This window comes from Myripristis murdjan, chromosome 21, assembly GCF_902150065.1.
Source record: "Myripristis murdjan chromosome 21, fMyrMur1.1, whole genome shotgun sequence".
Taxonomy (NCBI): Eukaryota; Metazoa; Chordata; class Actinopteri; order Holocentriformes; family Holocentridae; genus Myripristis; species Myripristis murdjan.
The window spans coordinates 1681807-1825219 of record NC_044000.1 but is presented as its reverse complement, the minus strand read 5'-3'; the positions used below and the strand labels follow the sequence as shown (position 1 = coordinate 1825219).

The following is a 143413-nucleotide window of genomic DNA, read 5'->3' as shown; positions in this document are numbered from 1 at the left end:
GGTTTATTTTTAATTTTTATTAAATTAATGATTATATGTTGGCCCATGGCCTACAAAACCAGTTGTCCTCAGATAGGAGATAATCATTTCAACTTGATTAAAAAAACAAAGAGCAATAATTTCATTGAATAATATATTTACCACATGAAAGAGTACATCATAATATGTATTAAAAACTACAAACAATGAGTTTTGAATAATATTTACTATTATTTTGTGGTTGTTCAAATTGTGGCCCACATATTCATCACCACCGTCAGATATTTATTTATTAAAAAAAAAAAAAAAACTCTTCAACTACAAGGTCAATTACATTCCTGAGGAGCCCTTTTCAAACCTTCAGCTCTACTGCATGCTTCAAGACCGCTCAGGCTCCTGGAAGTTTGCTATTTTCTCTTAAATCTCTTCATATTTTTGGACACTGCTACTGTCACAACCATAACATGTCAACACTGTCACTTTTGTATGAAAAATATTAGATTACATTATGGCATAAATGTATACTTTTTAAGAAGAGGTCTGATGCAGGTAGCAACAGGGTGAAAACAAGCTGGCTAATGTGAACAACTCATGCTTATCATGTGAAAGAGCAGGTTTTTGTCTCCACCGTCAGACGTCACCACCGTCAGGTTTTCTGTCTGACGGTGATGACTGAAGTCTGAAAAATGCTTATAACAGTGCTCAGGATTCTTATTTTTTGTACCAAATAGTTAAATAAAGTTGTTAAGCAAGAAGCCATTGACTTGAGTGGTATAAATTTTGGAAATGTATGTTGTAATGAGGCCACTGTCACCACCGTCAGATTAGTGTCACCACTGTCAGAGGCAGTTATATTGGTTTTAAATGAATATGCTTACAATATGATCCTTTGGTGCTGTTGAATTATTTATTAGTCTCTTTTAATACAAAAATATGTTTTTCAAAAAAAAACAAAAAAACAAAAACATTACCGTGACGGTTTTGACAAAAACAAAGTAGCCTAATAACTGGGAAAACGCCTATTTTATGAAAAAAATACAAAATGAAGAGGTTGCACCAGTACATTGCTGAACAGCCAAGACCTTGGCCTATACTGATATACCTTCAGATTTTGTAATTTAACTCACTTTTTTTTTTTTTTAAATTAAAACCTAGTTGACAGATTTTGACAACTGTATGGACTGTTGTGTATGTGATCATTTACAAAATGAATTAATTCATTTATGTTTTGGGGAGTAATACTATTCAACTGAGAACATAATCAGTTTTCATCAAGACATATGCAATTTGGTAATTGTGTCAGCTGTAGACACTTGTGCTGACTTATTTGGATAGATGTGTTGAAACCTTTGCAATATGTTTAAAAGAATTAGAAATTCTTACCTGTTGTGAAAGAGTGACCAAATGTTGTGGAGATTTTTATATGCTGCTTTGACTATATTAATCAGCTTTTGAGAGCTGAGCCAAAGCAACTGAGAAAAACTGCATGATAAATGAGCCGAAGGGAAACAAGGGGTGAAAGCAAGTTTTACATTTTTAAAGAAATTTCTCGGGATTCCTTTAACCTTTGATAGAATGTTTGACAGAATTCAGATACAATAATTCACATGCATCGTGAAATAAATCTGCAGCACAGCAAAATGTGAAAAAAGTTTTGTGGGTGAGTGCCTTTTTGTGGGATGACTGCTGGTGGATAGATGTACTTTCAAATAAATGTACCTGACAGAGTCTACATGGTTTTGTCATGATACACATTTGACTGTTTTGTCAAATAAGACCAACTGAGCCTCTTTTAGATTTGGCTATAACATATAGGTTTAATTTTCAATGGTTTTTTGCAGGTAAGTTCTGATGTTCTGAAGTAATTGATAGCTGCTAATTTGTGGTGATCTTCACTAGCTATCAGTTTGACCTTTGCATTTCATAAGAATTTACTATTCCCTGTTTCATTCAGGGTTTGCATTGATTCTAGGATTTGATTTGATTTATTTTAGGACTGGCAGCCCCTTGAGGTGGGCTGTACATATTCTGCAAAGATCTGATTCAGAGATGGGAATACAGGTTTTTACCAGTGTTTCTTGTTCCACTGTTTCCACTCTGATCCTTTTTAACATTATCACCTTTTATTCAGCATATTTCCTTGACTTCTGGGGACAATTGTGTGTTTAAACAATCCAAACAGAACTTTTATATCTATATCAAAAAATAAATTTTAAAATTGTATATAATACTGTAAGGCCCTTTGTTTTCTGTGTAGAAGACTCATTTGTGTAGTCAACATGTCAGTTTTATCAGATTTATTTTAGTTTCATATTTATTGGATGTGCTTGTTGCCTGTGTTTAATTATCTTATTGAATGCATAATCAGGCGTAACGCTCCAAATTACGATGTGCTTGTACAATGACAAGGCTTTTTATTCTCTTCTACATGAAATGAAAATGCATTTTTCTCTCTTCCTGACTACTGACTTACTAACTTCAACTCAGTCCTGTGGTTTGTCCCAAAAGAAAAATAGGTATACTTTTCCTTTAATGACGCACAGTTTACGTACATCGCGTGAAGGTGTTCCAGGAAGTGCAAGGGGACACAGGCCCCATCGATTCAATGCAACTGCATACATAAGCATTTACTAATAACAACGCTGAAATTGGATGTCAGTTTCATGGGGGGCTACCGCTAACACATATGGAGTCTCAAGAAGAAAAGCCGATCATTTATACCATGGAAAACAAGCCGATCGTGACATGTGAGTGTTATTTCGTGAGGGGAGGTTGCAGTCTTATTTTTTCCTCTCTTGACAGTTCGCTCGCTAAATCAGCCAGCTTGGGTTAGCTTAGCACTGTTCCGAAGCTAGCTGGGAATACTAGCTAGCCAGCTTTGAAACACTTGCGGTTTACCGGGGATTTGGTGCATCATGTCAGCTGGTTACGTTGGACTGCTCTGCACTATTAGCATATTTTATTCGTGCATTCGTCCATGTTGTAAAGGTTCCAACGGAAAACGGGAAATTTGAAGGTAGCTAGTTAGAGAGGCTAACAGGCCTTGCTGTCTGTACTACGTCACGGCTAGTTGCTGCATTTTGGGCTACCTGCTGTCACCAAGCAGGACTTCACCTTGCTCCCCTCTGGACACACAGGCTCTCTTCTGTTAGCAGCTCAAACAATGAGCACAACTGCATATGTTTGGGTGGGAGTATCCGTCTGCCATTCTTAAATCCCTCCTTGGCGCCTAATGGAACCTTGTTAGGTGGGTTATTTTAAGAACTGGCTCCGGCGGGGACCAGTTTCGACTTTACACTGCAGGCTACTCCATTTTTAGGAGTGACTGGTCAAGAAGACGTACCCCAGCACATGAGTGGACAGGGCTCTGCGAGTCACAATATGACCAGAAAGCTCAGGGGTTAGAATGTACTGAGAATGTACAGCTACATTCACCATGGCCATTTCAGTAAGTGGGTCCTAACGTGGGATCTAGGGATGACCGGGGGCTGCAGAGGTGTCCAGCAGAGTGAGAGGGGTATAATTTCACTATTAGTTAACATACTTTCAGCATGGAGATAGAGTGTTAAAGGGTGACTTTTCAAGAGGTGTCACTCACTTCAAATATAATGGACAGGTATGTCGTCCAGTAATGAAATTAACTAGAAAAAGCCTATCATATATTAGGGTTGTGACAATATACTTCTCCCAATTCAATAGTATCACTGATATTTGGGTGCAGATTCGATATGTATTGCGATTCTTGAGTATTGCGATTTGATATTACAATTTATAGTGATTTTTGTTTTTTGAATTATCCTCTAGATTGTGGATGTAAAGTGTCATGAGGCTGTGATTATCCTTAAGGTCACCATGGGTTCTTTCATACAGTAATGTCAAGTTTGAAAAAAATGGCTGTTGTGGGGGCTAACATCATCACGCATGAATCAGATGTGGCTCATTGAATCCACAAGAGTCTCAGCTTTCCAGTCAAAGCCAATTGATGCAACTCCAAGACTGTTTAGGCCCCAGTCTGCACAAATACACCATTTTACAACAGGCCACAAGAACACATTTGGACTGCATGGTGTGTGGCCCAAACTGCATGGGATAATTATAAGGTCAGACCTTTGGCTGCCCACAGAGCCTGTTTTTATTCAGATATCTGCAGGTCAGAGGTCAAGGGACCCCACTGAAAATGGTCATACCAGATTTTACCTCGCCAAAAATGTAGCCTAATTTGGAGCAGTATTTTGCCCCCTTGATGACAACCTAGCATGACATGCTTTGTGCCAACGGATTCCTTAGATTATCTACTTTCATATGATACCCATATGCTTACTTTAAGTCAACGTGGTAATAAAAACATAATCAATTAAAATATTGCAAAAAAAGAATTGCAATACTGAAGTGAATCAATGTTTTTCCCCACCCCTATCATAATGGTTGTTATGCACGAACTGTTACAGAATGGGACAGTAGTGGTCTGATGCCTTTTTTCATGTGATGGTTGACATGACATGAAAAGGTTTGGGAACCTATGTCCTTGGCAACATGTGTGTGCTAAACCAGTGGTTTTCAAAGTGGAATCCAGAGTGCCCTCAAGAGTCTTTAATGGGCTTCCAGGTGGCCCTCAGTATAATGTAGTTTATTTCACTGTAATTGAATTCACTAGAAAGTGTTACAATGCTGAAGCTTGAAACAGTCAGTACTTGATATTCAAGGACAGACTCTTGATGGTAATTAACATGCAAAATTTCAAGGCTGCATCTCAACTAGTCTTTGAGATATGGTGCCCCAAACATTGGATGCTGAACAATTCAGTTCAACTTTATTTATCCCCAAGGGGCAACTGATGGGCATTTAAAGCAGCATCTAAAAGGTTGTGACAATGCTGAAAATGCATGAGGTATCATTTAAACTTTTTCTTTCTTTTAGATTCAGTCTCCACAACTTGTCAGTGTTTAACTATGACACCTAAGTAGTTTAACTCTTTGACACCTGCACACATTCATTAATTCAAGACCATGAGAGAGCAAAATAAATACATAAATAAATAAATAAAATACTGGCGCGTTCTTGAAAAGAAAAAGAAAATTTGGGAAAATTAAGAAAACTAAGAATAATAGTGTACTAGATAAGTGATACTGGGTCAGTGTGAGGTTTCTTGTGTTTACATGCTTGTGGAAAAGCATCTAAAACCAAAAATCATGGCATTAGGCTTTGAGTTGTGGCTAGTGGCAGTACACTTTGTGAAGAGTTTAAATTCATATTTAGTTGAAGTCCATAAGCACGGTTACAGTCACAGAGAGCTTTACAATTCCACAGTCGATAAAAATCAAACAAACAAACAAACAAAAAAACAACACCCCTGACCTACATGTGCATAGTTGGCAAGTAAAACAGCCAGGGGAGAAGTGGAAGAAGCACAGAGGGAGGAAAGCACCCCCGGCCAGGATTGTAACGGTTGCCGAATGGGCAAGTATTAGAACAAATCAATTTAAAGAAGTATTAACTCTAATCAAAGAAAGCCAGAGAGAAGAAACATTTACCAAAGTTAATTATCCTGTTACAGCTTAGCAGCATGTGACAGGCAGCCAAACACAGAAAGAGAAACAACCTTAGCCTCAAGCACGTCTGTTTTTGAGCGCATGTTTTAACAAGTTTTTGAAAAGGGATATTACAGTATCTTACTTGTTCATTTAGGCTCGGGATACCAGGGCACGATCAGGTGATTTAGCATCACTTATATCCATCAGAGTGAAAATACATCATCAAACACTTTGCGTGTTGGAAGTAGTATTTGTTGCATTTCTTAACTAATACTATATGTCTGTGTAGAACTGCTCTTATTTTGTGCACAGAATAGCTACAAGGGAATTTCAGCTACCTTAAACATTAACAGAAATGAAATGAAACCATAAAGTCCTTAGAGGGGACAAGACCATAAAGTCTGAAATGAACTCTTCGACTCACCTGTCAAGGGCTGATGAACTGAAAAATCCATGAATAACTTCAAATGATCAAAACAAACAATACATATATAAAACAAACTATATATATGCATGTGTGTGTGTGTGTGTGTGTGTGTACGTATGTATGTGTTTATATACACACACACACACACACACACACACACACACACACACAAGAAAAACTGTCCCCCTGCTCTTTTATTCCAGTTTTGACAATGGGAAGGGAGCCTATTTAAAACATTCAGTAATGAAATGAGAGCTTGTTTGCAGTTTAAAACACTGGGTCTTAATTGTCTTAATTGTTTTTTTGTGGCCTGAGGCATATTATTTGTTGCCACATGACAATAGCCTTAAAGGACTAGTTCATCCAAAAATTAGCATTTTGCATTTATTTGGTTATGTGTCAGTCAAATCAGCAGTGAAGCTGGATATGCAGTTCCATATCAGCCTTCTCCAAATCAAATGAAGCAAGTGGTTGGTTATCTAGAGTTGCAAAAAGGGCCATGAAATTGCTGTGAAATTCAAGTTATTCTGTACAGCTCTTGCAGCAAGTCCTCTTGTTATAGCACAGGCATAATTTTAATGCGTCTTATTGAGATTAATTCAGATTTGCTTAGGCCTGTTCAAGTTGAACATAAATGTAAAAGCATATTGCCCAGAATTTTCTGAATCTCTTACAAAAATTTAATGAGTTATCACAACAACACAGTTCAAATTTAAAACAAAAAAAAATGCTGTATTTATATGTTGTCAGTAGCTATGAACATAAAGAATTGAGGCTTATATTATTATATATTCCGGGAGATTATGTTACCACAAAAAATAGAAAGAAACCAGGAAAGTAAATCGTTTTCAGTGCATGTGTTGTTTGACTAGCTTTTTTTTTTTTTTTTTTTTTTTATTAGCAGTGGTGATCATTTTTTCATTCAGTGTCCAAAAAGTCTCCTTAGTTTTAACTGAATCCTGAATCCTTAGTTGTGTGAAGATCAGCTATCCTTTAAAATTTACATTCCAGTTTTGAAATAGCGCTCAAGAAAAAAAATATGTGGGTGGGTAGTACTACTATTTTTTGTGCATTTTTGAATGTCCCTGTTTAGTATCCAATGTTTCGGGCACCGCATCATAAAAAACTATTTGAGATACGGCCTTAAAAATTTGAATGCAAATTACCATAAAAGATCAAACATCACCAATTGTGGATATAGTACACGTTTCAAAAAACATATTAGCACTATTATGATCTAGAAAACCTTCATTCTTATTTAAGAAACTTAAAGATAGGTCAAGGCTTTCATATGATGATATTTTTTACTTGATGAATCATTCTCTGATCATATTTGCCCAAGTAAATCATTGAAAATGAACAAAAAGTGATTTTTCAATGGGTTGTATAGCAATATCTATGCACCATACCGGTGGCACATTGTTACAGTTAAAATGCTACTAGCTGATAATTATAGTGTGAATATTAAAGTAGTTAAGAAGAATTTACACACACTTTGAGCAGCTGGGAATCAGGGGCAAAATTAGGCAGCTAAATTTGGGAAGTAATTTGGGAGGCCCATAAAACCCTGCCAAAGTTTGAAACATTCAATACTATATTTTAAGGGCAGAATCTTGATGGTAATTAACATGCAAAATTTCAAGGCTGCATCTCAACTAGTTTTTGAGATATGGTGCCCCAAACATTGGATGCTGAACAATTCAGTTCAAATGTATTTATCCCCAAGGGGCAACTGGTGGGTATATAAAGCAACAACTTTGAGGTAAAAGAAGTGGCATAACATACATGATGTAACTAACCAAACAACGACAACAAAATGTCTACCAGAAAGCCTACAATGTTCATTTGCAGTATTCAGTTGAATCCCCTTAGCAGACTGTGGTTTTCTCTTTTTTCCCTTTTTCTTTGTCTTTGATTGTGATTCTTTCTAATGTCACTATTCCCTCTTGGTTCACCACTCATATGTTCTTAAAAAACATTGAACAAACCTAAAAGCCTAAAGCGCATTTACAAATAATTATTAGCCTGAGTAAATATTAAATAAATCATTGCAGAATTAAATTGTTCAGTAATTTATTGAATTTTGAAATTGACACAACCATGGTCAGATCAGGAATTCCTGTAGCCTTCCAGGTCGCTGCAGCTCTGAATGTGAGGCTGATTGGAGACCTAGGCTATTACACATGTGGCTTATTCCACCACATATTATAACAGCAACTCAGCAGCAACAAAATTCATCCAAGTGTTGTCGACGGCAAGAACTATAGTGGAGCGGACATTGGGTTGAAAATGTGTTTAGAAGTTCAGACAAGTCAGGTGGCACCTTACGATGAAGAGCTCGGAAAGTCAGTGCATTCTTAAGAGCATGCTGTGTTTTGCACAATGTATGTACTGTGTAGGATGACAACATGACTTTTCAGAAGAGATGAAGAGTAAAGCAGAGGCTTAACTGAATGTGGAGATGGTACAGCAGGTCAACACACTGCAAAGGAGGGCCCAGCTGGTAGAGGAGTTAGCCATGAATTGCACTTTCTTTATTGCATTAGTTACATTCATTACTTTATTTAAGACCACATTAAGCAATATTGCATTCATTTTTCAGAGGCAGGAATGCCTCTGCGTTTGCACTCTCAACACCCTCTACTGGTCAGAAATCGCTTACTGCTTTGTTAAGAAGAAATCAGCTATGAAATGTATGTACAGTTATACATTTATGCCTCTGACATTATGAATTCCATGAAGCTAATAGTTCATTTCCAAACCCCTCTAATATACACCACTGCAGTCAGCCCTTTTATGCATAGCACGTGTGTGGGCAAGACTGTGTTCAGATGAACGAAAACAGGAAGTGCATTTGGATACTCCCTCAATGACCGTTCACCAGGAAGCTGTGCTTAGTGCTGGTTATTGTGATTGTGGCGTTAAAATACGGCCCATTAAGTACAAACCTAATGTTAGCTGTTCTCTTCGTGGGCATAACTACTGCGTTACAAAAATATCTACAGAATGACTGAGTTTAACATCCTCCAGCATTGCCGAGATCAGTTTCCATATGTGTTACTCAGAAAAATAAGTCTCATGGATCTTTATTGGTAGAAGAAAAGCATGCCCATCACAATCAACATGAAAAACATCCTTTTCCCCCCCAGAAATGCTGATAGAAGTAGCCCAAGTCAACCATCTCCCCCTTTGCAGTTGCTGGCTGTAGTCTGCAACTATGAATTTTAGCAAACTGAAGCAATGAAAATCTAGCCAAATATTCCTTTCTAAATTGAAAAATAACCAAAATTTTGATTGTCTCAGCACTACCTGCAGTGCATTGAGCAACATAGATTGATGATATCTATCAATGTAAGAGTGTCGAGTGTTTAGTATTATTGCATCTTGCACCAATTCACTTCTTGTTCAGGCCTTTCTCAGATCAGATCTTTAAGACAGACTGTCCACACTTTTATTTGCAAGTGATCACATCAGATTTTTGTGCCCAGACATCACTAGCCTATCTGCATGGGTTGCTGTGTTAACGCTGGTATCAGTAACCTCATACGCTGATGATGTGGCTTTCCAAGTCGGAAGCATGATAAATGTCCAGAAGCCTCCCCACAAGGTGCCAGCATACTGTCCAAGGATTGCTGTTCTGTGTTGTCCTCCATACTTCTCTGCAATAGTGACAGCATGGATTTTGCTCAGCTGCTCTGATGCACTTCCGTATTGATTTGACGTTGTGTGTCATATTGCAAGTGACTCAAAAGATGCTTTGAAATCCTATTTGAATCTCAGCAATAGATTTGGGCTGTTGGAACAAGGTCTTGCTGATCTCCTGCTCTTGCCTTTTGCCCTACCCCTTTCCTCACAGGTGCCGGAGACCAGGGCTTGTTCACATCTCTCTATACCCCACTGGCCCAACAGCTTCCCAGGGAGCCAATGGAATGGAGGAGGCGAGTAATATAAAGTCCTGATGAGATGTAGTTTTTCCATGCTTAATGGACAGTGTGGCATTGGTAGTGTCTTGAAATTGCAAGGGATGTTCAGTGGAATTCTTGTTCTGAAATAGCAGTAGAGTATAGGCTGTAAATTGAGTTTTGACAGGCAGAAATCTCATCACCTAGCCAACAGTCATTGAGTAATCGATCAAACAAAACCCACAATTATATTGTGTCAAATACAGTATTTGCTTGTGTAAGACCCTACTTTCTTCCATCTGCAGGACTTATGGCCGTGCACCAAAAATGATTCACCTTGAAGCTAATTTTGTCCAGTTTAAAGAGGAACTCCTCCCTAAAGAGGGAAACAAAGCTCTCCTCACCTTTCCTTTCCTCCACATCTACTGGACCGACTGCTGTGTGAGTAGCTTTAACCCTCTCAAACACATGCACACACCTTGCCCAACACCTACAGTCAACCGGTCAATCTCAGTATTTTCCCCCTACACAAATGAGTAAAGTACCTAATGAGAGCAGATATCCAGTGATGGTTAATTCAATTCAACGTTCAATTCAATTTTATTTGTATAGTGTTTGTATAGTGTCAAATCATAACAAAAGTTAATTCAAGGCGCTTTACAGAAGCTCAACAGATACTGGCCAAATCCATGGACCAAAAGCTCCCCCAAGAGCAAGCACAGGGTGACAGTGGCAAGGAACAAACCCTTTTAACAGGGTCAAAAACCTCAAGCAGAACCCTGCTCTGGGTGGATGGTCATCTACCTTGACCGGAAGGGTTGAGAGAGGGAGGTAGAGAGGGAGAGGGAGGGGGAGAGGGAGAGAGACAGGGAGGAAGAGAAAGTACATTGCAGGACATAGAATGATGCAAGTTCAACATAGGGCTGTATAGTAATACTAGTGGTGATAATAGCAGTAACGACACTGGTAACAGTGGTTGTAAGAATAACAGTAACAATACTCATAGCAATAATACTACTACTACTGATAATAATAGTAAAAACAATGATAACAAGAATAGTAATAATAATTATAGGTCTGATTGTAGTGGGGCTGCGTAATACTAATAATTAGATCAGTAATGATAGGATTAATGACAACTAAAAGAGATACTGTAGAAATGGGTGTTGAGCGGGATGGGGGGTAGAAATACCTGCTGAAAAGTGACAGAGGAAGGGGAGAGGAGAGGAGAGAGCACAAAACTATGGGAGAGAGACCGATGGCCAGTCAGTAAGATGCATTAATGGAATATGAATATGAATATGAAGAAGGTAAAGAAAAACTTAGTACACTTTTTCAGAGTGGAAAGTTGTCAGCCTAAATTGCCATGTGCTGTGTCAGACGAGATGACAGGAAGGAAAGCATGAACCTCCTGTAGCAACGGAAAAAAAGTAGGCTTGTTAGTTTAAGGAAGTGCTGTCACAAACTTGTGACCTACATGGATTACATTTCCTAGCAGACTGAATGTGTCTGCTCACTATTAACTCTGCAAAGTTTTCTGTTAGTTTGTTTGATTGGTGTGCTGAAGACCTTAATCAACAGGTCCTGAAGAGAGGATTTCACTCAAAAATAATTTTACAGATAACCATCATCTTGGGCTTGGCAATAAATCAGCATTAGTTATCATCTTTCAGTGGAATCATATTCTGTTGATATGATATTTTGAAATTGTGATCCATAATTCTGTCTAAATTGATGATGGCAAGCAAGTCATATTTAAAAGCTATAAAAAAGATGAAGTTGAAAGTATGTGAAGGAGTGTAAAATTGAGCTCTGTTTGGTGTCACACCCAAAGGACTACTGGTGACTTTCCATATTTTAACCCATTTACTACACTGCATGCATATGTTTTTGAGAGGATTTTAAATACTTACTCAGTTGAAGAATTTTAAACTCACTACTCAGTGTGACTTTTTCTTTATTACATTCTAACATTTTGCAGCAACTATTTCTTTTTGTTTCAGCAACAGTTTTCAACAGTTTTCTGGCAGTGATGTAGACTCTGTTGATAGTGGTGCCTCTGCATGGAAAGCATTTTCTGGTTTGACACACAGGAATTGTGCATTCATCTCATATTATAGAAACCAGAGTAAGTCTTAGGTGTCTTACCAGCCCCACCAGCAGCCTGTGTGCCAGCTCCTGCAGGCCCAGTCTAATGTTATACATGGTTTTTCCAAACGGGGAAACAAAGGCAAGGCGATGCTGAAGAGGGCTATGTGCTTCACATGATGCTTTGTTATGATGCTCTGCCACTAAAAAAAAAAGATTTGCAAGGAAGATGGCATCAACGAATACTGCCAGATTCTCCTCAAAATCTGCCATTATTGCCATTCCCCCCCCCCCCATGCTCCTGTATCATGTGATATTGCAGCAGATGTTAGTGTTACAATTTTTCACATTTTCCTACACAGGAACTCAAGTAAGTGCATAGTATTGTACTCAGGGCCTGGCCTTTATTTGTTGGTGTCGACTGAGCACTTTGCCATTACCAGGGGCCCAGCTTTTAATTTACTACTGGCATTTATTTGAGGAAATATGATAAACAAAGCAAAAGCAGAGATACAGAGGTGGTTGTCATAGCAGCAGTGTTACGAGCCAGACGAGATCTTATGTTCTCTGCGAACATTGTGCTGCTGATGCAGTTACCATAAATGCTGTCCCTCTGCCGGGAGAATGTTCTCACCATGAACACCATGAATGCTGCACAAACCATAGAAAGCGTATTGGTGCACTAAAAATATGCTGTTTTTTAAAAAGCTGAAGTATTGGGATTTTGATTCAAACATGCAAAAAATAGGACATTTTGTTAATTGTTGTCTGAATTTACAGTTAAATAGCTGTATGTTGTATGTAGAATTAGCTTATATTTAATGTCAGCTGTATTTATTAACCTGTAGGGTTAGTTTTTTCACGTGCTGTCTCTTTGACTTTCTCAATGATTTAGAAGTGTATAAGAGTTAAGTCTTAATACTAACAAGCTTTCTCCTTGTTAGCAAGGAGCGACAGTATTTCTTCATAGTCTATCATATTATTATATTATCTACTGCAGAGGTATAGCAAGGATAAATTTGGTCTACTTACCTTACACTCTGTAAACTGTTTTAAGGTGTGGTGGTGTACAATGGCTAGCTCACTGTTATGAAAGTATGATATTGATAACCGAGTGCTTTCTGATCTTCAATAAATGTAACGTACCATGGTGTAGAACACAGTACTATGTCATGCTTTCCTGACTTCAAATCTCATTTGCTATGCATATTATGCTCACACTTGTTTTATGCTCTTTTTCTTTCTTACTCTTTATTTCACACTATTGACAAGGCAAACATTATAACTGGTACCTCATCAAGTACATAACAGGGAATATGTATGAGGTTCCTTAATATGTAGTGTTTTATGTTTAACTATGATTTTCCTGATGTGCATTGAGACCCTGAATAATAAATATTCCCACCATATTATAGGACACAGAGGCATACAAGGGCTCGGTGAAGGAGGACATGATGCGCTGGCAGAACAGCCTTCGGGCCCATGGCTCAGCAGACTGGGTCATCGTTGTTGTGGAGACCAATGACGCCAAGAAGAAGAACAAGACCAACATTCTGCCGCGTTCCTCCATCGTGGACAAGATTCGCAACGACTTCTGCAACAAGCAGAATGACAGGTCAGGAGATACCACATACATCAGCAGTTGATTGAGACAAAAGCTAATTTGCTTGCACATTCCACTCTTGGCACCCACTCAGCATACAAGATTTCCTGTTCTTTTCTTGCAAACTTGGTAAGGGCGGAGTCCCTGTGTCTTTCTTTCCTTTCCCAATTTTCTTTTTCTTTGTCTCTTGTTTTTAATTCATTGGAGATCATATTAAATTCCTCAGACTATTGGCTGTAGTCTGAGAGATTGATGTCTTTTGACTAGGGCTGCCACGATTAATCGATTAATCACGACGTCGACAACCAAATTAGTCGGCGACTAATTTAGTAATCGACGTAATCGGTTTTTTTTTTTTTTTTTTTTTTTTAAGCTTTGTTTTTCACTCGAAACTGCCGCTGTACCTTCCGCTGTCATGTTTGCCTTCTGTCCTTGATGCACATGCGCAGTAGCGCTCATCAGAGTCAGCGGCGACTATGGCGAGCCGGCAGCAGAGCTCCACAGTTTGGGAGCATTTTACCCAAAATATTAACAGGAAGACTGTGAAATGCAAAATCTGCAAGGCAGAGCTGGCATATGGCAGCACGACTGCCATGCACCAGCATTTGAAACAAAAGCATGTTGTGTTGGCTGCCGAAGAGGACGACGAAGGGGGACCGTCATCTCAGTAAGTTAGTTGGCTAGTTAGCTGCTAATAAAGTTAACGTCAACATTAATAAGCTATTATTTTTAGTTAGCACATAACTTAAACACATCAAGATGGAAGGAAGCGAATCATGGTAAAACAATAGAAGCTGCATGGTGGCGCAATAATCTGCAATTTACGCATGATCCGATTAATCGAGGAATCTCAAAAATAATCAGTGTCGTGTCGATTATCAGAATAATCGTTTGTGGCAGCCCTACTTAAATGAATAAATGTCTGGTCAAAAATGTTACAGACAACACAACTTGGATATAACAGTTGTAACTTGTTGACAAAGACACATGTTTAATGTTGAAATAGTAGATTGTGTGCATTTACAAATCATAAATTTGCTTCGGTTTCTCGTCTGGAATTTTTATTGTATTAATGAAGTGAAAGCCTAGCTCTGATAGTAGCGTCTTTCTCATCAAATATGCCAGCTGTTGTAGCAAGTGAACACCTTGGCTAGTAGTACAAGTTGTACAGTATTTGTGCAGCTCTTGTTAGCTTTTAGTTAAGTGTTATAACTTCATGAAATCAGTATTTATTTAACAGAATAGAATTCCAAAGGCTCTATAGATCATAATCATTGCCTACAGAGTAAATTAGCGCATATAAAAAAATGAATTGGTCATTCAGTTGGTCAACTGATCTTTTTATAGCTCTATATCTCTACTTTCTATATCTCTACTTTTTCTGCTTGGCCTTGTTGTCTACACACAATTCTAGGCTTTCGTGGTTCTTCAGCAAGTTATTTGTCTAGTAAACATATTCTTTAACATAGCATAATTGCAGGCTCAGCAAACGAAACAAACCTCTCTCTCCTTTCTGTGTAGAATACTGTAATACATATGTGTTTTTGGGCACCATGGGTATATGATGGTCTAAACAGTATTTACCTTCTACATTACTAGTATATCTGCCATTTTACTGAAATAAAGTTGGAGGTTCACTGTCATAGGCTGACTACTGACTAGACTGTCACAACATTTACCCCACTAAACCATTTATAATCATTATTGAAGTAGTCATATAAACAGCATATTTTGTGCATGCATATTGTTAATCTGTTATCTTTGAGTTGTTTTTTTTTTTTGTTTTTTTTTTGTTAATATATCAATGCATGTGTCTGAAAAGAGAGAATAAGGAAGTTTGTACAACTAACACACAATGTACTGTTGTACATACCGTATTTCCCCAATTAATCGCCCGGCCGCAAATAGCCGCCTGGTTCTTTTAAACGCCTGGGGTCTGCACCCATTTTGCGTATTAAACACCCACCGGAATAACCGCCGGGGCGATTATTTGCATTATATTGAGGTAAACCCAAAATAAGGCTATTCACCTTATTTTTGCAGAACTAAACAGTTAGCAGTTAGTCGAACTGAAGACTTCTGCACATTTGCACACAAACTGTCTACCTTTTGCTTGCAAAAAGTAGAAAGTTTAAATTAATTTGATGTAATCAAATGCAACGCATCTGCTGCAGCTTAGTCTAACTCTTAGGGTTTCACTGTCATGAAAATCCTGGAAAGTCATGGATTTTGAAAATATGTTTTCCAGGCTTAGAAACACTGTAGAAAATGTTGAGGTAACCTCAAAGTTTTGGAAAAGTCATGGTAATTTTAAGTTATGATCTTTAAAAGTTGAGCGAGAACCTGTGAACGGAGAACATGTAACATGTACTTTTCTTTTCTGAAAATAAACTCTCTAGAAATTAATATTATTAATTAATAATAATAATAATTAATTAATTACAATTAATATTATTCTAGAAAGCCAGTCAATCAGAGTCAAGCGATGAGGGGGTTGCTGTAAGACAAATTTTATTTGTCCTTTTATTCAGCCCAGCTGTGATGGTTGCCTCACTCATCATACCACAGAAATACAGTCATGGGCATTTGGTTTATGGTTACAGAAGAGTCATGGAAAAGTTTGAGAATTTAATTGGGAAATAAGTGAAGAAGCCTTCAACTATAGAGTGATAGATTACTTACCCTCTCTAGCCTTCTGTTACCTGCTGTTCAGAGCAGAGGAGCAAACTTTGGAAGTTGCCACCACCAGGGGCCAGATATCTGATGTATTCTGATGGCTTTGCATGGGCTGCAGTGCTTCCACAATGTAATGCCATGAACAATATAATATCAAACACCAAAAAAAGCTTTGAAACTGCAGGAGTCTACATAGATGCAGCCGGAGCTTCTTGCGCCAACCATGATAGGTCAGAATTGAGCAAGCCATCATAAAAGTTTCTTACAGCGTGAATCTAGGCTGAGAAAGTGATGGATGAATATCTGCAACCATTCTTGGTCGACTGTTCCCGGATAAAGAGAGGTTGTTGTTCCCCATCCAGGTGTGTGGTGTTGTCGGATCCTCTGAAGGATTCTTCTAGGTCCCAGGAGTCATGGAGTTCCTTTCTGCTCAAGCTGCGAACGCTTCTCCTCATGTCTTTCACCAAGAATTTGGGCCGCTTCGAGGATGACATGCGCACGCTTCGAGAGAAACGCACCCAGCCTGGCTGGAGCTTCTGTGAATACTTCATGGTTCAGGTACATGGACATAAATTGGGGATGGTGGCCTTATTTGTTCTGTTTACATAGGTTGTTGAAAAAACACCCTTGCAGAATGCTTAGTGGGGATCTTGGACAAAAAAACATCCAACACCTTGTAAGGTATTGTAGGGACAGGTTCGCTGGATGCTCCCATCTTCTGACAGCTTTGACTGTCTTTGTTGATCGAGGATGTTCATACAGGGTGTCCATAAAGGCTTTTTTTGCCTCATTTAATTCACCTCTATATCGGCACCATTAGTTGCACGAAGCACATCACGATGGTATTTGATTTCTTGCCATGTTCACTGTAGCATAGCCTCATCAATGGTGGCAATGGCATCAGTGATCTTTTGCTTCAGGTCGTTGATGTCCAATGTGATTAAAAACTTTGATAACCACTGAGTACATAGAACAAATCTGATTAATGTATCTCATCAATTGCTTTTGTAAAAGATTTTTTAAATTGTAAAGAGACTTTGTGGACGCCCTGTATGTCACTGTTTTGGAAATCTTTGTCTCACCTGTGTTTATGTATGTGTGACTGCCTAGGAGGAGCTGGCCTTTGTGTTTGAGATGCTACAGCAGTTTGAGGATGCCTTAGTCCAATATGACGAACTGGATGCTCTCTTTACTCAGTACGTCCTCAACTTTGGAGCTGGAGGTATGTAACCCACACCCAACATAGCATTGATTTATTAAAAAAAAAAAACTTTATCTGAGTTGTTCAGTAGGACCTGAAGTTGGAACTGTGACAGCAAGACTGGGTGTTTAGTATTCTACAGTGGAAGATGAAGATGGGGAAATTGAAGAGCATGCAGTGGTCTGCTGAAGAAACAAAACAATTGCTTTCAATTTCGACATCTCCAAAATTTCAGCAAAAGATTGAAGGGAGCACTAGAAAAAGTATATAAAAGTATACATAAAGTATACATAAAGTATAAATATCTCACAAGTATCTCATAAATGCTTAAGAGCTGGTGAAGGCTGGATTATAACAACCCAGGACCAAATTATCAGCTAGTTTAAAAAATTGAAGGAGTACAGACACTACAAAAAGGACCTAGTGAAAAATGGCACTGCAGTGTTAGAAAAAAAACTACATTTCAGGTGCTGAGCGGTGGTCATAAAGACATCAAATGAATGGTATTGAATGGTATTGAATTTTCTTCCAGTATTCCTAGTACATTTTAGCTACTGCTACGTAACACTATTCTTTTTGTTTTCTGCTGTATGTTATACAGGTTATTTTGTTTCCCACTGATTACCACAATGAAGATAAATGTTGCAGTACACTGTGAACAGTTTCTTTTGCCATAGTTGGGTGTAAAATCTACATTATTTTTTTTTCTATATACTTTTCTATTTCCTAAATCAAATAAAAGTTCAGTAAAAGGTATCAGTCTGAGTAGCCTGTGTCCTCCCATAGATGGAGCAAACTGGCTGGGCTCATTCTGCGCCCCGGTCCGCAGCTGGAGTGGCTTGCTGCTTCGACGGCCCATTGACATGGAGAAGAGGGATGGGATCCAGCACGGAGAGGCCAGCCTATTGGACCTGAGGAGTTATCTGTTCTCCCGCCAGTGTACCCTGCTCATCTTCCTCCAGAGGCCCTGGGAAGTCACTCAGAGAGCCCTGGAGCTGCTCCACAACTGTGTCCAGGAGCTGCATCTGCTAGAGGTAACCTGAATCACACTAGTGGAAGGTAATACCACAGTTTTGGGTGGAGACCCAAAACTATGTCATTCACATACCTGGAGTATGTGATGACTGTCTTCAGTGGTATAGGACCCAAGTCACCAGGAGGAGGAAATAGAATAATTAATCAGATGCGTAGTTATGGTAATTTATTTTTTGTTTTGGTACAACATACAAGCATGTTCAGGCTGAATAAAAGTGGATCAAAAGCCTTGGGAACCCCATATGTAATATCCACTTTCTCAGAGACCAAGTCTGCAGTGAGCACAAGGAAATTTTGTGATGTATTCAGTGTCGAACCTGTGTTCATTTGAACATCATTCACAGCCTTTTGAAGTATCTGTGCTATGGTTGGATGGAAAATCAGACTAATAAGTATCCAAAAAGCCATCTGATAATTGTTTTCATCTATTTATCTGACTGCAGCAGTCCCACTCAAGGCATTGATTTAGACTGTGATTACATTCTAAGCAAAGGGTTTATATATTCTAATTTTCTATTGATGTTGTTGTGCAGGTGTCAGTCCTGGAGGGGGCGCTGGATTGCTGGGTATTCCTCAGCTGCTTGGAGGTTCTACATAGGATTGAGGGATGCTGTGACCAGGCCCAGCTAGCGGCTAACTGCTCTCATACAGTTGGCCTGTGGGCTTATGCTACTGACAAGGTAACAGAGCCTATATTATGTAGCTTTGTTCGCCTCGCTCATGTCTACTATGGTATGATCTAAGATATACCAGGGGCCATGGGTTATTTTGAAACATGTTTCTGTCCATGATTAGATATTTACCATATGAAAAATGTCACACGTACTGTGACAAAATAATTACTGGCATAAAGGAGATATCGCTACTGCCTGTTGCTGATGTTAGGTAACCAATGATGTAAATGCACTTTTTCACTCAGCAGCAAGTTGAGAGCTAGTTAATATTACTGGCATTTGTTGCCTGTGTGATTTGAATTTCAGGCCCTGGTCCTTTGGTGTGTTCAATTATTTACATATATTTGCATATCTATCTATCTATCTATCTATCTATCTATCTTGGTGAGTGGATGGCAGGCATTCTGTTCTGGAAATTGGTCAGAAGCTCCCCTTTTTTGACAGTGTACCAAGGAAATCATACATCCTCTTAATGCTCTAGGTGTCTAGTTTGTGGTCATAAAGTTTCTCTAGGCTGTTATTATCCTAAGATCACAATGGGTCATTTTATACAGTAATGTCAAGTTCCAAAAAAATGGTCTCACGACAAGGAATTTGCTACCACAGGGGCTAACATCATCACACATGACTCAAATGAGTCTCAGCTTTCCCGTCAAACCCAATTTATGCAACTCGAAGACTGGCTAGGCCCCAATCTGCACAAATACACCATTTTAAAATAGGCTAAAATAGCACATTTGTACTGCATGCAAACAACTGCATGGATTTTGCCCCAATCTGCATGGGATTAGCATAAGGTGGACATGGGAATTTCTGCAAAGGAGAGACCCGTGGGTGCCCATAGAACCCATTTTCATTCAGAATCCAGAGGTGAGAGGTCAAGGGACCTCTTGCAAAATTGCATGCTAGTTTTTCCCATGCCAAAATTTAGCCAAACTTTGGAGCAATATGCTAGCTTTGTCGGCCACCTTGCTGACAAGCTAGCATATTGCCATATTGCCACCAGGCCCCCCAGCTAGCCATTGGAACATTAAGTTTAAGCACAAGTTTATTTAAAGCACAATATCACTGTTTACAGTCTCAAAGGGCTTTACATGCTCACAAGTTTACAACAATCAAGATGACACCCCCTGATGTAATCCTTATAGCGGGCAAAAAAAATCTATAAAGCAAAAGAAAACACACTAGCAGACAATATGACAACAGAAGCAGCAGGAGGCTTCGACTGAGGCAGGTGGCAACCGCAGCCACACAGGGCGATGAGCAGCCACAGAGCAGCTGCAGCAACCAGGATGGGGGATGATGATGACAAGGACAAGGACAGGGAGGGATGAGGAGGATGGAGGGTGGTAGGGCATACCAGGGAAGAAGACAGTCACACTCGCACAGGGAATGCATACTTAAGCATATCACACACACACACACACACACACACACACACACACACACACACACACACACACACACACACACACACAGAAGATAAGGGTGGAAGGGAGGAGAGTGTAAAGTGGGGCACCAGGACTTAAAGAGAGAGCCCAGCATGCATAAATGAAGCAAAGCTAATGGCTGTGGAAGGTGCAGGAGCCAGCAGGTGTAGTAGGACCAGGTTCACCAGTGCAGGGGACAGAGCCAGGCCACCAACCTGAAGATGGAAGCCACATACATGTAGCAGGCAGACACAAACTACTCACACAGAGGAAAATAGGCGAGTAACTTAGAAAACATCAGTCACAACTGATGGTACAGAGGAAAGAAAAGAAGAGGGAGACTGTGGGGGAACATCTGAACCGGCAGAAACTAAACTAAACTAAGGCCTTGCTCCCACCTGGCATTAACATCCAACACCTCTAAGTACAGGTGTAAACGGCAGCAATGTGTCTTCAGTGTGTCCTGCATGATTGGATCTCAGGATGCATTGGGACGTGGCCTGGAATGCTTCTGTCCGCATCACGTTAGAGGTGTAAACAGACGTGTCCCAGGATGGATTGAGGGACCGCCTACTAACCTGGGGTCCTGTGTCTTGTCCAGCCCAACACCCTGACACCGGCCAGACCGTCACTTTTCCAATAGAAAAAATATCTTATAGAGTTTCTTATAGAGTATAGAGTTCCCCTTAAAACATAATGCAAGAAATTTTGGGTAGTTCCTAAAATTTGTATTGACAATATCCAGGGTTTTTTCTTCCATATAAAATTCAGAGACGGTGGCCTTTCTTAAATTTCATGCCCTGCTGCAATTAACACATTTCTTCTAAACCTAGACATGATAGAGTTACTACAGGAATACCACAGAAATATTACAGGTTGATTTATCCAGCTAAATGGAGAACCTCTCAGACCCGCAGGAATAATTAAATAATCTGAGCTTGTACGTGATTGGTGCCTGTAACAGATGTGAAATGCATCTTACTTGAGTTACAGTGCATTAAAATAAGGCTGGAGTGAGCAAGGATGTCCCCTGCTGCCTGTTAAATGCCATTTTATTTTTATTTCTTGCATGGAGGGAGGACTAGCAAAGTAAGAATTTCATTTTTTGGTCTCACTCTTTCCCTCTCCAAAATGATACATGTTTATTTGCATATAGAGCGGGAAGTGAGATCTGATCACAAGTGGGCAGGTGAGATGGATTTGGAGACACATGTTAATGCCAGGTGTGTATGGACAGACTGACAACTGTCCTCTTGAGTTTGGATTACCACTGAGACACTGAGCTTCCATCAGTACTCAAATCAAAATTATACTATCCATAGCTTAAAGAAAACAAATAACTTGACTTAACTTTAACTTTGTTTTTATTAGTAACAAGAGAGTTTGGTAGACCATCTGTAGGTAGATCATTCCAGAGGAAGGGAGAGCGGTAAGAAAAGGCTTGATGGTCAGCTGACTTCTCAGTAGCTTCATTTTAATGGATCAACTCGGTCCTTCCCAGCTGAAGTCCCTGGGGGAGCTGTGTGGTCTGGTGTCAGACAAGGGGCCAACCTCTGAGGACCTGAACCGGACTGTGGATCTGCTGGCTGGCCTGGGCGATGAGAGGCCTGAGACTGGTAAGACACACAAAAAGAGCTCTCACTGGTGAGATTCCAGCCCTGCAAGAAAGGCACTTGAAATGTAATAGGGGATGGGGGGGACAACATGTTCATTTTTGAACTGAAAGTTACTTTTATCACTTCAATTTCAAGAATTGAACTGGAATTCATGAGGCATTTTCAGTTCAATCCTGAATTTAGCATAAGCCTTTTGTATTTTAAGCTAATCATGTTGTTAATTAGAATAGAATGAAACAAAATAGTCAACTTCTTCAGAAGCTGTTTGCTGTATAAGTTTTAAATATTCCTTCTCTTCTCCTTTGTCTGTCTTGTTCCACAGCTAACAGTTTACAGAGCCCGTACAAAAAGCTGAAAGAAGCCTTATCATCTGTGGAGGCCTTTGAGAGGCACTATCTTGTAAGTGCAAATGTCTGTTCCTTGCCACCTGCCTGGAATTTTCATTAATTTTGGAAGGAATTGGAGCAAGTTACCGCAGTATATTCCTTTTTACTCCTTACCAGGTTTTCTCAAGGGGATCACTATAGTTTGATTTAACTTAATCTACTGCTGTTCCACCTGTCTGTCCTCTCCTTCTTTCCCTTCCCTTCTTCCCCTACCTTGTGTCCACCTGCACTCTACTGTTCCTGCTGCCCATCAGGAGCTGTCTCATGCTGCTATGGAAATGTACAGGGCCATCGGCAGGCTGAGGTCGGCCAGACTGGTGGGGAAAAGCCTGGCTGAGTTCTACATGTAAGGAAGAGAGAAGCTGCTTGTTCATTTGGGGTATCTGCAGGTTTTTACATATGTAATTTAATTTTTGAGTAGTAGATATTTGGGGGTCTTATTTTGTCAGTGTGCAAAGCATAAAATTTTGTGCACTCTTACACTGAAGTACTGTTAAAGGTATGGTAAACAGTTTAACAGAGATTTCATTATTTAGTATTGCTCCTGAGTGCTATCTTTATTATCCACCAAGAACTGAGAGTTCCAGGGTGCTCCTGTAGCTCACCTTGTAGAGCGCAAACCATGTAATACCAGGGCTAAGCTGCAGTGGCCTGGGTTTGAGTTCAACCCAGACCCTTTGCTGCAGGTCATCCCCTCTCTGTGCCCTGTCTGTCCTGTCTCTCCACTGTGGCTGTTCAATAAAGCAGAAATGCACCCCCCTACAAAAAAAGAAAGATTTGAAAGTCAATAACTGTAACACAGCAGAGTTTCAGGGTCTGCATTTTACACAGTGATCCATTACGGAGTCGGCGTCCCCCAAGAATAACATTATTGTCACAGCTCTGGAAAAAAACAATGGTTATGAAAATGTTCTGCTGCAACAATATGTTAGCTGATGTTTTCATAGCTAACATTGCTTAACATGAAAAACTTAAAAAACATTTTTGAGGCTTGCAGTTGCCCTTACTACTGTTTGTTGAGACCAGCACTGCATATCAGCTTCAGCTGAAGAGTCAGTCAGACAGCAGCAGGAGTAATAAAATCTGAAATGATGTTCTGATTGCATGTCCCACTCTTATGTGTGAAACTAGCTTTTTAATCCCTCTCCAGCAAAACCTCTCGTTTCAGTCAGGAGAAAACAGTGGACAGGCCTCTCTGCACAGAAAGAAATTCAGATGTGTAGCGCTAGTTTGAATTTTATGTGGTGGCATTTACCATCATTACAACTGTGACCTTTCTGGTGCAACAATATGTTAGCTGATGTTTTCATAGCTAACATTGCTTAACATGAAAAACTTAAAAAACATTTTTGAGGCTTGCAGTTGCCCTTACTACACTCAAAACTAATAATAAAATCAGAATATGTATGTACATGTCCAAATAAACCAGGTAATTGAGCAACAATGAAGGTGTGTTATTCCGGTTATGATCACACTGATTATGACCTTAATGCACTAAAATTAATCAGACTCAGGCATTTACATAACAATTTCTATAGTGTGAGTATTGCTTTAAGGGACCGTACCAGTGATTTTGAATGTTTTGCCTATTTACTACAAATTGCCCACATTTTTCATTATAGCAAACAATTTTACAGATGATGCAGGAGTGCTAAAGATTTCACAGTATAAAATCTGTCAATTCTCAAATTAAGGCTAACCATTTTTCACTTTTAATGGTTCGGTTACATGCAATGTTAAGTACGTATATGGATATAGACGGAGCCCTCTGTCTCTACTCTGTGTTCATGTCGTCCATATTTCTGCAAGTTTTCAGGAAGCCTACGGATAGGGACAAAACAGCAGTACTACTGGAAATCATGGGGGCAGTGCAGCCAAGTGTTCAAGCGAGACCGGTCTATGAGCGACACATGAAGAAGACATTTTTAAAACCTACAAACCTGCCTCCACTTTTGCCTCTTTGTAGCAGCTCTATTATTATGACCTCCTGCACCGGCGCCATGTTTGTTGTTGTCAGAAACTGTTGACTCTGAGCTGCCCTCTAGTGGATTTATGGTGTAACATCCATGCCAACATAACAGATGCAGGAAAGCATGTGGTCAGTGGTGGTTACATCGTTTGAAATGGACGTACTTAATTTTTTACATGTAAAGGGAGCATAAATGAGTCTTCAGGGTCTAATGTTTCCATAACCATTATACTATTCCATCAGAGTTAATATGAAAATGACATATTGAGGTAAATCACATCAAGGCCTTTACACTAGTGTTAAAATTAGTCCGAGTTAGCATTTTAAGTCTGAAGGACCTGCAGATATTCTATTAATACTCTTGCTGCTTTTATATGGCATTGTCTGTACAGAGGTTGTAAGTTGCTCAACATCAATTAATGTCCTTGGAAACACTGATGTGGTGAATTGGTTTGTGTGTTTAACAGGAGGAAAGGAGACCCTGAGCGGGCAGAGGCATTTTTGCAAGAAGCTCTGAAGTCATATGTGTCAGAGGGGTGGAGCCTGCCTGTTACTCACACCAGGAAGCAGATTGCTGAGTGTCAGAAACTACTGGGGCGAACAGAGGAGTATCCTTCAAAGTACAATTGCTGACTGTGACCCTAGATTGCACAAGAGCTTGAATTGGAGTAGAATGGACACTAAGTGTGGCGTTGCGATTACAAAGAACTGTGGCCATTATACTGGGATAACTTGCAAACTGACTGAGGCTCTGCCAGAGGGAAATTGAGGATTGTTTGACTATTACGGGGTAACTACTAATGCTGATTACTCTGGGCTCCTACACATCCTGGAAAACCCAGAAATCTATTGACTAGTTTTCCTGCCATGGAAAATATCTGGAAAATTAAAAAAAACTGATAAAAAATATTAGTTAGACTCGTAAACGTAAAATTATAACGTTTGTCTGAAATGACATATTCAAATGTTTTTTCTCAGCTCACATTGCACGTTTTTGCTGCTGGTGCCTCGTTTTAGCATCCATTCATACCCAGCTGTCATGTTTTGGCGTGCTGCAGTGTCATGTATGGAAGGCCAAACAGGTCAAAAACAAGTGAAACCAGCGCTTTGATCAGGGTGAATTTTGGGCATAAACAACGTGTGTGTGTTGTCAATGTGTTAATTTTTTTTTTTTCTACACAGATTTCAGTTTCATGCAATTTTGAATAATTTGGCCACTTTGTCCATTTTAAATCATTTATTGTTAATATGTACAGAGGTCATTGAATATGTACTTGAAAATCCTGAAAATTAATTTCCTGAAGAGTGGCAACCTGGTTACTGCTTTTACTGAGTAGCCATAGCACAACATATCTTTTCAAGCTAATGTGATACACTTTATAGTGGATCACGCTAACTTGAGAACCTAAAGACATGTGTTGTCATTATAACAGCCAACCACAATTGATATTTTCATTCTGTAATAGCAAAGTGACCATAGTACACAGCTCCATGACTGTCACACTACATTCAGGTTAGCTCTGGGTTGTGGCCAAAAATACCGTCACAATATATTTTTTCACATTTTCAGTGTCATGATATACATTTAACTCTCCACGAAAAGGTTTAGGAGTAGTGTCCGTAGAAGTAAATCCCATTGAAAATTTTTGTTCACTGGCATATACTGTATTTATTTTTATATAAGCTGACCTATAGCATAGCCTCCATACATCAGTCAACAAAAAATAAGCTGAACAAAAATCAAATCAAAATCAAAAATCAATTTTTTAATAAAGGTGAAATGTATGACAAAGCATTAGGGAGCTACAGAGATGCCCTGGTCTGTAAATTGTATTTTACAGATGTTTGTTTTGGATGGGCCCAAGCAAAAATTACACATTTATTTATTTAGTTATTTATTTACTGAAAATTTAAAATATGATGCAAAATTATCATTTCTACTAAAACCTTTACTCTTATTTCAATCATAATATCTGTAAAATGAATCACAATATGATTTTTTTTCACCATATCATTCAGACCTTAACAAAAACAATTGCACAGGTAAAACAAAGAGCCACTGTTTTCTGACCACCTAAATGTCTCTTAATTGCATGAAATGAGTTCTCAAGACATCTGGGGGAGGACTCCCAGAAATGCCTTAACCCAGGTGTGTGTGTATTGAGGTAAAAAAATGTAAAAGCACCAGTATGGTCTGTTAATGCAGATGGAATGCTTTGGTTTATTTTGCAGTATGTGGTTTCCTTAACAAGCCATTGTAGCTACCTGCAGACCAGTGCCTTGTTGGCGGGTGATGTGAATCTGAGCAGTGAGGAGAGGAAGCACTTTTGTCAGGAAATCCTGACCTTTGCCAGCAAATCAACAGACAAATGTTCGTATTCATCACCAGGATTACACTTCTTAATAATGCCACCCTCCCTTTTGCACTGATCTTGTCGGACTGTGATGCATTCCAGGAGGTTTTATGTGTTGGAAATATTTAATTTATCTTTGTGCCCCCATTCCCTTATCCTGCCTCATCTACTGCTAGTTAAGTGATTTGCTAGAATCACAATGACAACCCTCAGAGCATTTCTTTACAGAGATGGATTTGTTTTTGAAAATGCAATTTGTGTCCCCAGAATCTCAGGAGGCTTCATCCAAGAGGCTTCTTCAGTTCTGACCCAGAACTGAACCTCAGAACTGAAGAAGCTTCTTGGACAAGAAGTGAATCATCTTCAGGAATCTAAAAAAACAGTCCAGTTGACCTCAGTCCAGCTATATGTGGACTCCTGGTCTGTGCTACATGTGTTGGAAGGGCAGCTTGGCCTATGGGCCTGATTCTGCACACATTGTGTGGCGTTCAAGTGTGAAAACAGTTTCACAGAGCTTCAAATGCAAGAGCAAATCCAGGTCAAAACATCTTAACAATGTCCAAAAAGGACAAGGAATTGGAATGATCAAAACAAGGCTGAGAGGTTTATATGGACAGAGGAGGTTGAGCTCCTCCTAAAAGTCACAAGTGAATACAAGTTGTTGAAAATAACTGCATGATCACAGTGGCACCTGCACGAGGTCAGTGTCCCATGGCGAGCATGCACAAAGACACAAAGTTGCAGTCACATCAGCATTTTCAAATTGTTTTGTGTTCACCATCCACACCACAAAAGGGAAATATGGAGAGCGTTTTCCAAAAGTTGCATTTTTGAAGACCAAAAACGAAATAGAAAGATAAAGTGTATTTTCAAGAAAAAAATCATCTCCATGCGAATGCAGCCTCAGAGTAGGAACATGCATTCCTTGCTGCAGATTAAAGGTGGGTGTAGCAAATAGATAGTAGTATCTAACAGAAATTGAGAGTTGTATTGTAAAAATGTAACAAAGACTCTTCAATCCCTGGCTGTGAACTTCCACAATCTTTTTTGTATTCAGTAACTGGGACCGTGTTGCATCTGTACTTCATAAACACTGAATTCTGTTTTTCTTCTTCCATAGCCCAGAAGGTGATTCTCAGCATGGGTGCATTTGCCCAACTGACACGGCTGCAGTTTCATCCAGCAACCGCCTCTGTGCACTCTGGCGCTGATCTACAAGTTGAGCTAAGTCTGCAGAGCCTGATGCCTGTGTCAGTGTGCGTACAGCAGCTGGCCGCTAGCATTCACTTTAGCCTGGAGCATGGAGGGACTCATGGAAGGTCTAAAGGAACTCAGAAACAGACCAACATAGGGACAGTAGACTTCAGCCAGGGCAACTTGTCAGCGTGCCCCCTGTCCTCTTCTGCTGCTGGCCCTTCTTTAGAACTGGACGAGATTCAGGATAGAAGTCCCTCAGACAATTCCCTCAACTCTACAGGCATGGTGTGTAAAAACACACACCTGGTCATGCGTCGTCATGACAGCAGCTCGTCCCCAGACACGCCCAACTGTGTCAGCCCTCCCACTGTTGCCTTGGACGACGGAGCACACATGTTGAAAGTGCAGGATATAACGTTGGAGCCTGGGAGTAACAGCGTTGTATTCACCGCCCCAGTAAGAGCCCCATTTCCACTGCTTTCACTGGCCAAACAAAGCCTAACTGACTGTTACTGTTCAATAAAAAAAATTAAAAGGACATTTTGAAAAATTTCATATGATCTCACTTCCTCCTAGCTCTTATGTAGGACTGTCGCGGTGCTTTCTTCCTTGCATTGTTACTGAGCATATTACAATGCTAACCATTAGCTTCCTGCAATTTAGACGGCCCTCCCCAGATACAATATGCAGAAGCTATCGGCTCTCTCTAGTTGTTGACAACAGGAAGAACACAGTAATAAACAGTAATTTGACTGTATTTTAGTGTCAGTAAGCAATGCTTGTAAAGTGATATTAAACCTTTTTTAAAATTATTTTTTCAAGAATGTTAGTTGGGGGGAAGTTCACCTCAGTGGCAGGAGGCTAACAGTTAGCATTTGGAGCATCCAGCCAGTATCCAGCACTCAGTAACAATGAGAGGAAGATAGCACCACTATTGTCCTACAGAGCAGCTGGGGGGCAATGAAATAATATCACATTTTCAAAATGGGTGAACTATCCCTTTCAGGTTTGAAATGTTTGTTTCATTTGCTTCTCATTCCCTAACGTCCTGCCTTCTTTCTGTCTCATGCATCCATCCTCTGCTTTTTCCCGTGTAAAAATGGCCCTATTTCTCCCTGTCTTTCTGTGTAGAGTGGAGATCCAGGTACATATACGTTGCGTCAGCTATGTGCCACAGTGGGTCAGGTGCAGTTTGTGCTGCCGCACATCTACCCATTGGTCCAGTATGAAGTCTATTCTCAGGAGCCCCTGCTCACGGTGGAGCCTCTCTCAGGTCTGACTGCAGCATGCTGATAGACTGAAACACTGTCTCACTTTCAGCTTCATCATGGCACTTCATATTCACAAATGCTTTTGGTGTCCTTACATAACAATATTTCAGTGAAGATGAGAGAAAAGTGTGATGTTAATGAAACCTTCTTGTTGTTAAGTATATTATGATGTAGGCATGAAGTATCATGTCATCATCTGTGTGCAGTTTCTTTGGTGTTTCACTTGTATCACTCTGAAAGTTGTAAGGTTGCATATTTTATACAGTATTTGTGTATTTGTGTATTGGGGGAGGTGTGATTGTATTATTTGCTGGAATATTATGTGTATCCACTGGAACACCAAATCAGTTTTAGCAGAGTTTCAGTTCAATATTTGATTCGCTGATTGGCGATTTGATTTTAGAGCGATTGTTCTATTTTGGAATGATTTGCTTCAATATGAGCGAAAATCACAAATCAATCTAACAATTTAACTTTTAGCCAGATTTTATATTGATTACATAAATGCACAGCAACGTAAGCTTATTCTTTTTATTCTGATATGTGAAAAAATTTGATAATGAAATTATCTAAACTTTATTTATTAAAAACAAAAAAATGAAAATATAATGAACAGAAACCTCTTCTGCAATTTAGTATTATTCTGTTTTTCTTTATTTTGAGAAATGAATGAACCGGTTCAAAACATTTCAATCTATTTATTTCTTTTATCATAATTTATAATCGATGCAGTGATGCAGGCATGAATCGTTACACCCTTTGTATGTCACGAAGTGACTACTACAATACAATAGCCTTCTACAATATTGGTATGGAAATTAAAAATACTGGATATATATTTTTAATATATATTTTATTATTTATTTATGAAATTAGCTGCAAATGTAGATGTTGAATTCAGAGTACTGAGGTCATTATTAGCTCCTTAGCTAATGTTAGCTGCAGGCTAACATTGGTGGCATTATATGTCTGTCGGTGCTCATTGTTGTTGTATTTGTTTCCAGAGCCACTGCTGGCCGGCCTGCCTCAGATGGTGAAATTCACACTTTTGACTGGCCACTATACGGTGAAGAAGGGAGACGCCCTGCAGCTCAGCAACACTGAAACCATGCCCATCATGCCTTCCACAAGCTGCACTGCCTCCATCCGCAACACTGCTGCTGGTCTGAACACTCACACACACACACACACACACACACACACACACACACAAATAGGGGGACAGATAGTAAAGACAAGTAGCTAGGTATTATAAATAGCTGGACAGATGCTATAGACAGGTGAACGGGCTCTAGCTCCTACAGGGTGATACGATGCCAGTGTTAATTTTGAGAGCCAATTTGGAAAATTTGTCTTTGGAAAATCAACACACATCGGATCATAGCCTAATAAAATAAAGTAAAAAAATTAGGGGAAAAAAATATTGATAATCATTAATAATGTTCCAGACCTTTGAAAAAGTTGCTGCAAGCCAGATGTGGCCTTCAGACCACCACTCAGTAGCTCCACTCTAGATATTATATACTAGTAATATTTTTACTTATTGATGTTTTTTTGATAATGTTACAAGATCTGATGTAAAGCATGACCATTCTGTCCTCCAAATTCAGACTTGGTGGGGGAGAGCCTCCTGTCCATTCAGTCATCAGAGAAGGTAACCAGCATAAGCCTTCCCCCCACCCCGCCCTACCACACATTGGAGTTCCAGCTGGAGGTACTGTGCATTATCCCCTCTGGGTCTGACCGGCCGGCCAACGAGAGGCTGACCAATGGAGAGGTCCGGCATCGGCCACGCAGCTATAGCCACCCTGACACACCCATGACCGCCATCGACCAGCGGGTGAGGCCTGTCGGACACACACAATGGCTCAGTTCCCGCCTGGCATTAAAACACGTCTTTGGTAATGCTTGTGGAAACATTTGTCTCCACAAGCATCTCGCTTGCCCACTTGTGATCAGTTCTCACTTTCCCGTTCTATATGCAAATACACCAGTATCATCTGAGAAAGAGAGAGACACACAGAGACCGTATCATGAAATTCTTACTTCGCTAGTCCTCCTTCCATGCAAAAAATAAAACAGCATTTAATAGGCAGCAGATATTTAACAAAAGGGGACATCCTTGCGCACTCCACCCTCATTTGAATGCGCTGTCAATCATTGGAAATGCATTTCACATCTGTTACAGGCTTGACCTGATCACATTCAGGCTCAGATTATTTGATTATTCCAGCGGGTCTGAGAGGGTTCTCCGCTTAGGTAGATAAATCAACTTGTAATATTTCTGTGGTATTCCTGTAGTAACTGCAATGCACACATGCACATGGCCGCCTATAATAATATCTGTGCCATTCCTCTTGCAACTCTAGAGGAATGGCTAATACCAGGTGGGAACAGGGCCAATCACAACTGTTAGTTCCATTTAACTTCATGGCCTGAGAAACACTTCTTGACCAGAAAATGGCATTCCTGTTGATAAAAAGTACGCTAATGATTGCATTGTACTGACTGTTGAGACTCCGACATTTGACCAAACTTTTCTAAGTTTATCATTTAAACTCTAAATGATGCTCACATTTCCGAATCAAAAAATTCATTTTTCTGAATTCTTCTCCAGGAGTCTCTCCATGTCTCCTGGAGTTCCCATGGTTAACACCAGTTCAAGTGTGTGATCGTCAAAGTCTAAATTTAGATGAACAGATCATACTGTCTTTTGTATTTTGGGTGTTTTGCCATGTAAATCTGTAAATAGCAATCATGTTCTTTTGAAATGCAAAGCAGATGTTGAGTTCTACAAATAATGTGTCTTCATTCCTATGCAGAAGTTTCACAGTGGTGGTTGATTTAGGGATTTTTATGAGTTGATTCTCACTTTCTTATCAGATGAGCTACCCAGGATTTTTGTGGACCTTATGAAATGAACTATTATCAAGGATTTGAGGGTTTTATTCACATTTTCACTTTGGGTTTTTGCTGGACAACTGCTAGTGTGGAAGGCCTAGACTCTGATACACCACTCACTGACTTAACTGATTATTTTCAGAAATAAGATAGTGGAACCTCCTAGTGGCACCCAGTAAACATTGTGAGAGACAGGATCTGAACAGCAGGGCCCTGGCTATTCTATGTCTTTGAGCAGTTTGATAGGGAAATCATGCTGTTTTCTGTCCACAGATGTCAATAGACTGCCCCTGGTCTATCTACTCCACCCTGCTAGCCCTCACTTTCTACATCCCCTTCAAGACCAAACACTCACTGCTCTCTGCTGGCAACAGGTGAGCCTGGACACACATAGCAATGTGTTCTTATCTGTATATCTTTTGCAATTTGCTTTATGAGATGAAACTTTAAATACACAGGATCCGGGGGTTTACTTATATACCTTTTGGAGTATTTGAATGTCGTTTCCATGTATGTGCCATCTGTCCTGAGGCCTTTGATCCGGTTCCACAGGAAGTACATCCAGGTGTGTGTGCAGAATGTGTCAGATGTGAACTTCCAGCTGGTAGATGTGAAGCTCACAGAGAAGCAGCACGCCTCACTGGAGCTGCACTCCCTCAACACTAAAGCACAACAGGTGAATGGAGAAAAGCCACAAGAACGCAATAATTTGGGTTCTTACCTATATATTGGTATTTGTTACTCTATACAAGTGTAATATATTCTCCAAGTTTGACACCTCAGCTCCCTCCCCGTCACAAGAATAAGTGCTTCTCAAAAATGAACCTGTGTACCTTGCCCATCAAAGAAGATGATGAGTGGTGACCCAAAATTGAAAAATATTTTGAAGGATGCACCACATCACACATTTGTATAAGATTCATTCTTGATATTCTTTTCCAGACCTTTTGCTTGCTAACTGATGAAACTGCTTTATTTCAGTATCACTACACAACATCTCCCCTCAGCGCTGTGTTTATTTACACACCTGATGTGTGAAGCTGTATGTTTAGTGATATAGAAATAAAGTAGTTCCACCAGTTAGCATGCAGGAGGGGTGGAAAGGAGTGTCAATAATGAATCCCAAACAAACATGTTTGGATTGCTGCTCCAAATTGTGTTTGCTGATGCCAGATGCACTTCATTCATTTTGGAGAACAGTCAGGTGAAGTGCTTCATCTCACAACAGGGAAGAAGCTAACAGGTCAAACTTTAAGGATCTATTACACTCATGTGGTGAAGCAGATACCACTATATGGGCAAGAACCTGAGCTTTCATTTTAAAAGCACATCAGTAGGACATCAGAGCAATTTCCCCTAATTCATCTTGATGTCTTTGTCTTTGTGTGTGTGTGTGTGTGTGTGTGTACATGTATGTATCCAGCTGGTGTGCAGTAAGCAGAGTGTGTTCTGCTTGTGGGAGGTGAGGTGGAAGGCTGACCTGCCCTCCTGTCTCCAGTGTGTATTCTCTGCCAACTTCTCCCCACTCAACCAAGACATCTCTGCCTTCAAACCCTTCCATTACCACTTCCAGCTGGAGAGAGTCACTGTAAGTTGACTACCCTTTTTCTTTCTCTTCTGTAAACTGCAGGCAGCGGTAGCCTAAAGGTTTCAATTCTGTCCAAAGGCACAGTTTAAGCCAGGTTTTATGTATAGACATCAAAAGTCATTCCTCTGTGACTTTCTCTCAGTTTATTGCACATCTAGCTGCTGCTGGCATGTGGCAGAACTTGCCTTGACAGGAGATGATATTCAGGTCAGTTATCCGTTGGCCATTTCCTATTATTTTTGGCATTTCTTGGATAGTTGAAGCAGAGAGAGACAGGAAAGACAGGGCCAAGGCAGGGGATGGCATACAGCAAAGGGCCCAGTCTGGAATTGACCCTTTGCTGCTGCAACAAGGACTTAGTTTGAGTGGTGCATGCTCCTGCTGGTTTGGCCAACCAAAAGCCTTCCCAAACTCCTCCCATACCTGAGTTATTGCAGCCACAAAGCACTGCTCTAGTTCAGATCAGGCAGGCGTTCCTCCCAATCACCCCCTTCCAAGTTTCCCCTTTGTTGTCAACATGAGTGTTGAAATCACTTAGGAGAACCACAGAGCCCCCAGATGGTGCCTTCACTAGGCTAACCAACCCTCCCATGGACCCACCACCTGCAAGAGGAGAAGGAGGGGGCCTGGTCCGATGCCACGCGGGTGGGGATTGGGGCCAAGGCCCTGGCGGACTGGACCCATGGTACAGAAATATTATATATGTTTAATGTAAATCCACTGTGCTCTTTGATCTTTTCAGACCTTGTACAGTGTGCAAGCTGAGATCCTGCCTGCTGCCGGGGAGCAGCATTGTCGCTCTGGTGCCCTCTGTGGACTAGAGGTGTGTATTACACGACTGACTGAGCCTGGAGAGAACGAGATGGGAGAGGAGAGCAAGGCTGATAGCGATGGTCTCAAAACCACCAAGCTAATGTATGAAGGTAAATCTGGAGCATGGTCCATTTCATGTAATTTACTATTTTAAATTCAGTTTCAGTTTAGTTGCAGATAGCTTTCAGTGTAATTTTAATTTTAATTTAATTTTGATTTAATTTCAGTTAAATATATTCCTTGTTTTAACCATCAGGAGGCAGAGACACATTCATTTGTTACATTAATTAAAGTCTGATCAACTAAAATGTGTATTAATATATATACCATGCTAAGATGTTTGCCTGCCCCCTGTCCATGACTTTGTCAAATGATTGCCATATTTCAGTGAAGTGAATTTTGTTCAGTTGGTTAAATAAAATATTTTTATAAAATAGTTTAGCAACGCATCATTATTTTCCCTACAGTGGCTGACAGCAGCAGCAACTGGGCAGTGTGTGGGAAGAGTTCAGGAATGGTGTCCATGCCCATGTTGGCCAACGCTACACACAAGGTGCAGATTGAGGTGATGCCCCTGTTTGCAGGACATCTGCCCTTTCCCAAGATTAAAGTGTTGAAGTACCTGCCTCATACTGCAGCACCAGCTATTCAACCAGACCCTGGTAAGATCAGACACACAGAGCAACACTACAGCAAATCTAGATCTTTTATACTGGTGAAATACACTATGCAATATCTCAAGAGGGAGAGGCAACAGCTTCATAGTGCCAGCTAACAGGATGTGGAGCTTTCACCAGAATTACAAAATACCAGAGGGCAGTTCATGGTGTGAAGAGCATACCAAGGCAATCACCAGATAATATTGCAAAATATTGTGTGATCAGAAGCATTTCGGTCTCTATAGTGTTTGTGCAACTTTCTAGTTTCTGCACAGAAAAGCATTCAGATTCTCAGTGCCATGAGTGTCGAGACAATAAAAAAACCCCCATTTTAATAAAAAATGGCACATTTTAAGTTACCATCCCTGTAAATGTCTTTCAAATAAAAGCTGGCAATAGCTGGACAGTGATACATGTCTGGAATCAATCACCAGTGATATTGAAAAGATCAGCCAACTGACACAAACATTTTGTCTAATTTCATTAATGTGTTTAGTCCTTTTTGTCAAATTTAGTCAAGCTTTACAACTTCCACTTCAAATTCAACGTTTCTGATGTTGGGTAATTTGTTGTAGAAACTAACTATACCTGGTCTCATGTACTACATTTACATGCACACTAAAACACACACTATTCACTTAAGCATTTGCCAAGAGAAATCCACAAAAATTCTTACCTACTTACCTTTCCTAAGCTCTTTGTTAAAAAAAAAAAATCCTGAGTAATTTATTGCAGCAGCAGCTTGCTGACTAAGGTCAAGGAGTCTGTTAGAATCATGTTGTCAATAAAAACATATTCCGGCCTAAAGCTGACCTTAGCACTGAATATGTAGTACTTACCTTTACACTTACCTGCAATGCCTTGAATAAGAAAACAATGTAAAAAAAAAAAAAAAAAAAAAAAAACCTCTTACATTTTATTAAAATTGATCTTGAAAAGATATTAAAAAGCATTAAATGTAACTTTCTGACAGTAGACACGATTGTTGGTTGGAGCATGAACTGTAACGCATAGTAACAGCTGCTTTTGACTGTCAACAGACAGCTGTGTGGAGAACGACAGCCTGTCCCTGCTAGACAAAACCCTGGATGACCAGGGGGACACAGCCAGCATCCGCAGCCGGGGCAGCGTTCACTCTGTGGGCAGCGGGGAGCAGCAGCAGAGGGGCCTGGCCATGCCGCGCCTGGAGCCCTTCAGCCCCGGACAGGTCTTTAACCACAGCCACGCCCGGCAGGTGCTGGTGCTGCCTGCCACGGACGACCACATCATGGAGGTCAACGCTACGTGACCCTGGTGGGAAGACTGCCCGCCCCCCTGTACTGGCACCACTAGCACCACCGCCCTCTTATAGGATTCAGCCCAAAGCCCTGGAAGGACTCTGCTGGTCTTGAGCTCCGGGGCAGATTGGGTCCTTGAAACTAGATTACAACAGGCTCTCTGTCTTCTGGGCTCTGCTGCCCCTCTTCCTCCCTCCCCTAAGCATGAAATTTTCACACCACTGGAGACATCCTGAACTAGACACAGTGAACAACCGGTGACACCTGCTGATGAATTTAAATCAAGATCTTTTTTCTGCTCAGTTCTATTCGCCATACTTTGTACATAGCTCATTGGATGGATCTACAGTTCTATACATCGACTTCTGGTTCTCCCACTACATGGAACTCAGAATAACACTCCTGATGGTCCCATGATGCTTTGCCAAACCACGTCCAGTCATCTGTGGCCAGACTCAGCGTCAGCCTCCCGACTGCATTCATTCAGACACACCAAAGCCCTAGATGTGTGTATGCTTAGATCGACTACTGAAGCACTGTACTTCGTCCGGGTGTGTCCAGTGTGTATCTGTATTTGTAGAAGTTTGTGTGAGCGTACGCGTGTGAGTTTGTGTCAGTGTGTGTGACAGATGACACTTTGAAAAAGGATCAGTCAGTGCACAATGTCTATTTATTGTCTTATCTATCAGTTGTTTGTTCATGACCAGTGTGTATATCTATCCTGTCTGTATGTGAGGGGTGGGTGCGTCGCCAAATCTGTGTCGAAGCTATGCACACATGCCATACATCTCGAATCAATGAATGAAATAAGTAACTGAGTTTATTCATTCATTCATTTGAAAGAACAGATGTCCCCCCCGTCCACCCCAGCATTGTAATTATACTTCTCCTCTTTGGCCACTGTACATACTGCTCTGTAAATATATGTGATTTAAATCAAATCTTCTTTGATTGCCAACTATATTAAAAATTCATTGGACCTGAGCTGGTGGTATGCTGTCTTATATCCATATTTTAGCACAGGAAACCATATTTCAAAGTTTTGTCCTTGTACTAAGCTCTATAACAATCCTGTGAATTGTGTGGTTTTGTTTTTTCCATTCATGCTGTAGAATTTTGCTATTTGAGACCTTCCTATTTATTTGTTGTCATTATTTTTTTGGGGGGTGGGGGGGTGGGGGGGGGTGGGGGGGGGGGGGGGGGATAAAGGCAGGTGTTAAGTCTCATTACATATCTAACTTGGGGACCTTGACAAAAAAACAGTTTTTATTTGTATTATGACTTTAATTATTTAGATGCCAATTTTAAAGTTGTTCAAAGAGGTAAGATTATAACATGGTAAAATAATTACGCATAGTTTTTTGTACTGTGACAATTTTAAGTGACTTGACAGTAAAATTAACTCTTTGTTCAAGCAGCAATCACATAAATTCACTTGAATTTTTCTTTCAAAAACATGGGGGAAAAAAGGTGAGTTGCAAATTAGCAGAAAGTTACCAGAAAATTTGTTTAAAAAAAACAAAACAAAAAAAAAACGAAAAAACTAGCTTTTTTTTTTTTAAATTCAAGACTGCTCTATTGATGATTAAAATAAAAGGTCAGATCAGCGATGCTAGATCAGCAGACGCCTTTCACACAGTGGCGGTTCTAGAGCTATTTTACTGAAGGGGCCTGGCTGGGGCCAGGGCTTTTGTCAGAGGGGCACATTCAACCCGGGGCAAAAAAGAAAAAGACTCAAAATTATATCTGATTTTTTTCCCCCCATAAAACTAGTGATTACCCATTGTAACCAAACTGAATGGTTCAAAATATCACATTTGAGACACAAGTATAAGAGACAGAAACAGTGGAGACATCCTATTTTCAGTGTAACCTTAGTACAGACAAACTCCTCACTTAGTACAAACTCCTGCTTCTAAAATCTTTATCAGGCAGTTTCATCAACATCATCATCACATCTTCATTACACCACTGTCTTCTTATCATCTTCATCAATAAATCATCATCATATTTACACTCTAAAAGCTTATTGTTACCTTGTAACAATAAAATATTGTTCATGGTAGTCACTTCTTGCTTCTGACTGCCTCTCATCAGGTGGTTGACTTTTCGAGCTCGCTGTTTTCACCGTAGATCAACAAAACTGACCGCCGTTTCCAGCGGTGCAACGCTCTGAAGCGGCTTTCACAGAGCACGCGCACGGCACAGACCGCGGCTGGCTCAGCCATTCATTGTGGATGTGATCACGGAGCAAGAGCGCACTGGTCTGCGTTTATTTTTAGAAATCTAGATGATTGACATCATGAGATATGCACTACTCTTGCAAAGACAATGCAGTATAGTCATACATTTATTATAAAATTCCATGTGAAGTCACACACACAACAGGTAACAGGTGAAATCACAAGAAATGAGAAAAAAATACAGCCTTCCTTCATGTAACATCATTTATTAAGAAGCATTAGTTCAGCTAATTCATAAATTAAAAATGGATTTGCCTCTTTACACGGTGCATCCGAAGCTGCTGTGCTGTCCACCAGAGAAAATTTGCGCCAGAACGGAAAACTACTTCCTAGCGTCTGTTTCAGTCGCGTAGCAACCAGCGCCACATACGTGCACGCTGTGCATGCGTGCCTCTCATGATGAACGCCTTTGTGTAAACAGAGCTGCATTCGGATTATGGAACTTGGTTCCAGTTACCGCCTGATAAAAACACACCAAGAGAAAATTTCAACCAGCACTACAGCTGCTACAACATTTTGGCCTGCTGGAGGCGCTAGAACAAAGCAAGGCTCAACAACAACACACACAATGACAGGAAACACACTGCACATCATTGGAAACAGTACAAACTCCAGCAAGGAGCACAAGTGGCAAAACAAAAGGTCCATACACTCCACAGTTACAGTTGTTTGTCTCACCTCATAACAATGTTCATCTTAATCGCACACAGACTATTTCATCGTCATTTCAGCATCAGCTGAGGCTGAGACCAAATTTCAAACTCTAGCCCCACAGCCTGTTTTAACTGAGCGGATGTGTTACCTGCATACTCAGTGTCCGTGGACACAAACAAAAAACAATCAACAATGCAGAACCATTGTGACGTCATGCCGTCCGTCACAAACACGTATCTGTGCAGGTGACTGTAAAGTACTGAGCACTGTCCCAGGTGTTGTCTATGCTGCGCGTGCGTCCTCGTCATCTGGTTGACTGGTGACGTCACTGGCCGGAGCAGCAGAGGTCATAAAAAGCCGGCTCGGCAGCAGGTGTGTGTCGCACATGCTGGAGTTGGTCTTCGGCTGGTCTGAGACCAGGTTAGGCTGCCTGTATAGGGCTGGCCGCTCGGCAGTGTGTGTCCGCTCTCCAAGTTCAGCGGGGGGGTGTCCACATCTGCTGGATCTGCTCTCAGACTGAGCAAAGACCAAGCGAGTCTCGCCTTTCCCAGGCGGGCTCTCCAGCTGGCTCTGCTAGCTGCACAGCAGGTGCGCCCCTCAGGCCGGTCTCCGGTGGTCGGTGCAGCCTGCGCAGAGACTATTAGTCCAGTCATTTTAGGAAAAAACCTAGGACAAATTGCAAGAGAAAAAAACTCTTGCAATTTGCTTCTCTTGCAATTTGTCCTAGGTTGACCCCAATTTTGGGCTAAAATGACTGGACTATGAGGGTCCACAGACTGGTGATGCTGACGGATGCAGGCTCTCTTCTGCTAGGAGGAGCCAATGCCTGCATCACGGTTGTCATGGAGACGGTCCATTGGCCTGCTGAACATCTGGTCGCAAGGACCGTGCTGTTGTCCAGACTGCGCCACCATGATGTGCCAAGAACTGCTCCGTGGCTTCTGGTCAGGGTCACCGACATGAAGACTGCGGTCGTTGCCGTTAATACCATACCGCCTGCGCCTGCTCCTTGATACGGGGACGGGACCTGGGGTGTGTGTGTGTGTGTGTGTGTGTGTGTGTCTTGTGTGTCTTGTCCTTTCCAATTTTGTTTTTTCAGTTTCAGCTTTTAATTTAAAATGCTCCAATTCAAGATCCATTTAGGGCTACTGTACCTGTTGCCCAACGATAAAAAAAAAAAAAAAAATGAATTAATGTATAAATAAAAAAAAATTAAAAAGTAACATATCTTCTATTCTTTGTGGCTGCAGTGAACCAGTTTTCCCTCCAGTTCATTTGTCTCGTTTCTTTGTCAGTAATAGGAAATAACAGCACCGCCCCCCTGATGCCCCTATGTTTGACACAGCATCTCTAAAGTGTCCTGTACAGAGCCAACAACCACAAGAAGAAATGGCCCGCGTGTGCACGCTGCTCTGCGCAAGTGTGCGCCGTCATAGATCTATGTGCGCTGTACCCAGCGCAGAGCGCGGCCCAAACCGCACGCTATGTGAAAGCCGCATCACAATGCACTGATTCTTGGGAATTTGGATAAAACAGGTTTTAATTTTGAAAAAAAAAAAAAAAAAAAGTGCGTTAAATTACAAAATCTGAAGATATCCTTATAGGCCAAGGTCTTGGCTGTTCAGCAATGTACCGGTGCAACCTCCTCATTTTGCATTTTTTTCATAAAATAGCTTTTTCCAGTTATTAGGCTACTTTGTTTTTGTCAGCACCGTCACCGTAATGTTTTTTTTTTTAATTTGAAAAACATATTTTTGTATTAAAGAGACTAATACTTTAATAATTCAACAGCACCAAAGAAACATATTGTAAGCATATTCATTTAAAACCAATATAACTGCCTCTGACGGTGGTGACACTAATCTGACGGTGGTGACAGTCGCCTCATTACAACATACAATTCCAAAATTTATACCACTCAAGTCAATGGCTTCTTGCTTAACAACTTTATTTAACTATTTGGTACAAAAAATAACAATCCTGAGCTCTGTTATAAGCATTTTTCAGACTTCAGTCAACACCATCAGACAGAAAACCTGACGGTGGTGACGTCTGACGGTGGTGACAAAAACCTGCTCTTTCACATGATAAGCATGAGTTGTTCACATTAGCCAGCTTGTTTTCGCCCTGTTGCTACCTGCATCAGACCTCTTCTTAAAAAGTATACATTTATTCCATAATCTAATCTAATATTTTTTATACAGAAGTGACGGTGTTGACAATTTATGGTTGTGACAGTAGTAGTGTCCAAAAATATGAAGAGATTTAAGAGAAAATAGCAAACTTCCAGGAGCCTGAGCGGTCTTGAAGCATGCAGTAGAGCTGAAGGTTTGAAAAGGGCTCCTCAGGAATGTAATTGACCTTGTAGTTTTTTTATTATTATTTTTTAAATAAATATCTGACGGTGGTGACGAATATCTGGGACACATTTTGAGCAACTATAAAATAATAGTGAATATTGTTCAAAACCCATCGTTTGTAGTTTTTAATACATATTATGATGTACTCTTTCATGTGGTTAAGATATTATTCAGTGAAATTATTACTTTTTGTTGTTTTAATCAAGTTGAAATGATTATCTCCTATCTGAGGACAACTGGTTTTGTAGGGCATGGGCCAACATATAATCATTAAATTAATACAAATTAAAAATAAACCTATAAAAGAACCTTACAAATGTGCAAAGGACCCCCTGATTATGCCCTTGATTCTTTTTATTCATTAAAATGTTGTAAATTTCCAGCAGAAATAGGATTTTTCTTAGTGGGACATAATTTATCCAAATTCTCAAGAATCAGTGAATGTATAATCTTTGTTCGGAGGGGGGGCCACAGCGGGGTCCAGACTCAGTGTTACGGGGGCACTGGCCCCTGCTGGCCCCTCCCCAGAACCGCCAGTGCTTTCGCAAGCATTTAAATTCTTCCTCATTTTGCTGTGGACCCACAGAAAGACTCTCAAGGAGCCCGGATCCCACTTTGAAAATCTCGGGTCAGCATGCTCCAGTAAAGATCTGGTGGCTGGATCACAAATTTTTTTAACATGTTTTGAAAATTTTGACAATGAATGAACTATCCCTTTGAGTGGAATATTTGGACTTCTTTTGCTCAGGACTGCCTGTACTTGTGGCATCCTAAAAAGCTCCTTTCCACCAAAAACATGACGTAGCCCTTTTCAAACCTTCAGCTCTACTGCATGCTTCAAGACCGCTCAGGCTCCTGGATGTTTGCTATTTTCTCTTAAATCTCTTCATATTTTTGGACACTGCTACTGTCACAACCATAACATGTCAACACCGTCACTTTTGTATGAAAAATATTAAATTAGATTATGGAATAAATGTATACTTTTTAAGAAGAGGTCTGATGCAGGTAGCAACAGGGCGAAAACAAGCTGGCTAATGTGAACAACTCATGCTTATCATGTGAAAGAGCAGGTTTTTGTCACCACCGTCAGACGTCACCACCGTCAGGTTTTCTGTGTGACGGTGATGACTGAAGTCTGAAAAATGCTTATAACAGTGCTCAGGATTGTTATTTTTTGTACCAAATAGTTAAATAAAGTTGTTAAGCAAGAAGCCATTGACTTGAGTGGTATAAATTTTGGAAATGTATGTTTTAATGAGGCGACTGTCACCACCGTCAGATTAGTGTCACCACTGTCAGAGGCAGTTATATTGGTTTTAAATGAATATGCTTATAATATGCCTCTTTGGTGCTGTTAAGTTATTGAAGTAATAGTCTCTTTAATACAAAAATATGTTTTTCAAATAAAAAAAAACATTATGGTGACGGTGTTGACAAAAACAAAGTAGCCTAATAACTGGGAAAACACCTATTTTATGAAAAAAATGCAAAATGAGGAGGTTGCACCGGTAGATTGCTGAACAGCCAAGACCTTGGCCTATAATGATATACCTTCAGATTTTGTAATTTAACTCACTTTTTTTTTTTTTTTCAAAAACCTGTTTTATCCAAATTCCCAAGAATCAGTGATTTAATTTAAAACTTTGAGACCTGAGAACATGATTTCTCTCAAAACATGGGCAAAAAGGTGATGAACAAGTTAGCAAGAGGTGACCAGGAAATTAATGAGAAATTAGTAAAACATAACCAAAAAAAAATTACTCCAAAAATTAGCAAGACATTCATCAAAAAGATAAACAAAAGAGGCAAAAAAAGAAAATGACCTGAAAATGACCAAATTTCCATGTCACCTGCAGGACTCATTTCTGAACAAAATTAATACAAATTGCGTTTTCGTACATCAGTCCTTTGATGGACAGTGTTGGTGCTTTAATTCTTGCTGGGATGAATACCATCAAATCAGGCAGATTTTAAAATATTTTATTATCATGCATCAAAAAACATTATGGCAAAACATCATTTGATAGTGGATTTAATGAAAAATGATTATTGAGCAGATAACCTCTCCTCTCATATGCACTGAAAAAAACATACCAGTGATTTTGAATGTCTGGCCCGTTTACTACAATTTCCCCACAACATGTCAACAAACCATTTCGCAAATGAAGCAGAGGTACTAAGAATTTTATAAAATAAAAAAAAGCAAAAGTTTCAAATGATTTTGTAGATGAAACACCCACCTTATAATGTTCTGCTGCGAACAAACTCACCTCCATTCATAAACCACACAACTGATAATTGGCTGTGGAGAGCCAGTGTTTCCAGGGGGACTATTTTATGGCAGGGACCGTTTCACTCTGCCCAATTTCAAGTCATCCGAACACAACAGTGCTGCTGCTTTTAGGGAAACCAGTGTGGAAGACTTTATTACAGTGATTGAATACTGATGTGAAGAAAGTTTGAAGTCTCTGAAAAATGATGTCACAGTTCTAAAATATGACATTCGGAAGTGCTTGTTTGTGGTGAAAGGAAACAGTTCATGTATAAAGACTGAACTGGATGCTTTACATAAGCGACAGAGCAAATAAAAAGAAAACTACACACTGGACTAGTGCTTTGATTGTGTATTATCCAGAAGATTTCAACCACACTGATCCCTTTTTTTTTTTAATCAACTCCAGTTCTGGTTCAAATTAAACTGAAGAAATTATAAATGGAGCATCAAAGCAGCAGGCATCTATTGTTTACATGGTTTATTTCCATTACTTGTTAACGTTAGTGGACTTTTTCGGCTGTGCTCTGTGTGTATGGTGTGTGTTTCCAGCTGAAGTCTGTTCGTCAGAGAGCGAGTACGCAGGGTTGGAGATGGACACCAGAGCGGTGAGGCGTGGGTCGTGGAGTGTTTGCACGGTCGGGCTGACAAGCGTGTGTGTCTCCATTTGGCCTCTCCTGCACTGCCTGTGCAGACACACGGCCAGCACCACGGCGATCAGCAGCAGGGCCGTGCACCCTCCTTTCAGGGCGTACATCGCGATGGCCTTGCTGTCCCGGGGGGTCGCCACAGGAACACAGCGCTCGTGTGACACCCTATCACCGTTCAGAGCGCTCACGCACACACTGTACACATGTCCCGCCTCCAGGCCGAAGACGCTGGTCTGCCTCGCCAAAGAGCTCACAGTCCCATTGCTGATGGCGCTTCCGTCCTGTCGCAGCACCCAAACCAGAAATGCGTTCAGAGTGGAGTGGGGGGCGCACCATCGCACACTGGCGGCCCTCGGCCACACCCTCGTGACATCTAAGGCTACGACTGGGCCTGGGGTCACGGAGGAGTCAGAGGTCAGGCCGAGACACCTACAGCTCCACCGCTTGATCTCTCTGAGCTCTGGGCAGGGCTGCTGCAGATGCACACAGGGGTCAAAGTCACACAGAAGCTCCTCCCTCGCCTCCTCAGGCTCCACCTCTTTTTTAGCTCCTCTGCCAGTCGTGGTAAATTCCAGCTCTGTGGGAGTGGAATTGTTTGGTTTTGGGCTTGTTGAAGGCTTCTCTGCTGGAGAGGCTACATGTGGAGGCTGAGTGGGCGTGCCTGTGGGGGAGGGGCTGAGTCTTGGTGGTGCTGAGGAGGCCACAGAGGAGCTGCTCGCTGACAGCGTTTGGACTTTGGACTCGTCTTCAGCTGGAGTGAGGGACGGGCTGGGACGTGCTGGACCTCCTCCAGTCGAGGCTGCAGCTGTTGACGCAGACTCTCTAGCTGCTTGTGCTGTCTGTGTGGAAGTCGTCGCCTCAGGTCTGCAATCAGGGGAAATGAAAACAGCTAAGTCTGTACGCACACAATTCAACCAACATGTCAACATTAAAGGGACAGTTCCCCCATTTTGAAAAATGTGATAGCTGTTATGTTGGACAGTAGTGGTGCTATCTTCCTGTCCTCAGCTACCTGTTAGCTGGCTTCATACACATACACTACTCACAAAAAGTTAGGGATATTTGGCTTTTGGGTGAAATTTATGGAAAATGTAAAAAGTTCACGCTACAGTGATATGATATCATGAAAGTAGGGCATTTAAGTAGAAGCATACACTGGTGATTTCCTCATCTCTTGAAACAAAAGCCAACAACAGTGGTGGATATACCACAACAAAAAATGTCAGTGTCAATAACTTGTCATGTGCCCTTGAGCATCAATTACAGCTTGACAATGACGTCTCATGCTGTTCACAAGTCGACTTATTGTCTGCTGAGGCATGGCATCCCACTCTTCTTGAAGGGCGCCCCTCAGGACATTGAGGTTCTGGGGTACAGAGCTCCGAGCCTCTACACGGCGACTCAGCTGATCCCATAGGTTTTCTATGGGATTCAGGTCTGAGAAAGTGCAGGCCACTCCATCTGAGGTACCCCAGTCTCCAGCAGCCGTTCCCTAATGATACGACCTCGATGAGCTGGAGCATTGTCGTCCATGAAGATGAAATTAGGCCTGTGTTGTTCATGCAGGGGCACAATGACTGGATTAATGATGTCATTCAGGTAGTATGGGCTCGTCACTGTACCATTCACAAAGTGTAGGGCAGTTCTGTACTGACATGTCATCTTGGTCTCATGATGTCAAAATGTGAACAGCATGATGAGGAGGACTGTTTAAATGCCAATTCTAAATGAACCAGGAAATTTATTGGTTGATTCATGGATCAAACACCTGATGTGAATTTTGCCGTTAAACTCCTTGTTAGAGAACAGCAACTTGTGCAAAAAGTACTGAAACATTGAACAGTTGGACATGTGCATTCAAAAGTTTACAGAAGGTCACATTAAGTTCACCTGTAAAGGTTAGAATGCATTTTAGGTTCATCCTGAAATTTCACCCGAAAGCCGAATATCCCTAACTTTTTGTGAGTAGTGTAGATATTTTATGTAAATTCCTGTCTTTTTCTGTGAATATTATCATGGATGACAGAAGAAATTAGCATCATTTCTTAATTGCACTGTGTCTGAATGCTGTTGCTTTGTGTTTATAATGCTCATTGGATTCCTGGGTATCTGGAGAATGGGACTGGGAGTGGGCAGGTGGTACTGAGAGGTGTGTTGGGCCTTGGGTTCTTTCTTTCTTTCTTTCTTTATTGCTGCATTGTTGGTGTTGATTTTCAGTGTGTGTAGTGCACTGAAGCTGGTCACCATGTGTTGTGGCACACATGTTCCAGCTGTGCTTACGTGTGTGAGCCAGTGGCTGGCGTGCTGCTGCGCTGTGCTGGGGATGGTCCGGGCCCGCTGCTGAAAAAAGAGCTGGGCCAGTCACCAGGGACGAATACAGCAGCTGGACGGGTGGACGCCTGGTCATCTGCTGCTGCTGTCCACACAACACACACTGCCAACACCCAACTGAAGCACCGCCAAACACTCACCTTCTCATTGACAGCAAGGACACACACACCCAAATAAAGTAAATCTTCCCTGCATCCAACTGACTGACTGTGTGTTTGGGATTTGTGCAAAACTGAGCAGTTTGTGGCATTCAGTTAGAGTTCTGCTGCTCACTGTTTGTTTGAAGGGCTTTAAACACAGGGATGCTATAAAGAGGCTCAGAGGGTGGGCATTCACAAGGCATTTATGATATATTCATTTTTTGTTATTACTTATCAAAGGGAGATTTAGAATCTTTTAGAGACTTAGAGTGCTTCAGAATAGCCTGAATAAATGTCATTTGGTTAAAGAGATAGCTCTGGGAAATTTCACTATTTTTCCTACCAAACTACCAAACTAATGGAAGCCTTCAGCTTTTTAATGTCTTTGCGTGCAGTTTGAAGTTACGTTGAAAAACAGGATCATGATCATTAGCAGAGCTCTGTGGGATCATGCAGCTGCTGTTTGCTCTCCTGGACGTTGTACAGTTGAGATAAGCGAAGAGGCACTGCTCTCTGAGCTCTGTGTGAGGGGAAGCCAACCCTGCTTTAGCTGCTTTAGTGAATTACACTGATAAAGAACTGCTACTGGCTTGGCTAAAGCAGCAACACAACATATTACCGTTCAAAGCTATAGAAATGTATGTTTAACCCTAACCCTAACCCTAGTCTAATTAAGTTCCCTGATTTAATTAAAGGGACAGTTCACCCACTTTTTGAAAAAATGCAGTTTCTCCACCCACAGTAGCCTGACAGGACCACCCCAGGGTTTCTGCATGTTTAGCCCAATATCTACAAAAAGTATGAACTTCACATTTCTGCTAATCTTTTCCCAAAGCAAGTAGCGTATTTTAGAACTCCAATATCATTTTCCTACCTTTTTTCCAGCGATTGGTTTCCATTCATTTCATTACAATGTGAAAATGAACTTTCAGAGACTTCAAACTTTCTTTACACCTTTGTTCCATCACTGGAATAAAGTCGTCCACATTAGTTTACCTGACAGCAGTAGCACTACTGTGTTTGGTTTGCAAAGTGAAACACTCCCTCCTCTACCAGTCCCTTAGGGAAACATTTGCTTTACACAGCCAATGATAAGTCACAATGTAAAATGAGGGTAAATTGTAGTAAATGGGCCAAACATTCAAAATCATCAAGTGGGACACCTTTAATAGATGAGATTACAGCTTTTTTTTTTTTTTTTTTTTTTTTTTTTTTATCATTCAATGTGAATCCCAGAATACTCTACATGTTTTATTGTGGTTTTATTGAAAGTGTTTTGTGCTTTTGTATTATCTGCTGGTTTGGAAATGCCTCTGAGGCTCAGAGAAGTGCTACAAGGAAGACTGTAACAACAGCCAGTAAACTTTTAGGTACATCTCTTCCAAGCCTCGATGGCACTTATAAAGACCGTGTTTTGAGGAAGGCAAATTCAATTATGAGTGATGACAGACATCCACTTACTAACTGCTTTAAACTTCTGCCATCTGCACGACGCTACTGCGCCCCCATTTACGAAAAACTGGTCCAAATGCTCTTTTATTCCACAAGCCATCAAATTCTTAAACACAACCAGGTAACAGGGTGTCCAGCTGGTCTGGCCCAAGTGTTTTTATTATTATTATTATTATTATTATTATTATTATTATTATTCCAGGATAGAAGTGTTTACAAACATTATTTATTTCCTTTTTCTAATGTATAGCTGGTGTGCTTGTATGGCTGTGGATGTGTTCAGTTGTTGTTCTATATAATGAAATGCCATGAGAGTTCTCTGATCAATTTCCCCAAGGAGACAAATAAATGCATAATAATAATAATAATAATAATAATAATAATAATAATAACAATAATAATAGTTTCTCTTTTGGGATTTTTGATGAAATCCAGCTCACCTCAACAGCAAAATATGTTACACTACTGCTACTGCTCTAACAGCACAAAGAGCTCCCTAACCAGGGAGTTGCCCAAAGGCATTCTGGGAAACACAAGAAAATGAGTTAAATGAATTCGTCACAAAATAACTTCTCTAAAGACACACAACACATCACACACATCACACACATGACACACACAAACACACCGATGCTCACCAGTGGATCATCTTCAGACTCCCAGACTGGATGTGGAGAATCAGCATGGCATGGTGGAAAAAAGCTCTGCCTCATCCTCTCCAGCCCTCCTGGCTTTTATATCTCTGGCAGCCGAAGGAATGAGGGGCCTTCCAGAAACAACACAGGGCCTGGTGATCGTTCTATCACCTTATTGCTCTTCACACGTCTCTCCACCTCCATGCACTACTTTTCATTTTGTATTCACACCCAAAAAAATGAGGCTCCAAAAAGGGCTCTTAAAAAGACTGTGGTTTGATGAGGAATCATCCACATGATTTAGTGGATGGATTTTCTTTTGAAAAAATATGTAAAAATAAATAAATAAATAAATAAAACATTTGAAAAAGGTTCTCCATTGAACAAACTGGCTTCTATTTTGAAGTACTTGAGAATTTTTTAAAAGGTCTTAAAAGAACTATTTCACCACCACCTCAAAGAACTTCTCAGATTCATTCTTCATTTCTATAGATGTAGAATATTATAGGATGTAATATACAATAATATTCAAGGCATTTATAATATTTTAAAAATTATTGTCATTATTTTACAAAGCATTATGGTCTAACACAGATTTGAGCTCAAGTTTTTTGCGTACGTGTGCATTTTTTTTTTTTTTTTTTTTTTTTTTTTTTTTTACATTTCTGGAGTCTGGTGTTCCACCTTTTTCAGACTTTCATTTGCCTCTCTCAACCTTTACCTATGCTAATTAGGTTTCAGTTTACAAGGACAGTGGGATAGAACACAGATGCTTTAAGAACACATTATGACTCTCACACATCTTTCTGAGGAAATGTAAGAAAACACTTTGAAAGATATTGTGTGGTGAATGAGGCCAATAGTTGGTTCCTCAGATAACAGTTTTTCTGGCTCTTCAATGCACCTTGGAACCGTTTAGAAAAATAGCTCTTTAAAGAATCTTGGTCTGAAAAGTTCTTTGTGGAACCAGAAAAGGTCTTCCGACGGTACCGTTATTTTTCTGGGTGCTGTTGGGGGCAGTGCCTCCCACACTCAGGCCGTACATGTGGAGATGACATGTAAGCAGCAGGGCTAGTGTGATGGATGGTTACAGGTTGCCTAGAGACGAGGTCATGGTGCGGTTGCTGTACCAGGTTCCCATCTGCACGGATAGAAAAAGCCATAGAGGAATGCCTCTGCATCTCTGATAGGAGTTGATAAGAGTTCTCTGGTGAGAGTATTCACTCACCCAAAACATGAGCTCTTAGAGATGCAGGAATCTGTGAGCGTGCTTTTATTTCAAAGGTTTTATTTCACCCTCTCAAAAAATTCAGTTCATTTCTTTGTATTTTTGGAATGACTCCATGAAAAAACTCTGTAATCACAGAATTTTTTTCTCATAAATATGTGATTTTTTTCTCCTAAATTTACCACTTTAATTTCAGAGAATATCCGAGTTTTTTTTTTTTCCCTCATGAATTTACAACTTTAATCCTGAAAATTCTGAGGTTCTTTCTCAGAGTAGTGTGTGAACATGTGCTAGATGTGGCTGATGTTCAGACTCAGAGCTGCTGTTGCTGAGCTCTCTGGGGCTCTGTCTCCACCTGGCATTAAAATGGGTCCTTGGTGCTCAGATGGTGGACAGCTGTCAGTCCGTCCATACACACCTGCCATTCACATGCGTCTCCAAATGCATCTCGCCTGCCCACTTGTGTTTGGATCTCACTTTCCCGCTCTGTATGCAAATAAATGTGCATCATTTACATTTGCATCTTGTTTTTTTAGTTGAGAGAGACAGAGAATGACAGAGAGAGAGAGAGTGAGAGAGAGAGAGAGAGAGAGAGAGAGAAAGCGAGAGAGAGAGAGAGAGAGAGAGAGAGAGAGAGAGAGAGAGAGAGAGAGAGAGAGAGAGAGAGCGAGAGAGAGAGAGAGAGAGAGAGAGAGAGAGAGTATGTATTGTCATATGCACAGTAAAACGGACGGCAACACCGTACAATGAAATTCTTACTTTGCTAATCCTCCTAATAAATAAATATATAAATAAATAAATAAATAAATAAATAAATAAATAAATAAATAAAATAAAAATAAAATGGCATTTAACAGGAAGCAGACATTTGACAAGAGGAGACATTCTTCCTCACTCCAGCCTCATTTTATTTAATTTTACTTAAGATGTATGTCACATCATGTAGGCTGGACCAGTGAATGTGCAGGTGGATGGGGTGTCTCACTGTTGTGGCTCTGATGTGTGTCAAAAATTGACAGACAAATTTCCAAAATCAAGTAAGGACATGAGGTTAGTCGGCGGTCCTTCAGTGTGTCCTGGGACACGTGTATTTACACCTCAAATGTGATGAAGAGAAAAGCATCCCAGGCCACCTCCAAATGTGCTCTGAGTGATTGGATCTCAAGCCGCAACAAGGACACATTGCTGCTGTTTCCACCTGTTCCTACAGGTGTCAGCTGGTGACCGGATCACACAGGCTGGATGTTAATACCAGCTGGAAACAGGGTCTAAGCAGTATGTTTTTTTTTTTTGTTTTTTTTTTGTTTTGTTTTCACTGTATAGTACCTTGCATATTTGCATATTTAAGTTGCAGACTATTAGAATGAATAGAACATTTGCAACATTTGTGTTCCTTCTGTATTTTCAGGAAGTAGCCAGGCCACAGAAATAAACAACTCAAGTACTGAGCAACCAATGACAGTAATTTTACATACTTCCTGAAAGTATTGTCTGCAGTATAGCATTATCCTTTTCCAACTGCATTAAAACTGGGACTGACAAGTAATTTGAGGATTGTTCAAGTAGTTTTTTGTGGAATTGCTGGATCAAGCCCACTTTCAACTTGTATGAGAGCAGAGATTATCTTTAGTCAGCTAGGCCTGCATTTCTTGTTTATGTGCACCCAGGTTATAATGTAATGACTGCAGTCTTGGGCTGTGGGGTGCTGTGATAAATTTCTCTGCTGGGGCTGATATTCAGGAATGTTGTATGTAGTTTTATTTTTTTTTTTTTATAAATAATTATGAGGGGGGTGCCCTGTTTTTTTGCTTGAGCACCAGCCCCCCACGATGTCTGTGCATGGCCCTGTTTTTTAAAAAAAATAGTCCAAAACATAAAATTGGCTTCAGGTGCGTTTATTGCAAAGGGATAAACTGAAGATTGATGAAAAGAACTGGCACACTAGCCACAAAAGGAAAAAGTCCAACATAGAGGCCTCAACTGATGCAGAATATTTCTTTACATAAAGTGATCATCAATCTATAAAATAATCAAAAGTACTGATCAAGGAAGGGCTCCTTGCAGCCAATCAGAGAACAAGGATTATAGAGTCTGACCTGTGAATATACATAGACAAAGCAAATATTCACATAACATCACATGAAAATAATATACAAGAGAACAGAAAACGAATAAATTTCTATCCAACATTTTCTCCAGCAGATTGCTACATTCCACATCCAGATATTTTAGGTAAGACTGAATCTTTAAGCCTGTAATCATTCTAAGTTGGTGCTTTTTTTCTGTTTTTTTTGTTGCACATTGCTTTTTGCACACTGGGTTGTACTTAGATCTTATTCTGTTGTACTCAGATCTTATTCTGTTGTACTTAGATCTTATTCTTATTTTTTTTATCTTTTTTTTTTTTAATTGATTTATTTAATCTGTAATCTGTGGATACTGCTGAAAAACTGCGAATTTCCTGTGGGATGAATAAAGTATCTATCTATCTATCTATCTATCTATCTATCTATCTATCTTTAGAGAGAGTCTAATTATTTACAATGTGTAGCTCTCTGTCTGTCTCGACTGTGCCGAACACAGGATAAATCCTCTCAGCGGGATCAAAGGTGACATCAAAGGTGTAAATGTGACGTCTGTGTTGTGCATCATAGAAGGACACCAGCCCTTCCTCCATGTCCAGGAACACCCCCAGTCTGCGGGGTGCACAGCTGTTCAGCTTGGTGACGGGTGTTGTCATGGCCAGGAGCCGGCCAAGCTGCAGACGCAGAGTCCAGTAACCTGCTGCCGTGTCCAGAGTGACAAAACCATTTCTTGGCGCAGACTCTTTGACCACACCGATCCTCCACTCTGTCTTCCCACTGATGTCAACCTCCCAGTAGTGCCTTCCTGAGTCGTAGCCCTCGGATCCCAATACACACCACCAGCTGTCATATGCACTCTGACTCCTGCTGAATCCATCCCATGGGTTGTTGATACTCTCTATGATTTGCTTCATCTTCACTCCTTTCCTGTCCTGGGACAGCTGCAGACTTGGGTTTTTTGTAGATGAATCCAGTGTGATGTCAGCTAAATAGCAAAAAGAGGCATGAGGAGAGTAGCATCAAGGAATCAAACAAGACCTCAAACACATCTGAGCTTTTTTTTTTTTTTTTACATCTACACAGTTAGCAGCTGAGGAAAAGGAGGACAAACCACAGCCAAAACATGATCACCTGAAAGTTACAGTGTATGTATCTGTCATACTAACCTGTTGCTTTCAAAATCCATGTCCAAACTGTAAAATAAAGACCATGGTTAATGAGAAAAATGTCAAATACTACTGTAAATGTTAAGTGCAGAATGAAACACAACCTACCAGATTCAAGAGTATGAGTTGGAGCTGCGAGAAGAGGACAAACACAAACAAAACCACATTTTTTAATGATAAAATGAGACATGAAATTTGGTGCAAATGTAAATGCAACAAATGGTAGCCACCATTTACCTCTGCTTCTGAACCTTCGCTGATTTCTGTGCCACTGCTTTGCAGCTGAGCCCTGTAAAGAAAACAAATTGATTTAAAATCTTGATTGAGGTGAAACACAATGGTAAAATTGAACATTAGTGAAACCGGCCACTAAACTGAGGCTCTGGAACAGAGCTAACGAGAGTATTGGTGAACAGGACACAAGTCTGACTCCTTTTATCTTTTGAGCCATCTGACTGTGGCATCCTGTTCACTATCACTCTCATCAGCCCTGTCCCAGAGCCTCAGTCTAGGGGTCAGTTTCAGGTGGTGTTTACACGCCTCCTGAGTGTGCTGTTGAAGCAGACTCCAGATGATGAAGTCCATGACAGGGAGGATGTTGGCCAGTGTGCCTTTCTTCCACTGCTTCCCCAGGTCCCGCACTACTGCAGACATCTCCTCTCCCAGACACACTGAACCCTGCAGAAATGCAACATCACTTAGCTTTTTACATAACTCTGTTTTGAATAACATTACACCTTTAGACCCAACAGTGGACCTTTTTCACAGCAGCCATTTTGACATGAAAAAGCAGGTTAAACACAGGTGTTACTGCTGACATTCATTTTGCCTTTGTTCCATTTAGGTCTAACAGAGCCAGTGTCCTGGTCTTGTGCATCCTGGTTCATTGGAAAGGCTCTGTTACCTTAATTATTGTCTATTGTCAAAATGTCACATTTGTCAATGTGTCAACCTGTGTTCCCCCTGCTATTTCATGTTAAAATGCCTGTTGTGAAAAAAGGTGAATTATGATCAGTCATATTTTTCCTGATACTTTTGCAACTGGATACTGGCTGGATAGTCCAAATGCTAACCGGGCCTGATGCATTACCTCTTGTGTCTCTGTCAGAGACCAGGCCCAGTCAAACAGGACCCGCCTGGCTCTCTTTAGTCTTTGCTCCTTGTCTGTGCTCTGGGGCTCAGGTTCTCTCACTTCCTCCATCAAAAAATGATCTGTAGTTGTAGACATTCCTCCGCCTGCTGTCTGCTAAAAACAGTACAGACTTTCACTTTCACTTGCAACACATTTACTGTCAACAGATCAGGCTTACTGCTGCGGGGACTGTCTGGACTGGTCCTGCTTGTTTTTCATGTCACTACAGATAAGGTGTTACCTGCAAGATTTTTACTTCTCTCACCTCTTGGTTTTGTGTGAGCATGACGTCCTCAGCCCACTGCAGAATAAATTCCTGTTGCTCCTCCATACAGGATCCATCTTTAATGACTGCACTTAGGAAAAAGGCTTTTCTATTCTGTTTTGAGTGGTATGACACAATTCATTAAATGTACTGACAGTGTTCAACACACTGTTATTCATTCATTCATTCATTCATTCAACCTTTATTTGGATTCGGAGAATCATTGAGAGCAAGCCCTCATTTACAATGATGCCGAATGTATAACAACCATAAAAACAACACGGAATTACAATACAATAACAAAAACAGAATAAAACAGGGACTAAAACAGAATAAAACAGGGATTAAAACAAAATAAAACAGGGGTTAAAACAGAAAAAACTGGGAATGAAAACAGAATAAACAGGAACAAAATTAAAAGCAGTTACAATTATGAGTAAAATAATCAGCAATCAGAGATTTGAACTGGTTGAGGTGTACAACTGATTCAAGCTTCAAGTCACATTGCAAAGTGTTCCAGCTGTGAGCTGCACAGAAGCTAAAAGCAGTTTTTCCAAGTTCAGTACGTGGGCGCGGTACTTGGAGCAACAAAAAATTGGAAGAGCGTGTAGAGTAATTCCTACTGGACCACCTCAATAGAGAGCTCACATAATGAGGAAGCCTTCCAATAAGGGCTTTATAAATGAAAACAAGCCAATGCCTATTCCGTCTGACAGACAGGGAAGTCCAGCCAAGTTTATCTTACAGGACACAATGATGGACAAAATAACTGTCACCAGTAATGAATCTTAAGGCTGAGTGGTAAACAGCATCTAATGATTTTAGGGTGGAAGCAGATGCATGGCTATAAATGACGTCACCGTAATCCAGGACAGACAGGAATACTGCCTCAACTACCCGCTTCCTGCAGGACATAGGGAAGCTGTCTCTATTTTTATAAAAATATCCTATTTTCTGCCGCAGCTTGGTAACAAGCATGGCAATATGAAACTTAAAATTAAGTTTTTGGTCCAGCCAAATGCCGAGATATTTATATTCTGAGACTCTCTCTATGTTATGACCGTCCAGGGTCGTGATACACAGTGATATGTTGATATCAACATCACTACGAGAAAACAGCATAAATTTAGTCTTGCTTGGATTTAGTAATAATTTCAATTTGAAAAGAGCATCTTGAAGTGTGTTAAAAGCCTTTTGAAGGGTTTCAACAGTAGATTGAGCAGTATCGGCAGAACAGTATAGGACTGTATCATGTGCATAGAGATGAGCATTACAGCCTGTTATAGAATTTGTAATATTGTTAATGAAAATTGAAAACAAAATTGGACCCCTTTCACCAGTGGCAGGAATTTAGAATTATTATTACCCAGAGTTACACATTGTTGTCTATGAGACAAATAATCATGAAACCAATTACAGGCGTTCAAATCAAAACCAATATCACATAATTTCTGGAGCAGCAGAGCATGGTCAACAGTGTCAAACGCTTTTGTAAGGTCAACAAAAAGTGCCGCACAGTATTTCTTGTTATCAACATCACAAATAATATCATTTAAAACCCTGGTAGCAGCAGTGATGGTACTATGTTGGGCTCTAAAGCCAGATTGATTTGGGGTCAACACAGAATTTTCTGAGAGGAATGATTTGAGCTGCTCATTTACAAGAGATTCCAGTATTTTAGCAAGGCAGGGCAGTTTGGAAATCGGTCTATAGTTATTTAAATCATTTCTATTACCACCTTTATGCACTGGGATTATGTGAGCAGACTTCCAAACTAGAGGGAAAATTTCACTAGACATAGAAAGGTTGAAAAGATAAGTGAGCTGTTGAAAAGATAAGTGAGCTGCTGTTATTGTATCAAATGACTGTAGTACACTATCATTATATTTAATATTTAACAATGTACAGTACTACACACATTTCAAATATTTGCACACCCACCTGCACAATCCTCTCCAGCTGAGCAGCAAGAACTCTGATGATCAGTTTTGACTCATCCAGGGAAAAATCATCAGCCTTTGAGTTTTTTGAATCCTATGATAACACACAAGACAAAAGCAGCTGTTAAGGCTACATTTTTATTTATTTATTTATTTTTATTTTTTATTTTTTATTTTTTTGCATTGAAGAAACTTTGTAAAATTGTTGGAACAGTCCAGTTATGCAGTTCTCACCATTGCCTGAGACAAAATCTTACACACTTTTTTCAGAGCATGATTCTTCATGGATGTTAGCTAAACAAAAGAAAGCCAATAATAAGACATACTTTAAAACATGCGTATAATTTCAGAAAATAGAATCACTTGGTATTTTTGTGACAGCATACATGTAACCCCATGGATACAAATATACATGACATTTGTAAATATCTGCATGACAATATTTAGTGCATTTTACCCTCTGCAGGCCCATAACTGGTTTCAGAAAAGGGGCTGAGTGACATTTTCTGGAATTTATATTTGCCTTGCTGGAACAGCCAAAGCTGTTGTAACTGCTAGTCACTCCCTCTGCAAACACAAAGTCACAGTCTAAAACAGGCTGCCGAAAAACAAAGAACTTTTTGATATCTTGTAGAGTTCAACATCCTAAACTTGGATGGATAAAGTCAGCAAGCATACCAGCTGTTTTTGAAGTCATCCTCGTCTTATGATGAAGTTAAAAACCCAGAGAAAGATATTAAGCAGTCATTCTAGCCTGGTCCACAGCAAGTGAAGAAACTGTTTTCTGCAACAGCACTGGCCGCACCCTGCCAGCAATGAGGAAGTGAAACTGCCCTGTTAGCATTTCAGGTATGGCGTATAAGGGCTGTAGCTCCATTGCTTGAATATTTTTTTTTAATTAGAAGAAAACTGTATTTATAATTGTAGAAAATCCTCCCACCTGCCCAGGTATTGGTGGGCGGGACCCACACACATCAGCCAAACACACCTCACCTGAGGTGTTAAAAGCTTCAATCAGGCATTGCTCTGCCTCTTTCCCCTGTTGTTGAAGCATGCTGCCTGGTTGTGGAGCTGCAAATTTCCTGTTGATTGTTCATCTTGATGCATTGTCTGAGTGAGTTCATGCTAGTTATTTATATGCTGAGAAATAAGTATTTCAATAGATTCATTCCTATATTGTTGGTGATTTATTATTGCTCTAATTTGTTTGTAGCTGTTGAATCATCATCACGACCATCTGTACAACAATCAACTTTATTAAAGAAGAGAATAAGTATTGAAAGGCTCTCCTCTGGTCCTCATATTTTGACTGATATGCCAATGTAGAAGCTCAGTGTGCAACCCAGCCAATAGCAATCAAGTTTTTACATGGTCCTTCGAGCCGGATGCTTAGGCATTGGATATGGATCAGAGAGAGCAGCATGGTGAGGACAGAATTAGGAGAGGAGAGCGACAGAGGACAGCACCTTCATATCTCCAAGATTATGAACATTATCAAGTTTCTCTCCCTCCCTCATCGAACCAAGCACATCCTCATGTTGCTGAACCCACGAATGAGGGAGCAGCTGAGTTAGCCTGTTTGTCGCATGTGCAACACCTCCTCAGTAAGCTGCCGGCTGATTCAGTTGCCAACTTCATCCGTTATAACCGTTCGGTCCGGCCAGGCACCCACTATACCCTAGTAGATTTTGCTACATGGCTCCAGGGTGAAGCAGAGTGTCAGTCTGTAGCAGCCCAAGTAAGACATCTAACCCCTGAGAGCTCCATGCAAATCAGGAGGTCTATGCCAAGATCTGCTCCTACAACTGCCACCATATTACATGGCACCAATACCAACCCCCAACCCCGATCTCCTTTAATGGAACCGGGAATGAGAACACTAACATGCCAATACTGCAACACGACTGATCACTCAATAATCAAATGTAAAGAACTGAAGGACCAGAAGACAGAGGACATAAAAGCCTGGTTTAGGCGGGAAAAGAGATATTGGAGGTGCGCAGGCCCACATATGGCGATGAATTGTAATCTGAAAAAGTCATGTCCCCTTTGCAATAGGAAACACCTGGGCATTCTCCACCGAGTGAACCAAAGAGAAACAGACTCCAAAGTCCTATATCTGAACCCTCAGTCTGGCTCCCCTAAAGTCCTTCTAAAGGTGGTTAAAGTGATCCTACGGAATAAACACCGCACATTAGACGCCTATGCCATCTTGGATGACGGCTCCCAGCGTACAATGCTCCTCCCAGCCGCCTGTAAACAACTAGGGCTTGAAGGGCCCAGGGAACATCTTGTTGTACGCACCATCAGACAAAGAACCGAAAGCTTGGATGGTGCTGCAATCAGCTTTGAGATTTCCCCTGCTCTGAACCCACAGAAAACATTCATGATTAAAGATGCTTTTACATCTGATAAGCTGTCACTGGTGGACCAGAGTTATCCAGTGGATAAGCTCCAGAAGCGCTACCGCCACCTACAGGGCCTTCCCCTTCATTCCTTCTCCAAAGTGCAGCCCCTTCTTTTGATAGGAGCAGATAACTGTCATCTCATAACCCCAACAAAGAAAGTTTGCTCAGGTCCCCCGGGAGCACCAGCGGCTCTCCATACCAAGCTTGGTTGGACACTGCAGGGTCCAACCTTCCTGCATGACCAATCAGATGCCACTCAAGCTCTCTTCACCTCAACTGGCACCACTTATGCAGACCTCAGCCGTAATGTGGAGAAATTATGGCAAATAGACGTTCTCCCCTTTAAAAATGAGAAGTTAATCACAAGATCCAAACAAGACAAGGAGGCTATGAAACTGTTGGAGGCCAAAACAGTTAGGATTGAAATGGATGGTACTGAACGCTATGCAACACCACTACTTCGTATACACAATGCCCCCAGTCTACAAGCTCCCAAGGATTCAGTTATGCCCCTGCTGCGCCAGACTGAACGCCACTTAGTCAAAAACCCAGAGCTAGGCCAAACCTACACCAAAGAGATAGACAAGTTGGTGCAGGCAGGTTATGTATCCAAACTGACTACTGTGAAAATATCCAAATCATTAGAGTCCTGGTACATTCCCCATCACCTAGTGCAACACAATGGGAAGTCCCGCATTGTTTTTAATTGTTCATTCTCCTACCAAGGCCAAGTTTTGAATAGTCAACTCCTCCCAGGACCAATATTAGGCCCATCACTGCTAGGTGTGTTGCTCCGCTTTCGACAACACCGAGTGGCAATCAGTGGGGACATTAAATCCATGTTTTACCAAATAAGACTCCTCCCACTGCTAAGATTCCTGTGGCGTGACCTAAAAAGGCAGGACCCTCCTGATGTGTATGAGTGGCAAGTACTGCCGTTTGGTACCACCTGTAGCCCCTGCTGTGCTATTTATGCTGTACAAAGACATGCACAGGAATATCAAGAGCACAACCCCGAGGTCACAGCCATAGTCAACCAGTCTTTCTATGTTGACAACTGTCTGCATTCCCTTCCGTGCCCTCACGAGGCAAAGGAACTGGTTATCAAGTTGAGGGATGTGTTATCCACTGGGGGCTTCGACATCAGGCAGTGGGCCAGTAACATCCAGTCTGTTGTAGACCATTTACCCTCTGAGGCCCAATCTGACAGCACAGAACGTTGGCTGAGCCATGACAGGATCGAACCAACAGAGGGCACTTTAGGGTTAAGTTGGCACTTTCCATCTGATGCTCTGGGGTACAAGCATAGGCCAGTAGTGTATAATGTTTTAACCATGAGGAATGTATACAAAGTACTTGCCACTCAGTGCGATCCCATTGGATATATAATCCCTTATACCACCAGAGCTAAAGTCCTCCTCCAACAGCTCTGGATGAAAAGAAGGGAGTGGGATGAACCCATACCCCCAGGTGAACTTCAGCAAGCATGGAAGGAGTGGGAAAACGAGCTCCCCCACTTGGCCAGCATCCAGTATACCAGATGGTATGAATCCAGTGTACCTTGTTCTGTAAAGAAAAGACAGTTGCATATATTTTGTGATGCCTCTGAAAGAGCATATGGCTCTGTAGCCTATTTGAGAATGGAAGATGAGCAAGGGGGGACTCATGTTACATTTGTTATGGCTAGATCTCGGGTAGCTCCCAAAAAACAGCTAACAATCCCTCATCTTGAGCTGTCGGCTGCCCTGACAGGAGCACAACTGGCACAGCTGTTGAAGAGTGAGTTAACAATCCCTATTGACAAAACTGTGCTCTGGTCAGATTCCACTGTAGTCCTGACTTGGCTACAGTCAGAGTCTTGTAGGTATAAAGTGTTTGTTGCTAACCGCATCACAGAAATTCTTGATCTAACCTCCCCTGACCAGTGGCGTTATGTCGACACATGTCACAACCCTGCTGACGATATCACCAGAGGCAAGAGACTAATGGAGTTGACAGAACTATGCAGATGGAACAGATGCCCAGCATTCCTTGTTAAACCTCCTGATCAATGGCCTGTTCTACCACCACACACTCAGGTTCCAGTTCCGGACCTAAGGAAGTCCATGTTTTGTGGCCTCACACATATCAACACGCCCTCAGATCTACCAGACCCGAGTCGGTTTACTACTTGGCAAGACCTTGTTGAGGCAACCCACCAAAGCCTTCAGGATAGTGCCAAACACAGCCCTGCTGGAATCCTTTCTTACACCCAGGTTGAAGTTGAAATACTTCTTGTTTCAAAAGCTCAATCAGAAAGCTTCCCAGAGGATTTCCATGCCCTAAAGTCAGGTAGAGAACTTCCTGTAAATAGTCGCCTTTCTTCCCTCTCTCCACAGTTTGTGCACAAGTTAAATCTTATCCAAATAGGAGGCAGACTGCGAATGGCAGAACAACTTGAACCAGGAACAATGTACCCTATTGTCCTGGATCCTAAACATCCAATAACCCGTCTGATAATCAAGGACTATGATATCCGCCTTCTCCATCCCGGTCCCGAGAGAGTTTTTGCAGAGATCAGACGTTCATATTGGATTCTTCGAGGCCGACAAGCTATTAAGCAGCATCAATGGACTTGTACAGAATGCAGGAAATGGCGAGCTAAACCTATTATTCCCAAAATGGCAGACCTGCCCCCTTCCCGGGTCCGTTTGACCCAGCCTCCATTCTGGTCTACGGTTATGGACTGTTTTGGTCCATTGCTCATAAAGCTGGGTCGCAAAACAGATAAAAGATGGGGGCTTCTGTTCAAATGCCTTACAACCCACTGCCTCCATATAGAAATCTTAACAAGCCTTGACACAGATAGTTTTCTTATGGCCCTGCGACGTTTTACAACACGCCGAGGTCAGCCCTTCGAACTTTTATCAGATTGTGGGACAAACTTCAAAGGAGGAGCGAAGGAACTCAGTGATGCTTTTGAGGCATTGAATCCAGTATTGAAGGAGCAGCTGGGTAAAAGGAAGATCCACTTCAGGTTCAACCCTCCAAATGCTCCCCACTTTGGAGGCTCATGGGAGAGAGAGGTGAGATCTATTAAAACAGCATTACGAGTGACACTTGGGGCACAAACCGTTACAGAGGAGGTACTAAACACTGTTCTGATAGAAATAGAAGGCATTCTCAACTCGAAACCTCTGGGGTATGTGTCATCGGACCTGGCTGATCCTGACCCTGTGACCCCAAATTTGCTCCTTATGGGGCAGCGGGATGCCTCCCTCCCCCAAGCAGCGTATGGTGACTCAGATCTTGTTGGTAGGAGAAGATGGAGACACAGCCAGGTCCTCGCAGACCACTTCTGGAATCGCTTTATAAAAGACTATTTACCCAGCCTTCAAACCCGCCAGAAATGGCAAAGGGACAAGATCAGCCTAACGGTGTCGGATGTAGTAATGATGGTAGACCCACAGCTGCCCAGAGGACTCTGGCCTATTGGGAAGGTAACTCGCCTTATTCCCAGTGAGGACGGGCGTATCCGTACTGTGGAAGTGAACATCAAAGGGAAACTGTACATTAGACCTGTTGCAAGATTAATACCCCTCCCCCCAATAACGGATCCTGAACCCACTCAGTCTGGTAAAGACTAAGGTAATTATCAAATATGTCACCATATTTGAGGGGCGGCTGTAGAAAATCCTCCCACCTGCCCAGGTATTGGTGGGCGGGACCCACACACATCAGCCAAACAGACCTCACCTGAGGTGTTAAAAGCTTCAATCAGGCATTGCTCTGCCTCTTTCCACTGTTGTTGAAGCATGCTGCCTGGTTGTGGAGCTGCAAATTTCCTGTTGATTGTTCATCTTGATGCATTGTCTGAGTGAGTTCATGCTGGTTATTTATATGCTGAGAAATAAGTATTTCAATAGATTCATTCCTATATTGTTGGTGATTTATTATTGCTCTAATTTGTTTGTAGCTGTTGAATCATCATCACGACCATCTGTACAACAATCAACTTTATTAAAGAAGAGAATAAGTATTGAAAGGCTCTCCTCTGGTCCTCATATTTTGACTGATATGCCGATGTAGAAGCTCAGTGTGCAACCCAGCCAATAGCAATCAAGTTTTTACAATAATGATTAAAACTGTTTATTTAAATGTCAGATGAGTGATACTGGATTGATGTCAGATTTCTTGTGGAGGCTGCTTTCAGACGCCTTCCACAAGCATTTCAACCATTCCTCATGGTGCTGGAGACCCCTGGCAGCCCTTCACAGGCCCCTGGGGGTCACTTGAAAACCACCAAACTCTAAATGGCCAAAAGCTAAATGGCTGCAGGAGTTGAAACATTCTGAGGAGACAGCAGGAAGAGACTGTGTAATTTGTTCCTGACAGCTGGAGTTTGAACTCGTCTTGAAGGTGGAGTCAGGTGGGTGATATTTGAAATCAAACAGATTTAGTGCCCCTCTCCCTCGCACTGCCTCCTTATTACCCCATCTCCATCTCTCCTCCCCCTGCCCTGTGCAGAAACACCAACGCCCTCTGCTGCTGATAGGCTGGAATAGCTATGTATGATTTTTTTCAGTGCACACACACATCAGTTAGCAGACCTTGAGGAGATATTCACTTAATTTGTCTATTTCAGATATCAACAATCTTTCTCCCAAATTGTTGACTCCTCCTTTGACTCTTAGATGGATGAGTAATTGGAAGCTATGCTCTTCCATGACTGGGTTAAAAATGACCCATGTTTGATTCAATGTATTTTTCAATAATTTGAGCTGATTATCTTTAGCCTAGTTTCCAAACCACATGAATCACACTGGAATTCAATAAATTCATTAATTCAGAATTAATTCAGGACTGGCCATGTAATTCAATAAAGTGTTATGTATTTTCATGAATTTTTCAAATTTAATATGCCCTATGTAGCCAACTGATAACAGTTCAGGTAGATAACGCCCAAACATGGGACACGGGACATCCTGGTATCCTGCAGTATAAAATATCGTATTCTATTATGTCAGCCTTTACAAGCCAATCATTTTCCTTAAAAATTGTAATCATCAAAGTTGTTCAGCAAATGGGGCCCCTCACTCCTTTTTGCAAATGCATGTTATTTTCCCAGTCTCCTGTGTTATAGATGATTAGAAGCAAGTGAATTTGTATGTGTGTGTTTAGAAATTAGTGTGTGTGTGTGTGTGTGTGTGTGTGTGTACATGTAACCAAAATACATATGATCAAATCCTTATGCCAAAAAAAGGCCCAAATTTAAACCCATAACAAAACTGTGATTTTCTCATGATAATCACCCCATGGATTCATGCATTTTATTTTAGAAGGCTTTCAAAGCGAAGCTCTGCCTTCAAAATTTTAGATTTTACTATTTTCCAGCTGAATGAATCATTTTTCATGTTTGCCCTAAGGGGCAAAATCCATTCTGTTTTCATAGTTAGGGTTTTGTCTGCAACATTGTATGCATTATCAAGATTTGCAGGGCACTGCAGCAATTTTTGTTGACCAAAAATAGTGTTTGTGTGTGTGTGTGTGTGTGTGTGTGTGTGTGTGTGTGTGTTGATATGGATGTTGACAAATGATGTGTGTGTGTATGTGTGTGTGTGTGTGTGTGTGTGCGTGCGTGCGTGCGTGCGTGTGTGTGTGCGTGTGTGTGTACGTACGAGTGTATGTGCACAGCTAGAAATTTATGGTATCATATTTTATAGCAGTTTTAAGAGGAATCCTCTAACAATCCCAGAGTAACTAAAAAAAACTGCACAAATAATAAAAATACATCAGAATCAGTGTTGACCCCCCACCCCCCTTTTTAATTATTTATTATTATTTTTAATTATTTAAAAAATAGTGGTTTCATATACAAAACTGGCATTGGAATGGTTAAAATCCTGAAACTGAATGAAAATGTTGTAGTTATGATCAGAACTGATGTTGATTTAAAAAGTGGGAAAAATTGAGTATAAATCATCATGAGGAGGACATTTTGTCGACTCCAAAGACAGAGGAACTTGTTGTTGTTGTTGTTGTTGTTGTTGCTGTTGTTGTTAACATGGCACGAGGCCTCCGCAGCGCACGCAGCTGAACGCAGCCTGATGTATGACGTTGCGGCTCTCCCATAATGCACCGCACTACAGGCTAGAAAGTAAACAGGAGTTCATGATGGCTGCCGACAGTGATGTGAGTATTAAACCAAATAACTCTTAGACAGCAGCGGCTCGACGGCATGTGTCTAAGCCAGCATGTGTAACAAGTCCTAACAACCAATGCAAAAGAACTCGTATTGAAACAGGGCCGTTTGTTTGTTTCACAGCCCGAGTCGGAGGTGTTTGAGATCACCGACTTCACCACCGCCTCGGAGTGGGAGAGGTAACTTAGGCTAGCATTAGCCATCTTTCTCATCACTGCTTCACTGACGAAACCTGCGGGCTAATATTCCGCACTGAATCACTGTGTGCATGACATGTAGTTAGTAAGTCGGTGTTTAGTTCGACACGTATTAAGAAGTGTGAAGCTGTTTGCTGGCTGTCACTACCAGCCAAAGGTAGCTCATTTACAATACGTGCAGTACGTCTTCATTTACCACACATCTGGCAGAGCCGCACTAGCTAAGTAACTCCTTGTTTTGAGGTGTGTGTCTCATTGTATTACCTTGCAGGTTCGTGTCGCGAGTGGAGGAGGTGCTGAATGACTGGAAGCTGATTGGGAGCTCCGCAGGCAAATCGTCTCCCGAGAAGGTTTTCATGCACATTCATCCTAATCCTCCCAGTTAGGGTTAGAGGGATGCTGCTGCCAGGGCACACTCACTACACACCTTGCATGCCTCTTCTTTCCTTCTTTCCCTCACAGGGTGAATACACCAGTGGCATCTGGGAGGAAAAGTCTAAGGACATTAACTTTGCAGACTTTAAGTTCTCCATAACTCATCACTACCTGAAGCAAGAGTCTGACGAAGGCGATGGGAAGGAGGAGCCTGAGGAAGGTACAGTGATGTTTGCCATAGTTCTTGACTAGATGAAATGCAAGATTCACTAAGGCTGGGACGATAGGCTATCTCCCAATTTGATACTGTCACAATACTGGAGTTCTGAGTTGATAAGTATTCTGATTCTGCAAATATGGTGATTCAATAACACAATTTATTGTAATTTTTGTTTTTTGAATTATCCTCTAATTCAGTGGCTTCCCACGTAGTCCTCAAGGCCCCCTGTCATGCAGGTTTTTGTTCCAGCTCTACTCTTGCACTCCTGACCCAAATGAGGCCCACGCACCTTCATGCACATCCAGTACAGGTAGACCTGTTTCAGCCAATCAGCATGAAGCCCTTGAATGGATCAGGTGTGAAAGAGTAGAGCTGAAATGAAGACCTGCAGGACAGGGTGGTTTGAGGACTGGTTTGGGAACCACTGTTCTAGTTTGTGGTTATAAAGCTTCATGATGCTGTGATTATCTTAAAGGTCACAGTAGTAGGTCTATACATTGACTGATTTTAAAAATTGGTCTGACTAAAATAAAATGGCTCCTATGGGGGCTAACATCATCACACGTGAATCAAATGTGGCTCACACCTTTGAAACACAAAGGTGTGCAGTTACACAAGTTACATTTCTGTTATTGTGAGCCAGTAAAACAGAAAGGAAAACTGCTGCTTTGCTTTCAACATGACCAGATCAAAGTTACATCAATCACACTGTGAGGCAGGAAGTGCTCACTCTCGAATTAAAAAAATAATTTTGTGGTAGTGATGCTTAATAACTTTTTTGAATGAGAGCTTTGACAAATGTAACATTCAAGAACAAATATATTATTTTTACATTCAGTGCATATCCTGTCCTTTTGGCTTTTTTGCAGGTAAATCCACACATTTGTTTGCATTTGGTCTCAGATCTGCGATGTCCCACCAGTTGTAGAGCTTTTGGTTTTGCTTACCATGGTTGCCACATATAATAGAACAAGACACCAGTCACATGACTGTTGTCTTTAAACAAGAGGTGACATCACTTGTCAATACAGTTCAATCTTGTGTTTTGAACTTGACATCTGTAAGGATAACAATTGAAATAATGTGTAGAGGCAACTTAATCCATCCCCTTAGAGCTGCTGTTTGACACAACATTGATTTATCCATTCAGATGCCTTCCCCCTGGCCATGCAGGACCTCCTGTGTATGAACAATGACTTCCCTCCCCGTGCCCACTGCCTGGTCAGATGGTGAGTTCATTCACACTGGCAGTTAAGTGTTAAAATAAATACAGTTAGTTTGGCAGATCTTAATCGTGAAGTGATGAAACCATAAACAGCTGCTGATGGAAATGATACAGATAAAATCAGTGCACGGTTGAGCAATTAGTGGTTGGTCACATGAAAAGGGTCTAAAAAAAAATCCATCTGCATCATATAAATCAGCATTTCATTTTCATTAATAATAGTATGTTTTTTTTCCCAATAAAATAAAATAAACAAGCTCTTTATTATTTAGAAGTTTGACATTTTCAGCACTTTATAAAAAGTGAGTCATCTTACTTTACTTAATGCCAGAGCCCTGCTGTCACTCACTGTCAGATGGTGTGTGTTTCAGTGTAAGCATGGAGTCTTGGGTCATTGAATAAATGATCCTCTTCCAGACACTTTGTTGACAGTCTGAGTCAGATCTGCATCTATATCCTGAGCCCTAAAACCTGGGAATGTATGATTGGACTTGATTGGATAAAGGCAAAAGTGCATCAATAAAATGATTTACTGTGAATGCAAATGCTTTAAATTACAGTACAGAATTATTACATATAGGGCTGTGCGATATGATGATATATAGTGTGATGGTAGAAAAATGTCAATCGTTCCATGTTTCACTCTTATCTTTCATTTTGTTGTGTCACAAATCAACTCTTTCTGGTCATTTATAACGGGAGTTTATGTTCTGTAGTTTGGACGATGCTTAGCATTCCTCTGCACTGCAGCCTGAGCGTAAGCAACATAAACTGACAGCCTAACAAATATAATAACACAGTGTAATATAAATCCTGTGTGGAAGTGTAGCAGTAGCGGTCGACACGGTGTGAGTGTCACACTTCACTGGTCACTAAAACACTGACAGCAGTGTCATTTTATTAACTCTGTGCTAATGAAGCTCCAGTAAAAACAGCAGAACTCGTGGCTGCATCCACTGAGACAAACGTCCACTCTGAAGCAGTGTTTTCATTTTTTTTCTCACCGTGAATTTAGTGACTGCTTGCACTCTGTAGAATTTGGGAATAGATAGATAGATAGATAGATACTTTATTCATCCCGCAGGAAATTCGCAATGGGCCACCAACATCAGAACAGATAGGCAGACCTCCTCAGTTGCAGCTTGATGAGACATGCAAACTGGCATCATGTTGTCTTCATCAACCGGCACAAAACACGGAGGTCACGCAAAAAAGTCTAGTTGACTTGAGCAGCCGTGTGTTGCCCTACGTGCAGGTACAGTTTTGGAGAGGAGCAGGAAGCCCTGGTGGTAGCTTCGCCAGGAGCCACACACACCTGTAGCGTAGCTATGGCAGCGTTTGGACAGAAAAGTAAATGGCCTCGTTAACTTACTGAAGAAGCATCACTCCACATGGCATATTCACAGTATCTCTCAGCAAAGATAGTAATGATGCAAGATGGCTCACCCCTCAGGAACTCAGCTCCAAAAACAATGTCAGGTCTGCACACAGCATAAAAAATACGCACGATGATGTAACCGACTAATTATCGATAATTAAATTTGTTGGCAGCTAATTTTGTCATTAATTTTTTTCCCACAATGTGGACTATTCATTGTACCCCTACTGTTGAATTGGAAATTTGCACAAAGGTTCTGAATAAAAGGATAAGTATGATAATCCTTGTATCCTTGTATCCCAGTACAAGTACCTTTTTATTTTTCAATTATATAATTCCAAATGTAAAAAGAAATAGGCCTCTTCCTGTGGTTATTTTATATAAATTATTTATACATGTAATATACTGATACACTAAATGTGCTATATCATTATCAGGATATGAAATCACCTGTATTGGGATATGAGATTTAGGTCTTATCACACAGCCATAATTACACACTGTATGTGGTGATATGGTGCATTCTGCTGTTTCATCCTTGCCCATTTGTATTCCTAGGAAAGTGAAATCATGCTGAGCACAAGCGCTCTCCTTGCCTTGGGTTTGTGTGGTGTTATGTGGTCAGGTGTTGTAAGCACTGAGCACAGAAATGGATTGTGTAGAATTGGAATTGTTTAGGGATGAGTTGAACAAATGTACAGAACATTTGATTTTGGCCACAAGATGTTGCTGTGGCTCAGACTGCTGATGTCGTAAGGGTGGAATTAGCAGCATGTGTGAGGTCCTGTTACTGAACCAAAACTGCAGCAGAGACACAGCAGGACCTACCACGCTATCTCAAGGAAATGTTAAGAGGAAAATCAGCACATTTACCAATAGTTATGATGTCACATAATCCAAATGTGCTGTGTTATCATTACCAAAAACAGCTGAACAGTTCCTGTGCCATGAGAGAATATTTTTTGTTTGTTGTGAATCAGGCTTTATACCAGCATAAGAATGGAAAAGGAGGGGGTCAACACACACTCTAGCTCTGATGCATTTTATTAAGAAGGACTGATGTTTCGACAGAGTACTGCTGTCTTCTTCAGGGTCGGTATTGGCTTGGCTTGATGCCTGCTGTTATAAACAGGTGTCAGCAATCAGCATAATGAAGTTCAGGCACGTGAACTAAAAGCCAATCAGAGAGGAACACAGTGAAAATCTGTTACAGTTGATACAGTTGGATGAACACCAACAAACCAACATAAGCAAACCCTTCTGCCAAAACAGTGGCATCAGTGAACGTGCTCAGCTGTTGCCTTGGCAAGGGCAACTACTTGGACATATTCTGACTTGTCATGAACCAAAGCACTTTCTCAAAAATGAGAATGCCTAGGATGCTGAAAGGTGTCATGCATTAATCAGTGCACTGATAAGAAAGTGATGGGAGATCAGAAACTTCTGTGTTTACACTGCTGACTTTCTCAGATAAAGTTACAAAGATCAGGTCAACTCAACTAGAACGTTTTTTGTCCCTGGAGGGGTAAATGGCTGTGCATCAGCAAAAAACCAACAACACAAGACAAAAACAACACACAGCATATGAAAGCAACATAAGACAAAAGTAAAAACATGGAAAACATGATTAAAAATATGTAAATATGTTAAATGGGGGCACCCTGGTTGCTGCCGATGCTACTCTCTAAACTAATGTTTAAAAGCATGTGTGCTAAAATGCTCTTGTTTGCAAAGCTAGAACGGTCTGAAATATTGGGCCGCAGTTTATTCAGAACACACTCTGACTGACCAGTAATTAAACAATTATATTCAGTATCACCTTGTTCACAGTGGAGATTAAGACTGCATTTTATCAACAGTCATCTGCATGTAAATGTATGTCTGTCTTGTTTAATATCAAGAATTGCTATATGTTGATATATTTTAATTGTGCTGACTTTTTCATTTCTATAATGAGTGAGCAAGTTTTAAATGACCATTGGTGTCTGCTATAACTGTGTCTGTGGTGACAGGTATGGCATGCGGGAGTTTTTGGTCATCTCCCCTGGAGCAAACTGTGAGGCTATCATCAGTGAATCCAAATGCAACTTACTCCTGAGCTCCATCTCCATCTCTCTGGCTAACAGTGGCTGGTAAGTCACCTTTGTCACACACCACATTCAGAATCCAGTCCAGCAATTCCCGTTCAGTGATCCTGAATCTAGATTATTACCTCCCTCAATGGAATGGGAAAGCTGTACTTTTTTCACCCCATTAGCTTAGCCAGAGAGGAAGAAATTCTGCTCACAAACACATACATGCAGACACGTGTGTGTGTGAATTTCTCTAGAAGTTATCACTGGATTTGCAGGAAACTGTGCAGACAGGTTGGTCACAGGCCATGGGAGAACCAATTAACTTGTCACTCCAGTGCCCCGGGTAAGAGCAAGTACCATATGTTAAGGCTGAGTCCTGATCGTGGTGTCCTGGGTTCGAATCCAACCTCAGGCCATTTGCCTCTCTCCCCTGCCTTTCTTGTCTCTCTCTACTGTGACTGTAAATAAAGCAGAAATGCCAAAAAAACTTTACAAAATAAAAAAAAAAACTCTTATTGGCTAAATTAGGGCGTGGCAGGGGGCGTGGCTTCACATACAAAGGCATGTAAATTTAAGATGGATTCTCACAACATCATGAAAACTTGTCCATGGGGCAAGTGGAGCTCATTCACTTTTCACACTGATTGGTGAAAGAGGTGTGGCGGCGGGTGGATATCCAACATGTGGATCTGACGTATTTTGACCACGGCATAGTGTTGGCAGAGGTATGTGCTTTACTGAGTACTTTCTAATTTGTCATGTCGTCAGCTGGCATCCAGCTCCCGGTGATAATTTTTATAGGATCTGCACCTGCATGGGAACTGACATTATAGCACATTTGTTTTTAGATCGAAAGGCTGTGTGTTTAAAGTAGCATTGCTATACATTAGACTTAAAGGCAGAATCAGAATCACAAATACTTTTGGTACAAGGGCAGTTGGGTGAATGAGTGGGATTTGTCAGTTGCTTTTTTGTAAACACAGTATTCAAAGTATGCCCCTCCTCCCTGGCTAAGCTAACCACTGACACAATTAAATGACCACCCAAAATGTAACGTTGTTGTCATAGGAAAAAAACAGGCCAGCACCATGTCACTCTTCATCCTCATCCTCTCTCTCAGTGCTACCCAGTAGGTGAAATACTCAATACCAACTTCCCCTAAGGGATCAATAAAGTATTTCTGATTTCTGAAAGCCAACCCAAGATTCACTCTTTTTGTGGAGCGTGGTGTTTCACCTCGCTACATTTACTTTTTTCCATCGTCCTTGTCTGCAATATTTGTAGCTTCCTAATGGATGTGGTGCTATCGATCTGGCACAACGTGCTGTTATTGGCTGGGAGCAGCATACCCACTGCCCAGAAGAGTCCCGAGCTCAGCAACAAAAGAAAATCCAGGCAGACGGCAGGGTTTCTGAAGACACACACACCAACACACACTTCTAGTGGCACAGAAGTGAAGATTGAGAGGGATCATTTTTGTATGAATCTATATGTTTCTTTTTTTTTTTTTTTTTAGCTGGGATAACAGGTTGGCCTGTTAAAGTTAAGGAGCTCATCTCATACTTAAACGAACCAAAAAGTCATCCAGGTCATACAGAACCCTATAGGTGTACAATAGTACAATAGTAACATGTGCTGATTCGATATGTATTGCCATTCTGTAATTGTTGTGATTCTATAATTATTGTGATACAGTATAACAATAGTGTGTAATTTTAGACTTTATGATTTTACTGTTACTGTAATTAATTTATACAAACATGACAAATAAAATAATTAATTTAATTAAACAAATAAAATACAAAAAACTAATTAATGTAGTTGTAATTTAAATGTAATTTCATTTGATTTTTAATTTGATTAAGTTTCTTTATTATTTAATTTAAGTTGCAGACAAAGTAGCAATTCAGGACCAGCATGTCAATATAAAAAACACTGAATGTAAAGAAATGTAACTTTTTTTCCCTCATCCCTAGTGAACCCCTACATGGGTGGGTGGGTGAGTGTGTGTGTGTCAGTAACTAATTGTTTTCATGACAGTTTGCTGTTTTTCTTAATGTGTCTACATTAGGCTAACACTTATACTAAGTAATGATGTTCAGTTGATTATCTGCACCCACGTCCTTTCAGTGTCTTCACTATGTGTACATATTGCAGTTTAGTACAGACTGTAAGGCTGTATATCCACCCTTTTTGCCCAAATAAAACTCTACTGTCAAGTATGAAAATTACTGTAAATTCTCCATGCAGGAAGTGATGAATCCAAACTTGTGAATGAAATCCAGGAATAAACCGAGGTGGTGTTCTGATTGGATCGCTCCAGTTTTAGGTGCTAAAATAACAATAATAATAGTAAAATTTTAATCCCCAGTAAAACTGATTGTTTGACTCTGAAGAAATCAGTGATGATTTCTGCACCCAGTGAAGACATTGTATTGATTTTTTTTTTTTTTTTTTTTTTTTTTTTTTTAGTTTAATTTGCTTTCCCTTTAATCTTTAAATAACAAACAATACATTTATGGAAAACAGTTTATTGTTTTACCCAGGTTGATGTTCTTCTGCAGGGTAATGTTTTCCCCAAAACTGGCCGCTGCTAGGTGACATCTTACTGCTTGGTATATGTATTTATTATAATGCCTCCATAACCTTATCCATGGTTGAATCCCAATGTGAGGTAACCATAGTGATGCTAACACCCTGCTGCTAAGTGACTGTCTCCATGGTAACCCTTTACTGCGAGGTAACTGGATCCTTTGGCAACAGTCAGTGATGGTAATAATTTGGGGATGTCTAGAGAAACAACAAGAACCTGTCCCTTCCAGGCTCAAAGTTAGAATAAAATGTGCAAAAAGAAGTCAGTTAAAATATGTTTTTGATTTATAAGCATCTTGTAAATGATGGTGGCTGCAGTTCCAGTTCAGCAGAATTATTAGCATTGTTTTAATCATAAAGGAATGTGAAAACCAACCATAGACTTTGAACAACATTTTTCTTCATTTCATTTTCTTTATTTTGTTATTTACTTATTATTGTTATCATTTTTTCATAAGCATACTTGTTTATTCAAGCCCCTTTTTAAAATCGAAAAGGGTCGGCAAGAATAGCACCTGCTGTGGCATCAGATTGCATGGAGGTTATTTGGTATCCATGGCAACAGAACTGCCTCTAGCATGACCCTGGACAGCATCGGCATCATCAGCTGTGGAGAGAGCAAGGTCACTTGGCCTCCCTGCTGCTCCTGAAGACTGTAGTTCACACTGGCAAATACTGCATACTTAGATAAATACTGGCTGCAAAGATTTTTGTCTATGAATATTTCATTTTGTTTGTTTGAGTTACCAAGACAAAAACTTCAGCATCTCAGGAAAAGTATATTTGCTCAAAATGTATTATTGCACAACAAAAGCATATTATTTATGTGTCAAAGTTGGTGAGATTCATGATTTGATCCACCAGGAGATGTGTTTCTTAGTTTTTACCTGCAATTCCTCTGTTGTCCACCTGGTGATGCTGTGTAGCTTCAGTAGGGCAGGCATGTTGAGAAAGCCTGCCACAGCATCTTGCTGGTATCCAGCAGAACAACCTGACACAGGCTTACATTACTTTTTATTAATGACCCTCTGTGCTCCTGTGCTCCTGTGTACACAGCCAGGTGCCGATGTTTGTGCAGATCCAGCAGAAGTGGAGGCGGATGTACGCTGGAGAGTGCCAGGGCCCCGGTGTGCGCACCGACTTTGAGATGGTCCACCTCCGCAAGGTGCCCAGCCAGTACAACCACCTGTCTGGCCTGCTCGACATCTTCAAGTCTAAGATAGTGAGTGTTATGGAGCAAGATGAGTCTTAATTCTTGGTCTAGTGTAAAATGAGTGTTTTTTTATAGAGGGTATTTTGTGCTCCAAGCATTGATCTGTTCTTTTCAGTCTGTTGTAGGATGTCTCATATTGTGTGATGTTATTTGTAGTCAGTTGCAGTGGTCGTCATATTGCTCTGACTTGACTGTTTAATCTTTTTTACATGCGTTGATTTGTGCGATATCAAGGCCATTGATGCCGTTATGCATTACACATCTGTTTTTCCTCCAGTCTTTAATCCCTTTTCCCTCTCATACTCTATCTTATTCATCTTTTGTCTATGTTATTTCAGGGCTGTTCCCTGACCCCTCTGCCCCCCATCAACATTGCCATCCGCTTCACTTATGTTCTTCAGGACTGGCAGCAGTACTCTTGGCCACAGCAACCTCCAGGTAGACACAGGGATGACAGAAGATAATGTACTTTAAAATAACGTGGGACATAAGGGAATATACCAACTTCTTAGCAACCATGATCCAAGCAGAGATTCAATTAGAGATTCGGTTCTTTAGTCTTAATTGCACTACATTGTTTTTGCGGTGATACATCTACCAAACAGACACATTGCACCTTAGCATTAGCATTCATCAGCATAAAGTGAATAAGCGCTGAACACAGGGTGAAGGGAAATTTTCCAAAATAATATTTGAGGAACATCAGAAAGTAGATATTAAAAGAATGTTTGGCCCATTTACGAAATGTACTACACGTTTTAAATGTTACCCACATTTTACATTGCAGCAGACCATTTTGCAAATCATGTAGGGGTATTAAAGATTTCACAACCCATAATCAAAATCCCTCAGTTCTCCAATATGAAATTTTGGTTGAAACAGCCACCTTATAATATTCTGCTTCTGTGGCTAACAAAGTCGTCGCCAGTCATAAACCACACAACTGATGATTGGCGTTTCCCTGAGGACTATTTTCTGGCAGAGAGACCTTCACCTGATTTCAAGTGATTCAAGTCATCAAAACACAACATTGCTGCTGCTTTTAGGGAAACTAATGTGGACGATGAATACTGATATGAAGAAAGTTGAAGGTGAAGAAACCAATGGCTGGATAATAGGTAGAAAAATATATCAAGATCAAAGGAGTTCAATAAATACGACTGGTTGCTTTGGGGAAAAGATCAGCAGAAACAAAAAAATATATATTATGCTAAACATGCAAAATCACTTGTATGGTCCTTTTTAAGGTACAGTGAATGACACAAGGCCAAGTGAATTATATAAATATTATTAGCTTTAAGTGCCCTGTGCACTAAAACCTGGGGCATTTCTTTGCCTCCCTGCATATTGCTTCCTTTTTCAAATAATGATATAATCCACTTGCTCTGCACTATCTGCCCCAACTTCACTGGTGTGTTCTTGTCATTGTAAGGCATTGCTCTCTGCAGTGGCTTTTAGCAAAGTAAAGAGACTCTTGAGCTTGTGAGTGGTTCAGGACAAGGCTCAAAAAGCAAGGAGGTCAGAAAACGATAAGAAAAAAACCTTCACAAGTGCACGCCGTATCCATAGCTCTGAGTTGAGACAGTGAGGAATTGTAGTGGATGGAGAGAGGTCAATGGGAAATTTATAGCTTAAAAGGAGAGACTGTGGATCACTGCTTTGCCCTCTGTTGATTATATGTGTTTGCTTGCCTGCCTTGAAGGCATGAAATATGCTACAGTACAAGTTGCTCATTTATACCAGCGTTTTATGCCAGTCCTTTGGGCATAAGTAATTTTAAACTGAGCCCACATGAAGATAATAAAAGTACATTACTTTATGTTTTTTCCTGGCAGACTTTGATGCTCTTCTCGGAGGAGAGGTGGGAGGGGTGGAGTTTGGGAAGCTTCCGTTTGGAGCCTGTGAGGATCCAATCAGGTAAAAGCACTGTAGCCATGACGACAATGCATTCTTAATTTATCTCCTCATCAGCCAATTGTATTCTTTGTGTCTTCGTACACATTTCATTGTTAATTTTAGATGTGAGATGTTTCTCACAAATGAGAAAAAAAACTCAAGTGTTATGCTTAGTTGAGTCAATCACCATGTGCAAAATTGAATTAACTCTTTTGTTTCCTTCATTTGCTGTTATAGCGAGCTTCACCTCGCCACCACTTGGCCACACCTGACAGAAGGCATCGTTGTGGATAATGATGTCTACTCGTGAGTGTGAACTGCAGCACCTTCAGTTGCGACTGACATGCTGTGCCTGACAAAAATCAAGAAAAATCCGTCATTAAGCACAACATGGTTTGATGAACAGGGATTCTTTTTTCTTTGTCAGTTACAGTAATTGCCCTCTTCATTATTGACAGCTCTATATACTTACTGTAAAATAGAAGCTGCATGCAATTTGAGTGCGGTTTAAATTCCATTTAATTTTAACAACAGGCCCATGAGATGGCAGAGAGCAAATATCAGCCAGGTGCTCTTGATGATAGAACAATTTTTTTATGGCCCCGCAACAGCGTGATAGCTAGGTCATTACCCATATTAATTTCCTCTGTGCCAGACAGTGTAGGTGTGTGAAGAAGTGAAACCAGAGATGAGTTAGAAGAGGAGAGAGAAAAGACTTCAACAATACTTCAACTCCACCGTTTTAACTACATTAGAACCATGAATTGATTCATGCTGCATTGTTTTGTGCCTTTCAGTGCTATGGTGAAACACTGCTCAGTGAGCCATTGAGTCATTTTACAATGTTGGTATCCTCCTTCAGTTCCTCCTTTCCCATTCCCGCTACAACACTGCCCCGCCTTCCTGTCTTGGCTCCACAGATTCATGTCATTTTGTGGAAAAAGATGTAGTGCAGCCCTGCCCTCTTTGAAGTACAAATTTGCACCTGAAAAAGAGACATGCATGTAATCATGGAGATTATCCAACAGCATGAGAAGAGGCTTCATCTTCATTTGCAATTTATGGAGTTATTTTGATGTGTGCTTCTGGGAAATTTTAATAGATTATTTTAGACTTAAAATGTTTGCTCTAATTGTCTTGGCAGCACATTGGCATTATTGGGGTTTTTAACATTTCTTGATATTGGCTTCATATTGGCCATTAAACCAATTACACAAGCTACCTTTGGGCAAATAGTGGATCAGGTATCTCAGCAAACTTTTTAGCAGTCTGATTTCTTTACTCTACAGACATGGGCAGTGTGACGGGTAATTTAAATTTGCCATATCACACTGCTTGATGTTAAAGGGAAAGTTCACCCTTTCACTTTAATAGCAGGAGGTTAACAGTTAACATTTGTAGCATCGAGCCATTATCCAGCACTCAGTACCAATGAGCACTAGTACTGTCCTACATAAGAAACAGGGAGAGGTAACATCACATATTTCCAAATGGTTTAACTATCCCTTTAAGAAAAAAACAGACATCTTTAGTAGAGCTGGCCTCTGTGTGACCTTAACTTAAAAGTATAGAGTTTATGTGAAGTTCTGTGTCAGACATGGCTCACCTCTTCCTTGTGTGATTTACCATACATGGTAATATATGGTGTGTGTGACCTTGCAGAGACCTGGACCCTCTTCAAGCCCCTCATTGGTCAGTCCGTGTCAGGAAAGCTGAAAATCCTCAGTGCTTATTGGGTAAGACTGATTTTTCAATGGTAAACAAGAATGCATTCATACTTGTATCAGATGCCAGGCCAGAATAACCATCATTAATGGAGAATATACTCCATATTAAATGTGTTACTATCTGTAACATGTAACATGTGAAATATCAGAAATCAAAGTTAAAGTGACTTTGTTGCTCCTGTTTTGACAGTTAAGAGAAACCTGATATCTCATGAGATGAAATTAATGATTCATGTCTGTACTGTTCAGTAATACCACTGGTTTGGTGTTTGTGTTTAAATGCTCCTTTCACAAGCATGTAGACACAAACATTTTAATATTGATCCAGCATCACTGATCTGATGTTAAAAATCTAATTTAAATAATAGTAAATATAGTTGCCATGCAGTTTTTGGTACTTTTTTTTGTGCTACTTTTCAGGTTTTTATTTTGCTAATTGTCTGTTTCTTTTTCTTTTTTTTTTTTTTTTAATAATTTTCTGTAACATTCTGCTAATTTGCCAATTGCTTTCTCTCCCATGTTTTTCAGAGAAATCAAGTGAATCACATGAAACCCTTGATATCAGCTTTGATATATGAGCATAGGGCGAATATAGTACTTGTTATATGCCTGGAAATACGGGCTGGGGATATTATGGATTTCTCCTGAGTGCTGGTGTGTGTGCCATCACAGGTCCTGCTTGTGTACGCAATAAATGGAATACCTCTGGTTTGAATCAAATTTGATTTTTTTCTTTAATCAAATTTGCTGTGCACATTCGTGACCCCCAGGGGAAGATTCCCATATTTGTGACTCCATGACCCTCTCTGTAGTGCCACCATCATGCCAAGATTTAATTTTTTGTGAATATAAGTCCAGTTTTCAAATCTTTTTAACTTTGTCATATTGGCACATCCAAGTATTCAGGTCACAGGAAGAAAGGAGCCTAGGAAGAGGAATCCTATTGCTATTTTTTCTTCTCATTCCGTTTCATGTGCCCTATAAAGGGAAACAGTAACTATTTCATGAGTGTTTTAAGCATTCAAATGACACCTTTCACCCCTTCCTCTCCTTCCATTCAGGTGATTTCCTCACCGAATTTTTCAAGCTTTGTTGCAGAAAGGAGTCAACAGAAGAAATCCTGGGGAGAGGACTGGCTGAGGAGGAGGGTAAAGGTGAGGATTTTGGCTTTACTGTTTATCATGGAGAATGAAGAGCATTGTCAGGAGCTCAAGTGCCACATAGGTTTCACTGGTTTTCTGGATTCTTTAATTAAGACCTTGGCACTGGCTTCCCAAGGTCTGTGAAACATATGCAGTGATAAGCAGAGAAGACTCAAGTGTTTAAGTAGTTTTGGCCCTTGAATAATAGACTCTTTGCCAACGCTGCAACATACACAATGTTGAGTGTTAGCCAGCTAGCATTATGCAAATTAAGAAGACTGACCTGTAATTAGAAAAACTCTGGAATTGTTTCAGGTGAGAAAAACAGTGCACAATGATAATTTTTTTTTTAAGTGACTCAGTCTCACATCACCTACCACCTCCACTTAACAGCAGGCAAAGTAGACCCTGCAGGTTTAAAACGGTATGGCACTCAGCAGTATGAAGTTTGAGTTTCCTTAATGAAAATATCAGCCCTAGCTACATATTTTTTGAGATTACTTGCCATTTAGCTTAAGGGCTGCAACAACATAGAAATCAAATTGGGTAGAATTGTCATGGTATATGGAATTCTAGCATTGCTAGTGAGCTTACTGGCAGCCATCTTGGAGGAACTTGAATGACGCTTCTATTGTGGCAAAACAGGCCCCTGGTCAGGTTACAAGGTGGATCCATCTGCCATGGTGTACAGCACTCACAGCAACAACAAAGGGGGAAGTTAAAGCTGAAGCTTGAAACTGAAGCATTAACTGAAATCAATGGCGTGCTGACGAAGTTAATTAAAAATGATTGGCAGCTAATCTTAATTAGTTCCATTGTCCTTTTATTTAATAACATTCTGACAAAGCCACCAAACCTACCATGTAAGGGTCAACTCCTCCCAAAATCCTGTTTTTTATTTGAATCAGAATTAAAAGCCACAAGGTTATTTCACAATTCTTTTATTCATTTTTTGTGAAAACAGAACATGTTTTCGTAAGCTGTGCATCAGACTTACCTTAGCTCAGCCAGCCTAAACCAGACTTAAACAAACCCTTCTGCTGATATTGTGACATTGGTGAACGCTTACGGCTGTTGCCTTGGCAAGGTGAACCACCCAGAAATATTCTGATTTGCCGTGAACTGAAGTCTCCATGCTGATTCCATCCAATTTAAGTTTTATGTGAGCTATAAGTTGTCATTCTCTCATTTGGTGTCATTTGGTGATTTGGAAAACCTGGAAATTAAATCCAGTGACCTGGATCTGCTTTCTCATTCAAACAGATACATTATATGAAATAAAATATCATGAAATATGTATTATGCAAAATGAAAATTCAGCACTTAGCTCTGAATGTTGATTGGAACATATCGTTAAAATAGGTTTAAGAATGTAAACCCTGAGGAAAGGGCTTATGGTTGCCAATTTGAGTTACCTTATTTCATGAAAGTGATGAGCAAATTATGAGGAGTGTTTTACTAGCTGAGTAAGTGGTTACATCAAGGGCTCTATCTTTCACACTGCGCTGCCCGTTGCCACTACCCGCTACCCGTGAATTTCGCATTTAGCAGCTTCCACTATCCCTAAACGGTATCTTGCGGCTACACTACCCGCTATACATTATGCCGACTCCTTTAGTTGCGCCAGGAGGTGTGTCCGTGGGCGTGTTTATGCACTTTCCCTACAATTGTTATCTTGACCACACACGTTAGGGAAAGCATATAGCGGGTCCTCAAAACCACCCGCTATCCCATTTGGGCTTCTACAAGAGTGCGCCCAGGCGGCTTCAGTGCGCGTCCACTTGGACACGTGGACGTGCACATGCGGCTCCACCTCCCCAATTAACTCGCCTATAAAAAGCCACCTTGCTTTAGCCTCAGTTGTGAACCCCTGAGAAAATGGCAGAGATCGTACTAAATCACCTTGATCGCCAGTTAAATCCGAGTTTTGGTTTGCGGATTTGGGATAGTGCAGCCTGCTCTTAAAGACAATGGCACCTGGCACACTGATTGGTTTAACTGGCGTAACGCCCAAAACATGCCTATGCATAATGTAACGGGTAGCGCAGGTGTTTTACGGATAAAGGCAGGTGTGCAACATAGCAACTTTTGCTGGGGAACGCCTCTTGCGCAATGCTAAATCCCCAAATAACGGGTTTAGAGACTCTGACAAGGATACAAGGATACAAGGAAGTTTATTGGTCATTATACAACAGGTTGTATAATGAAATTAAAGTGTGGTTCCCTCTTGATTGATTAACTGATTGTTTAAAGATAAAATTATTAAACATGGAGGAGTTCAGATGGTGCATTTAGTAGTGTCACAGCCTGAGGGAAGAAGCTGCTCTGTAGTCTGGTGGTACAGCAGCAGATACTTCTGTATCTTTTGCCTGATGGCAGCAGGGTGAACAGGCTGTGGCTGGAGTGGCTGTTGTCTTTTAGGATCCTTTTGGCTCTGCGCAGGCACCTCACCTCCCCGATATCACTGATGCTTGGTAGATGGGTGCCAATGATGTTTTGGGCAGTTTTAATCACTCGTTGCAGAGTCTTCCTGTCCTGGGCCGTGCACATCCCATGCCAGTTTGTGATGTTTCCAGTCAGGATGCTTTCAGTCGCTCCTTTGTAGAAGTTGACAAGAACTTGGCGTGGGAATTTTGCTTTCTTAAGTTTCCTTAAGAAATACAGCCGTTTCTGAGCTTTTTTAACCAGGGCAGAGACATGTGAAGTCCATGTCAGGTTCTCTGTTATGTTGATTCCCAGGAACCTAAAACTGCTCACTTGCTCCACCTCAGCTCCATTGATGTAGACAGGGTTGTGTGTCTTACGTAAGATAGGGCCCAAAGAGTGCTTGTTCCCATCCCTATTTTCAAGTCTATTTGACGGATTGCCAGTATTTGGTAAGGACAGGCTTGCTAATCAGAGCTTGAATCCTGTCAACATCAACACATTTTTAAATGTAGTGCATGGATTGCCATACAATTTGCTGAGTGGACTTAAGCTCACCAGCGAATAAAATGCTACTGATTATGTTAAGCCCATGTACCAGTCCACCACTGCTCGTAATTACAACATAAACAGACGTTTCATGACTACATTCTCCCTCCAACAGAGAGAAATCCTAACACACTGACCACTTTATTCACCCTGACAATGTTGGTAGCCTTGTAACATTTCCTGTAGTGCCACCTTCAACCAAAAATATATATATACCCTTTTCTCCTGCAACCTCCCATCATAAACCGCGCCAGTTTGCAACCCTATGCTTGTTAATTAATTAATGTTAATTAATTATTGAAATAGTCTGTAATGTGATAATAATCTGATATTTTTACACTTACAAATACTTGGATAACAAGAGTGGTAAATGTCTATTACATGCACAAACATACAGATGCAAATGCATACATATTCTTATGGTTTGTTGTTGTTGTTTTTGTTTTTCCTTCAGAAAACAGTGACATCAGTGCTGCTCTGTCCAAGCTGACGGAGCCGGCAGCTGTGCCCATCCCCAAGCTGTCTGTCTCCAACATGGTGCACAGTGCCCGCAAGCGCATCAGACGCCACCGACGCATTGATGAGTCGCCGCTCAGCAACGAAATGCTCAACTCCATCCTTCTGGTGAGGGGGTGTGCAGGCTGGCTGTGGGTAAAGAGCTGATGTATAGTAGGACTGCACGGTGCTGACCAAAGAAAAAAAAATCAAAAGCTATTTGTTTTTGCTGGTCATTGCAGTTTTGATATGACTTGCAGTGCATGTGGGCCTAAGAATGGTTGCAGACTTTTGAAAGCCAGAAATCTCAGCACCAGGCCAAGCAATCATTGAGCCATTGTTATTGATCAATAACCCTATCAACACCCCTCAGATATATTCAGTTGGGTCCAAAAGTCCACTGTTGTTGATTATCAGTAACACTTAATTTTCATTTATCGAAAACTGCAATAAAAAAATCACTTGATTCTACTTCACAGTAGTAATACAAGTCAAAATTTAAGGTCTTTTATGTTTGAATTATGTCTGGATATCTTGTTGCATATAATTTGTTGTCATGCAATAGACCTTTTTCACAACAGCCATTCTGGCATTACATAGCAAGACAAACACTGTGTTGCTAATGATATCAGTTGAGGTTCTGTTCTTACGTGCACCAGAACCTTTCCAGCAAGCCAGCATGAACAATACCCAGACCCTAGTTCTGTTCTGTTCTGTTCTGTTCTGTTCTCTGAATCCATGATTAACGTAGTTTTTTTGGTTTGATTGTTTGTTTGTTTTTTTGGCTTCATATTTCATGACATTTAATCGGGACAAGTGGGTAGACCTAAAATGAACATGATATGTTTTCAATGTCCTGTACATATGTTGTACACATTTTGGTGTTTCATTTGACCCCAGGCTGTTTTAGCTATATAAAACATATAAGAAATATCAACATTTTACACACATTTGTTTTAGTTGTTTTGGACACTGAGGAACTATAACATGCCAATCATAATCATCAAAAAACTGCCCTCTGCTTTACGGCCCTCACATCACAATCACACCTGTAGTAACATAAGCTCACATGTAGTAACATAGCCACACCTGTAGAGACATAAGCAAACTTGTAGTAGTGTGAAAACCACTTCGAATGAAAATTGGTCAACCTTGGCACATTTACATTTTAAATGGTAATTAAGTTTCAGTGTCTCTGGAAATAAAAAAAATAAACAAATGATGATTTTGAAAATTTTAGCTCATGATTAAGAATTGGCTAATCATCAATCCATTTGGCAGCTCTGCACCTTGTTGTGACAAACCACACCACTGCCATGCCACATTTTGGCCAATCGGCATGAAGAGCTCTTTCTTGACCCATGACCAAACTCTCCACAAAATGTTACAATGTTATGTGAATCCATTAAGAAGTTATTAGCCTTAATGTGACTGACATTGCCCACCACCATGCCCCCTTTTGACTAATCAGTATTAAAATCGCCTCTTTCTTTGCCCATGACTAAACTTTTCACAAAGTTTTGTGCAAATCCATGTATAACTTTTTGAGATATCCCAATAACAGACAGACAGAATGCAATGAATCCACACTCAATAACTTAGAGGGAGATAGCATTGCTGCTGTCCTACATAGAACCTCTGAGGGAAGTTAAATAATATCAGTTTTTTCAAAATGGGTGAACTTTCTGATATACAGAAGTGGCAACTAGGCCACAGTGGCTGTCTGAAGAGCTGATTAAGCATCTTCACTTTGCTATACCTGTGGCACCCAGAGAACCGACCAACCCTCAGATAAATTTCAGTGGCTGGTGGGTGAGGAACATGCTTAATAACACATCACAGCTTAAATCCCATTCAGTGTTCTTCACCCATTCTCTGCCTGCTCTGTTTGTGCCATTTACACTAAAATGGATAGGTTTTACTTAACAATGTGGCACAAAGGTGGGAGCCATACATATCTGACAGGTAACAGATGAATATTTGGATGGAGATAGATATTTTTATGTTAATATACAGTATATATTTGTGTGTTTGTCTGTGTTTTAGTATCTTTTCCCGGACGCTGCTGTGGAGAAGTCATCTGAGAACAGTGACAGTAAGACTGCACAAACAAACACCAATGGGAAAAATGAGCAAGATAAAGACACTGATTATGTGAGTCTGCCCTGTTCACATACTACATACTCATTTACACTAAACACCATGTTTGTCTTGAAGGGAATATAGACAGTGTGGAATGTTTTGGGAGTATAAAAAACAGGTTCTACCATAAACGCAGTAAAATAAAGGTACCAACTGGAGCTGAAAATGGTTCTTTAGAGTGATGCCACAGGAGTATCTTTTCACATTCCACAAAAATGTTGCAGACCAGAGAACCTTTTCTTTACTCAAAGGTGCCTCTGAGAGCGATAAACAACAGTTCTTTCAGGAACCATAGATACTTTTGTTCTGTGGTTCTTCACAGAAGCCCAAGAATTGCTTTAAAGACTCATCACAAAAAGTTTTTGGGCAAACCAGAAATGGTTCTCAGAAATTTCACCATAAAAAGAGTTCTAAAGAACCTTTTTCAGAATATTTACTGGTGGAGCCAATTGGTTTAGTCACATTTAAGAGAGCTGGGAAAGACAGAGCAGAGAGAGGGCATGATATGCAGTAAAGGGCTTAGGCCAGATTCTAACACACTGCTGAGCCGCTGCAGATTAGCCTAAAGGTCATGTGCACCACCAGGGCGCCCCTTTTAAAGAACCATTTTAGAACTCTCATATGCATAGCTGAAATTAAATAAATACCATGATAAAGCCAATTGTTTAAAAAATTGTTGTGTTTGTACCTTTTCAATTCAATAAAGATTAAACCTATACCCATTTACCCAAATTGTTATCTGTATACAATGACTTTTGATAGCCACTCTTCTGTTAGCCAGTCAGTATGAATGAGTGAAGAATCAGCTTTTCAAAAGTATCTTTCTGCATCTGATAACTGTTCAAAATGGAGTTTTCCCAGAGAATGATTACCCTCTCCTGCTTCCTTTTCCCTGTGTCCAGAACCTGTTCAGCCACTTAAAGTCAGCACCCAGTGACAGTCTAAGTTACCGGCTAGCCCTGTGTGTATGTCTGGTCAACTTCTACCATGGCGGGGTGCGGGCTGTCGCCCATCTCTGGCAGGAGTTTGTCCTGGAGATGCGCTACCGCTGGGAAAACAACTACCTCATTTATGGGTGGGTAAGACATAGGGCCATGCTCTGTTTGGCCCCTTTCAGGATGGGTCATTAGCACAACACCATATGTTGCCCCAGGGTTTACCATAACGCCAGTTCAACAGTTTTGAAGTGCACATTCCTGGAGGCATTTGCAACTATTGCCCAGCAAGCCCTAAATTTGATGAATGATTGATTTATTTATAGAAATAAACAGGTTTGTGTCACTTTTATTGTGTGTATGTACTAACCCTTTCACACATCAGCAAATTCACTTGATTTCTCTCAAAAACACTGTACATTTAAAATTTTAAATTACAAGAAAATCACCATAAAATTACCACAATATTAAACACAAAATTGAAAATAAAAGCTGTGTTCAAATGCCTTGCAGCAGCATTTAAGAAAAAAAAAAAATGCAGCGTGAATGAAGTAGGACGACTGACTCCTGACACTGAAATGAAGCGCACAGGACAGAGAAGACAGTGTTCCAGAAGTGAGGGGTACTCCTCAGCTCCACCAGACCATTTCTGTATCCATGAAACAACATGAAACATACAGATCCAGTTAAAAAATGCAAATGCAAAAAATGCAAAAATGCAAATGCAAAAAACCAGCAGCCAGTAGCCAGTAGATAGTCACCTCAGTGGAAGGGATTGTCAGAATACTGGATGGGGAACAAGCCAGATTAGTGTTCACTCTCAGTTTTCAAAGGCACAAACTGCCCACTGTGTGTAACGATGGAAAGAGAGCTAAATCAGCTAAATCAGAATTAGATATAATCTGGATTGGAGCAGAAATGGATGTGTGTCCTGCTCTTTCCTGTCTTACAAGTTTCACTCGTTAAAGAACCAAATCAGTTTTTTTGAACATTTGGCCCATTTGCAATAATTTACCTACATTTCATTGCAAGAAACCAATTTCCAAATCATGTCAGGGTGCTAAAGATTTCACAATATATATTCAAAATCCCTCTATTTTCAAATTGAAATTTTTGGGTGAAACAGCCACCTTATAATGTTCTGCTTCTGCGACTAATAAAGTTGTCACCATTTATAAACAACAGAACAGATAATTGGCCGTATAAAGCAAATGTTTGCCCGGGGACTATTTTCTGGCAGACAGACGGTTGCACAATTTCAAATCATCAAAACACGACAGTGCTGCTGATTTTTAGGAAAACTAATGCTGATGACTTTATTACGGTGATTTATGCTGATGACTTTGTTACGGTGATGGAATATTGGTGTGAAGAGGGTTTGAAGTCTCTAGATGTTCATTTTCATATCATAGGGGAATGAATGGAAACCAATGGCTTGATAAAAGGGAGGAATAATCATAGTAGAATTCTAGAATACGACTGCTTGCTTTTGAAAAATGTTCAGAAACTTGAAGTATATCGATTTTATAGGTATTATAATAAACCTGCAAAATCACTGGTATGGTCTTTTTTTGATAATGTTTTTGTCCAACAATATTTACAAATGAAGTCTGATTTCTTAGTCATATTTTCCACTGCAAAATCCTTGTAGTGGATGGTATTTTAAGTTTTGAAGAGTATATTTAAAACCCTGAGTCTATTGCGGAGGTACATTTACTTATGATCTCTGTCTTCTTCCAAATCCGTAGACTGGCTAGTGGACCTCCAGACCTCCGCTGCTGTCTTCTGCATCAGAAACTCCAGGTGACCACACACACACACCCACACACTCACACACATTCACAGAGACCTAACTATGATTGCACGGGTACTTATAATAGACTTTCTCGGCCTCTGCTGTTTTTGTAAAGGCTTCCAACAAAACTGTGAGAGGACTCTGATAAGACCAGTGTAAGTCCTTTACTAGTAGGAACAATAAGCACATGTATGCTTTAACCTTATACCAAAGCCAATTTGTCTGATCCAATGAATCGTTTATTGGGAGGGGTGACTTATAACAGATTAAGATGGGCAGTTACTCGTTCTGCAGAATTTGAAAACACTTTTTTCTTTCTTTTTTTTTTTTTTACTGTAAATTTTATTACCAGAGCTTGCCCAATTCTGCGGAATAACACTTTTCCACAGAATTGCTCTGCCTCCCATGTGGTCCACTGTCAGTGTCATTTTAATTGAAGGTGATGAGGATGAGCTTAGAGGGGAGCAGTATCAAATGGTTTGCATCAAATAACAGATGCAGTGGTGAAACGCATCGATGGCTTTGCGCGCGCAGTCATATGCCATCTGAAAATAGTGGCTGATGTATGCTTAACATGATGAGTACTCAAATCATTGTGCATTTAGTGACAGAAGCCTGTGGCTCTGTGCTTAACAATGGCCTTCTTTCGGTTGATTAACCTATGGAAAAACATTGTCATTAAAAATGTGACTAATCCGTAATCACTCAATGAAAATTCCTCTAACACAAAATATATTTATAAGGGTGTAACAGCATAATCTAATAAGTGCTTAAAAATTGTTTTAGCACCTGACATAAGTCCCTCACTGAAATTTAAAAGTGCTGTAAATATATATGAATACACAATTGGATAAAATGTTTCCATACCAAAATTAGCTTTGTTTAATGTCATCTTAAACTGATAAAATGAACCAGATAAAGGGGAGTTATGTGTTACCCAGCAGCAGTTTTTTGTCAAAGGTTGCTATTGAGCTTTACACATAAGATACAGTGGAACACATCATCAGAAGGAGCTTGATGGTTGAGAAGATACACAGGAACCGGACTTTGGGCCTGATGTTATTCAGCTACCCACACACACTGACAATAAAGACATCCAAAAAGATGGGAGATGGGAGGGAGAAGAGGTAATCTCTGTGGAAAGGCGAGACAGGTTGAGAGAAAGACAGCAGAAGACTCCTTATTTGCAATCACCTCACTGCAGTGGACATCCAGAGGTGCCATCTCTGTTTCTCTCTCTAGCTCTGTTTTGCTTGTTTCCTCTCTGTGGTTTTCTCAATGTGCTTCTCAATTTGTACCTCAGTCTTGCTTTGTCTTTCTCTTTTCCCAATGCGTGTCATTCTGTCTGCTCACTATTGACCTACCATCAGTTTAATAGTGAAGTCAGTCTCATTCACAGTAATAAAGTGAAAGGCTGGATGTCTGGAAGATTGCTGTATAATAAGGGTTCTGAGAGGATATGGATTACATAAAGTATAAGGACCGGTGAGATAGGGCTTACTGATTATGGCATTTTCTTGTTCCACATCAAATTCTTTGAAACAAAGGTGTTTCTAGACCGCCAGGCATTCTCTATCCCCCGTCTTTCAGCTTTTTCACAGAAGGCAGAAAAGGAAACGAAGTGATGCTTCAGTACATGTGACTAACCTGGCACCTGCTCTGTGAAATTTTTCTCCAGCTGAAACGAAACGGGCAGAGTGTTTTTGTGAGAGGGGCGCAGTGCCCTCTACTGCCATGGAGGTAAAATGGGAGCACATGATTTGATAAACACATTGAAACTGATTGGGGTAGATCTGGCATGAGATTCTGGTTCACAAGTATTTCCAGGTGGGTCCTCTTGCCAAGACAGCATTTGTACATATTCTCTGATGTGTGAACAGGGTGAGCCAACAGTTCTGTTTTCACAAGAAGATGGATAAAGGAATTGTGAAAATACACTTGTGGCTCTTGATTTTGATTTAAATAAAAAAAAAAAAGAAAAACCTTGGTTTTTGGAGGTGAGGTGAGCCTTGCCTTGTAGGTTGTTGGTGGTGTTGCCAGAATGTTCTTCAGTATCTGTGTTAACAACAACTCTTCTAGCTAGGATTAACTTAGCTGATCATCTAATTAGCTAATGTCAATATTAGCCTGAGATAGGATTTGAATTAGCTTCCAGTGACTTTTAATAACTGAAGCAGCATGTTGTGATCCACCTGTGGACCTGGCCAGGTACTTGTCTTGTCATGATGGAAGTGTCAGTGAAGTTATTCAGTCGGTTCACTGGCAGTGCTAGAATTCCTTATATAATGCTGATTTTGCCATTTTTGTGGCATTTCTGCCTTATTTGATAGTGACAGTAGAGATAGACAGGAAAGGCAGGGGAGAGAGAGCGGATGACGTGCAGCAAAAGGCCTGGGCTCCGGCCCCAGGCTGCTGCGGTCAGGACTCAGCCTTGATAAGTGGTGCCTTTTCTACCAGGTCAGTTGCCGGGGCGCCTCCTATCAATTCTAACCAATTCAATATCTATAGATATACAACACCAGAGAAAGAAAGCCAGAAATAAAGCTCGAACAACATTGCTAAATGGAACATGGCACAGAAATCGTTTTGTGATATTCATGCTTGCAGGAATCTTAAATCGTAAATGAAAAAATAAAAAGATTAATCATGCAGCCCTATCATCAGAAAGAAAAACTCTTGTGTGACCCTTGTGGTCCTTCGTATTCATATTTAGATTTATGCACACATTAACCTTCATCACATACACACATACCCATGGCCCATTTTTTCGGTCACATTGTGTTTGTCTCTCTCTCTATGTTGCTGCTCAGATGCTCAACTGCTGCATTGAGAGGAAGAGGGCCAGGGACGAGGCTCGCAAGACAACAGATGGAGGCAAGGAGAGGGAGCGCAAGGTGTCCGGTGGCTGCCAGAACGGACGATTTGGGCCTGAGAGTGTGCCGCCAGCTACTACTGCATCCGACTCAGCCAGAGAAGTGGGGAAATCATGGGAGTCGTGGAGTGACAGTGAGGATGAGTTCTTTGAGTGTCTCAGCGACCAGGAGGAGATGGAGTTTCCTCCCACAGCTGGAGAAAAGGGTGGGGCTAAGGATGTCAGTAAAGCTAAACCTGAGGGCAGGCTCCACCCCCACGGCAACATGACCCTGATCAATTCGGGTGAACCTCTCTACATTCCTGTCACCCAGGTCAGAATCTCTCTCACATACACACAGACACTAGGACTGTGCACAAGTCCATTTTTGTCATAAATGACCACAGGGCTTAATGACAATCCCAGTGATTCTGCATGTTTGGCATAATATACAGGGTGTCCACAAAGTCTCTTTTACAATTTAAAAAAATCTATTACAAAAGCAATTGATGAGATATGTTAATCAGATTTGTGCTATGTACTCAAGTCCGATTTATGGTTCTCCGTATGTGTAGCTGACGGAGGGTTTGTGTAGCAAATGCGTCCCTTGCAGGCCCTCTGCGACCGCCACAGAGACTTGCCGCGCACCTCCCAAAAATTGTAACTACGCGTTGGAACTACGCAGACCTCAAGAGCTATGATTGGGCCGCCAAGCTACATCATTTCCGACATTTTGCCCCTTCAGCTTCACTGTCTGCTGTAGTACCACATTCCAATAGTTTTCACCCCACTACTTTGCACCTTTTGTTTGGATTGATTTGCGCATTTCAATTCTTTTGCACCATTTGTACTTAATGTGTGCATTTCAGTTATTTTGGACCTTGTTTTGCACTATTTGTTTGAGAAAATAAAACAAGTACGTTTTGTAAAAACATCACTGTTTATTTACAATGCCACAAATAAGGTTTTTGAAAAGGCTTGTCAGTGCAGGTAACAAGACGATAACAATATATCGTCAGGGAATTAAGTTGCCGTTGTTTAATAGACCGTCAGGATGCAGGAGCATGAGAGGCACACACCATCTGCGTAGCAACTGCGTGCATGCGGCGTCCAGTGTCCACAGAACCATAAATCGGCCTTCAGTGGTTATCAAAGTTTTTCATGTAGATATCGTGTATCGAACAAAGATACAGGACATGAACGACCTGAAGCAAAAGATCACTGATGCCATTTCCACCATTGATGAGGCTCTGCTATGGCGAACATGGCAAGAAATCGAGTACCATCTTGATGTGCTTTGTGCAACTAATGGTGCCGATATAGAGGTGTATTAAATGAGGCAAAAAAAACTTCAATATTGACTCCTCATTTTGTAATAATTTTCACAGATTTGTCTATGCATTTGCTTTTGTAATAAATTTGTTAAATTGTAAAGAGACTTTATGGACACCCTGTATATTTAATATCTATCTATTTGTGTCTCCAGCTGATAAAGAAAGTTCTACCACAAGCAATTAAATATGTCTAATCTCTTCCTCGCTACATATGTGGAGGTTGTTCCGATCATTTCTACAGGCCAACCGTATATCATGGTAAAACAAAAGCCTAGAGGAAAAGACAGTGGTCACTACTCAGTTCAGTTCATTGGAGAGACAAGCCCATATGTCATAACGCAATTCCCTTCACCTTAGCATATTCACACTTTGGCCAGTTTATTATTATACTCTGCACTTAACAATATATCACTGCAGCATAATTCCCCTAATTGGCTCGAGGGAGTGGGCCTGGCCGTATAACGCTACTCCATAAAATAGCAACTGCTCTGGAAATCACCCTAACAATGGTGAATATATGAAAGTGGCATTGTATCGGGCACATGCAATTACCCATCTGTCTTGGTAGAGTGTTACTAAGTGACCACCACCGCCACCACCTCCACTGATTAGGGCCAGGAGACACTAGCTGAATTAGCTGGAAGCTAGCCTAGAGAGATTTGCTCCTCTTCCACCTCATAAATTATAGACGGGACTGAATGGGTAGGGCTAATGAATGCAAAAAGGCTGACCCTGCTCAATAATTAACCGTGGGAGAGGTGTGAGGAGGAAGAGAGCCTGGCAGACCAAGACATCGTATTGCTATCCACACACACACACACACACACACACACACACACACATTCACACAGATGTGTGAATGTATCTAGGTGATTTTTGGACTGAGCACTGAGTTAAGAGAGCGGAACGAAGCAGCAGTGGATGGAAGTGGTGGGGGGGTTGAGATGGAGAGAGACAGAGAAGGAGATAGATGGGTTGTGAGAGTGTAAAAGAAAATGAGCATCAGCACTTCTGCTGCTGGTCAGACAGCCTCTCCTGGGACTGCTTTGGCTGCTGTGTGCGTAGTCGGGTAGAAACATGCACACAGGCATATTTATGCACACATTTACAGCCTCTAACTATTTGACTATATCATGCAGGGTTGGTTCCTAAATGAAAGAGCTCTTTTATATTTCTCTTTGCCTTTCTTTAGTAAAACAGGTTCTTCCTCCGTGTTCAACAGTGGTACATGAGTGCTACATTTTTGCCTTCTAAAAATCTCTCTCTGTCCCCTCCCTAAAATTGGTTTAAGAAAGAGCCGGAATGGGAAGGGGTTAAGGAAAGTTAAGGTTACCCTTTACCTATCATAGCAAACATTATTTTAATAGACATTGCAAATCAACTCTTCATATCCCATATCCACAGTGACCCAAAGCAAGTCTGTTGCGTGAATCGTATCAAATCAATCAATCAATAATCAGTTGTGTCTCACTTTAGGTTAGGTATCTGTTATTGATGAATTGCCAGCAGTAGCCTAACAACATTAGGGAATTTAAGCATGGGCCGCTACGGCAGTCCGCTACGGTAACCGGAAACGGATCGGCGCTCGACATATAAACCTGCCTGCCGCAGCCGTCCATTCTACTACGGCTCAAAGCACACTTCGACGTAGCCACACAACGCCGCGAACAGGTGAGACGTGCATAGACGTCACCATGGGAACCAAGAGTTCAGTGAAAGGGGTGGGTACCCGTTGCCGACGGCTGTTTGCTTAACGATTTTGGCTGCTACGGCGATTGCGTCATAGCAGCCGCACTTCCGCCTAGCGGAGCCGTCCTGAAAACCGTCCTGCTTAAATTCCCTAGTACTATGGACACAACTTTCATTAACTACAGGGAGCAATGGTGGGAGGGACAGATTCACTAGTGTGTGTGTGTGTGTGTGTGTGTGTGTGTGTGTGTGTGTTAGAACAGGTCACAGCAGTATATGTGTGTTTGTGCATGTGTGGTGAAAAAGAGAAGGGCAAAGCCATTCATTGGAGTAAACTGAATGCAGATGTGCATCATCTTTTCAGTACCATTTTTATACCCACATTGCTTAACAGTTAAGCTAGACTAGTACATTGAAATGTGGTGTGCTAATGGACCATCTGCAGTGATTGTATATACAGGGCAGGTAGATTGGCAAAGAGCGCATTATGACGTGTTGGGGCCTCGAACCTAAGAATGTAGGACTGAAAATGTGTAAGAATTTATGTGTCTGAGCTGTTTACTGTTAATCTCTTTATTTTCCCAATTCTTCTTCATTGGTGGAGACCACCACTCCTCTGGCTATATGAGGTAGTGTTATTCATCTTAACAACTTTCCAAATTTTTGTGACTCACACTGAAGGAGAGTAATGCCTGGTGTTATTATCATCTAGTCAAACTTCTATCTCAAAGAACAACATATCAGTTAACACCGCAAATGCGCGTTCTGTCTAAATAAATAAATAACATTGGAAGATGTTGCAATGATGAAGATGATGGAAAACATGCCGTTTTTCCCTTTCAAATACCATTGTCCCAAAGACAGAAATTTCTCATTTGCAGGACATCACATAAAAGTTTGGAGACTGTCTAATTACCTGGAGTCACACAGTTTAAAATTGTTGATGTTTAATTCAACACTTTAATTTCACTGTCATATCAAAGATGGAACTAAGATAGCATTTTTCCACCTTCATAATATTGCATAAAAGGTCTTTTCCGAAAACGGGTTGGTTAGATATGGGTTAGACACAGAAACCTTTGTACATGCAATTGTTTTATCAGGACTTTAGAACTGTAATGTCCTGTTTTCTAGCCATTCATTCGGTAGTATTAAAAACTTTCGACTCTTATAAAATGCTGTTGCTAGAATATTAATTTAAACTAGAATGTCTGACCCCATTACACCTCATTTTCTCTCTGGCTCCCAAATCAAGCCAGACGTTACTTCAGAGTGCTTCTCCTAATTATAAATCATTACACAGGCTCTCACTGTCATATATATCTGACCTCATCATCCCTTATTTACCTTCTCGTATCCTGCAGGATGCTAGTTACTTCACTGTCCTCAGAATAAATAAGAAATCCTTAGGGAATTGCATGTTTACTGCTGAGCTTCACTTCTTTGGAATTTTCTTTATTTGATTAGGCAAGTAAATTCTTTGGAAATCTTAAAATCCAATTCTCTAATTTAAAAAATACAACTAATCTACTCACTAAGTGTTAATTCTAATAATTTTTTTTTGTAGGTTTGATTCAGGAAAAAAAACAAACAAACAGAAAGTGAGTTAAATATTTTAGATTTGTCTCCAGTGAAGTTGGTTTAACTGAATTTCCTGACTGTTTAATGTAGGTTGGCCTCAGTTTTTAGCCATACAGTCACGCCTTAGCCTGTATGGCTAAAGCGTGACTGAAATACTGCCTAAATTGTCCACACACATAGAAGCTTAATGTTTGACTTTATTAAACCAAAATCATTACCTTCAAATAATAGCATGAAAAGAAAGAATTGACAAAAGTTTTATTTTTGGTCAACTGTATTGTGTTGGAAATGGCATATCTTGAGAATTGCTTTGAACTGGCACAGGTATGCACTGTAAGGCAAGGCAAGGCAGAGCAAGTTTATTTGTATAGCACATTTCAACAACAAGGCAATTCAAAGTGCTTTACATAGAGCATAAAAGACATTAAAACAATATAAAAGCAACACAAGAAAACATACATAAAAACAATTAAAAAGTGTTAAATTTAGGAATAAAAAGAAGCTAAAAAGAGAATAAGATGATAAAACAGGATTTTAACCCTTAATGTGGTTTAATGGAAGGCAGCGGCAAACAGAAAAGTCTTCAGCTGTGATTTAAAAGAACTGAGAGTCGCAGCAGAGTTTGTTCCAGATATGTGGAGCATAAAAACTAAACGCTGCTTCTCCATGTTTAGTTTTTACTCGGGACAGAAAGCAGACCTGTCCCAGACAACCTAAGAGGTCTGGATGGTTCATAATTTAGCAGCAGATCAGAGATGTATTTTGGCCCTAAACCATTTATTGCTTTATAAACCAACAGCAGTATCTTGAAATCAATTCTTTGACACACAGGAAGCCAGTGTAAAGATCTGAGAACTAGAGTGATATGATCCACTTTCTTGGTCTTAGTGAGGACTTGAGCAGCAGCATTCTGAATCAGCTGCAGCTGTCTGATGGATTTTTTAGGGAGACCTGTGAAGACAGCATTACAGTAGTCAAGTCTACTGAAGATAAATGCAAGTTTTTCCAAATCCTGCTGAGACATAAGTCCTTTAATTCTTGATATATTCTTAAGGTGATAGTAGGCTGACTTTGTAACTGTCTTAATGTGGCTGTTGAAATTCAGGTCTGAGTCCATGACTACACCAAGATTTCTGGCTTGGTTTGTGGTTTTTAACATTATTGATTGAAGCTGAACTAACTTTTAATTGTTCTTCCTTGGCTCCAAAAACAATCAGTTCAGTTTTTTCTTTGTTTAACTGAAGAAAATTCTGGCACATCCAATCGCTGATTTATTCAATGCACTTACTCAGTGCTTGTACTGGACTATAGTCCTCTGGTGATATGGTTATGTAAATTTGTGTGTTGTCTGCATAACTGTGGTAGCATATTTTGTTGTTTTCCATAATCTTAGCTAGTGGGAGCATGTAGATGTTAAACAGAAGAGGCCCCAGAATGGAGCCTTGGGGAACTCCACATGTCATTTTTGTCCACTCAGATGTGTAATTACCTATGGACACAAAGTAGTCTCTGTCCTTTAAGTAGGATTTCTGTACTGAATGTCATCTTTCTAGTTAAATTTGTTGACCTAAAAAATACTCAGACATTCAGCAGATACAGAAAAAAATACCAGTAAATGATCATTAATTTTTTATGAGTAAGACTAAGGTATCAGTTTTTATAGTGAACAGCCAAACTGATGCCTTTTCTGATCTCTCTACCTCCTTTTTTGACTCTTTCAATCCACATGTATCAATCCTCTGGAGGTGAATGGAATTTCAGCTTTCTGAACACATTTGGTGAACGTACTTACAAAATTCAGTGTTGAATGCAATATTTTGCATTCAACAGTAGCAGTATTGAGATCGCTGCAACCCAGAATGGTATTCTCTTTCTATCCCTCTTTCTTCTGACCTCTCTTTCCCTTTTTTCCACTATTCCGCCTATTACCTCACTCCTCGCCCTTCTATTATTTGTCTTCCTGCTACAATGGGGAAGTAGAGAATGGAAGAGAGCGTAGGGATGTTGGCAGCCAGAGACTCAGACTGATGTTTGAAATGCATGGCGGTGCTACTTCATTTGTAATGAGGCAAATGGCTTGCTCAGCAGTCTCACCTTCTCCAAGTTTAATTAGTCTGCGCAGATAAAGGTGTTGTTTCGCCCTCATACCTCTGCCCTATTTATGCACTTTGCACTCTCAAGAGTCTGTCTAATGGTGCCTCTGATTCAGGTGATGTTTCTTGTTTCATTACAAGTTGCTCAGAAGGTATTGAGGTGGGAGACGCTTTGTTTTTTCTTTTATCCTATCCCACCCCTTGCCGGATGAAAATGTGCCTATGTATTAGTCAAAGAAAATGGAAAAAAGGACTGTATGTCATAAAAGCAAATGATGTCCAATTTGTAAGTGCATGGTATTGTTGGTAGATATAAATTACGTGTGTAAAAGCAGGCTCAGACCTCAGTGGCATCATCTGCATATGGACTGGGGCATGGTGCCATATTACTATATGCTGAAAACAAAACAGCACTTTAACTGCTGAGGCACCGAAGGTCAAGACAGACACAAATCAGGTTACTAAATACATGGCAGATACAGTAATTGGAACACATTGTGAAATTAGAACTACAGTATTATGCAGCAGAGGCCAGAAGGGATGGGACCACTTTTCTATGATTTTTGACATCTTTTGTGGCTCTTTTGATTATAGGCCTACTTTAAAATAATAGCTCAAGAAGGGAAAAAGCTCAAGGCCACACTTCTGTCTAGATGATAGTGATGACACTGAACCTGCCGCTCATCATTCATGGAAATAACAAGAGTGCTAGCTAAAAGCTCATAGTGTAATTTAAATGTAGCTTGCTACAAGACTCATTAGTGTGCATGCTTCAGCAAAGCACACTACACACTTATTTACTTCTTTATTATTCTTTCTCCTACTTATATAACTCTCTCTCTCTCTCCCTCTCTCTCTCTATATATATACATATATATGTATGTATATATGATATATGTGCGTGTGTGTATATATACATATATATGTGTGTGTGTGTGTGTGTGTGTGTGTATATATATGTATATGTGTATATATGTGTGTGTGTGTGTGTGTGTGTGTATATATATATATATATATATGTGTGTGTGTGTGTGTGTGTGTATGTGTGTATATATATATATATATATATATATATATATATATATATATATATATATATATATATATATATATACACACACACACACAACACCAAGAAGAAATGCAAAAAAAAATTATGAAAAGCATGTTTGAAAATCCTCCAAAGGTCTTCCAAGTTAAGTGACAATTCATATAGCATAAAGCCTGTTTATTTCTAGACATTTAGTTATTTATTTATTCCTTCACATGGGTAGAGCATCCGATTACCAGCTATCGTGCCCTCACACTCTGGCGCAGACTTGACATAATGACGTAAAGCACTACAGTTAATGTCAAAGTACATAAGACTGAAGTCTGCGACAGCTGAGTCTGCGATTCAGGAGTGACATTTGGATCCAGCCTAATAGATCCAAATGGTGCTAAGTATGGGCTGATACCTAAAGCTGTATACTATATACTGTATCAGTATCATTATTGAAAAAGTGATATCCTTAGTACTAGCTATGCCATTACTACTGCTGGTCCTACCAGCAAAACAGATTTATGCTAATAAACACAACATAGTCATGGCAGGAGCAGTGCCAATACTCTTTTTTTGTAAACCCAACCAGGGAAGAAGAAACTACTGCTCACTGTGGCAGTTTATATATGCCGTTGCAGTACAGCAAATGAAAAATCCTCCAGCACAAATGAATTTAACTGATTGATTGAAAAATATACGTATGCCATATAAATAGACAATACCTCATTTCCATGCTAATTCCAGTGCTGTGTATGTGTTGGATCATCCAGGAGCCTGCTCCCATGACAGAGGATCTCTTAGAGGAGCAGTCTGAAGTGTTGGCCAAGCTGGGCACGTCAGCCGAGGGTGCCCACCTCCGTGCCCGCATGCAGAGCGCCTGTCTGCTCTCAGACATGGAGTCTTTCAAGGTCAGATGGACACACACACACACACACACACACACATAGAGAGAGAGGGAAAGAGAAAGCCTACAGAAACCCAAAGCTGGCACATACAGAGAGGAGGACAGGAGCACGCACACACACACACACACACACACACACACTCACAAACAGCATAGACACACATTGCTGGTGAACTGGGACAGGGGTTCTTTAGTTGCTATAAGGCCTCTCCATCAGTGTGTCAAACTTGTTGGCCTTATATTAGATTCATGCCACCTTATCTGACATGAACCTGGGGTACAGTCATGCTAACTACATTATCAGTGAACCACTAGCTCACCAAAATCTAGTATGATGTCTGATCTGGAACAAAGTCTGGAGAAAAGATTGTCTGAGAAAGTTATAGGCTTTTTGTCAGGGTCTCCTTATCTTTATTCATTCATTTATTTATTTATTTATTCAGCTTACTTAAAGTACTTAAGTACTTACAGGCAGAATGAGTAGGGTTTGTTGCAGTTGCACTTGCAATTTGTAAACACAACATTCAAAGCTGGCTCCTCCTCCCCGACTAAATTAACTGCCAGCAGAAAGTTTTCATTTTATAAAATGTTGACAGAATGAAAACATTCATTGCGCTGTCTAGGGAAAAATCCTCTCTAATTGGCAAAATTGGCACTCAAACTTTCCGATTTTGCAGCAAACCACTATCAGTTATATTTGAAAAGCTCACACTCCTCAAGCTGTATAGTCTAAGTCTCCGGTGTCCTGTCAAATGCTCAGTACTTTTCAAATACACATATTTTTGCTCAAAACTTACCAATGTTTTTGGAATATGAGTAAAACTTTCTTTGTCAGGGATTGATGGCAGCACATGGTGAGTTGTTGATATAAAAATTATGCAGTATGGGTGAGGTATCCCTCTAAAGCTTTGTAAGTACTGAGTATTTGCAGTACTTGAAGGTTCATTATATAATTTATCAGCTGTATTAACATGGGAGCATATGAAAGCCAGAAATCTCAGCACCCAGCCAAGTAATGGTTGAGTCATTGGCACTGATCAACAGCCCTGTCAACCCCTGCATATATATATATATATATATATATATACACATATATATATATATATATATATATAATGGTCATTTTAGTCCATGAGGCTGTGAAAATTTTAATAGCTGGACAGGTACACTAATGTTTTTTTTTTTTTAACCTATCTATTGAAACGTAGGAGAAAGTTGATGGTTTGCAACACACAGCTTTACGTCCACATGACAAAGTGGGTTATTATGCAGGCGTAGAAATAACTGCATTTATCCACCTTACAGTAGCTTTGTTTTTTAATTAAGTATTTTTACTGTTACTTAGTGTATATATGTTTTTGCCTAAGTATTGTATAAGATACGTTTCAGAGGACATTACCATTGCTGTGTAAAGATTTTGTAGGCTCTCCATGAACAAAAAAAGACAACAAGAACAACATAAACTGACCAATTATAGAGCCATTAACAGTGAACTGTCAGTCAGGAAATAAGAAAGAGTGATCTGGCTTTTCTTTGTTGGTGCACCTTATTTGTCATTTTAAAATTTCCCAGTTAAAAGATTTGAGTTTGAACTTTGCACTCTTGTTATCCTCGAACTCAGCTGAAAACATCACATGTAACAATGTTCTCGTTTCTAAAAAGTAACTCAGTAATCTGTTAGAGTACATTTAAAATTAACTGCTTTTTACTTTTACTGAAGTAGATTTGTACACAATTTTTTCCACCAAGGTAAGACACCAGCTTTTATAATACAGTCAAGATGTGTGCTAGATGTGTGACATCTAGTCTAATAATGATTGACATTTGAGATTCATTCTAATGTGCTCCTGTCAATTCAGCTTAGCTCAATACAACTTTATTAATCACAGAGGGGATTTATTTTTACTTAGCCTTTATTTAGCCAAGTAAAAACCAATTGGGATTCAAAATCTCATTCAAGTGTGACCGAGACAAGAAACCAACAGAACAACAAGTTATAGTACAGAACAACACACATAACATGGTCCCACAAAAATAGATGATAGAAATGATAGAAATGAAATAAAACAGCAGCATCCTCCCAAATGAAAACAGTCCAAGAATGGTCCAACCAGTGAGTCACTTAAAACCTCTTCCACTTCACCCCCATCTTTCAGACCAGCAGATGTTGAGGGGGAGATAAAAGGTCAGCAGTAGATGCCACATAGAATTGGTATTTATCATCTGAAAGCTGGGGACCTGAAGATTGATTTGAAATGTAGCTCAGCACTTGCCTTTGCATGTCTGCAAAGGCAAGGCCCATGGGTGCCCATAGAACCCATTTTCATTCAGAAATGTTAAGATGAAAATTCAAGGGGCCAACAACCTAACATGACATACCTATAACTAGTGGATTCCTTAGGTCATCTAGGGTCCAGAAGTGAAGGTATCATACCAGTATACCTTCATGCTAGCTTTAAAATCTGCTACAGTGCGCTACAGCCTCTGAAAGCCTCTCCTGCATCAACCTGCCATACTACACTATCATGTGCACTCCTGCACTCTCCCACTATGTCCACAGCGACTGAAGCATACAGGGATGCACAGAAGCAAGTGGCAAGTGGATTACACAATAACGGAATGTTTTAATGGGTAGTAGAATTTGAACAATGTTAATTTTATCAACGGCGTTGAACTATTTTCATTTTTGTTTTTGACAGTCAGTGCCGTGATAGGTAATCCACATTACATAGTTAACTAACTGCTTAGCTAACAAATGTCAAGAAACACTGACATCTAACAGGAAAACGAAATGGCCAACCAAAAAAATGTCTGACTTTTTCTTACTCCCTGATCGTCCAAACCCTGCCTCCTCTACATCAGATGCTGAAGATACCGAGACCGACTTGAACAGTTAAAGTTCTCACCTACAGTCATCCCAGTTGGACTTGGTCTATATACAGTCATTGCTAGATGATACCAAAAGGCAGCTAATTGAGTCTCCCGTGCCCACAGCTCCCTTACCTGCAAGGCAGTTTAAATCAACTTTGTTACAGGAGTTTCCCTAGTTACATTATTAAACAACCATACATATATATAATTTTATTTTTTTGTCTAGAGCCCATATTAACATAGTTTTGTCAGCATTTAAGGTAACTTACACATAGTTGCAGCTTTGCAGGGTCATCATTAATTGTAGGGGCCAAACAGTAAACAAATGTGTAGTCAGTGTAAAAAATGAAAAGCATACATTTGACACATTATGACCAATACCATTTATATACCTATTGAATAGTAAAGGACATCTATAAACACTGAACCCTGGGATACCCCTTTGGAGATATTAAGAACTTTTGAAGAAAAAACTTGTAACTGGACACAACATGTTCTGTCATGGAGATAGTCAACAAACCAGCCAAGTGCTTGTTCTGAACATGGAGTGGTCAACCTTTTAATTGTATCTCCTGGGCAAAGTCCGATGGATATTGTGGATTTACGACCGTCTTCCACTCCATCTGTGATTTTCTTGTGAGTGCTCCTGAAGCTACAATTATTGACAGATTCTTTCAATATTTGGTAGCGGCATTGATTGTTGTTAGGCCACAACACCTGTCGATTGTCATTGCCATGTTCGGGGGATAGACACTATGAGCACCCAAAATTTTCAGTTATCATAACGGTTATCTTGAGCTCTAAAGAGGCCTGATACTCAAGATTTTCTGATGAATACAACTCTACCTGCCAAGATTTTAAATTCAGGGCACTTCTGCTCTAACCTGAAGGGAATACAAGCCCCACCCCTGTTTTCCCTGGCAAACACTAACATTCACCCAAAAAAGGGATGCAACTTTTTTGTCACATTGCGGTGCCCTGTTTTTTTAGGTGCCCCACTAAAGTGCTCTATTTTCGAATGTATTATCTGGCGCATTCTACTCACAAAGCTGGAAGTTCAACAAAAGCTGACGCTGAAATGAGGATGTGTGAATCCTGTGTACTCAGGTACTGCGGTAAATAGCCCCCCCTAAGCTGGGAGAATGGCCTCTAAATTTAGCGGGGAATGGGCCTGTAATTGTGCTTAGCCAAGCATAATCTGGCATTTTGGCTTTAATTACCAGCTCCCTCTGGGCACAGAGCAGACACAGGATGGCTATGATGAATGGTGTGACTTAGGAATATGACAGCCTTAGCATCCTGGATGATCCACCAAGCCCCTCTCTTCCCCCCAATACCACTACTACAGTACTTTCTCTCACACACATACACTCACAGGCAGTGTCTTTTCCTGAAGGGGACATCAGGAGCAGCTCGCTCCCCCTGGGGCTACAGAGAAACCTCCTGTCTCCAAAATGCTGGGTGAGATCCTGTCATCAATCCCTCCCAGCAGCCAACTGTCGCCATACTCCCCCATCCCTCTCATCAGCCACTGCCTCTGCTATACAGCCATCGTTCTCATTAATTATCCAGCTTGAGTGGAGCACAGAAAGTTACAGAAAAAGACACACACAACATTATGTGGTGTGTAAAGGTCAAACACTAGCAAAAGTTCCAATGGATGGCTTTGTCAGGTGGGCTCATTCCTAGAGATGAGGTAGGGAAGCCACTTCCCAGTACTGCTCTGATTATGAGCCAGTGAAATTAGAATGAGGCACTTCAAAGGTGGCTTTGCTGCTGATATAATGGGCAGAATTAGCAGTGTTTGCCATCAGACCATGTACTTAGCTAAGATTTGGCAAAAAATATTTGATACCTCCACATATAGTAGGGATGGTAGCTTTTCATGTGCAATCTTTTTTTAAAAGTGTAAATTTAAACCTTTTGATATGTCTGTCAGACGTTATTTCTAAGTTGAGGAGAGTGGCCAGTCTGATTAGTATTTTCTTTGTTATTATTAGAAAATTGATTGTACAGTAACTGAGAACATAGAGAGAGGAAGAGGGCACAGCACACAGTAGAATATCTTCAACCTGAATAGTTTGTGTTCTAGAATCACCTATCAGCCTAAGGGAAGTGGAATGATTTCATGGGACTGAATCTGTTCCAAGCAGACACCAAGGCCTGCCAGGACTTGGCCTGCGGTGTCCAGTTTGGCCCAAGTTGGTAAGGAAAACCTCTTTATGCTTTGGCTGTCCTGGGCCTGAGGTGGAAGGCAGGGAATTAACTCGATATGCTTTAAGGTCTCTTATTCACAGCTATACACTATGGGCCCTATCTTGTGCCACCCGCTACCCGCTGCCACTACCCGCTACCCGCTGCCACTACCCGCTACCCGCAAATTGCGGATTTAGGAACTTCCGCTATCCCTAAATGGTATCTTGCGCCCACGCTACTCGCTATCCATTATACCGACTCGTCATTTGCACCTGGAGGTGTGTCCGTGGGCGTGTGGGCTGTTACGAGAGCGCGCCCAGGCGGCTTCAATGCACACCCCGACGGAGCCTCACCACGCATACGGTCGGACTGATACCGGGATGCCGCCGGAATGGACTGAGTATATTACTCATATAGACTGTTTAGAGGAAAGACTGTTTTAATTGGACACTTACGCCAGCACGTTTTATTGTTTTATCATAAGCCAGCAGCTGTGCTATATTTTTATTTTTAATATTTTATTTGCCCAATCTACCTTGTCAATAAATTAGTTTACACATAGTTCCACCTCTGCCTCTTGTGTGTGTGTGGTGTGACCCGGGGATTTTACTCAATCAGTACAACCTTGTGACACGTCCACTTGGACACATGTGGCTCCACCTCCCGAATTAACTCGCCTATAATATAATATATAATATTTATATATATATAAAGCCAACTTGCTTTAGCCTCAGTAGAACCCCTGAGAAAATCTACCTCCCTCTCTCCATCGCGGGTTTAGGATTTAGGATTTAGGATAGCGCAGCCTGCCCTTAAAGGCAATGGCACCTGGCACACTGATTGGTTTAACTGGCGTAACGCCCAAAACACGCCTATGCATAATATAGCGGGTAGCGCAGGTGTTTTGCGGATAGCAGGAGGTGCACAAGATAGCAACTTTTACGGGGGAACGCCTCTTGCGCAACCCTAAATCCGCAAATAACGGGTTTAGGGAGTCTGGCGCAAGATAGGGCCCTATGTTTCCATCCAAAATGTTTAGAATATTTTAAGTGCATTTTGGAAGAAAATGCAAAATCATGCGGGTTTCCATCAACCCCATTACAGGAATTATCCTGAAAAGGGCACTTTAACACTGTATAATCAAATGCTGACAGCTAAACAGAGGATGGGAAGAGTGGTTATTACAGTTCTCAGTTATACATACTGTAGCTGTAATGCAGCCAAGAGACGCTGGTGAAATGGGCAAGCAGAGGCCCATTTTATTAGGTCCAAAATAACTGCTGTTTCAATCAGATGTTATCCATCATGTACCAGGGTCATGCTGTAGATTCCTCCTTCTATAGAATGCCTCCTGATGCAACTGCAACACATACGCAGCACATTTCAGTTCAGAAAACGATGTTGATATTAATAATTGTAGGTCAGTAAATTTTACCAGAATATGTCATGTGGCTCCTTGATAGTTCTGTGCAAAGTATAGAGATTAATTGTTGAAGGGCAGTTATCCATGGCACTACACCAGTGCTCAAAGTAGTTCCTTGGGTTTTTTTTTTTTTTTTTTCTGTCAAAATGGCTACTGTGAAAATGGTCCATTGCGAATACTGTGTCGGTTTTAATTGAGTTTACTCCTATTCGATTTTTCAATACTTCCACCTCATTCAAGCACATAAACATTTGTGCAAATTTTGTGAGTTTTTGAGAATTTCTAGTGTTTCTATTCAGTTTTTTTTTTTAATGAAAGATTCAAAATTCGCTTAAAAATAGGTGGATGGAGATCCAGCTATATAGTGTTTATGTAATCTTACATATCAAGATATTGTTCCTGTATCACAAAGGTTATGGAACTGAAGGAAGGTAATAAAACACTTCCTAATGTTAGTGGAGAAGCAATGGTACAACTCTGCGACTCTTTATTTAAGAATGTTGAAACATTTTGTGAAATGAGCTCCAAATAGACATCTTTCATTTCATTGCTAATTTTTGCCGCAGTTGGTGCAAAGTTTTGCTGAGTGTTTAAAAGGAAATGCTAGTGCCATCAGTGAACTTAGTTCTTTCAGTTGTGGCTGGAGCTGGAGTCCTTATGGAGTATCACAACCTCATATTATGTGGTCCAGTATGGATGTCAGAAAATGTTCTTGATACCATAGTAGTGGACATGGCCGCAGATTCAGATAAGTGTACTTTGAAGTATTTGCTGTCAGTCTAGATTGAAATGTTGAAAATGGTTTGTTCTCTCCATAGGCTGCCAACCCAGGCTGTGTTCTGGAGGACTTTGTACGCTGGTACTCACCCAGGGACTATGTGGAGGAGGAGGTGGTTGATGACAAGGGCAACACAGTGGTGAAGGGTGAGCTAAGTGCCAGAATGAAGATCCCAGGAAACATGTGGGTGGAGGCCTGGGAGACAGCCAGGGCCACACCTGCACGCCGCCAGAGAAGGCTGTTCGATGACACCAAAGAGGCAGAGAAGGTACCTTGCAGTAGAGCTTGACATGGGTTTTATCATTTGCACCCGGTCCAGCCCATATCTGAAATATGCAGAAAAATCTACTAATATCACTTACTTAAACACAGTTGTTGCACAATCTTAAAAAAAAGATCCTTTTTACTCAGGCATATATGAAAAATATCATAAAACTTCAGTTATTAGCACAAGCTTTTATTTGCTTTGATCATCAAAAGCAGCTAGCCTGTATTTGGGACCTGCATGTATGCAGGACCTGCCTTTATTTCCTTCTGCACAACACTATTGCACTGCAAAAAAGTAAAAAAAATAATCAGAGGATACCAGGAAACTACTTACATGGGAAAAAACATCTCTCAGAGCTTCCCGAGGCCAATTTTTTCTTTGTCTTTTTAAGATTTATGCACCCACAGTCAAGTGTCATAGGGCTCATATCAGAAGAGAACCTAGAGCTTACTGAGTACAAAACGGAACATACTTTGCAATGAAAATAAATAATAATAGCATTTTTCATCAGTATTTTTAGATGCAAAGCACCTTATATATATCCAAAATGTTACTCTACAGCAGCATACTGATAATAACTAGTCTGCAATGTAGTTTCATATCTATGATGCTGTGTTCCTTGTTGAGTAAGACCATTTTGTAAGCCTGAGCAATTGTTCAAATGTTGCCATCATCCTGTTTTCTTCTTGGTTCTGTATTGTGCTTGTAATTGTACTCGCTTTGTGATCCTTTATTGTTTTACAGATTATTCTGTTTACCTTTTTCATTTGCTTTAAAAGTTCTTAATATTTGAGTAATTTGAAAAGTAAAATGTATTTTAAATGCAAATGATTTGATATGGTTTGAAACTGACCCACCTCAACTGAACCCATCGGATCTCATCATATCCTGTCAGGTTTGTGTATAAATATCGTGTGTCTGTGGAGGGGGTTATCTTTAGAAAACATTAGGTTTTTGTAGTACTCTGTTGCCTGGGAGATTAGCCATGGTCAAACCCACACACTGCCAGGAGAGACTATTTGATAACACCAAGGAGGATGAGAAGGCAGCGTTGTGGATGGAGTTATTTGCAGGCTTGAGGAACAGTCAGTGGGCTGTTAACAAATGCTCAGTGGACTGGTAGAAAGCATGGTCCATGCCCACATGCCCTCCAAGGAACTGGAAAGGTAGGCTTGTTCAGGACTAAGAAAAAAAACTTCTGGAAAAGTTATGGAAAACCCTAATTCACTTTCTGGGTCCACTGACTCTAAATAGTCCCAGATTAATCGTCATGTAGATTTAAATTATCTGATTTCCAGGTGAAAGACTGGTGTTCAGGTTTTAGGGCTGTGCCCCCACTCACAGTTTTCAGAGTTGACTCACATTCAGCCTTGCAATATGGCGAATCAACTCATTGTCCGCTCCCCACCCACACCCCTCAGCAGTCCTCATTTTTCCTCCACTAGCTCTGTGGTGATCTTTTGTTTGGTACTGTGGGTATGACTTGATTTTGCATACTTGCATGTGATGTATTTTCAAGTTGACATTGAAGTGTTTATGTCCTAAGAGTGACCATGGGCTTAAGTGCTGTCCTCTGCAATTCTCCAGTCAATTAAAACAATTATTTCTAGTTCACTAAAACTAAACTAAAAACTAAAACTAGTTGTGAAAAAACATTTTATTTAATTAAAATAAAAATTTGACTTTAGAAAAAAAATGACAACTGACTGAAACAATATTATGTACTGTTTATTAAGACTGGGATATTGACATGACTGGGAAGTGCTACTGCATTCACAAAGAGTTGGCCATGGATTGGAATACCTGTTCTGACAACAACCCCACATATTAGAATAAAAAAGAACTCCAAATAACTCAACTAAAAACAAACTTAAACAAGCAAACACACTCTCAAAACTAATTGAAACTAAACTGAATTGAAAACAAATTTTAAAAATAAAATAAAAATAAAAACTAATGAAAAATACAAAACAATAATAACTGTTAGCAATTAGATTTTTTTTATTGCAGAGAGCTCTCACCTTAACTGAGTGCAAAACACACAAGCAATAACCACACTGAAGGTGTTGCCAGAACCAAGAAAAACATGCATCTTGTGGATTAACAATTGCCAAATTTAATCACTTATATTCTTTTTATCATTTTATCCTTGCACCTTCTCATTTGTATACAATATTTTATCTCATGGACTATAACTTGATATATGTGTATTAGTTTAGTGTAGTTTTTGTTATTATGTAGGTTGATTTAATTCCCTGAGGCTGTTGCTACCTTGTCTGTTCCTGTGTGAGTGTATGTTTGCTACAGTAACCTTGCAGTTTCCCCTAGGGGTATTAATCAAGTACCTACCTACCTACCTAATTTAAGCCCTGTCCGGGAAACTACCCCTCAGAGTTTTAGAAGCTGGGCTGGGCCTGGATTACTCGGCATGCTGGTATGAAGCACTGAACTTGGGAAGAAGCTGGAAAAAAAGTGTTACTTTTGCAGAGAAGCCATGTCAAGGAAGCTCACTGGGCTGTGAACGAACAGGTCTGAGCCTTCACTGCTGGCATTTCAAAGTGGCATCAAATATTCCCTCTCTTTCAAGTTCTCAAAAGCAACCCTTGCTGTTCCTTTGTCATACATTGAAATGGTAGGAAAAAGATGGGGAACAATGCTCTTTCCGAGTGGCTGAGAAGATTTCCTTGTCAAATGTGAAGCAGCATATAAAAGTTAGCAGTATGAACCCCACTGGCAGGGAACTGCTGATACTGCCTAGCACCCAGGTGCCACTGCAGTCTGCCTACCTGGCCCTGTTCCTGCCCATCACCGTGCAGCAAACTGCTTTAAGTGGGTCAGAACACAAGGTGTCCCTGTACCCCCCCTTTCCACCCCCCACCCCCTTGTCTTGTCCCTTCCCTCTTGGAGAGTTTAAACAGAGTTCAGGAGGACCTTGGCCAGCCTTGAAAGTCACCATCTCCTCTTCCCACCCCACTAGAGTTGTCCTTCAGCTGTCTGCCAGCCATGCCACGGCTTCTCTTTGGGGAAACTCCAGGTGCAGGATTTAGTCGGAATTAATTTGCTGGCTTAATTTTTCTCTTTCACCCCTTCCTTTTCCCACCCCTTTTCCTTGCTCCAGTAAGTTGTCCTCAGAGGTGACAGAAGTGCTTACATATTCACGCTGTTCTGATTGCAGTCAAGATCATCATCATAGTGAGGTCACCCGGCAACAAGGGTCTTTTCTTTCCTGATGGACCATGTTAATGTTTTTTTTCTTGGCTCTCTGTGAACAGAAGAGCCTCCAGGTTGTGTGCTGTTATTAGGGGACAGTGGGATCAGATCAGGTGCCCCTCCAAAATCTCATCACCCGCTTTCACACCCCCCCTTACCCTTCCAACAGTAACAAATGACCCGCTATATTCTTTGTTCATATAAAAAGGCACATTAAAATGCAGTACAGCCCCTGCTTGGCTACAATTGCGTTTATGAAGCTGCATTGCCATAACTCAAAAAAGAAAGAGCGAATGAGCCACTTACTCAAAAGAACAATGCCTTTTGAAATGTCAAGTACCTTGCTGGGGTTCATGACAGCCTCTGCAATCATAATAGGTGTAAGACAGAGTGCGGAGCAAGAAGAAGCAAGCAGAAGCAAAAGGAACAGGAAAGCTTAACTTTGGTTTTGATGTCTCTTCTTTCAGGTTCTACACTATTTGGCAGTGCAGAAACCCGCAGACCTGACCAGCCATCTCCTGCCCTGCATACTACATGCTGCTATTCTCAAGCTGAAGGAGGAGGGTTAGTGCCAGCCTCATTCACATGTGTTGGGCAGTTTGGATTCTCAACAAGGCATTATTTGGCTCCTAAATAGACAAAGCCTAGCATTATTGTTGTCTCCAGCTACTGCTCAGTTTAACCATAACATACTGTCAAAGTGCCATTGCTGAAAGTGTAGCAGGCGCCCAGGGGCCATATCTCCTCTCCTCAGTGACTTTCTACATGCAGACTAAGGACACTGTGTCCTCTCTCAGGCACAGAAAAAAAATCAACATTAGAACAACTAGGTGTTAGCTTGTCCTCCTTTATGGAGCACATCATGGCTCAGCTGACTAAAGAGCTTTTATAATCAGATACTCATTAGCCTTTGTTTTTCTCTTTTGATGTTTCTCGTATTCTTTCTTCCTCACTCTCCCTCCTAGATTCTCTATGTTTGTCTCTCTTTATCATGACTTACATTTGTCTCAAGAGTTACTCTCTTATGTTATTCTTGTCGTCACCTTTCTCCTCTAGAGTCGGTGGAGGACATTCCATCTGTAAAGAAGGCCATCCAGCAGGCTACCTCTCACGCCAGCAAAGTGCTGCACCACCCTAGCCCCGACTACAAAAAGCTAGAGGTCAGTGACAAGTTGGTCTTGAAATAAACTCTAGCAGTACCGAGGGAGGTAGCAGACACTTGGGCAGGTAGCATAGTTAAAGGGATAGTTCAGCCGTTTTGAAAAAAAATTGCTATTATTTCACTCCTTCCCTAGCTGTTATGTAGGACAGTAGTGGTGCTGTCTTCCCCCAGCTAACATTTTTATATATAACCCTCTTAGTCCTCTCAAAGATGGTTTAACATGACTTTACATGTGTCACTTTACAAAACTAAAACAGTTGTAAAATAGTTCCTGTGAATATCAAAGTGCATTTTTGCCTGAAATGCCCATCCCTAGTATGCAGATTGGAAGACAAAAATAACAGCTTCATCTCGAGCATTGAAAGATAGCTGGCAAGTAATGTTGTGGCTAGTTTCATCATTTCCTCTACTCCCCTCTATCAAACACATTTCATGTAGCTTTCAGGACCAGCACTGAGACAGTACAAGAAAATAGCTCTACCATTGCTAATTATTTTTTGAAAATGGCCAACTCTTCTTTACATCATGTCTGTAAAAATTCTGTAAAAATTATGCTACACATCATTAAACTCAAACTATGTGAGCTGGGGGGAAACAGTATATACACACACACACACACACACATACATACACACATACACATATATATATATATATATACAATACAGGCCAAAAGTTTGGACACACCTTCTCATTCAATGCGTTTTCTTTATTTTCATGACTATTTACATTGTAGATTCTAACTGAAGGAATCAAAACTATGAATGAACACGTGGAGTTATGTACTTAACAAAAAAAGGTGAAATAACTGAAAACATGTTTTATATTCTAGTTTCTTCAAAATAGCCACCCTTTGCTCTGATTACTGCTTTGCACACTCTTGGCATTCTCTCGATGAGCTTCAAGAGGTAGTCACCTGAAATGGTTTTCCAACAGTCTTGAAGGAGTTCCCAGAGGTGTTTAGCACTTGTTGGCCCTTTGCCTTCACTCTGCGGTCCAGCTCACCCCAAACCATCTCGATTGGGTTCAGGTCCGGTGACTGTGGAGGCCAGATCATCTGCCGCAGCACTCCATCACTCTCCTTCTTGGTCAAATAGCCCTTACACAGCCTGGAGGTGTGTTTGGGGTCATTGTCCTGTTGAAAAATAAATGATGGTCCAACTAAACGCAAACCGGATGGGATGGCATGTCACTGCAGGATGCTGTGGTAGCCATGCTGGTTCAGTGTGCCTTCAATTTTGAATAAATCCCCAACAGTGTCACCAGCAAAACACCCCCACACCATCACACCTCCTCCTCCATGCTTCACAGTGGGAACCAGGCATGTGGAATCCATCCGTTCACCTTTTCTGCGTCTCACAAAGACACGGCGGTTGGAACCAAAGATCTCAAATTTGGACTCATCAGACCAAAGCACAGATTTCCACTGGTCTAATGTCCATTCCTTGTGTTTCTTGGCCCAAACAAATCTCTTCTGCTTGTTGCCTCTCCTTAGCAGTGGTTTCCTAGCAGCTATTTGACCATGAAGGCCTGATTGGCCCAGTCTCCTCTCAACAGTTCTTCTAGAGATGGGTCTGCTGCTAGAACTCTGTGTGGCATTTCTCTGGGCTCTAATCTGAGCTGCTGTTAACTTGCGATTTCTGAGGCTGGTGACTCGGATGAACTTGTCCTCAGAAGCAGAGGTGACTCTTGGTCTTCCTTTCCTGGGTCGGTCCTCATGTGTTCCAGTTTCGTTGTAGCGCTTGATGGTTTTTGCGACTCCACTTGGGGACACATTTAAAGTTTTTGCAATTTTCCGGACTGACTGACCTTCATTTCTTAAAGTAATGATGGCCACTCGTTTTTCTTTAGTTAGCTGATTGGTTCTTGCCATAATATGAATTTTAACAGTTGTCCAATAGGGCTGTCGGCTGTGTAGTAACCTGACTTCTGCACAACACAACTGATGGTCCCAACCCCATTGATAAAGCAAGAAATTCCACTAATTAACCCTGATAAGGCACACCTGTGAAGTGAAAACCATTTCAGGTGACTAGCTCTTGAAGCTCATCGAGAGAATGCCAAGAGTGTGCAAAGCAGTAATCAGAGCAAAGGGTGGCTATTTTGAAGAAACTAGAATATAAAACATGTTTTCAGTTATTTCACCTTTTTTTGTTAAGTACATAACTCCACATGTGTTCATTCATAGTTTTGATGCCTTCAGTGAGAATCTACAATGTAAATAGTCATGAAAATAAAGAAAATGCATTGAATGAGAAGGTGTGTCCAAACTTTTGGCCTGTACTGTATGTGTACACACACACACACACACGTATAGGTATATGTGTGTGTGTGTATGTGTGTATATGTATGTATGTGTTTATATTTACAAGTTTATATTCACAATGAATGGGATTTTGCTCCCCTCAAGGGGGGGGGGGGACATGTTTAGCCATGTTGGTCATACCAATTGATTGACAATTTGTCATTGAAAAGGGGACTAATCAGGCTTTCTAACGGTATGAAAGACAACACCAATCGGTATTGTTAAATGGGAGAAATGATCAACTGAAAAAATATTGCAGGGGATTTTGTCAAAAAAAAATTGGTCACTTCCCACACAATTACTGGTGTCACTCATTCCAGAAATAGAGGATCCTTACAAGTTGTATCTCATTGGAAAGAGGACGAATGAGGCTTTACAACGGTATAAGATACAACACTGTTGGGTATAAATAAAGGGGAGAAATTATAGATTGAAAAAGCGATGCAGAACTTTTTTTTGCCTAGTATATGTGTGTGTGTGTGTGTGTGTGTGTGTGTGTGTGTGTGTGTGTGTGTATGTGTGTATATATATGTATGTATGTACATCTTTTAAAACCTAAACAAATTAACTTGATTTCTTTCAAAACCACAGGAAAAATGGCAATGAGCAAATCAGTGAAAAATCCCAAGTAAAAGAACTCGCAAAAAAGCCACCAAATTTGCAGAAAAAAATAGCTGAAAATCACCCTACAATTTACAAAATAGACTATATTTATAGACTATAGACTAGGGGCCCTATCTTGCGCCAGACTCCCTAAACCCGCTATTTGCGGATTTAGGATTTAGGAAGAGGCGTTCCCCCGTAAAAGTTGCTATCTTGTGCACCTCCCGCTATCCGCAAAACACCTCCGCTACCCGCTATATTATGAATAGGTGTGTTTTGGGCGTTACGCCAGTTAAACCAATCAGTGTGCCAGGTGCCATTGCCTTTAAGGGCAGGATGCGCTATCCTAAATCCTAAATCCTAAACCCGTGATGAAGAGAGGAAGGTAGATTTTCTCAGGGCTTCTACTGAGGCTAAAGCAAGTTGGCTTTATATATATATAAATATTATATATTATATTATAGGCGAGTTAATTCGGGAGGTGGAGCCACATGTGTCCAAGTGGACGTGTCACAAGGTTGTACTGATTGAGTAAAATCCCCGGGTCACACCACACACACACAAGAGGCAGAGGTGGAACTATGTGTAAACTAATTTATTGACAAGGTAGATTGGGCAAATAAAATATTAAAAATAAAAATATAGAACAGCTGCTGGCTTATGATAAAACAATAAAACGTGCTGGCGTAAGTGTCCAATTAAAACAGTCTTTCCTCTAAACAGTCTATATGAGTAATATACTCAGTCCATTCCGGCGGCGTCCCGGTATCAGTCCGACCGTGTGCGTGGCGAGGCTCCGTCGGGGCGCGCATTGAAGCCGCCTGGGCGCGCTCTCCTAACAGCCCAAACTTTAGGGATAGCGGATAGCGGGTGGTCAGGACCACCCGCTATCCGCTTTCCCTAAAGTGTGTGCGCAAGATAGCAACTTTAGGGATAGCGCATGAAACACGCCCACGACGCACCTCCAGGCGCAAATGATGCAGTCGGCATAACGGATAGCGGGTAGCGGGTGGCGCAAGATACCGTTTAGGGATAGCGGAAGCTCCTAAATCCGCAATTTGCGGGTAGCGGGTAGTGGCAGCGGATAGCGGGTGGCACAAGATAGGGCCCTAGATTTATACTTATACTAAAATTATTTATTTAAATGTTAGGCAAGTGATGCTGGATTGATGTCAGATTTCTTGTGTTTAAATGCTTGTGAGAGTGTGTTAACGCAGTCTTAACAGGCATAAGGGACGTCATCAGCCCTTCTGCTAACAGTGTATATGGGGGCCTCTTCCATTGGCAGGATGTCCTTAACCAGCTGATTGCTGTGGAGACCGTCATTGCCCGTGCTCGCTCACTCAAGGCCAAGTTTGGCATCGGCAAGGGCGAGAAGGGAGAGGACGCAGAAGAACTGGAGAAGTAAGTTACTCGATCAATTTGAGTCCCCATTCCCAAAAAATCAGTTCCGTCCTAGACTGAGCATGAATCCATCCAAGTGATTTGGATATCTATAAAAGAAGTACAGTGTTCTGTCTGTGTCTTCTAAGACAATGCAGCCTGCTCATGAATACTGAATAAGACCTGGATCTATTCACAAAAACAAATGAAGCCAAGTTTATGAAAGGTTGAACTTTCAGCTAAATTTGATTTGCTGGATTTTTACAGTAGGTTTTGTGTAAGATTTCCCCAATGATTTTATTTGTCAGACATATTGTATCCATGTTTCTCCACACCTTCTCTCATCCCTCTGTTGCTCATCTGCCCTTCTCATGTGTACCTGCCCAAGCTGTCTCTTTATTGATATCACCAGGCTACTTTCATTTCATCAGCAACACTCTTCCAAGGGAGCTCTGTCGAAGTGCTAATAAATGTTGAACAAACAGACACAGTGTGAGAAGTCATTTGAATGGACCTTGGTGGGGGGGTTATAGTACCCTCTCTGCCACCTACGTCCTGTCAGAAGCCAGCACACTTTTATTAAAGTCCCAAGCAACACAACGCCATATCCTTTTCAAACCATGCAGGCCATGTCAGCCTTTAATAACTAGAGTTTGAAAGCTGTGTGTGTCTGTGTCTCTGCAGAGAGAGAGAGAGAGAGAGAGAGAGAGACAGAGAGAGACAGAGAGAGACAGAGAGAGACAGAGAGAGACAGAGACAGAGAGAGAGAGAGAGAGACAGAGAGAGAGAGACAGAGAGAGAGAGACAGAGAGAGAATTAGCTGGGTTGGCCCAAAGTTTAAAGTTAAGAAGTGTTTTTGCCAGAACATATTAGCTGGGGGGGAAGTCCAGCATTTGGAGCATCCAGCCAGTATCCAGCACCACTACTGTCCTACAGAACAGCTAGGGGGAAAGTGAGATATCACATTTTTCAAAATGGGTGAACTATCCCTTTAATAGTTAAAAAGTTTGTTCCTGTGTGTTTGTTTTAAGGAATGTTAAGTATCCATTTGTAATTCCACACATGCAGGGACAGACTCAACTTCCCATAGCACAGGTATTGGACAGTGGCCTAATGTGTAGACAGAGAGAAGATTTTAAAAGGAGAGACCTGTAATGTTCGTTAGTGTTCAAGACCTGCAAGGGGAGACGCACGCACGCACACACACACACACACTCTCACACACAAAGTCATGCATGGCTGGCCTCATTAAGAGGACACCCAGGGCTGGCCCTGGAGCACCAGCCTCGACTCTGCAGACCAGGTGTCCCAGCCACGGAGTGCTGTCACCAGAGACTGATGGCTGCTATTTCCTACCATGAAATTCCCTGCAATTTTACCTCATTAGAATGACCTAATTTATTTGAATTACATATCAAATCACTGGAAAACAAAGCAAAATTTGAGACCTAGTTTCTTATAAATTTGCTTTTATGAGATTATCCTGCCCCACAGCACAGAATATCCATAATAAACCAGTGGTTGGTTCCTAAGATTGTTGATCAATATGATTAATAAATGACTCGGTTTTTGTTTGGTTTTCAAAACTCTTTTTTTTTTTTTTGGTGCAAAAACAAAACACAAACTCCCCTCCCACTGGGGTGTCAGAACATGATGCAGCTTGGTCTTAATGAAACAAGAAAGGTGGATACTTTTCAGCATCTGATTATTAAGGGTCCAAGTAACACCAAGCATGTTACTAAGGTCCTTGTGCTTGGACCCTTAATAATGCTTTTAATTACATTTTATACCCTCAGCTCTCATTAACATTCATCTTAAAGTCAAGTGAGCACCACACACTGACTATTTATATAGTTTTCTTATATTTTTTTTTAAAAATCTGGTATTTCTTTACAATACTCCTATAATGTTATGCTAATTTGCAAATTGCCTTTTTCTCCCCATGTTTTAGATTAAAATCAAGTGAATTTGCTCAAGTTTGAAAAGGGCAACTGCTAAATACGAGCACTAAGCTAAGATTTTAGGGGCTTTATGCAACCCTCCCAAATAAAGCTCCTCTTTTGCCCTATGTTTTTTCATGCAGCCAGGCACAGATTGGAAATGACCAGAATTATCCTTATGATACAGTTAAACCTGCCCTCAAATCAGATCAAAGCATAAAAGCTGTATTTTAACCCTCAGGAGTAAAAAGTTTGAATATCATCACGTGACTCTGGCCAAATACTCATTGTTTATCAGAAATATGTAAATATACCCACAAGACGTGTTATTTTCTGAATTCATGAGATTCCAGTTTTCTACCTTGTCTCTATCACTGGTCTTTTTGTGTTTGCCCGTTACCTACCTCCCTCTCTCCTGCAGTCATCCCTTCTCTTCTATCATTCACAACTTCTTTCTATTCTGTCTGTCAAACTCTTTCTTTTACTCTTTCTCTTCCTGTCGCTGAATGCTGCATGTTTGATCTGGATTAATGAAATCTGAGCCTAAAAAATAAAAAAAAAGCAAAGAAAACACCAGTTTAAAAAAAGTTCAAAAAAAAAAAAAAAAAAACAACACCAATGCACATTTACCATAAAATTTGCAATTAAGTAAATAAATAAAATACCAGAAAATTTGCAGAAAATTTCCTAAAAATCTATAGAATTTTTAAATAATTATATATTTAACCATCTGATCAGGGATGCTAGATTGATGTGTGTGTGTGTGTGTGTGTGTGTGTGTGTGTGTGTGTATATATGTATATATATATATATATATATATATATATATATATATATATGTGTATATGTATGTATGTGTATATGTATATATATATATATATGTGTGTGTGTGTGTGTGTGTGTCTGTATGTATGTATATATATATATATATGTGTGTGTGTGTGTGTGTGTGTGTGTGTCTGTCTGTCTGTCTGTATATATATATATAGAGAGAGAGAGAGAGAGAGAGAGATTTTTATTACAAATAAGCAGAAAATTCTCAAAAAAAATAAAGAGAAGAGAAACATTTTTTTAATTTAATTAAAAGACACTTATGGTTGCACAAAATTACCCCAAAGATTTGTATCAACAAAAACAAAACAATAATAATAATAATTATAATGACTGGGGAAAACATAGGGTGATTTTTGTTCAGAGGGTGAAATAAACTCTTTGGAAATAAAAGGCTGCCCACAGGCTCCTGGGTTTCAGTGGGTTAATGTTTGCATTGTGTGTGACTGTACTGCTGTGTGTAGTACACAATGTATTGCTGCATTGTTGATGTATCTGTTATGTCTGCTGGTTTTCGGCTGGCGCATTGTGAGCAAATGTGTGTGGGTGGGTGTTTGAGCGAGTGGTGGCACGTGCTTGTGTGTGTGTGCAAATTTGCTTTGGAGTGTGAGGGTTTATAGTTATGGGGTGTTTTTGTTTTTTTGGACACACTGTGACTGCTTCCAGGAATAGGCAAGATTTTTAAAAAGTCAAGTCTCTCCCTCACTCTCTCTCTCCCTCTTCTTCAATCTCTCCTGCCCTCATCCCCCCTTTTACTTTCCCTCCCTTATTTCTCCTTCTGTCTTCTTTTGTCTTAATACATTTCTCAATTGAACATTTTATTGGCATTAATGTTGATGCCATAGCATCAAACATTTCAGTTTGAACTAGGCTTTCCACCGATCTGATTGGCTATATCGGATTGGCCGATATTTTGCATTTTATGCAATTTGTGTGATCGGCTGTAATGTCTTAATTCGCTGATCCGATCAATGACGTCATTGTCGTGTTGGAACGTTTTGCACATGCTCCCGTTGCATTGTTTTATCTGTCTCATTTACTCCAAAGAAGTTGCACACCACCGCCATGTTAGTTTTGAGCCCTGTCTCTATGTGATGGATAATAAAGTTTTTTGAATCTTGAATCATTCACTGTGGGATTCAAACAAACATGTCGGTGGTGTGGGACTTCTTCAAAGTGTCTGAGACAGATAAAACTCAAGCTATTTGCAATCTGTGCAACACTACAGTAATTACAATAAAGTAATTTAATTACAGTAAGTTGTTGCGCCCATTATTTCTGTCTCAAGTTATTTTGGTTTGACCTGACTGAACTTTGAACTTATGTCTGGCCAGTCCTTGAATGCCCTCTGGAGGTCATTGATGTTTTACCCTTGCATCTCTGTCAGTTTGGGGCACGGCAAAGATTGTTAAACATTGGCAAAAATGCTTGAGAATATTTTTGTTGATATAGACATATTTTGTTGACAATAGACATATTGCTCCCTCATGTGATCGGATCGGAGATCGATTTATTTAAACTCGCTGATCGGTGATCGGCCCCAAAAATCTTGATCGTGTAAAGCCTAGTTTGAACATTAAATCCACTAACTATCAGTATGTCCATACATTATATTATATCTTACTTTCTGTCATTTAGATGCTTTTGTCCAAAGTGGTTTACAGTAAGGACATTTTGTCAACAATAGTCAAAACATGGTGGGCTCACACTATCTTTCACACTGCGCTGCCCGTTGCCACTACCCACTACCCATGAATTACGCATTTAGCAGCTTCCACTATCCCTAAACGGTATCTTGCGCCCACACTACCCGCTATACATTATGCAGACTCCGTTATTTGGCCTGGAGGTGTGTCCGTGGGCGTGTTTATGCGCTGTCCCTACAGTTGCTATCTTGAGCACACAAGAAAGTGTTAGGGAAAGCGGATAGCGGCTTCAGCGTGCGTCCACTTGGACACATGTGGACATGCACATGCGGCTCCACCTCCACAATTAACTCGCCTATAAAAAGCCACATTGCTTTAGCCTGAGTTGAACCCCTGAGAAAATGGCAGAGATCGTACTAAATCGCGACCTTCCTCTCTCCATCACGGGTTTCGGTATGAGGATTTGGGATAGTGCAGCCTGCTCTTAAAGGCAATGGCACCTGGCACACTGATTGGTTTAACTGGTGTAACGCCCAAACCACGCCTATGCGGGTAGCGCAAGTGTTTTAGGGATAAAGGCAGGTGTGCAAGATAGCAACTTTTGCGGGGGAACGCCTCTTACAAAATGCTAAATCCCCAAATAATGGGTTTACGGACTCTGACGCAAGATAGGGCCCAGAGTCTCTGTCTCACAGTCTTCATCAATCTTCATCAGCGAGGCCTTCAATAGGAATGCATAACACTATAATTGTAATTGTGATATATCATTTGTTAGCAGGGAATAGGCATTTAGTATGATTGAATGCAAGTGGGGTGTAGTAGGGTCTGGGTGTATCCTGAAGAGATGAGTCCTCTGTCTCCAACAGTTCTGTCTCACTAAATCCTCCCCAGAAAGTTTTAGAGCATCAAGGAGAAAGTTGAACTCCAAATATATTCTACTTCTCTTCTCATGATAAGTTTCTTATGTTGTAATCACTCACAGAGGAACAAGAAGTGAGACAGCGGGTTGCCAGGTCTGCCTGTGGTGGCCTGCTTATGTTCTTTAAATCACAATGGTCAGATATTGTGCCATTGTGTGTTCTCTGTTTAGCATCAAATAGAATTCTTTTTTTCTTTCCAGTATGGGGCGTAATTTTCTTTTTGCTTTTAGATAACTGGCTGAGGACTGTCTTGAAACCCTTTCATTTGCAGGGAGGAAACTTTTCTCTTTGTTGGCCATATTTTGATAGATGTTTGTAAAATGTGTTGGCTCATTTTTTTTATGTTGTATAATGACAGTGTAATGCATTACTGTTGGTCTTTCTGTCGAGCTCTGCATACAGGACAACATACAAACTACACACATTGAATCTAACTACATAAAAGCCTGTCAGGTCCCTCCTGTTTATCATGAGTGCTTGTTGTACCAGCTTGTGCACTGATCCATGCAGTGAAATCACCACAGATGTTTACACTACCTTGAAATTACACATTACTGCTTTATGTGAAAGAAATATGTTTGAGAGAAGAATGTAAATTGTGCATATGTAGACATCCATATTTAAGGATCAGGGGCCACATTACAGAAACTGAACTGGTTTGTAACCATGGTAGTGAGGGTTAGGAGCTGATTAAGGAAAATAGCCAGATGATCAGTTCCTAAGTCTATGTTCCTATCCTAACATCCTTTAGGATCACCATTTAGCTGCCCTAACCATTTCATTATGGCTGTGGTTTCACTGCTTTTACAGAACCAACAAAATGATAAGTTACTTTACTGGCTGCTGTTTTTGCTGCTGCATTCAGTTGCTATCACAAAATACATAAGAATGGGCTTTTGCTGTTTTGTTTCATTACTTTTATTTAAAGATTACTAATATGTTGACACAATTTTCTCCTTACACCATTTCTTCTCTGACCAGTAATAAGCAAGCACATCACCTTGGTTTACATGCTGCAGTCAACTTTTATTTGAGCTGTGTGAAAGCCAACCGAGCCAAATGAAAAAAGTACCAATGTATCAAACAACTTGGTACTCCAGCAAATGGACTATTAGGTAAAAACAAACTTAGTCAGATTTAGCATAAATTCCTTTTCCTCTTGTTCTGTGTCCAGGTCATCAGTTGGATTTTCAGGGTCCTTAGATTACCTGGATTTAGTTAGTTGTTAGTTGCTTTTTTTTTTTTTTTTTACATAAATGTCAGCTGTGCTGTATGGATTAAGATTTTATAGACTTTCAAGATTTGCTTGAATGTTTCTTGTAGCTGTTTATCTGCCTCTTCTCCCTTATATTCAACAGGATAGTGTACTTCTCAGCATTCTGTTGCGTGTGTGTTTTTTTTTTTTTTTTTTCATGTAATCATGCACATGCACAAAGCCTTTGCTTTTCACTAAGATGTTATTACTAGACCATCCAGGTAATCAAGATGATTATTAGCTTATGCAGTTTGTTAGGCAGCTCAGTCTTCTTTCTTCTTTTTTTGTCTTTGTGTTTTTTTTGGGTGGGGGTGGGGGGGGGGGGTGTATATGCCTTTATTAGCAGTAGAAAACAGAGACAAGAAAATATTAAAGGAAAGAGAGGGAGAAACAGGCTATAAAGGTCTCAGGCTGAATTTGAACCTAAGACGTCATGGTTCATGCTGTGCGCATCTGTCATCTGTGCTCCCAGGACACCCTAGCTCATTCTTCTCCAATAAAATCTTGAAATTAAAAAAGCACACTTGTTTTCCTTGTGTTTTTCTGCCTTTTATGTTCCATTAGACACCTATTTCCAAAGTTATTCTTGTGCTGTTTGACTGTCTTCAAAAAATGGTTGGTGCACTTCACTTGTGACTGCTCAGCTTAATGAGATTCTCTCTTACCTTTAGCTCTCCTTTTTTGGTGTGTTATGATGCAAGTTATTTTATGTCATTTAAGTTTTTATGAAGCTGTTTTGTTGTTGCTTGAAATGTGGTGATTTTTCAGTTTGAATTCTTCCCCCATGTGCCATCTCCTGTCCATAGGTTCGTCAGCTCCTTGCTGGAGGAGCCGGAGGTGGCGGTGACAGGAGCTGGCCGAGGGCCGGCTGGCAGCATCATCCACAGGCTGTTTGTCAGCGCTCAGAGGGTAAGATGACTTCCATCTCCCACTCCCCCTTGCACTGTTATCCCCCATTGGTGGGGTAGGGAGAAGGATAGGGGTAGTTAGCAGGCCCCCTGGCAGCCCTTCCGCTGCTTGTTTCTCCCCTCACCACCTGCCGAGGAGCGCTCTGAAACGGTTGCATCACAGGATGTCCGTGCACCTGCTGTCCACCAAACAGCCCGAGCAGAACACCCACTGACACCACCCTGCCCTGAGGGCTCCACACAACATATAAATACATACATACAGACAAAAAGACTTTTAGGCACATTTAAATAAAGACTTTATTGAATTTTATTTAAATATTGGTTTTGTGGTGCCCACAGCCATGTGACTGGGCCCTTTTCTTGTAACGTCAAAATATAATATGGCACAGTTTACCTTAAAAAGGGGGATACCTCACCCATTTTAAAAAAATGTCAGAATTTTTCAAGCCCAGAATGGCGTAAAAGAGGAAAAGAAGCTAGCCAAGAAGCTGTCTACGATGTAGCTAGCCTACAGCAGCATAGCCAATCCAATGAAGGAAACAATTGATAGCAAGCTCTAGCAATCTTAGCATTTAGAGCACCCAGCCAATATCCAGCATTTCAGCTCTCCAATGAGAGTAAGATGGCGCCACTAATACTACATAATAGCTAGGGGAAAGTGAAATAATATCACATTTTTCAAAATGGGTAAACTGTCCCTTTAACTATGCTACTGGCCCAAGTGGCTTCCACCTGCCATGGTACTGCTAGAGTTTAAAAATGGGTGTCCCTTTGTTCTGTAACAGATGTGGGTTACAGTAAACATGTTTCCATACTGATACATACACACAGGACATGTTGTCTTGTTAGTTATGTAAATCAACCTGTATGCAACAGTCACTCCCTGCATTTTGTTAAAATTGTGTGTACCTATGCCTGTTTATTTTACAAGTTTGACACAACTTATATAATAGATAGAAGGGAATAGAGGGGCTAATCTTTGGTACATCTGAAGTATGTTGACATGTTTTATTTCCCCAGTAACAGTCAGAGTTGGTGTTAGACTTGGGTAACATATCACCTCCAAACAGTAGTTTATCAACGGCTGCCTCCAGCTCCAGATCCTCCACACAATAATTGCTTGTGAAAATATGAAAAAAAAGAAAGAAAAAAAAACCAGAATGAATGCTTGGCTAAACACCTCCTGCACTCTGCTGCTTTTTTTGTGCCTCACAGTTAGAACAATGGTGCGAAGAGTTAGAGCAGCACCTCCCCACATACACCCCCCATCGTCGTCCTCCTCCTCTTTCTTAGACCACAAGATGTCTGAGTATTAAATTATAGGCTGTGTTGCCAAGCTCTAAATAGCAAGCTAGCAATTATCCCAAGCATATGGAAATCAGGTGAAATCAGCACATCAAATGAGGTAAGTTTTTTTTTTTTTTTTTTTTTAATTTAATTTTTTTTTTTTTTTAAGACAGACAGCTAAGAAAAAAGGGGACAGAGATGAACTGTAAACTTCAGTAGCTGACTACTAGTTAAACTTGGATTTACTTTGACAATGACTGTCACTTGCTGCTCCTTGGCATATGACTTGTGAGAAAATGTGAGAAAATAACACTATTATGATTGAAGTTGAACTTTCCTTGGACCCTCTTCCTAATCACAAATTTGTGCCGTCTTTTTGTTATACATTCTCTCCATCCTACTGTTTTTTTGTTTTTCTCTCTTAATGCTGCTTACCTATCACCCATGTCAAGCTGGCTGACTTCACCAGTGACGAGGTAACCATTAGAAACCAGATTTTTTTCTCCCAACCACAAATATACACAGTGCCACTACTACATTATCACCAGTACTGAATGTCACATTATACCTTACCACCCAATCCCAGCAGTCCTGCCCTAGCCCTCCACCAACAGCTCATTTACACACAGCCACAACAAATAGTTAGGTCTTCCTACGACCTTAAATGTTGCTATGGTGCTTAAGCAGAGGAATAAATGATTACAGTCATTTTTATTCTGGTATTTCTCTGAGGACAGAAACACATGTTGCTTTCCTTCATAAGAGAATGGTAAAAAAGAGATTTTCTGAAGCAGCTCCACCTAGGACACTTAAAACCCTCTATAGAGCTTTCTAAAGCCTAACCTCACTCTCTGCACACACCGTGTTATAACCACAAACCTCTTAGGCCGACTTACATGTAAAACTTTTTCATGCAACTTGATTGTTTGCGACTGAGGGTTTTTTGCACACCTGCCTTATTTAGTCAGATTGAATTGATCGCTGCTGTGTTTACTCCCTTGATGCGGTTCAGTTATTCAGGTTTGAAACCAGCAGTTGCATTGGGGTCAAACCAAAACAACCAGACCCTATTGAGGAGGCGGTCTCTCTCTGTATGGTTACAAACAAACTCTGGAACGGTTGGTTTATGATGAACTGACCTAGATACAACCCCAGAAACAGGAAGCACCTTTCCTTTTGGAATGAAAGAACTCCTGGAGCTCTGGAGCACATTATAACAGAAAGAATCAACTTGGTAGGGTTAGCAGCTAGTAGTTTGCAGCATAGGAACAAAATGAAGCAAGGGCTGACATGAAGCAACAAGGAGATATTGGTATATAGTCCAAACAAGCACTGCAGTAATGAAGAAATGCCAAAGCTGCTGATGGCGCCCCATGCCCATGATGGACACTGTATTGGCCAGATGTGTTTGTACAATAAAGTGAGACAGAAAAAAAAACTGGAAGTAAACATTTCCTTTCTCCGCCTTTCAACCCACCAATATCTGTCTGCCCTTGACCAGTGAGGGGACTGACAGCACCCACATGACTTTTGTTGATACATTTTAATTCAATTGAATTTTTCCCATGTGCATCAAAACAAAAGCAAATGAACAATGCAACAGTCTCTCTCTCTCCAACCCCAAACAGTCAAGGCAGATGGCCGCCCACCCAGAGCCAGGTTCTGCTCGAGGTTTTTCACCTGTTAAAGGGTTTTTTCCGCACCACTGTCACCTTGTACTGCTCATGTGGGAGATTTTGGTTCATGGGATGAGCCAAAATCTATTGGGTCTCTGTAAAGCGCCTTGAGATACAAGTAAGATTGAATTGAACTGAACAAAACATCAGTTATTCCACTGATTTGAATCACTGCAAACGGACTACAGGTGTGAAAGCGCCTTGAGTTTTATTGAAGTGAGTTGTGCTATGTATCAGCCCATGCAATTAACTAAAACATTGCATGAAACTTAGTTGCATCAAGTTGAAACTGAACTCTTTGCAACAAGGTTCATGCAGCAACCAATCAGAGCAGAGTATAATGTCTTGTCACTCTGCAGATTGGGTCCAACCCATCCATCTGAAAGTTATTGACGGTTTTCCAAATTATGGATCACAATGGGCAGACATTGACCTCCAACCCTGAACTTGAACATGGAAAAATTTGTTATTGAATTTGTTAATTTCATGTAATTAGTCATTAGTGTGTCAGTGCTGGCCTTACTGGCCAATTTTGTTAACTTCCTTGTCAGTTGGACACTATAGAGTTTAGATGTGCCTTTATAGAGGTACATCTTAACTCTTTACTATCTTAATGAGGCTGAAAGTGATAATATTAGTTGTTGCATGTTGTTTTGATTGCATTTAAATATTTGGTGTAACCATTAAGTTGCATGATCTTAACGCAACTCACAACTCAGAAATGTGATGAAGTTGCATGAAAAATTCTCATGTGTAATGTTGGCCGAGAATGACAGTTGGGGTTCCTACTCGTACAGTGGTATTTGCGACTCCATATGAGTGTAATAGATCCTCCAAGCTTGATTCGTCAACTCCGTCCATGTTGCAAGGAGCACTTCACCGGGACTGTTCTTCCCCAAAAAGAATGAAGTGGATCTGACTTTTAAAGGATGCACAACACATGTTCAAAGTTGTGTTGTTTGCTGGTCCAGATCCACTTAATTCACTTTGGAGAACACTCTGATGAAGCGCTCATTCTCACAACAGAGTAGGAGCTGACAGTTGAAACTTGGAGGATCTATTACAGTCATATATAGCAGCAAATACCACTATATGGGTAAGAACCCATATTATCACTGCAACCTAATCATCTACTTAACATTGTGTGTTCATTTGCTTCCATGTCTCTGATGTGGCCTGGTTTGAAAGCAGGGCATTCTGGTTGACGTGGAGGTTTGTAAAGCACAATATTGTGTAGATTTAGACTGTTGTTTCAGTGTTGTAGTTAGACCTAAATGCAGAGCTCCATTTTATCCCTCTTAGCTCTAATTCTTAGTGCCAGCATAGCTTTGTTTTATCTTGGCAATCCACCAGGTTACCTACCCAAAATAAATTGATCCAGGAAGCAAACTGAAACAAATAACCCAACTTCACCAATTAAATGTTGTTTCTCTCCCTTCACCTTTGCCACAATTAGATGAGATTCACCAGACATGTAAAGAGTCAAGTGTCAATTTTTATTCAGATTGCCTCAGAATATTCATGGAGTGATATGTGTAAGAGTATCACCCTAGCTGTCACCTTGACTTCCTTACAGCTGAATGTAGCAGACTTGTGGTAGACATTTGAAGTGCTTGACTCAGTTGTCTAAAGGCTTAAAAATCCTTTTGGCAGCTTGCCCCCCTTCATTTACGTACCCTGCTTTTCAAAATGTTCAATCAGCTCAGTACAATTCAGCAGCTCATTGCACCAACTGGACACTAAACATTGTGTTTAAACTGGCTTGACATTAAGCTGTATCACTGTTGTTGCTGAATGATAATTGTTTCACACAGTGATGTTCATCTTCTGAGGCCAGTAATGTGCAAGCCAAACTCCCCAGTTAATGGTAACCTTATGGCTAAGATGTGATAGAAGGAGGGCAAACTTGGTTGACATTACTGGACATCCATATCCCCTTGTATGTTATCTACATGTTAGAGAATTAGTTTGTCTACCATAACCACTACAACAGAGACATTAATCTATGTATACAACTAGATGTAACAATACAGACAAGTCATGTCATGTGAGTTAAGCATTTTCAATGGGCTAAAAGGCTGTGTACTTAGGCCTTACACAGTTCCTCCATAGTCAGTAATAGCAGAACCTGCATAAGAAAAAATTACTAGAAAAAATGCATAAATAAATAAATAAATAACCAGAAAAGTACCATGAAAGAAAATTGTATTTATATTGAACATAATGCCAGATCTTTTGTGTATAAATGCCTTTGAAAGGCTTCTGAATGTATTTAACCCTTTGACCTGAAAATTAGCAAGAAATTAGTCAAAAGTTATGAGAAAATTACCTAAAAATTTGTTTTAAAAATATTACTAAAAATATGAAAATTTGGAAAAAATGGAAACAAAATAGTAAAAAGGCAAGATTTGTGGCTATTGTAGGTATTATTCTAAAAAAAATAAAAAAAAAAAAAAAAAAGAAAAGAAAAAAGAAAGTAAGAAAAAAAATTGAATTGAATTTTAAAGTGAATTTTGAGGGAAAACTCATCCACATTAAACCAGTTGCAAACGGGCTGCAGTTTTTCAAACATACAGACTCGTTAGAATATCTCCTGGCCCTTCTCTCTTTTTTTCTTCCACTCTTTTTTTTATCTTCCATTGTCTCTGCCCTGCAGGCGGCCCTCCTGGCACCACTGGACGACGATTTAGGGCGTGTGGGCGGAGCCGAAGACAGGAAGCCAATGGGAGGAGGCATCAACGTGCCTGACTTTCCTCCTCCGGCAGGACGGGAGATTCTGTTGCGCACGTGCGTCCCTCGGCCGGCGCCCTACTCCAAAGCTCTCCCTCAGCGGCTCTTTTGTGTCCTGATGAGGGACGAGTTCAGGCTGGCAGGGGCCTTCTCCTCAGACACCTCCTTCTTCTAAGACCCCCAGCTGAAAGACACATATATCAGGGGGTAGATATGTACCAGTGATGCAGGCAGAACACCAGATCAGCATGTTCTAGCTGGAGCTGTGAATGACTCATTTGGTGGGATGATTTATCCTAAGATTGGTGACATACAGTATCTTCACCCCTCTCCTCCACCACACTCACCAAGGTCCCGCTGAAATCATGCCACTACCCTCAATCTCCAGATCTCTTTAGATGGGGAAAAATGTTCTAATTAATGGTTCTCTTCAGTCAGGTGATTGAAAGTATTGTCACAACCTCAGTATTTGGCATAAGTCTGCTCCAAAATGAGACATTTCACAAGGATTTTTGTTCAACTTATTTTTTTATTTGCACATATGTCAGATTAAAGTATCTCCAGAGCCGTTTTATTTTGGCTCCTTTCTTGCTTATCTTATTTTGTTTTTGGGGTAGACAGTAATCACCCTATTTCTGTACTCCTGTAAATAGCTTGCAGTTTTAAACCAGAGAAATGTGCTATAATGACAGACTGAGAAGAGAAATTACACCTGGACCTCCCCCTATGAGTGGTGCAGCTGGGCATGTCATGTCCTTTTCCTCCACACATTGTTCTTGCAGTAGGTTTTAGGGATCGATATCAATTTTTCGGGTCTGATGCTGAGTATTAATAATCCAGGTCACCCATAACCAATGTTTATGACCAATATTCATTTTCAGTAAATTTGAAAATAGCAGAATTGATAGTATTAGAAATGGCTACACAAACCTCTTTGAATTAACAAATGTTCACAAATGTCGAATTAACATTATTACATCAGAAAAAAGAAAGAGAATTACCAGAAAATTACAAGGAAAAAAATTGAATTGAAACAAAATGGAAATAAAACAAGAAAACTATTTTACTAATAATTTAAATTGTTAAATTTACGTCAAATTTAAATCTTTAAAATGTTAAACTGGAATGAAAGTTGTAGCCCTTCTGTCCTTACGGCAGGCGTTATTTGCCTTACAGGCACCTTGGGGTTTTGTCTTTCTGTCAAACTAAATTCAAGACAAATCCAGTGAAATGGAAAATGAGAATTGTAAATATATTATGGGAAATGGTGCTCCACACACCTGCTTTTTTTCTAATACCATTCACATGGAGAGACAGTGTCTGAGTGGTTTTCATATCAGCCATCATGTAAATCGAAAATATGATACTGATCACTGAAAAATCGCCCCCCTTAATCGGCTGGGACTGATAATTGGTCGTTCCCTAGGAGGCTTTGCAGGTTCTCAATTGTTGCGGTTGTTCCTGATCCATTTAAGGGCTTCATCCTGATTGGTTGAAACAGATCTATCTGAACAGGGCGTGCATGAAGATATGTGGACCTTAATTGGGTCAGGTGTAGAGCTGGAACAAGAACCTGTGGGACAGGGGGTCCTTGAGGACTGGGTTGGGGACCTCTGGCTTAAGTAATGGCATTTCTGTAAATATGTTATGTCGGTTCATATACTCCCATAGTTACCATTTTAACAGTTGTACCAAAACTCTAAAGCAGTTTCCACAGGAAAGCTTGTTGATGCATAAATGTTGTTCAGTCAGTTCCTGCCCACAGAAGCCTGTAGATTATTGGTCTAAAGTGCAATTACATACGTAAAATTGTAAGAATGTAGCTTTACTCATAGCAGCAGAGACCAGTGTGATCGTTCATAATATTCATGTAGTTTCTAGAAATGTTTTAAAAAAGTGCTATTGTTAACTATGTCAACCCACAGTAAACATTTTGTCAGCTGAGTAAAGGGAGGGCAGTCATCTATGAAATCAGCCAAAGGCTTTACATGGTAATTGTTGGTCCTAAATATCCTCTAGTACTGTTGCATTGCTGAGAATAAACATTTTTCCTCTTGCAGTTTCAGTGATTGTGTGATTCTCCAGTGTTACAGTGATTCTTTGTACTTCTTTGTACTCGGTGCTACAGTTTGCACCAGCTGATGTGACTAAAGAAAGTCTGCCATTGGGTTTGGAAAGTGTCTAGCCTTCATGTTACAGTGATGTCAAGGCCCTGAGAGAGAGTGCAGTACAGTGTTTTGTCCATTGGGGGCAGCCCTGAGAACTTGCTAAACATGCAAACAAATATATGCCAGTCAACGGGGCTAAATTGATCAGTACATCTGATTCGAAATATTGATCACTAACTGTTACTGTCATTGTTCCATGGCCCCAGTATTTCTAATGCAGACAGAATTGTGCGCTGAGGTGAAATCCATGTCTGTAAAATGATGTCAGTTTCAACAGATTTCCACAAGCATTGAGGCTCTGTGCTGCTGACTGGCTGCACAACACTGGACGGTCACAACCAGTGCTGTTGCATTCTTCTTTAAGTTCTCCAAGATGAGAGCCTTGTTCATTTCAGCCAAAACGTCATGGATATGGCACATGGTGCGTTTTATCCTCTCACTCAGCTGAAATTCTCGCACTTCAGTGACATTCACCTGTATGGAACAAAGACTTGATTGATTCCTGAATAATATACTGTTGTAGAAATCACATGAATGGAACAATTTGACTGCATCAGGTGATTATTAAACGACAGCAAATACTGTGAATAGTCACCGAGCATTTGCCCTGCCCATACAAAAGCGTACATTTGCGAAGCTGACTTTAAAGCAGAAAGATCAGCTCCCTGCAGATAATAACAGCTCTCTGTACGCCAGCATTTCAGTACGTCACTCAGTGGCAGCACAACTTTCTCTTAGCAGTTCACCAAGCAAACGGCAGTGTTTCTCCTTCCCAGACTCTGCCTCCTCTCATTCCTGCTCTGCTCATGAGCATGTGAGACAGTTTGAGATGTCTTTTTTTTCTTTTTTTCTTTTTTTTGCACAATGAGATCTGTTCAGCAGGAGAGCTGTTCACAGCTTGATTGCTGACTGCTGGTTGGTCCCATGGCGTTTCCATAAACAGAAATGTGGCTGCGAAGCGGTTTAACACTCCCAAGTGCAGCTTATCGCTCATCTCTGTTTCCATGGAAACGTGCTGGCACAGCCACTTCGTTCCCAGTTACCTGGCCTGGCTCTTGGAGCAGTGGAGGCAAACAGAAAGGTAAAGTTAGGAGGGATTCTTGTCAAAGCGAAGGTCTGCTGCTGGGAGAAACGGGGCGATGCATTCAGGGGGCCCAGAGTGGGATCACGGGGCCCTTCACAGGGGCCACATACGAAAACTTAGCACAGACCGGGGTGAGGGGCCAAATTCCCAGCAGCACTCAGATTTCAGCTTTATACATTAATGTCCCTGTCTCAAAGGAGCAGCTAACCTCAGAAGATTTACCACTTCTCAATAATGGTATATGAATTAAGCATATTTAATACTTGAGTATATGACTCATGATAAGGCATATACTAATGATTAAATGATCAAGAATTGATATTCCTTTGAAGAGTATGATGGCCACTGTAGTGAAAAAAAAAAAAGAAATTACAGAGCCAGGGTAAGGGGGGTGATATTCCAAGAAAAAAATGTGGATATTCTTTGAAATTAAAACTGTAAACTTAACAAGAAAAAGCTCACAGATTTATGAGAAAAGGAAATCCTGGTGATTTGAGCCCAGAATCACAATATTCTCTTGAGCTTCTGGATTTTGAACAGACATTGCTGTGACTTGGGCCAATTCCGAAGAAAACAACACACTGATTTGGATGAGGCAATAACTATTTTTCTGATTTTTTTTTTTTTTTTCATAAATTTAAGACTTCAATCTCAGAACTTCTGAGTTTTTTTTCTCAGACCATTATACCATTATAATTATACTCCTCCTCAAGCTCCATAGTTTTTTTTTCTCCTTATATTACAGTGGCATTAATATGATCTTGCAGGCATCCTGAATTCACTTGAGGAAAAAAAAATCTACTTTTTTTTTTTTTTTTCTTTATCAATTAATGACATGATTATCTCAGAATAATCGACTTTTTTTCATAAACGCATCTCAGAATTCTGAGATAATTATCTCATTAAATCACTTACAGGTTTGTTTGGTTTTTTTCATGAAAATGTTTCTCAAAATTCTGAGATAATTCTCAATCTCAGTTTAGAAAACAGGACAGCATTTTTTTCCTGTGTGAGTCTTATGCTTCCCTAACCAAGCGGGAATGTGCTAATTACTTATGAACCAACAGTGTTTACTATTATTATTATTTCCTATTATTATCTAAAGCATAATTATTTAAAAGCATTCCAAATTTGTAAGCATATAATCATGTCATGACTTGACTTGGCGGGCCACCTCCCTGTAACCCATCAGGTAGTTAATTCATCAGTTCCTGGTATTAAAGGAATTAGAACAACATAACAAAGATTATTAATAATTAGCTCAAGTAGGAACAACATTAATTGTTGATCATTTAATCATTAGTATATACTTTAAATCATCATGCTTCAGACATTAAAATATGATTTTTATACTTAATTCCAATACCAGTATGGGAAAAAGCAGATTTCCAGCCATCTCTCAGTCTGCGTAACAAGGTGGCATCCTCACCAGGTGTGCTCAGAGTCAGCTCGGCAGTCGGCTCCGAGGATTTGACGACAAACCTGCAAAAAGCAAACGTGTCAGTGATGTACCATGCATTTCCAGGCTCCTGGTGTTGTTCAGGGGCTATTCATTCATTTCTCCCTCTGTCTCTCTCTTTCTCTCCTTCTTTCTCTTTTTTCTGGATATACCTGATCAAGCATAAGGTTTCATTCATTCAGTTCATTTGTTTGTTTGTTTGTTTCTTTCTTTCTTTCTTTCTTTGTCTTACTGGCTTTCCTTACTTCCTTCTTTCTTTCCTCCTACCTTCCCAGTGACACCTGATGTCACATGGTTTTGCAGACCAGCTCTTGCCCCTATTAATATTGAAATATTTTAACTCCTCGTGTTCCTGGACAAAAGTGGAAACCTGAAAGCCGCCTCGTCACAGGCAGGAGCGGCCCTTTGCTGCCAGAGCCCTCAGTGTGGAATTTCCAGCCTGAGATTCTGAGGCTCCTTTTCATCTTTTAAGTCACAAATCCATTCTCCTAACTCTTATTATTTTAATAATTTCATATTATTTTAATGCATTTATTGTACTCTTTCTCATATGTAGCTCATTTTGCTTCCATATTTCCTTTCTAATGTTGTATAATTTTGAAACTGTTTTGAAATGTTTTTTTTTTTTTTTAAATGATTTTTTAACATTGTTTGTGCCCCATTTTTAAATTTCTCTTGTAAAGATGTAGATGTCATGTCACCAATCACAGTGCTGCATATGTATCCAGTGCTGACAAACAGAGAGGACAGCCAGAGATCCTTCTGCGCCCAAATGTCCACAGTGAGTTGAAAGGCAGCCGCTCAGAGGCCTTCTCCGGGGGCCGTGCAGAGGTTCTGGGAGATCCAGGAAGCCAAGTGGAAACAGACAAGGCAGGTTTAGAGAAAGCAGGTTCACTGTGAAATCAAATGAAAACACTTGAGGACAAGAGAACTCCTGGAAGGCACTGAACATCACAGATAGAGACGGATGACATCTAACAGTCTGAGGAGGATCCGTCAGTGCAGCTCGCTGGTGGCTGCATGTCTTCACCTCCTCCGCCGGAGGAAAAAAGATATCGAGTTTAATCAAGTAGTTCTCTCTTGCTGCCATTTGGGAGTGGAGTGCAGCTGCAATGATCGTGGATTAAACATCAAGGAGGTACAGCGTAGGACACAGTCAAGGAAAATAAGATGGAAACAACAACACAGGCAAATGTCGAGGTAAAATGCATTGTGTGAGTGCTGAGCCAGGAGTGATTACACTGTAATTAGGATATGCAAAAACAGCATTAGTGGAAAAACTTACTGAGGCAAATACAAATTAGTGCAGAATATTTATATGGAAAAAGTGGCACAATTTGAATTTTTTGTTATATATAAAGCATAGGATAAAACAAAATAACAGCCTTAATCCACCCAAAGAAGGTTTAACATCACTTAAAGAATATTGCTTTCCCAAACAAAATACAAATATGAGTACCAAGTTGACAAGAATGATAGCTTTTCTTAAATTACTGTTTATTGCTGTTTATAACTGTATTTTCCTGTTCCTGCCCAGAAAGAACCAGCACAGAGAGCACACAAGAAAATAGTTTTAATGTTGAATACCGTGCAATTTTGAGTGGATAAAGGCACTTATTTTGAAGAATGTTAGCTGGGGGGAAGTCCACCTCAGTAGCGGGAGGCTAACAGTTAGCATTTGGAGCATCCAGCCAGTATCCAGCACTCAGTAACACTGAGAGGAAGAGAGCACCACTACTGTCCTAGAGAACAGCTGGGGGGGAAGTAAAATTATATCAATTTTAAAAATGGGTGGACTATCCCTTTAACAGAAGGACATACAGATGTACAGAAGAGCAGATTTGAACATGTAGATTGGCTGTCTCCTTGTCAAATTAGCTGAATGATGTATCTCATGTACAAATGTCCATATCTGTATTGATGTGAGCGTGGTGTAGATCACACTCTGCACACTGACTGAGACACAGCAAAGAAAATGATGACTATGAAGTTGAGAAGCTCACATTTTGCTGATAGAAACATCAGTGAGAGCAGGGAAGAACTGCCTGAAGTTTTGTGGTGTGCTGAAAGAGAAGGCGGCGCCTCTGTTCCACAAAAAAATGTGACAAAGCTAAACAGGCAAGTAGATGTCAGAACTTTCCTGGGAAAACTTGAGTGCACTTGAATATGCAGCGAGGAGGCATTGCATCTGCTATTTTTCACAAAGTTTCACACCACTTAAAATAGCTGTGGCACTTTTTAACTGTTACCCCCCTCCTTTCTCCTCACCTCTCCTTCCCATCCGTTCTCTCCTCCCCTCCCCTCCCCTCCCTGCTGAAGCCAGATAAACCTGTCATAAATCAAGCCTGACTCAACTTTAGTGCCCCAAGTTCTGCCTGTTAAATTTGGATTTCTTTATGTCCTTGAATCCAGGTGTCTGGCCACCACACTTTCACCATATCGCTGACAGAATGATGACTCAGATGACCAGAGGCTTTCAAATAGCTGATTAAAACAATGATCCCTTTCATTTTCCAACAGCCACTTTGCTGCTTTGGACGGCTGATTACTAGAACCACAGTCAGCAAAGAGGAAGTGATGCTTCTAATGCACAGGGTTTGTTTGCAAATCAGGCACAGAGCTGGCTGGGTAGCGCGACCAGTGATAACCACCTGAGCAGACAGAGAAAAGAGCGCCACCTACAGAGAATCGAGCTTCATTTCAGACTACAGAAAAGAGGAGAAAAAATGTCACGTTATTCATTTGACAGGTCAAGGGCAACATAAAAACACAACAATGCGTGCTTAGCATCAAAGATAAAGGATGAAGAGAGAGATTGTGTTTTTTAAAGGGATAGTTCACCCATTTGGAGAAATGTGATATTATTCCACTTCCCCCCAGCTGTTGTGTAGGACAGTAGTGGTGCTCTCTTCCTCTCAGTGTTACTGAGTGCTGGATACTGGCTGGATGCTCCAAATGCTAACTGTTAGCCTCCTGCCATTGAGATGGACTTCCCCCCGGCTAACATTCTCAAAAATAACTGCCTTAATCCTCTCAAAGAAAATGTAACATCACTTTACAGGTGTCATTTTACAAAACTCAAATACACATATGACTGCTTACTGTATATGGATTATAGTTTTACTAAAATCTTTGTGTGTATATATATATATAATTTTTCAACTTCCAGAAAGATCCGATAACTTCTGCACTTCCTGTATCAGTCCACGCCAGAGGAGTAGTGGTCATGTTTCACCTGCCAGCCACTGCTGATGACCAACACATGAGTTTAGACCACACAAGAAAATAGGTCTACCACTCATAGTTGTAGTAGTTATGGTAGTAGTTAAGGTGGTTATTTTTCAGAATGTTAGCTGGGGGGAGGTCCAGCTCAACGGCAGGAGGCTAACAGTTAGCATTTGGAGCATCCAGCCAGTATCCAGCACTCTTCCTCTCAGTAACACTGAGAGGAAGAGTGCACCACTACTGTCCTACAGTGAAATAATATCAGCTTTTTCAAAATGGGTCAATATTCCTTTAAGAAAGACACTTGGCAAAGACCAGCATTTGGTCACAGATTTGACGAATATCAACTTGTGAAATCTGTGTGTGAGTATATTTGGAATATTTAAGTTGTTCCAATGGCAGCCAATACCTGTATCACATCTGAAGCTGTATGCTTACCTTCTTCCTGGGTCTGTTCTCTGTAGTGTAGCCTACAGGTATCAATCACAGACAGTGCAAAAGGTGTGACATTTCCTTAGCAACTAGAGTGGTAATAATAGACAAGACTGCTATGAGCTGGTGGTTGGCTCTCGCTTGTGTTTTGGTTCGCAGCCAAAGTTGTTTAGCTCCAGAGCCGGTAAACGGTTGCAATCATTCTTGTTTAGATCACGGAGCATCTCTACAGCTCTCCTGTCAGTCGCTTCCACAGAAACAGACAGATTAGTGTGTGTGCACTTGTGTGCATATGCATGTGTGTTTGTGCGTGCAGTTCTGCATGCATTTGTGTGCATGTGTGTACATGGTTGAACAGGATTAGTGTGTTTCCTGAATGAAGGAAGATAAAACAGTGTGGGTGGTGGATGCTCCTTCTGCTTAGCACTGCTATGGATTTTGCTCCAACACCTCCAGCAATGTAAAAATGCGTCAAACTATGGAGCAGAAATCTAACTGTTACACAACTGCTTGTTTAGAAACCATACCATTATACAAGCTGTGATTGTCAGTGTGTTGAACTTCAGACTTCACCTTGCTGCTGCCCGGGTTCCTCTGATACAGCTATGAAATCTTTAGGCTGGGTTGCACCAACAACAGGTTTAAAATGAATAACTCCAGATTTTAAATTAATCAGAACCTGGTTGCACAGTTTGAAAGTAATCCTGGTGTAGTAAATCCAAGTGGGTCAGAACTTAAATGAAACTGCTGGAGTTAAGTGTTTGTGAAAGGCATCTGAATGCAGCCTCATAACAACAAGCCTTTTTATATTTCTCATTTTTAAAAATATTTTTTGGTCATCTTCTGGTAGTTGTTTGTTAATTTTATTTTATCTTTTTTTTTTTTTTTTTTTATAAATTTTCTGGTAACTCCAGTACTAAATTTATTATTAATTTTATAACAGACAGACAGACAGATCGATAGATAGACAGATAAGCAGATAGAAATACATACAGTACAATTCAGCACAATACTGGTTTGGAGGTATAGAGAGCTTTTATTATTTATGGTGTAATATACACTTTATGGACAAAAGTGTTGGTCCACCTCTACATTCCACCTCCAGGAGCCTTTAGAACGCCCCAATCCATAGGCTTTAATATAGAGTTGGTCCACCTTTGCAACCAGAACAGTTTCCACTCTTCTGGGAAGGCTTTCTACAAGATTTTGGAGTGTGTCTGTGGGAAGTTTTGCCCGTTCATCCAGAAGAACATTTGTGAGGTCAGACACTGATGTTGGACCATGTTGGACTTTGAATGTATTCTCAAGTGCAGCCACGAAAACCATCAAACACTGCACTGAAACTGGCTGTCATGAGGACCGCCCCAGGACGGGAGGACCAAGAGTTACGGGATAAGGCCGTTAGAGTTACCAGCCTCTGAAACCAAAAATGACCAGCCCCTCAGATTAGAGCCCACAGAAATGCTTCACAGAGTTCAAGTAGACAACTCAACATCAGCTGTTCAGAGGAGACTCTGGGAATCAGGCCTTCATGGTCCAATCGCTGCAAAGAAGCCCATACTGAGGAAGAACATGAAGAAGAAGAAGAAGAAGAAGAAGAGAACTGCTTGGGCTAAGAAACACAAGGAACGGACATTAGACCAGCAGAAATGTCTACTTTAGTGGGACCTTAGTGGGACCATCAGCACACCTCCAGGCTATGTGAGGGCTATGTGACCAAGAAGGACAGTGATGGAGTGCTTGGCCTCCACAACCACCTGACCTAAACCCAGCTGAGACGCTTTGGGATGAGTTGGACCGCAGAGTGAAGGAAAAGCAGACAGCAACTGCTCAGCACCTCTGGGAACTCCTTCAAGACTGTTGGAAGACCATTCCAGGTGACTATCCCATGAAGCTCACTGAGAACATATAAATCTGACACCTTACTAACCCATTAAATAAAGCATAACTGGAGGGGTGGCAAACCCATTCAAAACAATAACAGCTGCACTGAATTTTTACACTTTCTGCACAAATTTGGACTCATGCACTACTCAATGTATTGTCCCTTTCTTCTTTGTGCATTCCTTGACTTGGAATAATTTTTTTCTGACCTCCAAGTACAAAGGAAAGCGGCCTTAGCAAGCCATCCACCAGTCCAGGGTCTTCATTACTCTATAATCCCAGAGACCCGTGTAGGAAGCTGTAGTCTCAGTGTGCTCTCAGAACTTCTCTGTCGTCAACTAACCTGCTTTCTGTCTTTATTTGCCTCCCTTTCCTCTTTTTCCCTTCTCTCTTTCTTTTCTTTTCCCTCCTCTGTTGGCCGCTGGAGATGACATCAATGGGATACATTTTGAAAAATGTGTTCCTACTTTGCTTCCCCTCAGCTGTTATGGAGGAACCAACCATGTTTCCTAAAAAATGTGATCCCTTACAACTAAACTGCATTCTCAATTAGGTTTTGAGGAAAACATGTTTTTGTTATGGATTACATTTGTTTTCTGATGTATCACAAATATATTTCTAATCAAAATATCTTGTATATCTTGTTGTTCAGCACTTCTGCCAGGTTCGTTACCTTCAGCCACCAAAACCGCTTGGCTAAGGTTAGGTTTAGGCATGACAACCACCTGGTTACAGTAACGTGACGGAACGTTTGCAACAAACGCACACCACTGTTGCTTCACGTCGGTTGCCTGGAGACAGGGCTCATAGGACAGTAGTGGTGCTCTCTTCCTCTCCTTGGTACTGAGTGCTGGATACTGGCTGGATGCTCCATATGCTAACTGCTGCCATTGAGCTGGACTTCTGCCCAGCTGACATTCTTCAAAAATAACTGCCTTAATCCACTCAAAGAAGGTTTAGCATCACTTTACAAGTGTGGCTTTCCGAAACCATAATGCACTGACAACTACCAAGTTGCACACAGACAACTCCATCACACACGTCTCATGCATCCTTCAGGAGCCTCTGTTAAAACTGAGGACCAGTGCAGAGAGCAGACACTCCATAAGAAAATAATTCTACCACTGATCTTTTTTTTTTTTTTTTTTTTTTTTCCCTTTTTTTAAATAGACAACACTAATAATTGGGCAGCACGGTGGTGCAGTGGTTAGCACTGTCGCATCACAATAAGAAGGTCCTGGGTTTGATTCCCACCCAAGGTCCTTTCTGTGTGGAGTTTGCATGTTCTCCCCGTGTCTGCATGGGTTTCCTCCCACCGTCCAAAGACATGCAGGTCAGGTGAATTGGAGAAGCTAAATTGCCCGTGTGTGTGAATGTCAGTGTCAGTGTCTGCCCTGCAACGGACTGGCGACCTGTCCAGGGTGTTTCACTGCCTTCGCCCTATGAGCGCTGGGATAGGCTCCAGCACCCCCCCGCAACCCTAGTGAGGATAAGCGGTTTAGAAGATGAATGAATGAATGAACACTAATAATTTGAGTGGATTAAGGCCATTATTTTTTGTTAGCTGCTGGAAGTGAAATAATATCAGTTTTTTCAAAATGGGTGGACCATCCCTTTAAAACAGCTTGCGATAGAAATACCCACATTTATAATGGCTCTCCTAATTGTTTGTGATTACAGTATTTGGCCGTAGGTTTGCTTCACATTCCTAGTCTCTGGGGCAGCACACTAAACAGATAAGGTCTCGCTGCATTCTCACTAATGACTGTATTTGATAAATGTCATATTTTAGTGATGGATGGCAAGAAATAAAACTGTAGCAGCAAACTGAGTGTTTTGAGGAGGAGGGATGGAGGCAAAAGATTGAAAAAGAGGATATATGGAAACAGAGTGTGTGGAGGCTGTGTCCGGTATGCCTCTGGAGGATGAATGCTGGGGCTTGGTGTCCCAGGCTCCGGCAGGTCTCTCAGGACTCTTTACCCTGAGCTGCTCTGGGAATTTGACTGCAGAAATCAATGCTTGATTTCAGTGTGCAGTAAGCTGATCTTGAAAATTACTTGAGGACCTTAAAGGACCATTACATTGATTTTTGAATGTTTGGCTCATTAACTGTACTGCAGTTTATGCACATTTTACATGTCAACAAACCATTTTGCAAATCATGCAGAGGTACTAATGATGTCACAAAGGATATTCAAAATCTCTCCATTTTCAAATAGGAAATTTTTGGTTGAAACAGCCACCTCATAATGTTCTGCTTCTGTGGCTAATAAAGTTGTCACCATTCATAAACTATAGCCCTGATAACTGGCGGTGTAAAGCAAATGTTTCCCCGGGGACTATTTTCTGGTTGAGAAACCACTTCACTCCGCCCAATTGCACAAAATATGCAAAATCACGGGTATGGTCCTAAAACGTAGTTCTTAGGACTGACATCCCCCAGTAAATACACACGCGCACACATATACCCATACACACATGAATACAGGAGAATCATTTCCCTGGGCAGCCCAACACAGGGCCAGACCCTTCACCGTATTGGGCTAATCATGTTTGCCGCTGATAGCATTTATTATCTTGGCCATTTCCTCTGTGAGCCAGGAGAGATCTGCCAGCCAAAAAGCCAGCCATTGATTTGTGAGAGGGCGTCTCTCTGGGCTCAAGTGGGAAAATGGCAAATAGTATCAGAGGGCCAGCTGGCGGTGGTGGGGATGCGGGGTGGGGGTTGGGGAGGTGGGTGTGTGTGTGGGGGGGGTGGGGAGGGGGATCAGTGCTGGTATCACCAGGCCCCCAGATTCTATTTCCTCTGTATGTCTCTGTGGCCCACAGGCATCTGCGCATCTCTTAAGCACCTCGCCTCTCCACCCCTCACTCTATCCTCCATCTTCAACACCCCAGCACACATCCACCCAACCCCTCCACCCCGCTCCCTCCCTCCCACCAATCCACTGTCGGCATCTTGGCATTGTTACTGGCTTCCAGGGGGAGTAAAGCCCACGCAGCTCCAAATCGTTTATCTTCTCCGTGCACAAAGCTGCAGATCACAGAGAAGAGAGAGGTTACGAGTCCCCCCCCCCCGCCCACCCCCCAACTCTACACCTCCAGCCTCTCTCTTTGGGTTGCTGTCTAAAGGTAAAGTGGATGCAGACAGAGAGGGATCCAGAAAGCGAGGGGGAAGAACATGTTCTCTGCTTCAGCCCCGCTGGCTGCTATTTGTTGTAACTTTAGAGGAACATAACCGTAGCAATTCTGCCGTTGTCTCAGAACATCAAATATTTCACAGCCTTCATTCAGTGCTGCATTCTGGCCACAGTAAAGACAGATATATAGACTGTTTGAATTGTATTATGACTGGAGATATTTCAAATCGCTTTGCATAATATTGTTTCCTAAATCTGCTCACTCACTCAAGTTTAGCTGTTTTTTCTCTGTTTTTCTAGCACTTTTACAGTGGCTCACAGAGGGCACAATCTAAAAAAAAATGAGAGCAGGCACCTGACTTTGTGCAGAAGTGGGGTAGAAACTTTTATTTTTGCATTTTTTTTTTTTTTTTTTTTACATGAAAGTCAACTTTCAACTGACAGACACATCAAACCAAGGATAGGATAAGAAAGACTTCCTCTTTGAAATACATGAATTCAACTGATATCTCTAATCACTTGTCATGTAAGTTTTTAATGCAGATGTTTATAAGGCAGCCTCAGTATGTAGCAAAACAGATGCACAACTGTGGCTGGAACATTAGCAACATTTGCGCCTGGAATCGGAGCTCAAACACTAAATTAGTTTTAAATTGGACTTTGCTCGTCAGTTTGATATTGGCCCTTCAGAAATCAGTACCAATGCAACTGATGACTCAAACATGTCACACTAACTCTGATGTGTTTTGATATGTTTTACATCCCTCTAACATCTTCATAATTTACATTTAGTTTTTTCAACAGATATAATATTTATAATAAGCAGGATAATATTATCCTGCTGATTACTGTCAGTAGCTTTGCCACTTTGTATCTCAGAAGTACCAAACAAGCACAGTTTGGTCAGATAAGGTTAGGAAAAGGTCAGGGTTAAGGTTATGAAATGTTAGCTCACATTAGCTAAAAACAAAGGTTGCTCTAGGTTAGAACTGACCCCAGGTCACCTGAGTGATGGGCATGTTGAGTGACCT

The 143413-nt window shown here is 40.7% G+C and overlaps 3 protein-coding genes across 7 annotated transcripts; 2 read left to right on the top strand and 1 right to left on the bottom strand.

Moving 5' to 3' along the window:
* Positions 1-2551: 2551 nt before the first annotated feature.
* trappc10 (trafficking protein particle complex subunit 10) lies at positions 2552-37561 on the top strand. Its single transcript, XM_030080539.1, has 23 exons — positions 2552-2726; positions 9794-9875; positions 10145-10280; positions 13343-13542; positions 16569-16764; positions 17317-17428; positions 18194-18441; positions 18976-19122; positions 22048-22162; positions 22485-22561; positions 22803-22894; positions 24985-25125; positions 26779-26888; positions 27992-28524; positions 29200-29341; positions 30344-30502; positions 30950-31179; positions 32514-32614; positions 32793-32916; positions 33664-33828; positions 34571-34751; positions 35109-35303; positions 36341-37561. The coding sequence occupies exons 1-23, from the start codon at positions 2666-2668 to the stop codon at positions 36586-36588; spliced, it is 3795 nt and encodes a 1264-aa protein (XP_029936399.1). The 5' UTR covers positions 2552-2665; the 3' UTR covers positions 36589-37561.
* Positions 37562-53044: 15483 nt separating this feature from the next.
* Positions 53045-57897, bottom strand: LOC115379911 (E3 ubiquitin-protein ligase TRIM68). Of its 2 annotated transcripts, none has more exons than XM_030080876.1 (11): positions 57811-57897; positions 57590-57699; positions 57367-57426; positions 57134-57226; positions 55193-55306; positions 54886-55041; positions 54336-54473; positions 54033-54084; positions 53904-53927; positions 53796-53822; positions 53045-53614 (listed from the first exon to the last, which is right to left on the bottom strand). In XM_030080876.1, the coding sequence occupies exons 1-11, from the start codon at positions 57827-57829 to the stop codon at positions 53076-53078; spliced, it is 1332 nt and encodes a 443-aa protein (XP_029936736.1). In that variant the 5' UTR covers positions 57830-57897; the 3' UTR covers positions 53045-53075. The 2 variants fall into 2 exon arrangements, with proteins under 2 accessions (XP_029936736.1, XP_029936737.1); XM_030080877.1 differs by having other exon boundaries at positions 54886-55038.
* A 7712-nt stretch (positions 57898-65609) lies between these two features.
* On the top strand, positions 65610-131059 carry rab3gap1 (RAB3 GTPase activating protein subunit 1). 4 transcript variants are annotated; one of them, XM_030081211.1, is made up of 26 exons: positions 65610-65711; positions 65845-65900; positions 66190-66268; positions 66381-66513; positions 67664-67742; positions 71129-71248; positions 74840-75005; positions 75335-75434; positions 76832-76913; positions 77130-77198; positions 78555-78628; positions 79681-79773; positions 83189-83358; positions 85276-85383; positions 86274-86446; positions 88055-88109; positions 90912-91286; positions 99462-99599; positions 106904-107131; positions 110809-110905; positions 111398-111501; positions 115700-115815; positions 123193-123295; positions 125037-125060; positions 127452-127472; positions 128917-131059. In XM_030081211.1, exons 1-26 carry the CDS (start codon positions 65631-65633, stop codon positions 129163-129165), a joined length of 3093 nt encoding a protein of 1030 aa, XP_029937071.1. In that variant the 5' UTR covers positions 65610-65630; the 3' UTR covers positions 129166-131059. The 4 variants fall into 4 exon arrangements, with proteins under 4 accessions (XP_029937071.1, XP_029937070.1, XP_029937072.1 ...); XM_030081210.1 differs by having other exon boundaries at positions 127449-127472; XM_030081212.1 differs by lacking the exon at positions 127452-127472 and having other exon boundaries at positions 65611-65711.
* Positions 131060-143413: the final 12354 nt, after the last annotated feature.

Coding starts and splice junctions, on each gene's coding strand:
- trappc10 (XM_030080539.1), top strand. CDS start 2,666: ATGGAGTCTCAAGAAGAAAAGCCGATCATTTATACCATGGAAAACAAG. Junction 9,876..10,144: donor GAGCCAATGGAATGGAGGAG/GCGAGTAATATA, acceptor TTCCATCTGCAG/GACTTATGGCCGTGCACCAA. Junction 18,442..18,975: donor AGGAGCTGCATCTGCTAGAG/GTAACCTGAATC, acceptor GTTGTTGTGCAG/GTGTCAGTCCTGGAGGGGGC.
- LOC115379911 (XM_030080876.1), bottom strand. Junction 53,928..54,032: donor GCGAAGGTTCAGAAGCAGAG/GTAAATGGTGGC, acceptor CTCTTCTCGCAG/CTCCAACTCATACTCTTGAA. Junction 53,823..53,903: donor AACTCATACTCTTGAATCTG/GTAGGTTGTGTT, acceptor TTTATTTTACAG/TTTGGACATGGATTTTGAAA.
- rab3gap1 (XM_030081210.1), top strand. CDS start 65,631: ATGACGTTGCGGCTCTCCCATAATGCACCGCACTACAGGCTAGAAAGT. Junction 75,006..75,334: donor ACATCTTCAAGTCTAAGATA/GTGAGTGTTATG, acceptor ATGTTATTTCAG/GGCTGTTCCCTGACCCCTCT. Junction 76,914..77,129: donor GCCTGTGAGGATCCAATCAG/GTAAAAGCACTG, acceptor TTGCTGTTATAG/CGAGCTTCACCTCGCCACCA.